The sequence below is a fragment of the Schistocerca americana genome, chromosome 2, assembly GCF_021461395.2.
Source record: "Schistocerca americana isolate TAMUIC-IGC-003095 chromosome 2, iqSchAmer2.1, whole genome shotgun sequence".
NCBI lineage: Eukaryota > Metazoa > Arthropoda > Insecta > Orthoptera > Acrididae > Schistocerca > Schistocerca americana.
This window is the reverse complement of record NC_060120.1, coordinates 548,202,257-548,346,435: the sequence shown is the minus strand read 5'-3', so window position 1 is coordinate 548,346,435 and position 144,179 is coordinate 548,202,257. Positions and strand designations below refer to the sequence as shown.

Here is a 144,179-nt window from a genome sequence, read left to right as displayed (position 1 = left end):
CTTTCGGTACAATACGGTAACAGTATTTTGCCTCAACGGAGTGTCTACGAATGGATTGAAAAATTCCGAAATAGTCCCACATGTGTTACACACGATGAAGGAGCCGAACGACCGTTTACCGCCACAAATGAAGAAACCATTGAGCGTTCACGTGAAATGATTCTCTTAGACGATTAACTATTGACAAAATGGCACATTGTCTGCAAATTAGTCACGGCTTGCCTATGAAATCATCCACAACAGACTCGGGTTTCATAAAGTTTGTGCAAAATGGGTCCCAAAACAATTCACACAGCTGCATAAACAAACGCACTTGGACATGTGCAAAAAACATTTCGGTCACTATGGTACCAAGGGGGACAACAAACGCGCTTGGACATGTGCAAAAACCATTTGGCTCACTATGGTAGCAAAGGGGACAACTTCTCTGACAGGACCATTACTGGTGACGAAACACGGATCCATCATTAAGAGTCAGAGAGTAAACGGCAGAGTATGGAATGGAAACATCCAAATTCGCCGTGCAGAAAAATTTCAAGACCCAACCGTCCGCAGAAAAACTGATGCTTACGGCTTTTTGAGACGCACTTGGTCCAGTACTGGAACATTATGGGGAAAGGGGCACAGCAATGAACAGTGTACGTTACAGTAAGAGGCTTACTGCCAGTCCTGCAATTCTATGCAAACGCCGAGGATTGCTGTCAAAAGGTGTTGTGTTTTTGCACGACAATGCCCGTCCGCATACTGCCGTCCACACTGCTGAAACGCTCCAGAAACTCAAATTTGAAGTTCTGGATCATCTTCCAATAGTCTCGATCTTGCCCCTTTTGACCATCATTTGTCTGGTCCACTCAAACAGGCATTAAGGGGCCGTCGATTTGCCTCGGACGAAGCAGTGAAAGAAGCGGTGCATTCCTGGCTCGCAGCTCAACCGAGAACCTTCTTTCATGAGGGCATCAGGAAGCTTGTACAACGATGGACCAAGTGCGTTGAAACGAAAGGAGACTATGTCGAAAAATGATGTTCTTGTAAGTTTCCTACTTGAATACAGTAAAATTTTATAACTAGTTTGCAGATAATAATTATAATAATTGTCTTACCGTCGTACGTTTCTCCCAGATGATCCATAGCTAGGAGATTCTCCAGGATGTGGAACATTTCAGAGAACAAGAGTGAACCATAAACATTTAAAAAATAAGGACTGATATGCCGATGTACCTCATACAGATCCAAATGAAAATCCACAGGATTTGGAAATGGTCAAAAGAAATCTTACTGATATTTTTATTTAAAAGGATATAAAACTTGCACCAAATATTCAATGTTCAATACATTTAGATGCATATGATAATTCTTAGGCTATTGCAGCCATGCATCATGAAATAAACTAGTAATATTCAAGTAGCACTTGCCAGGTAACTCGAAGATCGAGTGAACGTCCTGGAGAACGATGTAGCAGTGTGAATGGACAGCACATTAAAAATCTGACATGAGCACGTGGGACCTTCCAAAAAGTAAATAAAGAACAGACTAAACTGCCACAAAATAAACCAGTGCACGGCATGACATGAGGATGTATCAGAGAAGTCTGACGCGGAGCTCAGTTAGATCACTGACAGATTAGAAGATTTGGCATTGTAGTGTGGGAAATTCAGACTGCACGCATTTTATTTACACTAACAAGAGTAATGGGACCCAGTCACTTCTCTGATTTAAAGTAACGGAACTGGATATAAACTGTAGAAACTTCGAGATGCTGTATTAATTCCAGCATAATGTTGATCACAACAGGTAAGCACAAGATGACTCGGAAGACTGTGTGAGTTCACATGTGAGTAGTAGGGCAATGTCTATTGTGGTGCATTTTGTTTATGTGGTGTGCATACATTCAGGTGCAAGTATACAACCAGTGAGAAACCTATTGTTTCGTTAAATGATTTTAAAAACCCAGGGGGTTCATTTATGACCCCTTGGGGATGACGTGTCCTTCTGAGAAACTCCTCTCATACCGCCTCACTACTGTGATTACTTCCTGGTGGCATCAGGTGGTGGCAACCCTTTGATACTGAAGTCTGGGAAATTGCTGCTCTCTCTCTCTCTCTCTCTCTCTCTCTCTCTTTCTCTTTCTCTTTCTCTCTCTCTCTCTTTCTCTCTCTCTCTCACTCTCTCACTCACTCAACAAGAGGCTACTTCATAGACAGTGAGCATCTAGATGTATCGCAGGAAACTACTGTAACCTTGTTTTGTCCTAAAAAAAAATGTCGTGTGACGAGGGCCTCCCATCGGGCAGATTGCTCGCCTGGTGCAAGTCTTTCGATTTGACGACACTTCGGCGACCTACGCATCGATGGGGATGAAATGATGATGATTAGGACAACGCAACACTCAGTCCCTGAGCGGAGAAAATCTCCGATCCAGCTGGGAATCGAACTCGGACCCTAGGGATTGACAGTCTGTCGTGCTGACCACTCAGCTACCAGGGGTGGACTTGTTTTGTATATATACTGGATACCTGGTAAATCCCCAGCCCTTCCCCAAGTGCTGGGCTGTGGATGGCTTGGAAACAGTCCATTTGCACTAGCCCTCACTGTCAAACTGACTAACTAATTAATTAAATCAATACCCTCTGCGTGAAACAGTTATCCCTTGCTTCCTATTGGTGGACACTAGGCCTGGCGTATTTGTGAAATATTCTGCAGCAGTCCTGGATTAGACCCCACAACTGCCTGGTTGTCAAACCCTACTCTTCCCCCTTTTGGATTTTCCTTGTCAAATATTTGTGGACACTGATCGTTTGCTGAGAAATCTGCTGCATTTGAGAGGCTCAGTGGTATTTCAGGCCTTAAGCCAGAAATGTCCATTCGTTCCAGCCACCAGTTACCTCTGCAATGCCAATGGACACCATGGACTACTTCCACTATACACCTGGATGCCAAGCAGAGTCGTGCCACAAAACCAGTTACTTCTTTGTCAGCATAATTAAAATTAAATATTATAATCACAGCAGCAGTCTGGTGGCATTTCACAATCAGCAAGGTATCGGAATACCTTCTCCTGGTGACAGTTACTCTGGAAATAGTGATTTCCCATATAAATCTATAGCCTTCTTATGACTGGACATAATTTTCCAGTAAACTCTTCCAGATCCCTTATGGTTATTGATGCATTGAATTTTCAGTTACCTCCTTTACACATGATGGAACATTGACCACAGTTAACTTCACACTACACCACATAAATATTACAGACAAGCAGTGCAGTCATCGTTTATATGTGCATAGCGTTCAAAAAAATTCGGTACATCCACATCACCATATTGTGTAGCTGTTTACAAAGTGAATCCATCATCCCTTATGGTCTGATATACATGTCAGTGCATTGAAATCCCCCTATCCACCACTTATGGCTAGACAGAATAGTAGTATGATCACTTACACTTACATCTTGTGGTATGTTGGAACACTAAGCACAGTAACCTTATGTTCCAGTAGCATAACATTCCCGAAAAGTGTTTATTTATAGGTGAATATCATATGAGAAATTAAGGTATGTCGACACTCACACCAGCTTGGTGTCGTATTGCACGACCTACCATAGCTTCCCATTAGCAAAACCCACCTGCCACAGCTTCGTTATAGCTTAGTCGTCGAGGAATAAAGATCGTAGTTACAGTTAACAAAACCTCGCTTCTTTTATCTATGTTATGTATGTGCTTGGACGATAGTCGACGTTTGCCAGAGCTGGAAGAACTTATATCCTCACCCAACACACAGACCCATGCTAATTCTCTCAAACTCCCTTCATGTTTCATCAGCGCTGTTCCATGGCTGGAAGACTTTCCAGTCCTCCATCCGTCACTGTCTAGGTAGAGAGCTATGACAACGAGAAAAATAGCACACTAACTTATAGTAGGAAATTCAAAAACACATATAGTATAAGCGGACAGAACAAATAAATTTCGAAACAGAACACCTGTAATTCGTCGATACCGAATCACAATCTATAAATTTATCCGTGTCCATGTCATAATCTTCTTTACAATATTCCTTAATTACTACGATAGAAATATTACAATGTGATGATGTCAGAGTCTTTGTTAACACCTCTCTCTCTCTCTCTCTGTCTCTCTCTCGTTATTTTTGTAATATCCAACAGAGTAAAACCATGAACTACAAAAGCTTTGCTAATGTCTCATGGCAGAGATCTCAATAAGATTTAACTGCATCTCTCTCTTCCCATACACTTTAAATTGATACCGTCTGTATGATGCAGGCAGTCAGCGCTCTAAGTCCATTCCATGGCTCTGTGTACAATAAAGTTTTGCCACCTGTACTGGAGGAAGATCATATCTCAGAGACTTCCAGTCACAATAGAGAGTTTCTTTACTGTAACAAATCCAAGCAGTATATGTCTACAGCTGTGTAGACAGACATACATTTTGTTTTTCTACCATGACAATGAGGTCTGTGTCAGGTGCTGAACCAACATTAATACATTCTGATCAATTGATGCTTACAGAAGGCTGAACATCACATGGTGAAAATTAAGCTGATACCAAAATACGCAGAATGGCTGATACAATCACAGAGGTGGTGCTTCTGATTGACAAAAATGTGGAAGACATCTCAGTATATGGAAACTGGAAGAGTTTGCGGGACTTTGAAGCGTATCCAAACAGCTATCCAAAGGTCCACGGTGACAGCTTAGCAAATGCCTCAGTGTTCTGTTTTTTAAGAGCCCCAGAGAATTGATTTCTTTTATTGGTGAACATAATGCAACCAGATATGTGATTGCTGTTTCAGTGTCCTAAGTGATAGTCATCCTCACCTCCAAATCTTAAGACACTGCATCTTTCATTTTTATGTCTTACAGTGCATAACTGGAAGTGAAACAAGGGGCTATTCTACAGTAGTTGAACCCATAGAGTAAACTTAGTATGCACTATGAGTTGTTAGCCCCACAGTAGAGGCAAGGAATGAATTTCATACACCAGAGCGAGCATGTAAGTACTCTCACCCCTCCACAATTTTGTCATATTTCCACCATTTACTCATTTACCTCAATTTTCGTAAATTTACCAGATTTTCTTCGATTTCAACACATTTTGCCAAATTATTCATGGTCCAACCCACCAATTTCGACAACCTGTTACTTCAAAAAAATGACACATCACGTCGATTTGGTGATTCTGTCCATGGATGACATTGCTGCATGGCTCTCAGTTTCTGTATCATTACGAAACCACTCCCTCCAGTACTCTGTGAGGGTCATATGCATTTGAACATATCACAAACACCGTTACAATATCTACAACACATGGCACAAATACTTCTTAGTGTAGGAAATACCCATCAGCACAGAGGAGGTGCAAAAACCACGTTCCTTAGCTGAAACACTTTATAAAGCAGATAAGATTTTATTACGACTTGCCATCTCCCCGTATGTAGATGGGAGAAGCAAAATATTCATGTAGTTGTAGGATAAAGTCAGAGATTCAAAGATGTAGCACTCTGCCCTCTATTTCGAAAAGAGCTATATCTTCAGTCTCCAGATTTCACCATGAATGCTGCATATTTAGAAGAACAAGGAAAAACGTAGGAGTTATGAACAATGGAGCTCCAAATGGAGAATACATATTTCTATAGAACTGTTATATTGTTTGGATTCCATATAGAAAGTATTGGGAAGAGAGAATTGATCGTTAAACATAAACACACGCTCCTAAGGCTACTCAGTTCTGCACTTATGCATACTATAATGTTAAAGTAGCGTGGTTTCCAATATTTTAGTTATGAGGAATGATATGTTGTTAATACTCCAATGCTGGAAATTTATTTTCCACACATGACAAACTTTAAGAAGATAAATCTACTACCTTCCACTCCAAAGGAAAAATGTAATCTAGATTACTTGTCACCCCTGCACTATATAGCTTTCCAGAGGTATATAGCACCCACTGTTCACATGAGATTACAGTTCAGAAATTATGCTAAGCTCGCATCAATTCTACAGAATGATCGTTAGAGTCGGAAAATGCATGAAACAACATTTAATGAGGAAACAGACAAACTCTTAGCAACAGAGTTTGATATGTGCAATTACATGCCATGTTGCACCAACTGCATGAAAAGAACACAGTCTCTTCCACAGACAATATCTGTCAGGCAAATGTACACACAGAGACTGCAATACCTCTAAAGCATGTCACTAACTTAGAATCACCTTAGTTATCAAACTGAAGACTCGATATATGTCCAAGGTGTGGCAGGGAAATGGAATACTTGGTATACATCTTCATTCGTCTAGAGAAGGGTGCCAAAGTAGCTTTTCCATTTGTTTGATGGGCATGATGCATCACACATATGTTGGAAGTTCACTGCTGATTGTAGTATGGAGAGGTTTGCTGTTAACGATTGCAGGTAGACAGCACTGTAAGTCACACACAGAAGACACAGTTGTATACGAGGTGAGTGTAGGTTACACCGCACGACTGATACAGCCCGAGAGAACAATGGAAAAAATGGTTAAATGTGAGATAAATGACTTGTTACAACATTCTCCTCTCTCTGGAATGTATCACCAGTCTACCATTAAATCGTACTCGTTACAACCTCTCTCAACCGCTTCCTCCACCTATTTTCTATCATCCTTTAACGTAAACGCATGTTAATTTAGAGGCAGATGGTTCTCTTTTCCTGGAAAGCATTCAAGACAACAGTCAACTTGTATATATCCCTGTTACCTCAACAGACATACAGCATAATGTTGTTAAAAACTATGTAGAAACTCTTCTCTATGGTAATTGTTAGCTGACACCATATGATTGTGAATGCTAGAGAGTTCATGGAAACACTGTGTGAATACAATTTCTTAGAGTTTAAAACATGTAAATTGTCTTGCATATTTTCAATCATGCAATCCATTCTGTAGTTGGATATTGCTGCCCCCAAGCTAGTAATACTATGGTCTTTAGTCAAGAACACTTTATAGAAATCTAGAAAGTGTTTCCCATAACTTTGAGGTCACACCTGGCCTTGTGATCCGACATATATAAATTTATTACTCTACATTTGATGGTGATCCACACTGAACAATCTATTCCAGCCGTCTTGTCGTTGTCCACGAAAAATTACTGTTTCTCTTTTTCACATTGATACCTTGTCAAGTCTTGCTGCCACATACTAGTTCCCATGTACAAGAACTTTTTTGCACCAAGCACCTGTGTAAGTACTCCATCCTGCTCCCTGAATTTCCCTGCATCTTGGCGTATTTTGCGCCAGTTTATACGTAACTTCCATCAAGTTTAATAGTTTTACTGATTTTATGTCAAGAAATTTGCTTGTAAATATAGTACAGTTGTCAACACCTAGCGCAGTTGCGCCATTTTTCCGTATGTATGTGTGTGTGTGTGTGTGTGTGTGTGTGTGTGTGTGTGTGTGTGTGTGTGTGTGTGAGTGCGTGTGCGCGTGCGTGTGTGTGTGTGTGCAGATCACAAGCCCAGGTGAGACTCCAGAGTTATCAGCAAGTGTCTTTAGCTACTGAGCACTGTATTATCAGATTGGTGGCCACAAAATACGACTACAGAATGGGTCACATGCTTGAATCTTTGAAAGACTGTTCATGTGTTTTAAACTCTAACAATGAAGTGGTGTTAGCTAACAAATGCCTTGCAGAACAGTTGCTGCATGGTTTGTTATCAAGACTGTGCTGTATTTCTGCTGAAGAAAGAGGGATACACACAAGGTGACTGCTCTCTTGTATGCTTCCCTACAAAAAAAGAACTATCAGTCTCTAAACTGACATGGATCTATGTTAAACGATTATAGAAAGCAGATGGAATAATCGGTTGAGACAAGTTATAATGAAGCAGACTGATGATGCATTCTAGGGCAGGGTGATGTTGTAGCAGGTCATATATCACATATTTAACCATTTAATCCGTTGTTCTCTTAAGCTATATGTGTTGTGTGGTATAACCAGCATATGCCTTGTATACTATTGCGTGTTCTGTGTGACTTAGAGAACTATCTACCAACAATAGGTAACAGCAAATACCTCCCCCCCCCCCATACCACAGTCAGCATGTAGCCCCCTCTTCCTAATCGGCCTACTGGATTGCAACATAAGTGACCGTGATCACATATGCGTAATGAAATTTTACCTTGAGTAAGTCTATCGTTATGGAAGAGAAATAATGCCAGTTAGTAGGAGAAAAGTACATAACAGACCCCTCTGAAGTAACAATCTATTCTAAATTTAACCTGATACTTATAGTAATTTTGGAGTGGGTGGAATTTAGTGCGGTTGCTCATGAACCACACAGGGGGAAAAAGATACCTGAAAGTGTACAACAGAGCCCTCTGAAGGAAGAATCTGTTCTAAATGGAATTTAAATACTGATAATAATTTTGAAATGGCTGTAATTTAGCGTAGTCGCTCATGAACAACACAGGGGGAAAAAGATACCTGAAAGCGCACAACAGAGCCGTCTGAAGGAAGAAACTATTCTAAATCTAATCTAAATACTGATAATACTTTTGAAATTGGTGGAATTAAGTGCAATCGCTCACAAACCATACAGGGGGAAAGGGTACCACTTAACATTTAGTACAAAGACAAGTAATTAGTAAAAAAGCAAATAGTCGCCAGCCCACTAGGGCAATGAATGTCCAGAATCTTAAGGGTGTCAATGGCTAAGAAAATTAAGCAAATAATCAATGGTATGTCAACAGAAGGTTGTCACGCTTTTACAAAATAAACAGTTCACGAGAAAATAAATGAGTCAGAAAGCATGAGTTTACGGTTGCTTAATCTGGAATACTAAATTTTGAAAGTAAAGTTAAATGAAGTCGCTGGTTAAATAAATGACTGACTGCTACTGAACCTTTGTTACATATAAATGACTTTCAGTGACCTCAGCATAATGTAATGTCAAATTTGGAAGAAGGAAGCAATTTACTTTTAATTATTGAAAGATTAAACAAATTAGCAACTGATTTACTTTTAACATATTAAATGTAAAGTACTTACCAAGCCAGCAGAGGTCACTCCCTAAGCCAAATACAGAATAAATGAAATTGTGCACCCTTAATTTGTGCTGTATATTTAGTGATCAGTTTTTTTAATAAATTTTACGTTACCTTGAGTGAATGAAGTTAATCCTCAAAATTGCACATTCGTTAAGCCTTTGCTATGCAGCACAAGAATGAACTGTTACTGAGGCAGCAAAATTTAGACTGAAAATGGTCATTAGCAAACAAATAAAACTGGTAGTAGATAGTTAATCAGTTTCCTTATTTTATGACGTTCTGTAATTACATGGAAAGGAAAGGCACTCTTCTTCTCAGTAATGACAACACAGGTGCCCTGCAAGTTTTAACTATTGCAGGTTATGATTCAAGAAAGTTAGTCAAAGTTTGTGAAAGAAACGCCACTGGGTAATGCCTGTACAACATTAGTTATACCCTGTCAGTTAACAGCCTCTCGTCATTGTTGCTGCGGTAGACAATGAAAAATGTAACCAATGACAATGCTGAGCTGCTGTTGCTGCTGTTTGGGAATCATGAGTGGTCTCCAGAGCCTTGGATAGTTATGGAACAGGCCATAGTTAGAACTTCAGCTTCCTTTGCATTTTAATTCCTACTGCACTCTCAATACTCGCAGGTTAACGAAGTAGGTGCACCTACGCTGACATGATCATAGCCACATGCTTAAGTGCAGAACTGTGTAGCGTTAGGAGTGTGTGTTTATGTGTCTACTTTACAGCAACAAGGAGTGCTAACCTCCTCAGCATGCACACATGTTCTCTCTGACACATCAGGAAGTAAAAGGAGGCGCAATGGCTTACCACATGACAGTACAGTAAAAACAACAAATTCACTTTTATTTAAACAAATACCACTCCACATTTCCGTTACAAGATGTATGGAGAAGCACTCAATTCCATATGCAGATTCAGTCAGCATGTAAACACACAAACTTACTCCTCAGTCCAGTCCACAGTAGTTGCCATGATTACATGGAAACTTCTATAGGCCGTTGCCGCCGATTGTCTTTACACACATATCTCCTGGCACCCACATGCTGATTATACCAGGTGCTCAGAGGCTGGAGAGACTGGCACTGTAACAACCAACCTGTCAACAGGTTAGTTTACAATGGCAGACTAGAGTGGATAACCATCCAGCACAAACACTTGCCATATTGATTCTCCTCAAATTTCTACATAAAAAACCTATCATAGTCGCACACACATCACGGCGAAGGCTGTCAAATACATACTGAGTAGTAGTTCGCTATTCACCTGTCCAGAGGGCGACATGGTTAGGATAACTGTACACTCATTCCCCACAGGCCTGGTTTAGGGGCCTAGTGGTGACTCGCGCCTTGAGCCAGAAATTTCCATTTGTTCAGGGCATGGGCTACCTCTTGTATGCTCCTGGATGTCAAGCAGACTCATCCCATAAGACCAGCCTCTTATTTATGAGTGAATTAAAATTAAATATTACGATACAGTACCAACCTGGTGAGCTTTGACAACGAATGAAATATGGGAAACACCTTCTGATGACTGTGGCTCTGGAAACATTGATTTCCCATATAAATCTATATTCTGCTTATGATTGGACATAATTTTTTAGAAAACCATTTCACACCCCTTATCGCTATTGATGTTTTGAATTTGCTGTTTACCACTTTTCCACATCCAATATATTCCTCCCTTAGGAACATACATAGCCTCAACCACATCACTTTCTTTACACATAATGGAACACTGGCCACAGTAACTTTAGACTGCAACACATAGACATTAGAGACATGCAATGCAATTATCGTTTATATGTGTAGCATTCAAAAAAATTCTGGTGAGGAGGGTTTGAGAGGAGGGGACTGGAGAGAGGAGTGATGGGGAGGTTGTGTCCTCTCCTGGTAGTATTGTGAACTAACTGAGTCAGTATCTATACAGCACACCAAGCACATAGAGCAGGTGCTTCCACTGTCCTGGTGTGGGAGGTGTGTGTTTCAGAGTGGAATAGGAAGTGAGTCTAGTATCACGTTTTAAAGGGAGCTTGGTATCAAATTTTAAAGGAAGCCAACATCCAGCATCATGCATTCCTCCCAGTCCAGGACTCTATACTCATAGGGTTGCTGGTTGTCCAGCACATGTGCTGTCATGCAAAGACATGATGTCTCAGCTAGTGCATCCCTGGTGGGCATGAAACCGATGCATAATGTGATTGGAAGGTTTTTTCCGCAAGATATGGATTGTGGTGAGTCTTTCAAGTGAGCTTTTTTCCTGCAAATTGTGGTATTCCACACAGTAAACAAATCTGATGAAATATTTCCCACCAAATTCGCAAGTGACCAATCAAAAGGGCTGTAACATTTCTGGGGATCCGATGGGTTGTGGGATTAATGCAGTAAGGGTTTTGACCTAACTGCAGCAGTATCAAACATTAGGATAATAGGTGATGTCACAAGAGTGGAGGCACCGCATTTGTGCTGTTTCTCATCAACTATTTTATGTCTTATGTGGCACAGAGTTGTCTGGAGTGGAGGTGGAGCAGTGGGAGAGCAGTAGAGCTAATGATTATTGTGTCGATTGACACTCAATTCAGTTTTGTGTCATGAGATCCTTCCTCTCCATCACAGACTGAGTCTTTGCCGGCCAAATTGTGGATGGGGGTGAGGAGGGGGAAAGTGGGAGAGGGAAATGGGGGCTGAGGGTTTCCCCAGGAGGGGGTGGGGGAAAGAAGCTCACATCTGAAAAGTGAATATTTTTCCAGGGAGGTGATGAGGGGAGGGGAGGGATGGTGACTTTCAGACATATGTATTACCCTCAGGGGTTCGGAAAAAACCCCAAGCTGTCGTAAATTAATTAACAGAGCAATACGTTTGCCCCAGAACGTCTGCTTGCCGCAGAATGTATGCAACCTGAAAAAACAAAATGCACCAGAATAGACATAGCTCTACTACTCCCTTGGTCTAGGTGCTGTTCTGTTCTGGCGTTCATAGAAGTCAGTCACGCAATGTTTAGTTGTGTGTGCTGTAGCATATTCTTGCATAACCACAAGTGCCAAAACGAAGAACAAGAATGCAAGACCACAGAAGGCAGTGAAAGAAAGTCATTCAATGATGCACTGATTAGAACCGCACCACAATAGGAGCGGCATCTAGCTGAGGAGAATATAAGCGCAGATCCTGCCAGCCTCGGCGGACATTAGTGGAGTATTAGCATGGCCTAGCAGACAGTGCTACAATATCAGATTGTAGTGATCCATATCCATTGCTTGTTTGGACATTGTGTATAGCAAGGACTCGGATTTATGTTGCAGGTCGCCCATCGCTTGCAATAACTTTGAATTCTCAAGTTAAGTATTGTCAACCTGCTTTAGTGATATAAAACTAATAATGTTATTTACTTCAATTGTACAGCAATCTGAGACTGCAGCATCCTTTAGGCACCCTATATGAGATGAGTGGGCAAGACCCCACATTTGGCAACGAGGAATCAACACCAGTGACGAGGACTCAACATTTTAGTGATGAGGTATTAGAAACAAACCCTGTGACTTTTTTGTGTTTTTGCTGGGGTGTTAATTCTCTCTTGTCTTTACTTTGCAGTGGCGCTTATTGCTTTCGCAGTTTCTTGTAGTTTTTGCTAATCAGTGTTTTCAGGTGTGTTTTGCAGAAAATTTCTTGGATTTTATTATTATTTGGTTTCATTACCTTCTCTGTTTGTTACATTTGTGTCTTCGAACATTCCCCCCCCCCCCCTCCACCTGTCTCGCCCACTGCTCTGGTGCCACAGCCACAAGCATTAGATACCACACAGCTAATGCAGATGTTTCAGTTTCAGATGCAGCAAATACTACACTGCTCAACAAGGTGCAGCAGCTACTCACCAACACTGCGCCCCTGACGGAACAAGCACCGCCCACTACAGCTGCTGTACCACCTTTGTCGGCTGTTTATTGAACAAGGCGATGAATAGCTGAATGACTGTACCAGTTCGATGCCCCTATGCTACTTCACAACAGCCCAGGTACTGCGAAACTCCATGACTAGTATCCATAGTTGGAAGTGCAGGGTTCAGTTTAATTCAAAAATTCCTAAGCCACTCCGAGTGAACTTACATATGACAGTGTTATCTCTCGACTGAACTACAAAGAAACTGCATAGGCCATGGAAACTCATCCACTTTTCAACATTTTGCTCAGTGTCAGCTAGACCATCAGAGATAGTGCACCATGAGATCCTGCTACTAATAAGGCCAGTACACCGTTCGCCTGTTAAATATTTTTACGAGTTTTTTCATTTAGCTGTGTAGTTACTAGTTTATTTTTGTAATTTCTTGCGTGTTCAGGTACTTACTGGGCACAACCTTTTATTTCAATAACAGTTTAGTGTACAGTACCACCGTTGCTATTGACCCTTGTATCGTGCAGGCTTTTGTTTGTTTGGGTAGAACAACTCTGTGTTGGTTAGACCATCAGTAAAAGAGCACTTCGATTTCCTGTTGCTAATAAGGCGAGTACACCATTCGTTTGTTGCATACTTTTATGAGCTTCAAACAGGAGCGACTGCAGTAATGGATAGGAACTGTGATTGTTGTGTACAGATGTGAGCTGGGTTGGTGACCCTCTGCTCACAGCTCCAGGCTGCGTTGACTTCCATCACACAGCTTGAGGCTGCTGCCAAGGGGTATCACTGTGGAGGATCGAATGCGGGGATGCAAGGGACATTGAGCACTTCCCACGTGTTCTCCGATCAGTCCACTGCTGTGACCACCCCAGGTACTAACTGCACTGAGGTAGATCCCTCACCCGTGGTCGAGTGGGAGATCATTCCAAAGTCCGTCAGGCAGCGAAAAACTATCTGAAGGGCCGATCGTTGGGCCTCCCTGGTTCGTTTGATGAACAAGTTTCAGGCGTTATCTGTGGCTGACGATATCTCTGAGCCAGATGCAGTCGTCCACCCTGTTGCAGAGGAAGCTTCTCGGCCCGCAAGGTCCGGGCATTCACAGAGGGTGGGTTTGCTGGTAGTTGGTTCTTTTTGTCCAAAAGAACAGTCACCATATCCATATAAGAACATAGTTCTGGCAATACCGGCCACGACCTTCTTCTGTGCAGATGCACACATATTCCCTGAACTCTTACGGGATTTAGTAAGAATGTTTTCCACGAGTAATGAGTGTGTTGGGGTCGGACTCTACTAATGTAGTGTGTGGACATACAAGGTGACAATGTGGGTCTTGCAGGAGGCATCTGCAAGATAGTCCCTTCAGTCGCACTATTCTCTGTGCCCTCGGTGGCTCAGATGGATAGAGCACCTGCCACGTAAGCAGGAGAACCTGGGTTCGAGTCCTGGTCGGTACATACATTTTCATCTGTCCCCATTGATATATATCAACGCCCGTCAGCAGCTGTAGGCATTAATACACAATTCTAATTTCGTTCTAGATGGCTGCAGGTCATCAATGGTGTCTTCTTTCGGACATGTTTGAAAGAACAGACACCATATCCGTATAAGTATAGAGTATTTCCTGTGGCAGGAGACAGGAAACATATTTCAAGGAGTGAACATTACTATTTATTCTGTTCTTACAAGAAACTGAATAAAATTAGCGAAGTGTTCAAAATGCCTGCCTTCATCTTTTCTAAGCTGTTTATAGTAGTTAAATCGCGTTCCTATTTTCTTATTTATTACTAAACCTACTCCAGCATTACCCCTGTTTGATTGCAGTATGCATCACAGCTGCATACCAGTGACTGATGCAATCGTTCAACGATACTGGACGTGATGCCAACATCTTCATGTGTTGTAGCCTGTGTACCGTTGCAACTAAGTCTTCCACTGACTCTACTGGGGTTTCATACACCAAATTCTATGTGAATGCTTTGCAACATGTGTGTTACAGCGAAAATGCTTGTGAATGGGACTGCATCGAATCTCTCTAAGACATCCCCTTCAAATCGTAAAATGTGTATTCTTCACACGCGACCTAAGCCGTTCTGACATTTGAAACGAACTATTTCACGTAAACGCCAGTAAATAACCACAAACGTAGAATGGTGTGGCTTATCCCTATTTTGAGATCTTTGTCGATGGATATGTAAAGCTGCGTGCCCATTTTCTCTTGACTCAATATAACAGAAATGCATGTCGCCCGCTAGGATCAAGTGAATTTCTTCATGATGCGGCCCAACCCCACAAGAGGAACTGAAGACATGAACGAAAAAAATGGATTACGCCACAGCATTTGTAAATGGAGAAAAATAGGGTTGTGTAAATTAGGTTGGAAAATATATATTTTTTATTCTTATTTTTTAGCAGGACTCCATACAGTATGCACCAATTATTGTTTCTGATCTGTCATATCCTTTACATTGGAACGTAATATAAAAAATAACAATTACTAAAGAAGAAACATAATGTCTGAAGATTTGTTTTGTACACTATCAAACACCCACGACCACAATTACCACTGACTGTAGTAAAAAGTGCTTTAAAAGGGAAAATTGGTGATAACACATCACGTATGGCTCAAGGAGATCGAGCCAATGGCCACCATCATAGTCTGACATCGCAAAACAATGCATCACTTGATGAAAGCAATTACCATAACAGAATTAGAAGTTTTTGTATATTCTGAGTCCGTTTTCAGATTTTCATAGACAGTACTAGCCTGTTTAACACGGAAGTTCAGTTTTGCCTCTAGTTCTTTCTTTTTAGGACCTTTTTTCTCGCAAGAAATTTACGTCATAAGGTGATAACAAACTTGACAGGTGCCAATACGTGGTTTGCAATGCCTATATTGAAAACTGAGAAAATATTTTACAATAAATGCCAAGGCTAAGAGGCTCCTTGTTGCTGTCTTTGCACTTATCTCGATAAAGACTGTACATCTTGCCAATGTTAAATCTGCACACAGATACGGCATGTTGGGATTCTTTTTCATGGAATAGTAACTTCACTGCGTAGGAAAAGTATTTACTCGTACAGGAGCCCATGAAAATTCGCGGCGCTTCGCGCTGCATTTATTTGGGCGACTGTTACGTCTCCCCCGCTTATCCGCCTTAAATAAAATATTTAGCTTTCAATGACATGTTTCACATAAATCTATCATTGTGATTGTACGTCTAGTGTTTTGTTGCCTAATGAAACACAGAAACTATCTTCATGAGTTCCAGATGTTTTCCATTGCTTATACTGAAGACTACTAGATAAGCTTTCTTACAAATCTGAACGCCTACTTCACCTACAATAACCTTAAGGATTTTGGTTGTCTGCCGCCCCTTTCTCTCTCGATCATCAGCACACCTCCGCTTGACAGGATTCATATTCACACATTCAAGTATATAAGAATTTTGAAACTCGTAGTTACTTAGATTTCGGAAATCACGAAACAACTTCTCCCGTATACCTACAGGCACAATATCGAAGCTGTTTCTCAAATAGACTCGATCTGAACCTTGTGATTTTGCCTTTTTCACTGCAGCCTTATAATTACTGTACTCTTTACCACGGGTTCGCTTCTTCTTCTCAAATTCTTTGAGCCAATTCTGTGGATTACGCTTCAGACAGTGATTAATATTACATATGGATTATATTTCGTGTTTACGCTTTTATTAATTCCTATATAATTACCTTTTCAAATTACAGTTAATTACCTGCTGTCTGTTTATCATGTGGCACAGTACTGGTTATCCTGTTGCACAGCTATTCACCTTCTTTCCGCTGGAGGGAAGCCGGAGTGTAGCAGAAGGTTAGCCCTTTTTCACATTACGGAAAGCAAGGAATAATCCGCACTGTATTACACCCTAATATTATGTTTATGGGTGATGCCAATGTTAATTTCGATAGTTCCTATGCCCAGAAACAGATGGTAGCACTTATCTCTAAGTTTTTACTTTAGGGTTATCCCGTTTTTTCTCGCATGTCTTCAGTCACGAATGAGTGCTGTGTTCCTGACACGTGTATTTAATTTCCCATCTGCCGTTTCTGCAGGTAGCTGTTTCCACAGTGTTGCTCTGACAGGCGTGGACGCGTTCGGTACCATCTAACGCCCAGAATGTACTCATGGGTGTACCTCTTTTTTAGGCTAATATCAGTGTCCAATGAGAGGTTCAGGCAGGCAGGTGCTAGAGGTCCAAAACTCACAAAATTCTCACAACAGGGATGTAAATAATAATTTTACCATATTTAACCAAAATATTGGTGGATTAAAGAGAAAAGTAGATTCTCAGAAAAGTAAAGTAAAAAATAATCTTACCATTTTTCACCAGAATATTCCGGGATTGAAGAATAAGGTAGATGAGCTCCTGGTTTGCTTAGATGACATTGAATCTAATAATCTAATACATATACTGTGCCTGTCTGAGCATCATATTGTGTCTCATATGGAAAAGGTAAATATCAGTTGTTATAAACAAGCTGCACATATGAGTAGAGAGAATAAGGTGGGAGGAGGAGTTGCCACATGTGTCAAAAGTTACCACTGTGTAGGAAGCTTAGATACAATAAAGTTTTTCTAGAGCAACATGTGCCTGTGCAAGTGCCTGTCAACTTAAACTGAAGGAAGTTTCTTTTATAATTGTAACAGTATATAGGTCCCCTTCAGGAAACTTTCATTTCTTCCTGGAAAACTTGGATGCCTTGTTGTGCTATCTGCCAGACAGGGGAAAGCAAATTATTATTTGTGGGGACTTCAATGTTGATTCATTGAAAGAGTGTAATAGGAAGAATGACCTGGAAGTCTTGCTCAGTTCTTTCAATTTGACGTCTGTCATTAATTTTCCTACTCGGGTAGTAAAGGACAGCAGCACATTGATAGGTTACACTTTTATAGACCAAGATAGGATTAAAAACATAAATTCTTGTCCTGTTGAGAATGGGCTTTCTGATCATGATGCTCAGCTAGTTACAGTATATGACATAGCTCCATTCAGTAATTCAAAACTACTCTCCAAAGTTGTGCATTCAATTAGTGACTCAACAATTAGAAATTTCAGAGAAAATCTTCAGCAGTTAGACTGGGATGAGGTGTACAAGGAACCCGCTGCTAATTTAAAATATAACTTATTTCATGATGCAGTTGTAAGAGAATTTGAAAACTCTTTCCCCAAGAAAGTAGTTAAATCTAATTATAAGAAACTATGCAAAAAACCTTGGCATACTAAGGTAATAAAAATATCTTGTAACCACAAAAAGGAACTGTATCCAACAACAAGAAAGAGTAGTGACCCAGAAACAGCCAAATATTATAATAATTACTGTGCTACATTAAGAAAGGTTATTAAAAAGTCGAGAAGCATGTGCATCATGTGTGAGATTAATACCTCTGATAGCAAAATCAAAACAATTTGGAATGTTATTATAAGGGAGACAGGACAACCAAGAGTACAGGTTGACGGCATCACCATCAAAGCGAATGGAAAATTGATAAACAACAAGCTGGAAGTCGAAAACATTTTGAATAATCATTTTTTAAATGTTGTACAGAAAATAGGATCTAAATGTTCATTAGAAGAAGCAAGGCAGTTAATGGAAGAGGCCTTACCCACACCATTTGACACAATAGTAATTCCACCCACCTCTCCATCTGAAATTAGGAAGATAATAAACTCTCTCAAGAATAAAAGCTCACATGGGATTGATTACATTTACAGCAGGATAATAAAAGCTTGTTCCCAAGAAATAAGTAGGATTTTAAGCCACATAAATAATAGCTCTCTGAAGAAGGGCATTTTCCAAGATAGACTGAAGAATGCCATTGTTATACCACTGCATAAAAAATGGGATACGTCTGATGTCAACAACTACTGCCCAATCTCTCTTCTGACTGCCTTATCCAAAATTCTTGAAAAAGTAATGTATTGTAGAGTAGCTTCACACCTTCGTAAAAATAAAGTTTTAACAAAACGTCAGTTTGGTTTCCAGAAGGGTTTTTCAACGGAATATGCTATATATACTTTCACTAATGAAATATTAAATGCTCTGAGTAACCAGAAGTCACCTGTTGGGATTTTTTATAATCTATCAAAGGCTTTTGATTGTGTAAATCGTGGAACACTTCTAGATAAGCTCAAGTACTGTGGTATGAATGGGACAGTGCTCAAATGGTTTAAATCATACCTAACTCGAAGCGTGCAGAAAGTTGAAATAAACATTTCACATAATATGCAAAAAACTGGTGATTTCTCAAACTGGGGAACAATCAAGAATGGGGTGCCGCAAGGTTCGGTCTTGGGTCCTCTGCTGTTGTTAATTTATAATAATGACTTGTCATTCTATATTCACGAAGATGCAAAGCAGGTTCTTTTTGTCGATGATACAAGTATAGCTATCACACCTGACAGACAAGAATGAACTGGTGAAATTGTAAACGATGTTTTTCAGAAAATCATTGTGGTTCGCTGCAAAATGGGCTCTCATTAAACTTTCACAAAACACAGTATATACAGTTCCACACAGTAAATGGAATGACCCCATTAATAAATATAGACTTCGATCAGAAATCGATACCTAAAGTAGAACATTCAAAATTTCTAGGTGTATGCATTGATGAGGGGTTGAACTGGAAAAAACACACTGAGGATCTGCTGAAACGCTTGAGTTCAGCTACTTATGCTACTAGGTTCATTGCATATTTTGGCGATATACATCTGAGTAAATTAGCTTACCACGTCTATTTTCATTCTCTGCTTTCGTATGGCATCACATTCTGGGGTAACTCTTCATTGAGTAAAAGAGTGTTCCTTGCACAAAAGCGTGTATTCAGAATAATTGCAGGAGCTCATCCAAGATCATCCTGCAGACACTTATTTAAAGAGTTAGAAATCTTCACTGTAGCCTCACAATATATGTATTCATTTATGAATTTTGTTATTAACAGTCCAAACGAATTCAAAAGTAATAGCAGTGTACATGGCTACAACACTAGGAGAAAGGATGATCTTCACTACTCAAGGTCAAATCTAACTTTGGCTCAGAAGGGGGTAAATTATGCTGCCACAAACGTCTTTGATCACTTACCTAATACCATCAAAATTCTGACAGATAGCCGTATATAGCATTTAAAAGGAAATTAAAAGAATTTCTTAATGGCGACTCCTTCTACACATTAGATGAATTTTTGGATATAATAAGTGGGTAATTTCTCAACCTCCACAAAAAAAGAAAAAAATTAGTGTGTCATGTAATATCTTGTATAGACAACTTTTAATAACCTGACACATTCCACATCACTATGAAGTGTCATACTCATGATCTATGGGACAAGTACTAATCTAATCTAATCTAATCTAATTCTATCAGGTCTATTGCAAGGGTTCCACCTGCGCTCTGTTGGTGTACTTGCTCTCATTGACTGCGAAAGGATGACCAACGGCAAGCGCCAGAGCATGCAACTTCGACAGTCTGTAGCGTCATTGCATGTCGTTTCCGGACACAGGTTCCTACACTCGATTTGTTCCTCAAGGCACCCCTCGAAGTTGTAAGTATCGTTTTGTAACACCCTGTATATACACATATATTAATTTTGTTTCTTTTGTTAATATTCATGTGGAGAAAAGGTTTATATGTTGGCCAAGGTTTCCAGTGTCATTTTCATTTGTGCTATTGGTATACATTGGACTGTATATATCATCAATAATATGTGTTTCCTCGATCAATCTCCGTGTGGAGAAAATTTTTTTAATGTTGGCCACTATGCCCAGTCTCATTTTTATTTGTGTAATCACTATACAATGAAAGTGGATATATCATCATTTATTGATGTTACCTTTATCATTCTCAGTATGGAGGTATTGGAAATAAAGGGAGTTAGTTAAAAATTTGGACTAACTAAAGTCTGCGACTGTGGAAGCTGAGGGTTTGTTTATAAATAATTTTTCCGCGACCACTCACGATTTTCTTTGGTTCATATTTCACATGACACCTTTCGGGAAGTGATTCCCATTTTCCAGTGTGTTTTCTCTTTCTACTACGACACTTTTACATAACGTTTTCGATGTGTGAGATTCTGCTTTGTATTGTTGGCTTTACTGCGACTTATGAAAATCGATTTTCATACACAGCTACTGCCTAAATTTGGATGAACTTGTACTTAGTTTTCTTATGGTCCATCTGTGCACCACCTCACACATATTAATCATCACACACAATTTTCAGTGCACAGTATACATCGAGAATAACTTACATAAACAAACAGTTACAAAGATTTTTATAGGTGTAGTTAACAGAGATAATGTTGCAGGTCTTCTACAGATATTCTTTTGTATGGAAGATATTTATCTTAACAATGTGGATTATAATTTGCTTACATCTGTTTTACAGTGGTACTTATTTGTATGTGTGGCTACTTTTATTTGAGTATATTGTCGAAGCATCTGAAGAAATTCACCGATTCATTTTTAAGTTCTTTGTTTGACATTGTGACCTTGTATTTTCTTAGAGTGAATATACCTTCAGGTCTTCTAACAAATCCATGTCGTATTCATTATTTAGTTGGTAGAACACTTCATTTTGCTCTACTTTTCCAAATAAATGTCCTGTATGACGTAGCGTTTGGCTATTGGTGATGTTGTGTGTCCTTTTTGTCTGTGTGTTTGTCATAGGTAGAACATATAGCATTGCTAGCATGTTACTTTCTGTATGATCACACTTCAAATAATGAATTAGTTTTTGTTGCGGTTTGTTACATGTAAAAAAAAATAACTTTCACTTTGTTATTTTTTTAAATATTTTCTATCTTCTGTGATTTATTGCCGATATATGGGATGTTGTCCTTTTTTTAAAATTTCTTCTGTGGTGCACTTCGTGTTTCGATCTTTATTCACTTTGTCCAGGACTGTGTCAACCATGTCACACTATAATTATTGGCAACTGCAATCTGTTTGAAGATGTTTATTTCATGTTGTATTTTTCTAGGATCAAAGCTATTTTAGTTGCCGCCCGCCCTCCCTGTACAAGCAAAATAACAAAACCAGCCTTGTAATAATAATTGACAATCTCCACCCCCCCCCCTCCCAATGTACCATGGACCTTGCCGTTGGTGGGGAGGCTAGCGTGTCTCAGCGACAGAGATAGCTGTACGTAGTTGCAACCACAACGGAGAGGTATCTGTTGAGATGCTAGACAAACGTGTGGTCCCTAAAGAGGGGCAGCAGCCTTTTCAGTAGTTGCAGGGTCAACAATCTGGTAGATTGCCTGATCTGCCGTTGCGACGTTAGCCATAACGGCCTTCTTGCGAACAGCTGAAAGCAAGGGGAAACTACAGCCGTAATTTTTCCCGATGGCATGCAGCTTTAGTGTATGGTTAAATGATGATTGCGTCCTTTGTGTAAAATATTCTGGAGATAAAATACTCCCCCACTCGGATATCCGGGCGGGGACTCTTCAGGAGGACGTCGTTATCCGCAGAAATAAAACTGCTGGTCTACGAATCAGAGCATGGAATGTCAGAAACGAATAATCGGACAGGTAGATTAGAAAATTTAAAAAGTGAAATGAATGGGTTGAAGATAGATATCGCGGGAATTAGTGAAGTTCGGTGGCAGTAGGAACAAGACTTCTCGTCAGGTGAATACAGTGTTATAAATACAAAATAAAGTAGGAGTAATGCTGGAGTAAATAACGAATAAAAAAATAGTAGCGCGGGTAGGCTACTACAATCAGCATAGTAAACGCATTATTGTAGCCAAGATAGACACGAAGCCCATGACTACCACAGTATTACAAGTTCATATGCCATCTAGTTCCGCAGATGATGAAGAGATTGAAGAAATGTATGATGAGATAAAAGAAGTCATTCAGATAATGAGGGAAGACGAAAATTTATTAGTCATGAGGGACTGGAATTCGATAGTAGGAAAAGGAAAAGTTGTAGGTGAATATGGAATGGGGGTAAGGAATGAAAGTGAAGCCACCTGGTAGAATTTTGTGCAGAGCATAACTTACTCACAGCTAACACTTGGTTTAAGAATCATAAAAGAAGGCCGTATACGTGAAAGTGGTCTGGAGACGCTGGAAGGTTTCAGATATATTATATAATGATAAGACAGAGATTTGGAAACCGTGCTTTAAATTGTAAGACATTTACAGGTGCAGATGTGGTCTCTGACTACAATTCATTACTTGTGGACCGTAGACTAAAAGTGAAGAAACTTCAAAAAGTTAGGAATTTAAGGAGATCGGACCTAGAATAACTGAAAGAACCAGAGGTTATAGAGAGTTTCAGTGAGAGCATTAGGGAATTATTGACAAGAATGGAGAAAAGAAATAAAGTAGAAGAAGAACTGGTAGCTTTCAGAGATGAAACAGTGAGGGCAGCAGAGGATCAAGTATGTAAAAATACGAGGGCTAGTAGAAATTCTTAGGCAACAGAAGAAATATTTAATATAACTAATAAATTAAATTAAAAAAGCAGTAAACGAAGCAGGCAAAAAGGAATACAAACGTCTCAAACATGAGATCGAGAGGAAGTGCAAAATGGCTAAGCAGGGATAGCCAGAGGAGACATGTGAGGATGTAGAGGCATATATCACTAGAGGTAAGATATATACTGTCTACAGGAAAATTAAAGAGACCTTTGGAAAAAACAGAACCACTTGTATGAATCTCAATAGCTCAGCTGGAATACCAGTTCTAAGCAAAGAAGGAAAGGCAGAAAGGTGGAAGGAGTATTTAGGGGGTCTATACAATGGCGATGTACTGGAGGGCAATATTATGAAAATGAAAGAGGACCTAGATGAAGATGAAATGGGAGATATGATACTGAGTGAAGAGTTTGACAGAACTTGAAAGATCTGAGGCGAAACAAGGCCCAAAGAGTAGCCTTGGGCGACCCAGTCATGACAAATCATCTGGTGAGCCAGATGAATGAGACAAGCAAAATACTCTCAGACTTCAAATAGAATATAATAATTCCAATCTCAAAGAAAGCAGGTGTTGACAGATGCGAAAATTACCGAACTATCAGCTTAATAAGTCACAGCTTCAAAACACAAACACGAATTTTTGACAGAAGAATGGAAATACTGGGGAAGATCAGTTTGGATTCTGTAGAAATGAAACAACTGAGGCACCCTACGACTTATCTTGGAATATAGATTAAGGAAAGGCAAACCTACATTTCTAGCATTTGTAAACTTAGAGAAACCTTTGACAATGTTGACTGGAATACTCTCTTTAAAATTTTGACGGTGGCAAGGGTCAAATACAAAGACCGGAAGGCAATTTACAATTTGTACAGAAACCAGATGGCAGTTATAAGAGTCGAGGGGCACAAATGGGAAGCAGTGGTTTGGAAGGGAGTTAGACAGGGTTGTAACCTATCCCCGACGTTATTCAATCTGCATATTGAGCAAGCAGTAAAGGAAACAAAATGAAAATTTAGAGTAGGAATTAAAATCAATGGAGAAGAAATAAAAACTTTGAGATTTGCCGACACTGTAATTCTGTCAGAGACAGCAAAGGACATGGAAGGGCATCAGAATGGAATGGACAGTTTCTTGAAAGGAGGACGTCAGATGACCATCAACAAATGAAAAACGACGGTAATGGAATGTAGTCTAATTAAGTCAGGTGATGATGAGGAATTTAGATTAGGAAATAAGGCAAAGTAGTAGATGAATTTTGGTATTTGGGGAGCAAAATAACTGATGAAGGTCGAAGTAGAGAGAATATAAAATGTAGACGGCCTATGCCAAGGAAAGCGTTTCTGAAGCAGGAAATTTGTTAACATCGAGCATAGTTTTAAGTGTCAGGAAGTCTTTTCTGAAAGTATTTGTATGGAGTGTAGCCGTGTATGGAAATGAAACATGAACAATAAATAGACAAGAAGAGAATAGAAGCTTTCGAAATGTGGTGCTACAGAAGAATGGTGAAGATTAGATGGATAGGTCACGTAACTAATGATGAGGTACTAAATAGAATTGGGGGGAAGAGGAATTTGTGGCCCAACTTGACTAGAATAGGGGATCGGTTGGTAGGACATGTTCTGAGGCATCAAGGGATCACCAATTTAGTGTTGGAGGGCAGCGTGAAGGGTAAAAATAGTAGAGGGAGGCCAAGAAATGAATACACTAAGCAGATTCAGAAGGATTTAGGTTGCAGTAGATACTTGGCGGTGAAGATGCTTGCACAGGATAGAGTAGCATAGAGAGGTGCATCAAACCAGTCTCTGGACTAAAGACAACAACAACAATAACAACAACATTGTATTTGAATGATGTCTTCTGTTTGCTTATTCCTCATTTAACTTTTCATTCCCCTTCCCCTTCTTCCCCCCATCCCTCCCCTCTTCCACTCCCCAGTAATACACTCTTACACCGCTATACTTGTAGATATACTCATGTGCTAACGGCTTAATGGTTCACTTTAAAAGAGTATATTGTACTGGAAAAAATGGTCATCATGTGTTAATATAATTTTGAATATCATTAGTTTTATTATATTTACTATTGTAGTAACATCCCACCCCTTCCCTCTTTGTTCCTTTCCATCCCACTATACCACACTTCTCTACAGTTCCTTGGGCCTCCACCCCACTGGGTTTGTTTATTTTAATACTGTCGCTTCTCCTCCCTCCTTAACGCAAATAATTCAACATCTGTCTCATCTTTCCTCTGCCCCCCCCCCTATGTCTATCTGTCTATCCCCAGTCGACAGTAACACAAATGGAAAATTTGTATTTTATGATGTTTTGTGTTTTAGACAAGGCCCATCTGTGGTCTCAGTAGCTTTCAGATTAGTAATCCATTTTAAATTTGATTCCCAACTAAAAGAGTAGCCTATATGTATCTTTTCAATTATATGTGGGTTATGCACACAATGTTTCTTCTTCAAGTAACATGTATTTGAATAATATTATGGTAGTTGCATATTGTATGTATTTCAATAATGTTATGTATTTGCATATTGCACATTTCATTCCCCCTTCCTCCTCTTCCTCCCGCCCACATTCAGCTACCAGTAACATGCTCTAATGACACTGTTATACTTGTAAACATACTTCTGGGTTTTCAGCTCAATGGTCTACATTTAAAGAGAATAACGTGCTGAAAGAAACATGGTTATTACTATCACAATGTAATTTTCAATATCATTGTGTTTGTGGAAATGAACCATTCTCCCCCCCCCCCTCTTCCTTCTTTGTTCCCTCCATCCTGTCATGCTAACCTTTCTTCCAGTTCCTCAGTTCTTCACCCCAAACCCTTGCCCCCTCCTGCCATCCCTTGCCTATTTTCCCACTCTCCTTGCACTGTCTCCCCCCCCCCCAACTAATGCATCACCTGTCTCATCTGCCCCCTTTCCTGGCCTTGGTGTCTCCCCACAGAACTCCCCCCCCCCTTAATACTCCTGTCTATCCCCAGTCCACCCTGGCATGGTGGTTGGATAATTTACTGTTTTCTGATAAAGTTTTGTTTTTTGAGATGACACATCTGTGGTCTCAATAGGTCGAAGTTTGCTTGCTTTTTTTGGAAAATACCAATTAAAAATTGTAGTATCTTCCTTTATAGTGATAGCCTTTATATTCCTCTCTCTCTCTCTCTCTCTCTCTCTCTCTCTCTCTCTCTCTTTCTCTCTCTTGATGAAGTATTTGGACATTGTACCTAACATGCTGTACGATCTTTGTACATGTCCCATGACAGGTTTTGACTCATAACGTATTCTATGTTTTATTTTTTCACTGACGATGTGATAAAGTAAAAAAATAAAAAGAAATAATTTAGTAAGGAATGTTTACGTCGTTTTGTATATTACAATTTATTTTTGTCTTGGAGCATCTGGTCCTCGAGTCTGCTGCCTTCAGTCTGTAGTATTTATGTACATCAGCTTTCCTACTTTGTATTTTGTGTAAATTTTTCCACTGTTATCTGATGACGACTACTCAAAACGCATCATGAATAATTTTTTTAGCTATCAAGACGTTTCCCTGGAAACTGTAGAAACTGTAGAACGCTTGGATTCCAATATATCATACGATAACACCTTTTATTTTGGGGTAGCACTGGACGTCACCGTTATGTTTCCGAGGCCAAAAGCGTGCACGCAACTGATTTCATATATGAATACAAGAGTATTTACATGTGCTTGTTGCTAATAATTGGGTACTGTGTGCTTGACAATATATTTATGCCATAACGGAATTTATTATAAATCATATAAAAGTTTTTCTACCCATTTTCTGCTGAACTGACAGAACGAATACTGAACGTAAGAATAATTCATGTAAAACACAATGACGCAAAGAGGTACTCATTTGCTAGAAGTGTGAAAAGTTTACGCATTAGTAAAATTGAGGTTAAGACGAACCTGAAGTATTTATAGAATGTAATATTCTAAACATCAGACAAAATGAGTTGTAAGTAATATTCGTATTCTTATGGACTTAGAGTAACATTATCAACATAATTAACCATTGTAAACCCTCCTCTTCATTACACTTCACTGGTATCATCTATATTACATACACATTTGAATGTCTATGACTGACTATATTAATTAATTTTAAAATTGTTTCATATTGTTGAGGGTTACCTAACTTATAGTCTAGGCAGTTAACATTAAATTTAAGTGTACCAAATCTTGTGTGAAATATTTATCTGATATATTCCACAACGAATTAACAAAGTGTCTGTTCTAATCTGTGTTGTATCATTATCAGGGTACAGTTTTGATGTATACTTTAAGTCAAATGGAACTGATGGGTTTATACACTTAATTTAACTTTTATTTGAATTGGAAAAGGCACAGGTATGTTTAAAATACGTTCTTCCTAATTCCTTCCGAAAGCTGTCTTCCGAGAACATATTACAAATAGTTTGGAATAAATCATTAGATGATGCGTCTATATACGAAATACATTTTGTGGAGAAGCAACTATGTCCTTCCCTTCGTCTCTAGCTAACGTAGTAAGGTTTCCGTCTGCAGCGACGAATTATTCTGATTGTGAGAGCCAGCACTCGCTCGTACTGACCGTACTCAGCACAGCCACACGACGTCACAGTCATTGCTCTGTCATTCGAAAGGAATAATAATTCTTTATGTAATAACTTCACTATCACTACTTTATATTATATGAAGAATTATGGCATTTGATAAATTTTCAAAAAGGTGAAGTAAAATATTTTTCAAGCTATTGCACGTTTTACGATATTTTTTTATGAATGGCAAGAAGCAGAGACAGGAATTTTCAATTTCACATAAACCCGTAATCGTACATAACATATGTTTTCATTAGATTCATTATTCTATATTTACAATACTTATGAACAGTTTCTGTAAAAACTAATGCTACTGAAAATTATGTAGAATGTGTGTACGTTTTAAGCTTCAGGTTTTGCCATACTATTTGAAAATTTTAATATACTCAAGGGCATTGGAGATGTAGTATACTTTTGATTATTCTATCGCAAATTTTTCAGGCGCAGTTAACAGTTGAAGAATCCTTTCACGACTCTCAGACGGTGGCGTTACGTCTTTAATAATTTTCTGTTCAACTTACCTTGCAAGATATGGTGATACTTTTTACTGTGTTTTACTCACAGTAATTTCCCTTTTCATTTGAAAATTGTTGGGTCACTGCAAATTACGCGATAGGAAAGCAGTTATCGGTTTTTATGAGTATGGTTATTTCATGCAGATGCATGCACTGTACGTTCACAGCTTCCCTATGCCGTGCGCGCTCCTGAACGAAATATACTCCTGTGAACCACTAGAGAGGAAGACGTGGGTATGGCCAGAGAGAGTCTCGAAATCTCTCCACGGCCTTTGGTGGGTAAGCGTTTCTTAAATTTTCATTCTGATCAGTAGTGGATTGGAGTTTCAGAATGATTTGGTAACAGTCGTGCAAATTAACCGTTTTTCGTAATACCGTCCCTCTTGGATACTGCATGAAAATTGGAGCTATTTACGTGTGAATAACTGGGTTAGATTGTTGTAACATACGAGGGAAATCCACTTTCAGACGAGCAATGATGACTGAACTCGACCGATGGCAGTTTACAAGGCAACTTTCAGAATTATGTAAACGGTGAAACAATCTAATTCTGAAAGACGATTGTTTGGACATACCCTGTATACTATTTCGTTTTTAAGACAGGTACCGTGCTTATAAAGTACTAGGCAGTAGCGAATGAGAGAAACGTTTTCAGAGTATATCCAATTTATCTACAACAGTGTATTAACAATATCGAAAAAAGTGGTTTTTCCTTCCTGTTAAACTTTCATTAGAGAGCAGCCCCACAGAGAAGTTGCAACTTTCATGGAAGACACAGGGAAGGAGCGCTCAGCACGGTCGTATGGGGATGCTGTTTATCCCTTTTTTTTCGGATGCCATTAAAACAATATGTACTGCCACGTCAGCATTAGTAAGTGTGTAACTGGACAAATGGAGAGCAGACTGGTTACGGACAGAAACGAAGCTGTAAACACCACTAGGCCGGAGAATAGGACGCGAATTGAACTGTTTCGTCCTTTTCTTTATGGTTTAAGTCAAAACGTCCCTTTTTATCTTTTTGCAAATCCGCAGTCTCTCTTGTCAAGTTCATGTTCGTACATCGGATAGTTTTGTCAGTACCCTCTCCTATTTAAACTGCTCGTGGGCATACTCACTGAAACGAGATTGTGCATCTGCGTTGTCTCATTTGTGATGCACCTCGTGTAGGGTATTTAGCTTACTTATGACTGATTCGTAACTCAACCTTGCAATTCGTCGTTTCTAAAGTAAGTGGGCATATTGAGGAAATCATTTCGCTGGCGCTTTTCTGGCCTATGTCCGAGATAACTGTCTAGCCTGAGACTACAGTGGCGCTCCCGCCAGATGTGTAGCACTGCAATCTGAAACTGAACCACCACCACTTTGGCTGGTCGCTATCCACTACGGCGGTTTCCACTGCTTATCAGTAGCCGGCTGGCGGGCGCGAAGCGGTCACAAGGCACGGGCGACGGCGGCGAAGACAGCGAGCGACAGCACGGCGTGGGCGCCGGCAGCAGTGACTGCAGCTGGGCCGAGGCGGCCCGCCCCGTTACACGCGTCGTGCCCGCACGTGTACACGTGGCCGCTGGCCCACGATGCGGACCCGCCTCCGGAGACGCAGCGCCGCTCCACGTCGGCCCCGCGGTCAGCTGAAACCCAACACGTGGTCTATGCACTGCTGTTCCTTACGCCCAAACAAAAGATAAAGGCCTGCAACCAGTAGACAATCTTTAGCACAGAATACTGTTTTCTCATACAGTCCCAAATACCGGGTGATCAAAAAGTCAGCATAAATTTGAAAACTGAATAAATCACGGAATAATGTAGATCTCCTCGTACCCCTCTGTGTGTTCATATCGCCATTCCCCCCTCTGTATTTCCATTCCCTCCCTCTTCCGTTTGCCCATCCCTCATCCCTCCTCTCTCTAACCTTGAACATTATTTATTGGTATTGCAAAAGAAAGATTGATTTGAAATCGCTTAAAATCAATGGATAGATCGTCTAGGATCATTAGTATACAGGCTTTGAGAGAGACCTTTGCAGCTGCTGGATCTGTGACAACAGAAACTTCAGCGACAGTATTTCGCACAATTTTAATCTGCGAACGTGAAGCTGTACAAAGTTTCGGACGATTCAGATTCGGTAGTAGCGCTTTAATCGTAGGCCCATAATCCAGAATACAACATCCCTACTCTCTGTTAAAATTGACTGAGACGAAGAAAACAAGACAGTAAACTGTTGTCCGCAGCTCGTGGTCGTGCGGTAGCGTTCTCGCTTCCCGCGCCCGGGTTCCCGGGTTCGATTCCCGGCGGGGCAAGGGATTTTCTCTGCCTTGTGATGACTGGGTGTTGTGTGATGTCCTTAGGTTAGTTGGGCTTAAGTAGTTCTAAGTTCTAGGGGACTGATGACCATAAATGTTAAGTCACATAGTGCTCAGAGCCATTTGAGCCATTTTTTTGTAAGATGTTCTGTATACAGTTTAATACGGCTCTAGGTTGTGCAGAGAATGTAAGGATGATTTGCGGATGCGCAGAAACGCAGGTATAACTTTGGTGCCACGAGACACTTTCTGAATGAAATCGGGCCAGGGAGGACCTACCTTTCATCAGATGACTGTAAATTCTTCGTATCGTAATCTGCATGATTCTTGTACTTGTTTCGCAAAATGTTTTTATCATTTTGTTACACTTATGTCCAACAGGAGTAGATTTATTTTAAGTAACTCTGTATTTGCAATTTATGAAGTGTGCATTCTTTGTTGTTTGAACTCCTTGATGTATGGCAAGAAACTTAGTTTTTTAATGTACATATGAAAACAGCAAAAGAATATGTTGAAATCCTAAATTACTATAATATGAATATGTTTATGTAAGAATTATGTTTGTTAAAAGCTAGTTTACGCTTAGGGCACTTGTATTTGTAACATGTAAACGCTGTAGGGAAGTCCCTCCGCAAAGAAAGTGGCATGGTGCGATGTAAAAGGTGGCTTTGGCGGTCGAACTGAGCTGCCCCTTTGTGTGAACGGCACGCAGTATGTGGCTAGCCTTAGCACGCTACACCTCGACGGCGCTAAGAGAGGCAACTGGAAGCTGCATTAGAAGGGATTTGCCTCGGATGTGGATCTGGCTATTATTTGATATTCAAGCAATAATTGAATGGCTCTAATATGTTGAAAATCCGACGCCAAGAAGAGATTTTATAGAGAATTCACGCATCAAGAGCCGTGAATACAGTTAGCTGCTATTTCACCTGCCACTAATCTTCGCCACTGCTTTACAGACTTCATTCATTCAGTTATGTAATGTATATAGGCATGAACCAGTTAATTTGTGAGTTGTTTTGATAATAATCACAAAAAATGTCAATTCGTATTCGAAACCATAGCTTCAAACTTGATCACGAACATACGCAGAGTCCTGAATTAAGTGCTATTAAAACAGAGTATCCTGATTTAAATGAACAATTCTGGCATTCATGCATTTAAAAGTGATTTTTTGTATAAAGTAAAAGGAGGAGCAAAAGTTAAAGAAAGAGCAAAATTTGGAAGCTTTGTGTATGGACTACTCCATGTGAAATTGTTAAGGTAGGAAGTTGAAGTACAAAAATTTAAAGATCAACCAATAAGAAACTGAAAACCTTAATTATTTAGTGGCTAAAAACCATAAAAGTGAAGTTCAATAGGCTTTTGCTAAAGTATCCTTAGTTTATTATAAAATATTGCCAAGAATACCTGCTTCACAGGTGATTAAAGTACAAGTACATATAAATCTTAAATTTACTGATTTGTGGTAGTACTATTAGAAGTGAAGTTATGCACATGTTCAAATATAGTGTAGTTTTGGTACCTATAATGAATGGTTCTTTTGAAGTTTATTAAGCCCGATGTTGCATTTTATTACCTTGCAAGGTAATTTAAGTGAATGATTAGGTTTATGAAATTTTACGTTTTCAATAATCAAATAACCTTGGCTACTGAAACTATACCAGTTTATGGGTCCACATCATATTGTCCTCCAATTAAGAAAAAATGAACTATTAATGTTACTATGGAAAACTGCTATATGTAGAGGAGCTTAACCAGTGTATTTAAGGTGTTATTCATCTTTATTTGCGTTATTCATGTCAGTCAAGATAGAAGCATTTTGATTAAGTAATGCTAATGATTGTGGCCGTCATTAGTATGAGCTCGGTGCGGTTTGCTGCCCGTAATTGACTGGTGTTTGTGTTAATGGTAACTGCTGCTACACAAAGTACAGAATGCACCGTGTCAGTTTGTATATTGTTCGCTGTTCAAAGGGAAGTCTCAACAAAAGGAACTTCAGTAACGAATATCCAATTTTCTCAAATACATATTTCCAAATTAATGTGCCTAATTAGGCGGGCGACCGTTAACTTTTTCACTTACTTACAATTTCACCACTTCTGTTAACTCCCAAGGTTAAGGCCCGTTTTGTTTTACTGTCGACTTCACAAAATTTTAAATTATAGTTCGATACCCTTTTTCATTAGACACACGTACAATTGAACTTTGAAATGTTCTCAGTGTGTAACTTTAGCGTATTTCACGGTACGTTAGTATTATAAGCAGCTTTTCCCGTGGCAAAACTAAGGGTTCAGTCATTAGGGGGTTGGGTTGGGTTGGGTTGATATGGGTGGGGGGGGGGGGGGGAGGAGACCAAACTGCGAGGTAATCGGTCTCATCGGATAGGGAAGGATGGGGAAGGAAGTCGGCCGTGCCCTTGCAAAGGAAATCGTCTAAAAATTGAAAACACATTCTAGATGTATTATTGTCCCAGAATTTAGATTAACTGGTTTTCCTGGAAGCTTTGCGTGTGTAACGGCCAATCAATATTTCGACAATATCTATGGCTTCCACTATTCGTTCGTTATATTCTCGTATACCAACTCTCTCTCTGTCTTTCAATGCGTTGTATTCGATCATGTGTTTGTGTACTTGTGATCGGACCGCCACTGCGTTTGTTCCGTTCGTCTCAATATACCCTACTGGAGAAAAACAGTACACCTGGAAAGATGATGTAGATATAGATCCGATGACGGCATGTACCACCTGGGGGATAGTAAATATACTGATAATGGTTTCAACATCATCTCGCAATGTAGAGCGCAGAGGTGTAGCTACTGGATCGCCATATGAGTCTACCCTTTAACAGGGAGTGCTCATTGCTAGGAGGCTCGGTGTTGTGCAGACGTGTGTAACATGCAGGCAACTATGCCAAGGAGATGCACTCGTGCTTTCTACAGCCAACTGAGCGGGTTTGAAAGGGGTTTCAGACTGTGGCAGGGTTGTCCTTTCGGAGAACTGCCACACAAGTTGGGCGTACTGTGTCAGTTGTGCTACGATGCTGGTACCAGTCGTCTTCTCACACCCGTAGACGCGGTTCTGGACGTCCGCGAAGCACAGACGCCAGCTGGGTTCATCGCACTGTGAGGGCAGTTGTGGCAGGTCGTACAGCTACCGGAGCAGGGTTTGTGAGCCCAGCACGAACTGTTACGAACCGGTTATTTGCAACGGAACTGCGATCACACCCAACTATAGGCCGTCTTCCACTCACTTCACAGCATCGACCTGACGGCTCCACTAGTACCATCAGAGGAGCACCTGGAAGATGGAATGGCGCACCGTGGCCTTCAGCGATTAAAGCAGATTCTGTCTGCAAACAAGTGATGGTCGAGTGCGCTTGCAATGTGGATTTGGTAGCACTGTCTTGAACAGTGCATTCGTCCAGGACACACTGGCTGAAGCAGAAGCATATGAAATTTTAATTTAAAAAATGCAGTTAACGTAAATTATTTAATTATCCGTCGGAGACCAAGAAGCAAGGACGTTTCAGGGTTTCCGACCATAGTTTGTGTCTACCTTCAACTGTGTGCCTGCAGTTTTTCAGTACCATGACATTCTTCCACAGGTCAAACAAACGGAGGATCATTTCTGCAGCCATTCTCTATACACGTCCGCTATTAGTCGTATTTGATACTGCTCTCACACACGTGAGCAATTTTCTAGGACACATTGCACCATTCTTTTGTGAGCAATCTGCTTTGCAAATTGATTCCATTTTGCCAGTACCATGCCTCTGAACAGAAGTCTGCCACCATCATATTCTTACAAAGAACGCCATTTTCATTGCTTGAAGATTTTTTTAAAGTTAATGTAGTACTTCATTTAATACGTTTCGGCTACAGCCATCATAGCAACTCCCATATAAATTTGCAAAACCTGTATACTCTTTCAATCCGAAATGCCTCTCTGGGTTGCCACGCGGTCTTGGGCGTCATGTCACGGTCCGCGCGGCTCCCCCCTTGGAGACCGATGACCTCAGCAGTTTGGTCCCATAAGCCCTTACCCCAAATTTCCAAATTTTTCCAACACGAAATGCTAGGTGACACCTCGGGTCGACACTAGATTTACGTTATACTGAGTCTCAATTTTATTTTCGAAGTTGTAAGACAAGGTCCGACGATGGTAGTAGCCAAAACATGCTACATGAAGTAAAATAAAAAAGGTCATTAAGCGATATAGATGGTATAATTCGTAAAGTTTATTATGCTCACAGACTCTTACCACGAGTTGTTTCGTTTTTTAATAAATCCAGTTCATTAATTATCGTACTGCTTACCTGCTCAGTAGCCTTCCTTAGGATGACTGAATATTTTATCTTGTGGGTAACCATCCCCTCTATCATTTACTTTTTCGTATTATCGTTAAAATAATACAGTTTTGGCGCTATATCTTCACAGCAAACTGTAAATCTGCTAGAAGAGCTCTCACCACGAGTAGATGAATTTTGTTTTGGAGTAATGACATCACACAATGCTGTAACCACTGCTTTTCTTTTGCTTGAACTTTTATGTGAAGATTTGTTGATACCAATCAAAGCTGTAATTGGTGACCCCTAATTATGTTTCTTTTCCTTTTATCTTTTGTGTGCAGCGGTATTTATCTCCTCTCCCTTTTGTCTTCTTGGCTTTGAAATAGCCACATCGTCTGGTTTCCCCCGAGTTCATTCCATCGCTTTTCTTCTTCTTGTACTCCTCTCTCTCTCTCTCTCTCTCTCTCTCTCTCTCTCTCTATCTATCTATCTGTCTCTGTCTCTCTCTCTCTCTCTCTCTCTCTGTATCTCTCTCTCTGTCTCTTTCTCTCTCCCTCTGTCTCTCTGTTTCACTCTCTGTCTCTTTCTCTTCCTGCGTGTGTGTGTGTGTGTGTGTGTGTGTGTGTGTGTGTGTGTGTCTGTGTCTGTCTGTGTCGGTCTGTGTGGTGATAAACATGTATTGTATCGTCTTTTTTTCAAGTGGTTTCGATATCTGATGCTGTCTTGTCTTTGATTATAATAAGACGTGAGTACAATGAAAGTAAACTTGGTGTTATACGAATAATATTTAAATCTTCTAAAGTATAAACGCACTTTTTGACAACGTCGAGGGCTTAGTGTCACAAAACCTATATGTACATTGTTGTAATCACCCACATACGACCCCGGCTGCATATACTTAGAGACAACATTCACAAACATAATTAAAATACTGGAAGATGTTCAGAAATATTCTCCGTAATAAATGTATTTCTCATTTGTAACATTTTTAAATTAAATATATACTTTCTGTTGTACTGATAGAATTTGCAGACTGGGGAATATAATGATCAAATATAAATATCAAAACTCGCCTGAGAGAACATTTAGCAGTTAATAGATTGTTGAAATGGTTTGCAATAAATAACAACTATATTAACTTCGCCCTCAAAAACAAACTGTCCTGCAGGAAGTGTTTACCAACATGAAAACGTTTACATATTTATTTTTATTTTTTTGAGAGAATGGGGAAGAAGATAGTCAACATTTTATGTTTAGCAAGATACCAAGAAACTGATGATTCTAGACAGATTTTCAGTTAATGACCACTACGAGATTACTTTCCTCCTGAAACGTAAACAATGTTTCCATTAGCATGCAGACATTTGTGTGATTACGTTTTCCAAAATGCTAAATTATTATTGTTTCGGAGGGAAACTGATTCTAAAGAACTGAAACATACAACTTGATTCAGCTAAGCGCTTCACACCAGATATTTTCTGAACTGTTTAAGATTTCATAATTCTGTTGTTACCTGTGTGAATGCTGCAAAAGTCATCATTAAAATACCTGAAGTCTGTTTTCATAGCTAAACGAATTACAGAGATAGTGGAATCAAATTGCCTTTTATAAATGGAGCCTTAGTGGTTTCTGCTACTTCTATTTTAGTTCTAAAATAGTTAAATGCAATGGCGTTTCACTCGTCAAAATCCGATTAGTAGTTTCGGAGAAACTACAATATTTAGATCTTATGATTTGTCTGTTTTCAATATGAAACAAATCGTTGTCTTATGTGGAAGTTCGTGTAATTAAGACGAACTGTCGCATCAGGTTCTTGCTTCTCCAACTTGATGTATGTAATAAGAGTGTTTAAAAATTGAATACTGGAGGAAATACTAATTTGAAACCAATACTAGTCACACTTGACTGCATGTGGTTGGACCGACACACCAACTGGAAGGAAGAAAGGACGCGACATTAACAGCTCTTCTCCTGTCAGCGTCGGTTAGACCATCAGTGAGACAGTACCCCGTGTTCCTGCTGCTAATAAGGCGAGTACAGCGTTCGTTTGTTATATATTTCTGCGAGCTTCAAACAGGACCGACTTACTTCCTGTATCTGTGTAGTCACCAGTTTATTTTTGAAAGTTTTTGCGTTTTTGAATCGTTAATTTCGTGCGTGTTTTCATCAGGCACAGTCCCACGTTTGTTAACTGTTTAGTGTATATCTTTCGCCGTCTTTAGTATGGATAGGGACTGTGACTACTATGTAGAAATTCGAGCTGAGTTGGTAACCCTTTGCTCACAGCTCCAAGCTGTGTTGGCTTCCGCCACAGCAAAAACTGACATTGTTATCGTAAATTGACGTAGCTGTGTTGGGAAAGAATCAGTGCTCCAAGAGCTAAAAGAAAGCACTGAAGCTCAAATCGTTATAGGTACAGAAAACTGGTTAAAGCCGGAAATAAGTTCAGCCGAAATTCTTTCAAAGGACCTAATCGTGTTCCGAAACGACAGATTAATTACAGTCGATGGTAAAGTAGTTATTGCTCTTAGAAATAGTTTACCTTGTAGTGAAATAGAAGTAGATAGTTCCCGAGAGTTAATATGGGTAGAGGCTATACTTGACAACCGGAATAAATTAATAACTGATTTGTTTCACCGATATCCTGACTCAGATGCTGAAGTTGCTGAACAGTTCAAAGAAAACTTGAGTCTAATTTCAAATAGGCACCGCACTCACACAATTTTAAGTGATGATGGCTTTAATCTGTCCTCGATGTGTTGGGAAATGTATATGTTTAAATCCAGCGGTAGGAGTAAAACGTCCTCCGAAACTGTACTGAACGCTTTCTCGAAGTGTAAATGATTGCTAAAACATACTTAACCTATTAGCAACACATAATCCTGAGCAAACAGAGAGCATTATGACGGATACAAAGATTAGTGACCACAAGGCAGTTGTAGTGAGACTGAATACCGTAATATCCAAACCCACTAAAAATTTAAAAAAATAAAACAGATAGAAATTAGCTAGACGCCTCTCTGAGAGACAGTCTCCACTCCTTCCGATCTGACTATGTACACGTAGACCAGATGTGATTTCAATTCAAAGAAATTGTATCCATGGCAGTTAAGAGATATAAATGCCACATAAATTAATAAGCGATGGTCCTGGTCCCCCCTGGTACACTAAATGGATCAGAAAACTCTCGCAAATGCCAAATTTAAAAGAACGTAAAATCCACAAGACTGGCAAAGTTTTGCAGAAGTTTGAAAGGTAGCACGTACTTCAATTACGAGATGCTTTTAATAGTTTCCACAGCGAAACTGTCTCGAAATCTGGCAGACAATCCAAATAGATTCTGGTCATAAGTACACCCGCCGCAAGACACAATCAGTGCCTTCACTGGGCGATAACAATGGTTATGCCACTGATGACAGTGTCACTAAAGCAGAATTACTAAACACGGTTTTCCGGAACTCATTCACCGAAGTGAACTAAGTTAGTACTCCAGAATTCGAATCTAGAACAACTGTCAACATGAGTAACTTAGAAGTAAATATCCTCGGCGTAGTGAAGCAGCTTAAATCGCCAGGCAAGGCCTCTGGTTCAGACTGCATACCAGTCAGGTTCTTCTCAGAATATGCTGATACAGAGTTTCATATCTAACAATAGTATACATCCACTCGCTCACGGAAAGATCTGTGTACCTGAGGACTGGAAAGTTGCACAAATCACACCAATGCCCAAGTAACGAAATAGGAGCAATCGGCTGAGTTACTGACACGTAACATTAACAACGAATTGCAGTACGGTTTTGGAACATATTCTGTGTTCGAACATAACGAATTACCTCGAAAAAAACGATTTATTGACTAATAGTCAGCACGGATTCAGGAAAAGTCGTTCTTGTAAAACACAGCTTGCTCCCTATTCTCACGATGTAATGAGTGCTGTCGACAGGGATCGTCAAACTGAATCCGTGTTTTTATATTTCCAGAAGGCTTTCGATACCGATCCTCACAACCGTCTTGTAATTAAGTTGCGTGCCTATGGATTATCGTCACAGTTGTGAATGGATTCGTGAGTTCCTGTCAGGTAGGTCACAATTCGTAGTAACTGGCAGAAAGTCATCGAGTAAAACACAAGTAATTTCTGGCGTTTCCCAAGGAAATGTTATAGACCGTTTTCTGTTCCTGATCAACATAAACGACATAGGAGACAATCTGAGCAGCGCTCTTGGACTGTTTGCAGATGATGCTGTAATTTACCGATTTGTAAGGTCATCAGATTATCACAACCAAATGCAAAATGATTTAGACGAGGTATCTGTATGGTGCAAAAAGTGGAAATCGACTCTATATAATGAAAAGTGTGATGTTATCCACATAAGCATGAAAGGAAATCCGAAAAATTTCGGTTACACGATAAATCACACAAGTCTGAAGGTTGTAAATTTAGCTACATACTTAACGGATTACATTTACAAATAACTTCAATTGCAACAATCACATAGACAGTGCCGTTGCTAAAGCAAACCTAAGACTGCGATTTACTGATAGAACACTTAGAAAATACAACAGATCGACTAAAGTGACTGCGTACACCACGCTTGTCCACCCTCTTCTGGAGTACGGCTGTATCCTGTGGGATCCGCATCAGATGAGACCAACAGAGGACATACAAAAAGATCAAAGAAGGGCAGCTTGTTTTGTACTTTAGTGAAATAGGGGAGGGAGTGTAACGGACATGATGCATCAGCATGGTTGGCAGTCATTAACACAAAGGCGGTTTTTTGTTGCTGCAGAATCTTCACATGAAATTTCAGTCACCAACTTTCTCGTCCGATTGAGGGAATATTCTGTTGGCTCTCACTTTTATAGCGAAAAATGATCATCATCATAAAATAAGACAAATCAGAGCTCGCATAAAGTGATTTATGTGCTTGTTTTCCCGGCGATGTTACAGAGTGGAACCGTAGAGAAATGGCTTGGAGGTGATTCGGGGGTTCGATGAACCCTGTGCCACGCACTTCATTGTAAACAGCAGATTAATCATGTAGGTTTAGATGACAGTGTTGTCGACGTGACGTTAAACTCTGATCTTCTTTCGTCTCACCTTACCTCTTGCTTCTGCTAGAGTCTTGAAAGAAAGGCGCATGACGAAAATTCAATGCTTTTGTAGAACAAAGAAATTAATTATAAGGGTTAGCAACATTAACTTCACGTCATGAATTAATGTCAACAAACACACTCATATTGCGAAGTCACATTGGCAACTACAATGAAAAGAAAACCACAGAAGGTTTGGTTTTGTGTCCTTTGCTTTTTCACCCCTGAAGGAGATGGTGGCTGTAGGAGAGCGCCATTAGACAGTTGGGTGCTTATTTGATTTTCTATGATTTTTCATTCCATATGGCTGGAGAGTTCAGAGGAAGATCTTGTTCATTAAGTTTCCTTCGTTCCAAATCCCGGCATTTGCCTTACGGCTGAGAGAAAAACCTCTCGATCGAAAAAGCCCCAGCTGGGATTGGTAGCCTCTTGTTCGGCTTATATATCTTATATTACTTCAGGGGTCTTGATAATTTCCTGTTGTGATCTTGGAATTTTTTTGATGAAGAAAATTTCAATCTAATTCCTTAAAAGGTGAAAAAACTTGAAAAACTTGTCGATGTAGGGGATATACTCTTCTTCTGTAGGAGATGATTTAAGTAATTTTGCTCAATAAATTGTTCTTTCTATCGCGTTGCTACATTACACCAAATCCCTGTAGGTGTTCTTGGTCTACCCAGCTTGTGTGGCCGTGCGGTTCTAAGCGCGTCAGTTTGGAACCGCGTGACCGCTACGGTCGCAGGTTCGAATCCTGCCTCGGGCATGGATGTGTGTGATGTCCTTAGGTTAGTTAGGTTTAAGTAGTTCTAAGTTCTAGGGGACTGATGACCTCAGTAGTTAAGTCCCATAGTGCTCAGAGCCATTTGAACCATTTGTTCTTGGTCTCATGACACTTTCATTGATTTCTTCGATTCCCAGAAGATTCTACTAAAGTTAATTCCATACTGCTTCGAAAATGATGTGGGGAGGAATGCATATTTAAATTGATGAAAATTAAATATTCTAAGATCATGTTGCCAGAGTGATTTTGTAAGTCTGTTGTTACGTAGTACGTTGAGCCCAAATCTAGTGATTTGCTCTTTTATTCTGTCTAGCATGTTCTTCGTTTTAAGTGTTTCCTGAAGGGAGTGTTTTGGGAAGTCATAGTGTAGGTCTCTGTTTTTTTTTTTCTTTTTTTTTTTTTTTTTTTTTTTGTTTGTTTGATGACATAGTTTAAGTCCAATTTAAGGTTGTTTAGTCATTTATACCGGGTTTTTCTGCCATTTTAGGAGTTCATCTAGATACATTCTAAGATATTTAACGTTTGGTTGTGGGGTGGATGTCTTGTCTCCAAAGTCGAATGTTGATTTTCTGATGATCTTGTTATTGTCGATTAATAATATTTCTGGGTTTGAATAGGAGAAGTTGCATTTCGGTTGGATTAGGTCGAATTCTCCATTTACTGAAACAGGTTTCAAGTTTGCTGATGTAACTGTTGACTTGTTCAATGATTGCACTGCAGATAGGTGCATGACACCATTAACTGTGTCACCCGCGTACACAGCTATGTCTTCATTCCAGCACCTGGGTCTTGGAATGCCAGCTGTATATATCGTATACAACAATTAGGAAATGGTGGAAACTTAGGGGACTCCCGCTTTGCGTGTGAGGTAGGACTGTTTTTGATCCCCAACTCGTACTTTCCTATTTCCAGTGAGGTTTTCTATTAATTGTAGTATTTCGGATTGGTAGTTATGTGTTATCATTCTGTGAAGAAGTCCTGCATGCCATACAGTATCAAAGGCGCGTTCTATGTCCAGAAAGAGGGCACCAGACGCGTCTTAAGTTGCAGGCTTCTTCTACATTCCTAGTCTTAATAGCGGATTATCAGTGCTGTGACTGTTTCTGGAACCATCTTGTTCATGTGGAATAATGCTGTTCTCTTCTGCAAACTGTTGTAATCTGTTATTAATTATTACTTCAAAGATTTTGCCAAATACTGGAAGAAATATAATTGGTCTGTATGAGTTATGGTTGTTTTTGTGTTTCCCACGTTTCGGAATCATTCAAATACGCACGTGTTTCCATTTGGGTGGTATAGTTTTTGGAGTTAAGGCTGCTTTCAATAAAGATATCAGTGTTTGAGGAACTCCCTTTGCTAGAAATACTACTAGATGAAATCGTTTGATGGTGTCACTTCCAGTAATTTTTTTGCCGATTAGTATGGCAGAGGCTATCTCACACACTATTATTTCTTTCAAGCTAGTAATAATTTCCACGCAGTTGTCATCTTTTGAATGATGTATATTTTTTTGAGTACATCGCGGAACATTTCAGCCTCCTCCCTTACGTTCGTCATGTGGTCATCGGTTTGTAAAGCCTGTCCTTCGGTGACGATTTTACCCTTGATTCCTTGAATTTATTTCAAAAGAAATACGTGGGTAACTTCCTTGTGATTCAGGTTCCCATCTGTTTGCTCTGAGTTGGCGAATCTCTGATCTAGCTTGATCGTTAAGAAGGTCCCATTTCGTTTTTGTCCTTAAGAAGATGTATAGGAAACCTGTCCTTATGATCTGTGATCGTTGTCTTTCGTAAATTGTTAGTGACAGAAGATTGTATCGTTTGGACGACTAGCTGGTTATAGTTGTCAAGGTTTTCTGTAGTGTTAACGGCTGTCGTGTTCGGCTTTTTGTGTGAAACTTCTGTTCTGATGTTTTCTATATTAAGCTTTTGGTGTCGCTGAAAGTTTTCTTGTTGCGCTTGTCGTTTTTACGTGCGTAATAGTCGTTGTTTTCATGATGATCTGGAGATAGTCACTGGAAATGCTATCACGTATTTCCAATCCACTGCAGTGACTGGCAATCTGTGGTGTGCAAATAATGTGATAAACTCTAGTGGTTCCAGTGTGAATGATGAAAGTAGATGAACATTTTCTAGGTGGATCAGAATATCGTTTAGAGATCCACTGAGGATATCGCCGTTTTTGTTGTTGGTTTATGTCACCAAAAACAGTATATCTGGCATTAAGGTCCCCTGTGATGATTGCTGACCCAAGAAAAGAGATGTCACGAAAGAGATCTATTGCAAAATAGTCAGTGAGAGGTGCATATACAGTTTCGAAGGAGACCGGTTTCATGTATTTTCCTATTATTTTTAGGACAATTGCTTGGTGGATGTTCAGTTTTTCTAGTAAATCAAGTCTTATAGCGGCCAGTTGTTTTGTATGTAAGATGGCGACTTCTCCATGTGAACATCTTGCTCTGCCAGTTTTGGATTTGTCTAACCTGTGGCATACATAATCGAGAACTCTTATGTCTTTGCCGGAGCATTTCGTTTCGGCAATTCCAATAATTGTAACGTTTTGTCCTCGAACTCATTTTTCTAGGAGCACTTTTCCAGCACACAAACTATTTGCGTTGGAAAAGCATATAGTTGAAGTGTCTTTTCTAGAGGTAAATGTGAACAGATCACCAAACCCGTAGAGCGTAGCCAGAGGTTTGAATTGGGGAGTTGAGTCTGGCCGTTTGCCGATATAGACATGTAGGCTGTAATTTTAATAGCCCGCTGGAGAAACTTTCTGGAAACAATTTTTATCGTTTCAGTAGTGAGGGGTCTACGTTCCGGAAAAATGTTGAATACCACAGTGGTGAACACATGCAAAAATTTTCAGCTTGTGAGTATTCCTGCACAAGGAAGTGGGTTCGTCAATGCAGTCGATCTTCCCAGTTCTGTCGCCAGAGATTGATTGTTTCAGCCTTTATGAGCAGCTTCGATCGGTAGCGAGGTGAGTACCATTGCAGTTGCTGCATTTAAGTGTTTCTTTTTCTGAGTCTAGAAAATCAGGTGATGTCCACTACGTTTCTCACATTTGGGTTCGCTGGGACAGTTTTCGGAGATGTGCTGAAAACTGTTGCATTTTTTGCATTGTGTGGATTGCAGAGGTAGTGGGCTGGATGGTACTATGTGCGTTTATTGTCTCGGTAATAGCTGAAGAAACTGCATAAAGGTGGGAATTAGAGGAGATGGGACCTGGATAAACTGACAAAACCAGAGCTTGTACAGAGTTTCAGGGAGAGCATAAGGGAACAATTGACAGCAATGGGGGAAAGAAATACAGCAGAAGAAGAATGGGTAGCTCTGAGGGATGAAGTAGTGAAGGCAGCAGAGGAGCAAGTAGGTAAAAAGACGAGGGCTAGTAGAAAACCATGGGTAATAGAATAAATATTGAATTTAATCGATGAAAGAAGAAAATATAAAAATGCAGTAAATGAAGCAGGCAAAAAGGAATACAAACGTCTCAAAAATGGGATCGACAGGAAGTGCAAAATGGCTAAGCAGGGATGGCTAGAGGACAAATGTAAGGATGTGGAGGCTTATCTCACTAGGGGTAAGATAGATACTGCCTACAGGAAAATTAAAGAGACCTATGGAGAAAAGAGAACCACTTGTATGAATATCAAGAGCTCAGATGGAAACCCAGTTCTAAGCAAAGAAGGGAATGCAGAAAAGAGGAAGGAGAATAGAGGGTCTATACAAGGGCGATGTACTTGCGGACAATATTATGCAAATGGAAGAGAATGTAGATGAAGATGAAGATGAAATGGGAGATACGATACTGCGTGAAGAGTTTGACAGACCACTGAAAGATCTGAGTCGAAACAATCCCCCGGGAGTAGACATCATTCCATTAGAACTACTGACGGCCTTGGGAGAGCCAGTCCTGACAAAACTCTACCATCTGGTGAGCCAGATCAATGAGACAGGCGAAATACCCTCAGACTTCAAGAAGAATATAATAATTCCAATCCCAAAGAAAGCAGGTGTTGACAGATGTGAAAAATACCGAACTATCAATTTAATAAGTTACAGCTGCAAAATACTAACACGAATTCTTTAGAGACGAATGGAAAAACTGATAGAAGCCGACCTCGGGGAAGATCAGTTTGGATTCCGTAGAAATACTGGAACACATGAGGCATTACTGACCTTACAACTTATCTTAGAAGAAAGATTAAGGAAAGGCAAACCAACGTTTCTAGCATTTGTAGACTTAGAGAAAGCTTTTGACAATGTTTACTGGAGTACTCTCTTTCAAATTCTAAAGGTGGCAGGAGTAAAATACAGGGAGCGAAAGGCTATGTTATTCAATCTGTATGTTGAGCAAGCAGTAAAGGAAACAAAAGAAAAATTCGGAGTAGGTATTAAAATCCACGGAGAAGAAATAAAAACTTTGAGCTTCGCCGATGACATTGTAATTCTGTCAGAGACAGCAAAGGACTTGGAAGAGCAGTTGAACGGAATGGACAGTGTCTTGAAAGGAGGATATAAGATGAACATCAACAAAAGAAAAAGGAGGATAATGGAATGTAGTCGAATTAAGTCAGGTGATGCTGAGGGAATTAGATTAGGAAATGAGACACTTAAAGTAGTAAAGGAATTTTGCTATTTGGGGAGCAACATAACTGAGGATGGTCGAAGTAGAGAGGATATAAAATGTAAACTGGCAATGGCAAAGGAAGCGTTTTTGAAGAAGAGAAATTTGTTAACATCGAGTTTAGATTTAAGTGTCAGGAAGTCTGTCAGGAAGTCGTTTCCGAAAGTATTTGTATGGAAGTGAAACATGGACGATAAATAGTTTGGACAAGAAGAGAATAGAAGCTTTTCAAATGTGGTGCTACAGAAGAATGCTGTAGATTGGATGGGTAGATCACATAACTAATGAGGAGGTATTGAATAGAATTGGGGAGAAGAGGAGTTTGTGGCACAACTTGACGAGAAGAAGGGACCGGTTGGTAGGACATGTTCTGAGGTATCAAGGGATCACAAATTTAGCATTGGAGGGCAGCGTGGAGGGTAAAAATTGTAGAGGGAGACCAAGAGATGAATACACTAAGCAGATTCAGAAGGATGTAGGCTACAGTAGGCACTGGGGAACTTGCACAGGATAGGGTAGCATGGAGAGCTGCATCAAACCAGTCTCAGGGCTGAAGACCACAACAAAAACAATAGCTTCCGGTCTGTAAGTGGCGGCAACAGGTTTTTTTGAGTTTGGCTTCAAAGTCAGTTTGGTAAGTGGTGAATTTGACACTGTTCCTTTTGAAGTTTATGTCAATCACAAATTGTGCAAGGCTGCATTGTTTTTGTGCTGTACGAAAAGACTTAGCGGTTTCCTTGGGGTCCAGATTTTCAATGATTATAATTCTAGGTTGAGTGTTCAAATGAAGTTTTAAAGGGTTCTTACCGGATTCTGTGGACGCAGCGGAGTTACATTTCGAGTTACGTTTTGAAAACTTTCGTCGTTGTGTATCTTAAGAAATTCCGTTTCATAAGGAGAAGCGTTGGTTTGGCTGTGGGTCGGACTGAAATTGTTGAGGTTGCTGAGATTGCTCCCTAAATCTCCGTCCTTAAGTTAGGCTGTCCAGATTACTAAGCCTAACTATTTCTCAAGCAGCGGCGACGCCGACGATGTATATTGAACAGAATGTGTCGACCCTTCTGGACGCCGTGCGCCAAATATTACAATCAATGCAGTATAATACACCTGCATGCGCTAGGTGCTCTGTGAAGGAACAGTGTAATTGTTCTTTGCTAAGCTATTCCCTTAGAGGTAAAAAAAAAGAAGGTAGATGGCGCTATAGACTTACGCTGTAGGTTGCTTTGAAGCCCGACTGGGCGGGGCATGCCGCCATCTTAAATAGCTCAAAACATTAGCAGACTACTGTTTGCGATTGCTTCTTGCTCATTATTTCTATCGTGTGCACGCGACATCTGTCTCTAATACTAAAAATTACGGTGCTTACATGAACAATATCGTCTAAGGACGGCAATTTCAAGCGTTTTTCTGTTACTGAGTGCGTATTTGCTCTAGTAATACGACATATTTGGCCTCGTTAATATAACTTGTTTTTATTGTTATACCAAGTAACTAAGAAGAGAAGGATGTGATATGAAAAGGATGCTTTCGAAATGGATTTTATTCGACTTGTACTTTATTCATAACGATAGCAAATGAAGCTGGAACTAAATAACCAAAGCTTGTTTGATTACTGGCACTGCTTCTTGTTCGTCACATTTTCAGCTTTCAACTCGTACGCACAACGTTTTTAATGCTCACGTTTGCAACAATCTTACCTACGTTTTCTTTATTAGCTCATAAACGTATACAGCGAGGGAAGAAACAAGGTGTGCTTTCGCATCTTGTGAATGCCAATAAGGTGAACAATTATTAAAATGTCAAAGAAACAGAACTGCGTAGAAAGTATATCTCCATACAAAATACAGTTCTTGTTTTATTATACTGTCAGTGCATTAGTCTCATTGTAGTTTCTTACACTTTGAAATCTTATCTTTGACTTGTCATTCAGTGTGTAGGCTCAAATGGCTATGAGCACTGCGGGACTTAACATCTGTGGTCATCAGTCCCCTAGAACTTAGGACTACTTAAACCTAACTAACCTAAGGACATCACACACATCCTTGCCCGAGGTAGAAATCGAACCTGCGACCGTAGCGGTCACGCGGTTCCAGACTGAAGCACCTAGAACTGCACAGTCACACCGGCCGGCATTCAGTGTGTAACCAATGATAGCAATTTACAGGGTAAAAGAAAGATATAATACTTTTAACATCTTCCATCATTGTCGAATGCTACAAACGTGGTTAAGGGAATGGTCTCAAAACCCAAGACCCCATGAAACTGATATTTTGCTTCAATACTATTAGTACGTAAGTGTTTTTTTTTAGTAATGATAGTCTAAATTGTATAAGATGTAGGCCTATTGTTCCTGATCTATATTAACGACATAGGAGACGATCTGAGTAGCCGTCTTAGATTGTTTGCTGATGATGCTGTCATTTACCGTCTTGTAAAGTCATCAGATGACCAAAACGACTTGCAAAATCATTTAGATAAGATATCTGTTTGGTGCGAAAAGTGGCAATTGACCCTGAATAAGGAAAAGTGTGAAGTTATTCGCATGAGTACTAAAAGAAATCAGCTAAATTTCGATTACGCGATAAGTCACACAAATCTGAAGGCTGTAAATTCAACTAAATACTTAGGGATCAAGATTAGAAACAACCTAAATTGGAACGATCACATAGATAATATTGTGGGTAGAGCAAACCAAACACTGCGATTCATTGGCTGAACACTTAGAAGGTGCAACGGGTCTATTAAAGAGACTGCTTATACCACGCTTGTCCGCCCTATTCTGGAGTAGTGCTGTGCGGTGTGGGATCAGCATCATGTGGGACTGACGGATGACATCGAAAAAGTACAAAGAAGGGCAGCTCGTTTCGCATTATGGCGAAATAGGGGAGAGAGTGTCACAGACATATGTGGAGTGGCAATCATCAAAACGCGTTTTTCGTTGCGACGGGAACTTCTCATGAAATTTCAATCACCAGTTTTCTCTTCCGATTTCGAAAACATTCTGTTGGCACCCACCAACATAGGGAGAAATGATCATCACGATAAAATAAGAGAAATTAGGGCTCGCACAGAAAAATTTAATGCTCGTTTTTCCCGCGTGCCGTTCGAGAGTGGAACGATAGAGAGACAGCTTGAATGTGGTTCATTGAAGCCTCTGCCAGGCACTTTATTGTGAATAGCAGAGTAATCACGTAGATGTAGATGCAGGCCTACCTTTCCAACAGTAATCTATTTCCTCCATTTCCCGGAGTATTTCCCGCCAGTAGTTCAGGAAGTGCAAAATGGCTAAGCAGGGATGGCTAGAGAACAAATGTAAGGATGTTGAGGCTTATCTCACTACGGGTAAGATAGATACTGACTACAGGAAAATTAAAGAGACCTTTGGAGAAAAGAGAACCACTTGTATGAATATCAAGAGCTCAGATGGAAACCCAGTTCTAAACAAAGAAGCGAAAGCAGAAAGGTGGAAGGAGTATATAGATGGTCTATACATGGGCGACGTATTAGAGTACAATATTCTGGAAATGGAAGAGAATTTAGATGACGACGAAATGGGAGATACAATACTGCGTGAAGAGTTTGACAGACCACTGAAAGATCTGAGTCGAAACAAGGCCCCGGGTGTAGACAACATTCCATTAGAACTACTGACGGCCTTGGGAGAGCCAGTCCTGACAAAACTCTACCATCTGCTGAGCAAGATCTATGAGACAGGCGGAATACCCTCAGACTTCAAGAAGAATATAATAATTCCCATCCCAAAGAAAGCAGGTGCTGACAGATGTGAAAATTACCGATCTATCAGTTTAATAAGCCACAGCTGCAAAATAGTAACGCGAATTCTTTACAGACGAATGGAAAAACTGATAGAAGCCGACCTCGGGGAAGATCAGTTTGGATTCCGTAGGAATATTGGAACACGTGAGGCAATACTGATCTCACAACTTATCTTAGAAGAAAGATTAAGGAAAGACAAACCTACGTTTCTAGCATTTGTAGACTTAGAGAAAGCTTTTGACAATATTTACGTGAATACTCTTTCAAATTCTAAAGGTGGCAGGGGTAAAATACAGGGAGCGAAAGGCTATTTGCAATTTGTACAGAAAGCAGATGGCAGTTATAAGAGTCGAGGGACATGAAAGGGAACCAGTGGTTGGGAAGGGAGTGACATAGGGTTGTAGCCTCTCCCCGATGTTATTCAATCTGTATGTTGAGCAAGCAGAAAAGGAAACAAAAGAAAAATTCGGAGTAGGTATTAAAATCCATGGAGAAGAAATAAAAACTTTGAGCTTCGCCGATGACATTGTAATTCTGTCAGAGACAGCAAAGGACTTGGAAGAGCAGTTGATCGGAATGGACTGTGTCTTGAAAGGAGGATATAAGATGAACATCAACAAAAGAAAAAGGAGGATAATGGAATGTAGTCGAATTAAGTCAGGTGATGGTGAGGGAATTAGATTAGGAAATGAGACACTTAAAGTAGTAAAGGAGTTTTGCTATTTGGGGAGCAACATAACTGAGGATGGTCGAAGTAGAGAGGATATAAAATGTAGACTGGCAATGGCAAGAAAAGCGTTTCTGAAGAAGAAAAATTTGTTAACATCGAGTATATATTTAAGTGTCAGGAAGTCGTTTCTGAAAGTATTTGTATGGAAGTGAAACATGGACGATAAATAGTTTAGACAAGAAGAGAATAGAAGCTTTCGAAATGTGGTGCTACAGAAGAATGTTGAAGATTAGATGGGTAGATCAAATAACTAATGAGGAGGTATTGAATAGAATTGGGGAGAAGAGGAGATTGTAGCACAACTTGAAGAGAAGAAGAGACCGGTTGGTAGGACATGTTCTGAGGCATCAAGGGATCACAAATTTAGCATTGGAGGGCAGTGCGGAGGGTAAAAATCGTAGAGACCTAGAGATGAATACACTAAGCAGATTCAGAAGGACGTAGGTTGCAGTAAGTGCTGGGAGATGAAGAAGCTTGCACAGGATAGAGTAGCATGGAGAGCTGCATCAAACCAGTCTCAGGACTGAAGACCACAACAACAACCGATTTTTTCAGACTAACCAGCACTCAGTACATACAAACAGCACGGATAGAATGAGAGCTGATTTCCCTGTGCCCCATTTATACCAGTGTTGTGGCGCTGAAATACCGATTCTTCCTTATTCGATGTGACATGTTTTCTTGTTTGGGTATTTAGTTGTGAATCTGTACTACTACACGGGTAGAATCAGCTGCTCTGTCTGAGTTTTGTGCAACCAGCAAAGCATTTAAAAATACAATGAGTAAGAATTTCATATTCTCTCTCTTACTACAAGCAAACTATTAGACCTACAGAAAAAATTGTAGGAATTTTACTGTAGTTACATTCCTTACAGGGCTACGTTTCCGCTAGAGGCCATAGTTTTCGAATTATTGAAGAAAAACGCGCAAAAGTGATCTTCAAACGCATTTTTCTTCAACAACTCGGGAAACTGGGGTCTCCGTCAAAAACATATTCTAGTACAGAATGTAAGTACATTATATTTCCTACATTATATTTCCAATTCATTTTGTTTTCATTTGGACTGATAGTTGCCACATAGCTAGCGAGAGAGATTGAAAACTCGCATGTGGATTTTGGAGGGGTTGTGGATTACATAAAATCCATATACAGGGAAACCTGACCCGTTTAAAGTAAAGTCGTAGTTTAACGTTATTACCAAATATCTTAGAAATTTCTTGACTAACTTGCTTTACTGCAGTAAACGTTTAGGCAGTCATAGGTTACACATTTTAATATATATTTTTGGCAAAAACCTCGGAAAGTTCTGGACTGATTTAGTTCAAATTTTTAGGCAATACTCTAATAAACTTTTGGGGGATAGGCATAGGCCACATATTCATCAGTACGTCCTTATTTCTTGAAATCTAAGATCTTGAAAAATTTGCCTGCACGTTTAATAGCCTGCACGATGTCATTAACGTGATCTTACGCAGATTTACTATTTTTTTTTCTTTTAATCTTTTGGCACTTACGACCTCTAGTGGTAGTAACATTCTAGAACACACTGGAAACTTTATTGCAGAATGTAGAGATTTTATGTGATGTAAAAGCCACCAATTTCTACACAAAGTCTCAACACTCACATAAAAATGTTCAGACATAGTACCACAACTCACACTCGGTTTCCAAAATCATTTACGCTGGGAGGCTGCACTTTTTGAGAACTGCTTTGGAAAAGGTACGCCAAAGTTAAATAACAGCAAAACTTTCCCAAATAGGAAATTTGGAAAGTATTTCATAATCACTTAGCCAAATGAGCCACACTATTTCGGTTTAAAGTAATAGTAAACAAACGAGCAGATTACTGGAATTAACACGACGAATTTATTAAAGTCAAACGGAATCAAGTATCTTGAATGCTGCATCGTTTCCTGCTGGTTTATTTCACTCCAGAATGATACTTCTGAGGACAACTTACTTTAACACTGTTTGCAGTTAACTGTACGCCAGAGATAATCTAGAGTCACTCGTCTCTGTTGTCTGTCCTGGAAAGAATACACTGTACGTCCAAAAAGTTTAGAGTCTGTTTAAGTCCCATTTTAGAGTCTTAATTTATTTCTGGCGTTTGAGAAATGTCAATGTCATGGTGACAGCTTGGCGTAGCAGCTGTAGGCAGCAGACGTGGATCATATTAGTCAGTTGTGAGCACGCAGTGTTAAATAGTGGACGTGTGGTCGTAGTGTGTCAACGTTATTGTGCCACAAATACCAATGGAGCAACATCTATAAATCAAGGGTTCAAGACATCTCCAGAATGTTTTGAAGAAGAGAAAAGTGTCTGCAAAATTCGACTCTGGTGCAAAAACAACGACGAGCGGATGCCTCCCGCACCTCGCCTGAAATGTAAAACGCGAGAAAAGCATCACGGGCGTCGAGACTTGGTGTTATCAATACAAACCTACCACAAAACGACAAAGTGGAGATTTTCACAGGAAGTTTCACCGACTTGACGATGTAACCGACATTTAAGCCCCTGTGATGCGCGAGCTTAATAACATCCCAAAGGACTATACTGACAGCTCCCCTTGATTGTTTGAACATTGTGTATGTTGTACTCAGTTGGGTGGGAGCTATGTAGCGCGCCTGAACCATTAAAACCACCGTTATAACTTTTTTCCGCTTTTTATTAATTCACCCTCGAAACTTTTTGAACTGGTGGAATAGACTAACAGCAACACCGTGTGCTCTTTTTCCCGTCAAATATGCCGACTCTCTCTCTGCACACTCACGGCGTGTGTGTTGGAAGTTGAACTGACAGTACTTTTTGTCAGCCCGTTTCATGCCAGTACACCTATTTTTTGTTGTCTTCTTATGTTCTTATTCGTTTTTTGAAACACATAGATACTTTCAATTTTTTCGTTCAGCATGACTTCCATTTGTGTCAGGATTACCTGATGATAGACTATCACCTGTAGTTCGTTTCATTTACATGGCCATACATGTCCCTCGTCATAACGGCTGAGATTCGTGCACACCATGTGTTTGTGAATCTTGTAAAACTTGAGTACTTGTAGTTCAAATTTTTGTGTGCTCTGTTGTATCAGCTGATGTAAATATAGCAAGTCGTCTAAAATTATAAACTGAGTGGTATACAAAACCAGCGGTCGTAAACCTGGAGCACGAATTTGCTCCGGGTCTTTCTCACACCCTTGCCTCATAAGGCCGTTGGCCGCACGTTGTCGATATAGGAAAAGGCTACGTATATATTTTTACTAAACATTTAATGTTGCATTTATACTGTTCCAAAAATGTCTTACCAACGTAATTGCTGTGCCAAGCCATTTCTTATAATTTTTCTTCAAGACAGCACGAAGACGTTCCTTATTTGTATAACGTGGTTTCATTTTAGTAATTTGTTCATCGTCCTCTTTTCAGCGTCAATATTATACTGGTGACCTTCCTTCTGCCACCATTAATTTAGGGATATCTTTCCCATTAAACTCCCTTATGCAGTATAACTATTCGTTTAATGGCATTTTGGGCTACACTATGTGATCAAAAGTTCCGGACACCTGGCTGAAAATAACTTACAAGTTTGTGGCAACCCACCGCGGTAATGCTGGAATTCAGTATGCCATACTTTCAACCAGGTGCTGGAAAGTTTCTTGAGGAATGGAGCCCATTCTTCACGTAGTGCTGCACTGAGGAGAGGTATCGATGTCGGTCGGTGAGGCCTGGCACGAAGTCGGCGTTCCAAAACATCCCAAAGGGATTCTCTAGCGTTCAGATCAGGACTCTGTGCAGGCCAGTTCATTACGGAGATGTTATTGTCGTGTAACAACTCCGCCACTGGCCGTGCATTATGAACAGGTGCTCGATCGTGTTGAAAGATTCAACCGCCATTCCCGATTTGCCCTTCAACAGTGGAAAGCAAGAAGGTGCATAAAATATCAATGTAGGCCTGTGCTGTGATAGTGCCACGTAAAACAAGGGCTCCAAGGCCCCTCCATGGAAACCACGACCACACCATAGCACCACCGCCTCCGAATTTTATTGTTGGAGCTACCCCACACTGGCAGGTGACGTTCACCATACATTCACCATACCCACACCCTGCCATCGGAACGCCACATTGCGTATCGTCATTCGTCACCCCACACAACAGTTTTCCACTCTTCAGTCGTTCAATGTTTACGCTCCTTACACCAAGCGAGGCGTCGTTTGGCATTTACTGACGTGATGTGTGGTTTATGAGCAGCCATGAAATCTACGTTTTCTCACCCTCCGCATAGCTGTCTCAGTACTTGCAGTGGATCCTGTTGCAGTTTGGAATTCCTGTTTGATGGTCTGGATAGATGTCTGCCTATTACACATTACAATCCTATTCAACTGTCGGCGGTCTCTGTCAGTCAACATACGAGGTCGGCCTGTACGCTTTTGTGCTGTACCTGTCCCTTCGCTTTTGCACTTCACTATTACATCGGAAACAGTGGGCATAGGGATGTTTAGGAGTGTGGAAATCTCGCGTACAGACGTATGATGCAAGTGACACCCAATCACCTGACAACGTTCGAAGTCCATGAGTTCCGCGGAGCACCCCATTCTGCTCTCTCACGATGTCTAATGACTACTGAGGTCGCTGATGTAGAGTACCTCGCAGTAGGTGGCAGCATAATGCACCTAATTGGAGAAACGTATGTAACGTATGTTTTTGGGGGTGTCCGGATACTTTTGATCGCATAGTGTAGATCCGATGTGCTAACCATCACCAGTGGATTATTTCCATTGAGACGGCTTTTCTGTCTCTATAAACCACGAACGTCTGCCACACATCTCACACTCATACACAGGCAATGGGCAACCTATATGTTGTTTTCATTTCGCTAATAAATTAAACTTAAATGACACAACACTGTATTTGAACTTCAAGAAATGTTATGAGCAGTGAAATGAACTGTCATTACGGTTTCTTCACAAATGAATCACTTTTCTGTATCGCTATACAGGGTGTCTTCGAAAAGTAATGAGACTGATTTTTTTATTTCCGTACCGAAGAATTTCATTCTTTCTAGAGATCAAAGTTATCTTCTTAATAATTGACAGATACATACCAAAAAAGGTGATTCGTAGAAGTTCTGGAATTCTGTAATATCTGTCACGTGCTCGGTTACGCTCTTAGAGATATTATACGCATAAGAGGCAGTGAAATGAAAACGAGACAGATGGGGGAAAAATAAGTAAACTAATTATCTCTTCGAAAGTAATCGGTGTAACTGGTAATACATATCCCACTGCGCGACAGGACGGTCAGTGTCTTCATGAAAAATATTTGCCGTTGTCTAAGCAAACATGATGTACCCAGGCGTGCACTGCTCCATTCCTAGCAACTCGACAGCCACGAATGTCTTTCTTCAGGGTGCCTAATATATGGAAATCGTAAGGTGACAGATCGGGACAGTGGTCCCACCCACATGTTGTCAAGATACACTACTGGCCATTAAAATTGCCACACCAAGAAGAAATGCAGATGATAAACGGGTATCCTTTGGACAAATATATTATACTAGAACTGACATGTGATTACATTTTCATGCAATTTGGGTGCATAGATCCTGAGAAATCAGTACCCATAACAACCACCTCTGGCCGTAATAACGGCCATGATACGCCTGGGCATTGAGTCAAACAGAGCTTGGATGGCGTATATAGGTACAGCTGCTCATGCAGCTTCAAAACGAAACCACAGTTCATCAAGAGTAGTGACTGGCGTATTGTGATGAGCCAGTTGCTCACCCACCATTGGCCAGACGTTTACAGTTGGTGAGAGATCTGGAGAACGTGCTGACCAGGGCAGCATTCGAATATTTTCTGTATCCAGAAAGACCCGTACAGGACCTGCAACATGCGGTCGTGCATTATCCTGCAGAAATGTAGGGTTTCGCAGGGATCCAATGAAGGGTAGTAACACATCTGAAATGTAACGTCCACTGTTCAAAGTGCCGTCATTGCGAACAAGAGATGTGTAACCAATGGCGCCCCATACCATCACGCCGGGTGATATGCCAGTATGGCGTTGACGAATACACGCTTCCAATGTGCGTTCACCGCGATATCGCCAAACACGGAGGCGACCATCATGATGCTGTAAACAGAACCTGGATTCATCCGAAAAAATGACGTTTTGCCATTCGTGCACCCAGGTTCGTCGTTGAGTAAACCATCGCAGGCGCTCCTGTCTGTGACGCAGCGTCAAGGGTAACCGCAGCCATGGCCTCCGAGCTGATAGTCCATGCTGCTGCAAACGTCGTCGAACTATTCGTGCAGGTGGTTATTGTCTTGCAAACGTCTCCATCTGTTGACTCAGGGATCGAGACGTGGCTGCACGATCCGTTACAGCCATGTGCATAAGATGCCTATCATCTCGACTGCTAGTGATACGAGGCCGTTGGGATCCAGCACGGCGTTCCGTATTACCCTCCTGAACCCACTGATTCCATATTCTGCTAACAGTCATCGGATCTCGACCAACGTGAGTAGCAATGTCGCGATACGATAAACCGCAATCTCGATAGGCTACAATCCGACCTTTATCAAAGTCGGAAACGTGATGGTACGCATTTCTCCTCCTTACACGAGGCATCACAATAACCTTTCACCAGGCAACACCGGTCAACTGCTGTTTGTGTGTGAGAAATCGGTTGGAAACTTTCCTCATGCCAGCACGTTGTAAGTGTCACCACCGGCGCCAACCTTGTGTGAATGCTCTGAAAAGCTAATAATTTGCATATCACAGCATCTTCTTCCTGTCGGTTAAATTTCGTGCCTGTAGCATGTTATTTTCGTGGTGTAGCAGTTTTAATAGCCAGTAGTATAGTTTCGCTACAGAAATTACACTGGGAAGCTCTTACACACCCCCTTCCTCATGCGATTTCCACATTTGTGGAGTCCTGAACTCATTCGTGGCCGTCGGTTTGCTTAGGACGAAGAGATGCGCGCGTGGATGCATTCATGGTTCCTTAGCAACAGCAAACATTTTTCCATGAAGGGATTGACCGTCACAATGAGATGAATGTATTAACATCTATGACGACTATTTTGAAATAATAATCAGGTTACTTATTTTTTTAGAACTCTATCGGTTTCATTTGATTTCCCCTTACACAAAGCACCGAAGTTACGGCCTTTCAAATGGTTTTAGAGCCGGGTGAACATACAGAGGTTACAAGGACTACGATCCGCTGAAATGGGAGCTGAAAAGCCCCAGGAATGCCATTTCTTTCCAAAATTTTGCTGATGCGGATTGCCGTGTGGCAGTACGCTTTCTCATGGTGCAGCATTTAAGTGCGTGCGGCCACCCTTTCTTGTAAGTCAAGGGACGTGTTTTACTGTCAGTTTGCTCTGGAAGCGCATATACTATATGGATGATACTCCTGATTATCGAAAAGAATGAATATTGCGTTTGATCATTCTCGCTTTCTTGGAGCGAAGAGAGTTTGCATTATTCCACTCACGACAATTTTTTTTTCCGCGGTCATTTTCAAATGTCCATGACTCTTCACCTCTGATTCTGGCTCCCTCTGAAGGTGGTCTAGAGATCGGACAAATGTTCTTCCGATTAATATGAAAGACTTTTGGGTATGGTACTGGGTCATATTGTAAATAACTGTTACTGATAAAACCAAAGTTTCGGCAGCTGTTTAGATTACGACGTAACGTCATGCTCAGCAGAGCAATTATGACAAAATACACTGAACGTCAGAATATATCAACAGATCCATATGAAGTTCAGTGTAACCGTGGCCGAAACGTTTGTTTCACGAGCAATAGTATTTTTTACAGTCTGACGAAGTACCACAGCTACACTCATGCTCATAAATTAAGTATAATGCTGATATATGGTGAAAAAACGCTCTGGTGGGCGGTCTGCGGGTTTAAATCACCTCGGGGTGTGACCATGCGGTGCATCTGACCTGCCGTCGTCGCACGGTGGCGCTGGCAGCAGTCCACATACGCAGAGGTGTGTTGGTGCATGTCAGAGTACGGTGCAGCGAGTAAGTGTGCAGACATTTTCAGACGTGCTAATGGTAACTGTGTGTTGAAATGGCTCAAAGAACACATATTGATAACGTTATAAGGGGCAGAATACTAGGGCGACTGGAGGCTAGTCAATCACAGCAGGTAGTAGCACGGGCCACAAAGTGTGATGTCAAGATTATGGCAACGATTCCAGCAGACAGTAAACGTGTGCAGGCGCTACAGTATGCGACGTCCACAATGTACAGCACCACAAGAAGACCGATATCTCACCATCAGTGCCCGCAGACAGCCACTGCAGGTAGCCTTGCTCGGGGCCTTACCGCAGCCACTAGAACAGTTGTCTCCAGACACACAGTCTACAGACGACTGAGTGCATTCCACTGACCCCAGGTCACAGAAGAGCCCGTAAAGCCTGGTCTCAAGAACACAGTACATGGTCATTGGAACAGTGGTCCCAGGTTATGTTCACGGACGAGTCCAGGTATAGTCTGAACAGTAATTCCCTCCGGCTTTTCATCTGACGTGAACCAGGAACCAGATACCAACCCCTCAATGTCCTTGAAAGTGACCTGTATGGAGGTCGTGGTTTGATGGTATGGGGTGGGATTATGATTGGTGCACGTATACCCTATCATGTCTTTGACAGAGAAACTGTAGCTGGTCAGTTGTATCGGGACGTCATTTTGCACCACTATGTCCGCCTTTCCAGAGGTGCAGTGGGTCCCACCTTCCTCCTGATGTATGATAACGCACGGCTCCACCGAGCTGCCATCGTGGAGGAGTACCTTGAAACAGAAGATATCAGGCGAATGGAGCGGCCTGCCTGTTGTCCAGACCTAAACCCCATCGAGCACATCTGGGATGCCCTCGGTCGACGTATCCCTGCACTTCTTCAAACCCCTACGACACTTCAGGAGCTTCGACAGGCACTGGTGCAAGAATGGAGGGCTACACCCCAGCAGCTGCTCGACCACCTGATCTAGAGTATGCCAACCCGTTTTGCGGCCTGTGTACGTGTGCGTGGTGATCATATCCCATACTGATTTAGGGGTACATGCGCAGAAAACATTGGCGTTTTGTAGCACATGTGCTTCGTAACGGTTTTCTCAACTTATCACCAATACCGTGGACTTACAGATCTGTGTCGTGTGTGTTCCCTATGTGCTTTTGCGACGAGCGCCAGTTTTGTGTAGTGCTACATTGTGTGGCACCGCATTCTGCTATTATCCTTAATTTATCAGCATGAGTGTAGAAAACGTTTATACCAACTGATTCAGGCGACGGAAGATTATGCAGCTACATACTTCCTATTGCTGTGCTGCTCAGTCTTGGGGTTCTTTCGAACCGCGTATGCGCACTCTTGTCGTTTGTCCAAGTGCCTTGTTAAAATATGAGGCACTCCAAATATGTTGGAATTTAGCACGCAACTAATAATCTTCACCGTTAATCGTCGATTTGACTCCATGACACATTTAACATTTTCCACATTGTCACCCCCTTGTGGTAGAAATCTTTTCTCAGAAGCTTCGCTTTTCGTTTCGTCCCGAACTGTTAACAAGTATGTTGTACTTTCCGACACACGTGTCTTGTTTAGGGAGTGTTCTCCATAAATCATGTGTAACTTTTTCTAAGACACAGTAGTAAACTCGCCAAGCATCACACAAAATTTTGTGGCGTGGCGTTGTCCGTTCAGTGTTCGTATCTCATTTGCCTTACACAACTCATTTCAAACGCTTTCATCACTCGTGTAGCCCACCCGATTAGCTTCCTAACACACTTCATGTTAACCACAGAATGCAGGCTTTCACGGCCGGTATTTGCAAAACAGCCGATAATTCTTTCATACTATAATTTTATGTGTATAAGGCTGTGGTTCAAGGCAAAAATTCTCTGCCTAACGCTACGTCCTCCAACGCTGGAGACATAATCAGAGGTTTCAGCGAAGGCAATAACAGACTCGAACAAGTTTAGCAAGTCGAACTGTATGTAAGTAAGCGAGCAAGTCAGTTCGTGACGTCGTCAGACCGCTGCTTAAGGTCCATAGCATACGCGGGCGCAACACCGCGATCGTAGGCAGCTGTCTGATGACGTCACAAACCGACCGCTGCGTGAATACGTAGAAAACCTTCGACTTGCTGAACTTGATCGAGTCTGAACTGCTTTCCGAATCGTTTAACCATCTGATGGTGACTTCAACATCGGAAGAAGAAACGTTACGCAGAGAATTGTGCATTGGATCACGGCCTTATGATCATAAAATAAATGTCAACGTCAGCAATTACACCTCGTATTAACTCCGCTGTTCGTTAACGCTTGCTCTGAACACTGTGCTCGGAGCCATTTGAACCATTTGAACATGTGCCCCAAAACTTTAAACGTCATATGTATCTTTCATTCATCATCAGTTGGCAACATGTCTTGGAGATAATGTTATGACAGACAGTAAACAGTAGTACTGTGTGTGTGAAATCTTATGGGACTTAACTGCTAACGTCATCAGTCCCTAAGCTTACACACTACTTAACCTAAATTATCCTAAGGACAAACAAACACACACACACACACACACACACACACACATGCCCGAGGGTGGACTCGAACCTCCGCCGGGATCAGCCGCACAGTCCATGACTGCAGCGCCCGAGACCGCTCGGCTAATACCGCTCAGCAAACAGTAGTACTGCGGCGCGTGTTGCTCGTGTTTTATTATAGTTTTCACAACAGTGATGTAGAAATGTCGTGTTCAATCCCGTCTTTATGAAGTTTTAAATTCACGAATAAAAAATGAAAACGCGTACCCGTAGCAGGCGGACTAGTTGCGCAATTAACCTTCCCAGTACCCCGAAGCCAGGAGTATCAGGCGGCTCACCCCACAGTTAATTAATCTAGCCAAACACCGCTTGGGCGGTTCGCCCTGCAGCCTAGTTGTCGAACTGTGGAGAACAACGCTGGCGGGTTCACAGGGTGATTGAGATAAACTGTTCAGTTATTGCGAGACAAACATATCGTAAATTCCGGCAAACAACTCTCCACTGATGGACATAGTGTGTCTTTTCAGAGCTACATTAATTACAGTGACTTGGGTAAGAACTTCGCTTTTTAAAATATAAGTATAGTGATTTCTGTTGATATCAATAAACAGTCGAAATCGGGTATAGTGATGTCAGAGGGACCGACGGCTTACGGTCGTTATTGCCGATAGCCGCACAAACCGAATTTTTCCTTCGATATTTGATAAAAATTTTGTGAATTTTTCCTTTCACTTTTGAAAAAAGTTTGTATCTGTAAATTTTAGGCTGCCATGAAGTTAACTCATCAAAAGTAGGAGAGATACAGTACTCCTACAGTGTTTACAATATAGTATTTGTGGAGAAGGAATGAAGAGAAATTTTTGTTTGTTTACGTAGTACGTACAGCAATAAAATACCAGCAGAATGTGAAAACCTTTAATAAGTGAAGAAAGAAGTATCAACAATGTAAATTTTCACTCTGCAGCGGTGTGTCCGCTGTTATGAAACTTCCTGACAGATTAAAACTGTGTCCCGGACCAAGACTCGAACTCGGGACCTTTGCCTTAGGTCCCGAGTTCGAGTCTCGGTCCGGCACACAGTTTTAATCTGCCAGGAAGTTTCATAACAGCGCGCACACCGCTGCAGAGTGAAAATTTCATTCTGGAAACATCCCCCAGGCCGTGGCAAAGCCATGTCTCCGCAACATCCTATCTTTCAGGAGTGCTAGTTCTGCAAGGTTCGCAGGAGAGCTTCTGTAAAGTTTGGAAGGTAGGAGACGAGGTACTGCCAGAAGTAAAGCTGTGAGGACGAGGCGTGAGTCGTGCTTGGGTAGCTCAGATGGTAGAGCACTTGCCCGCGAAAGGCAAAGGTCCCGAGTTCGAGTTTCGGTCCAGCACACAGTTTTAATCTGCCAGGAAGTTTTTGCCGGCACGATAGCTCAGCGTGTTAGGTCAGAGGCCTGCTCGCCCTCTGTGATAAAAAAAAAAACTGAGTAAAGGAATCAACGATCAACTTCAACGGATGTCTTGTGACGTCCGCCCAGACCAGACGCAACGAACAATGCCGAACAAGATGAAAATTAAAAAAAAAAAAAAAGATGGTAGAGCACTTTCCCGCGAAAGGCCAAGGTCCCGAGTTCGAGTCTCGGTCCGGCACACAGTTTTAATCTGCCAGGAAGTTTCACAACAATGTAAATTGTTCAGTAATGTCAAATACTCTTTTTGATAATGAACCAGATTAAATGTTGAGCCTGTTTGAAACTTACTGTAAGTGTGTACAGCATAAGAGTCATCGATGATACAACTTCGTTCCAGTTATGTATTACAAAAATTAATCATCAGCAGCAAATGAGAACACAGTTTTTTATGCGTAAATCATAGGAAAGTTTACACTTTCTCCTATACCTCTCTTTAAAGTGTTGTACAAATGTGATGCACTGTACCTAACACATTGATGACATTCAACACACACAACCACAAAACATCAGTAACGAATGCTTTGTCAATCCACTTCCGCACTTTCAAAAAACAACATATTGGCATTTAATTTTCTAGTTTACTAGAGTCTCAGCAAAGGCAGTGTTGTTTAGTTTCTAAAAACCTGTTTAATTTTAAAATGTAATGCAGTAACACACAGTAGTTCCGTTCCATTTAAGATGATCAGTTATATTTGTTTGTTTTTAGCATCTAAGACGTGTGTACGCATCTTGCATTTAACGACATATTCATTTTAACGGCCGATTTGAAACCAACAATCCTCAGAAAACAAGAGCTTGAAAATAAGCGTTATATTGTTGTTACTAATACCAAATGCGCAATAAATCAACATTGGGCGTATAGCCCACATATTTCTCCGAGAACATAATAAGAAATAAGTCGTTTCATATGGTAAGTCGCTATAAGCGATGTCGTACTACGCGACTTTTTTTTTTAAAAAAAAAAATACAGCGTTATGTGGGATTTAGACGGGACCGTAAGATTTCGCTGTTACAGGCAACACCTCTTTAGAAGCGATGTCACCGCAAACGGTATCGACAGTGTATCTGAAAGCCAGGAACTGAAGTAGATTTCACACACCAAAACCCGAAAGAAGGTTCGGATAAAATTATATTATTTAAAACTTGGGGTTTATCCGTTTTGAACACCAAACCAGTAGCTATCTTCTCATAAAATTTATGATTTCATATTAAAATAAGAAATACTCCACGACAGATAAGGACCAAAGCATATGATGCACCACCATGGTGTTTGTCTAGAAAAACGGAAATGTAGAAGTGCAGATTTAATTCTGTGTATGTCACTCACGTATATCGATTATAGGTTACTAAGAAAGAAAACATCCAAGAGAAATTAGGTTATTTCATTAACTTACGGAGAGTGCAGAAGTAACTATAACAGAACAACTGAGTTTCGCGCACAAAAGTATCCTGGTCTTGTCCCATAGATGACCTATCAGGACTACAGAAGACGCAAGCAGTTCTGTTGTTCGGTTCCGATAAAAGGCCAGGACAAGGAAAGCTACTGAAAAATATTTTACAAAACGAGGAGCGTCTTCCGTGGCCCATAAAAAAACAACTTATGAGCAAATCAATGAGGTGTTTTGACTGGAGTGCTGTCCTATATGTCGGTGTAACACGGGAACCGTGATAGAAAGAGGATGTATATTTAGAGAGAGAGTGCAACACGTGAAATGGACATATGAGATAAGTAATTACGTTGCGTTGCACAAGGTGAATTGGAAAGGATAAATACTAGAGACAAGATGGGGAAAGGGAATTCGCTAGACCGAGCGAGGTGGCGCAGTGGTTAGCACACAGGACTCGCATTCGGGAGGACGACGGTTCAATCCCGCGTCCGGCCATCCTGATTTAGGTTTTCCGTGATTTTCCTAAATCGATCCAAGCAAATGCTGGGATGGTACCTTTGAAAGGGCACGGCCGACTTCCTTCCCCATCCTTCCCTCATCCGATGAGACCGATGACCTCGCTGTTTGGTCTCTTCCCTCCAAACAAACAACAACAAATTCGCTAGAATACTCTCTGACAAGAGGATCCACTAGGACTGGCGACTGGGAACAGGCCCAGAGGAAAAGAAGGTACCAACTAATTGGCGAAATCAACACGAAAGCATCATCTGCAGCTAGGAAAGGGATCGCCGAAAACTAAGTGTATTGGAGGATGGGGAACTTGCAATACCTACCTAATAGGCAGAATATGTCACCACCACCACCACCACCACCAATAGCAACACCAACACCATCAATACTATAGTCGTAGCCATTGCCATCATCGTTATTATTCAGAACATGTGTCATAAAGTTGGGCCCAGTACCGTAGATGCATTCCAATGATACAAAAATCAATATACAGAGAAAGAATTATATGAACACCGAAAAATATTGCTGTAAGTCTGTAGTACGTTACAAAAGAAATAAAAGCAGGTGACAGGTAAATCAAGCGATGACGGAAGACACGTTACGACTTAACGTCATCAAAATAATTAGAGACGGTGAGAAAGAAATTTGAATCATACTGTCCCATAATTTATCTTTTACTAGTTAGGAAAAGCGTAGTAAAACTGGATCACGAAATGGAGTATTTTCCGCTCTGTTGAAAAGCGAGTGCCGTTTCTCTATCATTATGCCACAAGTTATTCTCAAAAGAGGGTATTAAAACGAATTTTAAGAACTCTGACGGTAGTCACGTCCTTGCATCATCTAATAGCTAATAGTAGACGATGCATTCTGTGGCTACGATACGCGAATTTCGTCGCCTGACATGATGTTATCATGCCATATGCACCCATATAGCAACGAGAATACTGTGAACAAATAGTGGTCTTGGTGTTGAACTTTACTATTGAACTACAAGTAACGCAGAATTCCGTGGGTGCAAAAATACGAGCTGCCAACGAAGTTCTCGTGCCGTGCAAAACAGATCCCCAGCTGGACGTCTTCTGTGTTTACGACGCTGGCATGGGGCGTCGGCTGTGAGGCGCTAAGTGGTGCGAGAAGGCCATGCTGACGTCACAGCGACAGCGTGTTCCTATTCGCCATGTTGTTCTCTCGGGCACCGGCAGATGTCTCCAAAGACAGCTGCCTACGCAGTATCCATTCCGCTCGGCAAACAGACGTCAATCACACGGAAACCAGAGCAAACCTACAGCACTGCAAAGACAGAGGCCCATCTCCGTAGTCAGAATTCAGACTGCGCGATGTTACAATGCGTCGTTGCAACAAAGACAGACTATCTAGAATGTGTATCTTGGGCCCTTGTGTTCTCGCATGATCTTTTTTTAATGAATCCATCTTTGTTATGCAGGTATTAATGAGCCGATCACTTGCTTTGATCTTATTTTCTTCTGTGTTAATGCTTCTCAACAACGTGTACTACACTCAGTGGCCTCGAAACCTGTTTTATACATTCTGTTCGTCATCTCCCACTTTCGGTAAGCACATTAACTGAACACTGATGCTGTGCTCTTCACGCAGATAATCAAAGCCTTTGTCTAGAAAATTATTTCCGCTCTCTTAAACCAGTGTTCTCAGTATCTCCATACTTCCATCTTCTATACGATATATTATGTCTCCACATAAATGTTATTAACTACATCATTGTCTCTCGCCGCATTTCAAATGTTTCAAGTTCATTTTTCGCTAGTTTTTCACTAAGTCATCTTTCATCTCGACAGAATGCTATCCTCTAAAGGGGAAATTTCAGGAACTTCCTCCTACGTTCCATGCCAATACTGATACAAGTAGGATGATTCACCAAAGCTATTTCCAGCCTCAACAGTACGCTTCCATATGTTTCTTTCCTAAACTATCCCACGCAATCCTCCTTCCTGTGTTGATTATCTGTTTTGGTTATGCAAGTCTGCAGGCTTTCGTGGTCGTTGGCACTGAAGGTAAAATCTTCTGGGTTATTAGGCCATGTCATGTTTCTTCTAAAATGTTCGATGTTTCGACCCCTCTGCTGGCATCCTCCTCAGGATCTTTTGGTGTCCACTACTGCTAGAACACTGTCAGAGACGATTTTTTTGTTTTTTTTTCTTTATTGAATTTCGATTCCTCCAGAAGGAGGCGGGCTGGCAGCAGCTTATTACGCTGCTCTACAGCCTACAGACTTTTTAAAAACGTAAGAAGAAAAGAAACAAGAAAAACAGGTGATTAAACGGTGACTTAAATTGTAAAAACAGTGGAAAATTGTGGAAAGTTAAATCATAAAGCAAAGGGGTGGAAATGTAAATACACTCCTGGAAATTGAAATAAGAACACCGTGAATTCATTGTCCGAGGAAGGGGAAACTTTATTGACACATTCCTGTGGTCAGATACATCACATGATCACACTGACAGAACCACAGGCACATAGACACAGGCAACAGAGCGTGCACAATGTCGGCACTAGTACAGTGTATATCCACCTTTCGCAGCAATGCAGGCTGCTATTCTCCCATGGAGACGATCGTAGAGATGCTGGATGTAGTCCTGTGGAACGGCTTGCCATGCCATTTCCACCTGGCGCCTCAGTTGGACCAGCGTTCGTGCTGGACGTGCAGAACGCGTGAGACGATGCTTCATCCTGTCCCAAACATGCTCAATGGGGGACAGATCCGTAGATCTTGCTGGCCAGGGTAGTTGACTTACACCTTCTAGAGCACGTTGGGTGGCACGGGATACACGCGGACGTGCATTGTCCTGTTGGAACAGCAAGTTCCCCTGCCGGTCTAGGAATGGTAGAACGATGGGTTCGATGACGGTTTGGATGTACCGTGCATTATTCAGTGTCCCCTCGACGATCACCAGTGCTAAACGGCCAGTGTAGGAGATCGCTCCCCACACCATGATGCCGGATGTTGGCCCTGTGTGCCTCGGTCGTATGCAGTCCAGGTTGTGGCGCTCACCTGCACGGCGCCAAACACGCATACGACCATCATTGGCACCAAGGCAGAAGCGACTCTCATCGCTGAAGACGACACGTCTCCATTCGTCCCTCCATTCACGCCTGTCGCGACACCACTGGAGGCGGGCTGCACGATGTTGGGGCGTGAGCGGAAGACGGCCTAACGGTGTGCGGGACCGTAGCCCAGCTTCATGGAGACGGTTGCGAATGGTCCTCGCCGATACCCCAGGAGCAACAGTGTCCCTAATTTGCTGGGAAGTGGCGGTGCGGTCCCCTACGGCACTGCGTAGGATCCTACGGTCTTGGCGTGCATCTGTGCGTCGCTGCGGTCCGGTCCCAGGTCGACGGGCACGTGCACCTTCCGCCGACCACTGGCGACAACATCGATGTACTGTGGATACCTCACGCCCCACGTGTTGAGCAATTCGGTGGTACGTCCACCCGGCCTCCCGCATGCCCACTATACGCCCTCGCTCAAAGTCCGTCAACTGCACATACGGTTCACGTCCACGCTGTCGCGGCATGCTACCAGTGTTAAAGACTGCGATGGAGCTCCGTATGCCACGGCAAACTGGCTGACACTGACGGCGGCGGTGCACAAATGCTGCGCAGCTAGCGCCATTCGACGGCCATCACCGCGGTTCCTGGTATGTCCTGGTGTGATCATTGCTTGTACAGCCCTCTCGCAGTGTCCGGAGCAAGTATGGTGGGTCTGACACACCGGTGTCAATGTGTTCTTTTTCCATTTCCAGGAGTGTAAAATACACAGGAATCAGACAAGTAACATAGTAGACACACAACTAAAAAAACATGGCGACAGTCTGGTTTCTGTTCGCCAGAGATAAAAAGTCACACCCAGCGACAGTATGATGGCTGTTCGCAACAATTCCCAAAAGACACTGAACACCCACTGTAAAACACTCACTGTAAAACACTGCACAAAAATGTCGGCACAAAGATGGCACTTCCTAGCCAAGGGCAGATGGGGGGGGGGACCTGGAGGTGGGGGAAAACAAGGAGGGAGGAGAGGAAAAAACGAAAGGGGGGAACCAAAGGAGGGAGAGGACTCATAAGGGGGGAGAGGGGCAGGGCAGATGCGAAAGGGTATGGGAAAAGGCAGAGGAGGGAAATGCAAAAGGGGAGAGAAGGGGGGCAAAGAGAGGGTAGGTGGGGAAAAAAAGAGGATGGAAGGGGGGAAGAGGGAGCCTGGGAAAAGGACAGAGGAAAGGAGGGGGAGTGAGGATCAGAGTTGATAGGAGGGATAAATGGAGGGAGAGAGGGCACCATTTGGGAGGGGGAGTTGATGGAAGCCACCTTGGGAAAGGAGATGAAGGGTGTAGAGATGGAGGGTAGGGGGGACACAACAGTGAAGACGTTGCAGGGGGCGGGGATGGGAGAGGAGAGGAGCAACCAAGGGGTGAGGGGGATCAAGGTGGCGGGAGGTGTAGAGTATGCAGATATGTTCGAGGAATAGGAGCAGATGGGGGAAAGGAATGAGGTCATAGAGGATCCGCGTGGGGGGGCGGGAGGCATATATGGAAGGCGAGGTGGAGTGCATGACGCTCAAGGATCTGGAGGGACTTATAGAATTTGGTAGGGAGGCAGATATCCAGGCAGGACTGGCATAACAGAGGATGGGACAGATTAAGGGTTTGTAGGTGTGGAGGATGATAGAGGGGTGCAAACCCATGTCCAGCCAGAGAGGAGTTTGAGGAGTCGGAGGCGGTTGTTGGGTTTGGATTGGATGGAGCAGAGATGAGGGATCCAGGTGAGGTGACGGTCAATGGTGAGGCCAAGGTAGGTGAGGGTGGGGGTGAGGCGGACAGGACGGATGCAGACGGTAAGGGAGAAATCCAGGAGCCAGAAGGAGCGAGTGGTATGACCTATGATGATTGCCTGGTTCTTGGAAGGATTGAATTTCAGGAGCCACTGGTTACACCATGCGGCAGAAAGGTCAAGGTGATTCTGGAGAAGGCGTTGGGACCGTTGGAGGGTACATTTACATCTACATGATTACTCTGCAATTCACATTTAAGTGCTTGGCAGAGGGTTCATCGAACCACAATCATACTATCTCTCTACCATTCCACTCCCGAACAGCGTGCGGGAAAAACGAACACCTAAACCTTTCTGTTCGAGCTCTGATTTCTCTTATTTTATTTTGATGATCATTCCTACTTATGTAGGTTGGGCTCAACAAAATATTTTCGCATTCGGAAGAGAAAGTTGGCCACTGAAATTTCGTAAATAGATCTCGTCGCGACGAAAAACGTCTTTGCTTTAATGACTTCCATCCCAACTCGCATATCATATCTGCCACACTCTCTCCCCTATTACGTGATAATACAAAACGAGCTGCCCTTTTTTGCACCCTTTCGATGTCCTCCGTCAATCCCACCTGGTAAGGATCCCACACCGTGCAGCAATATTCTAACAGAGGACGAACGAGTGTAGTGTAAGCTGTCTCTTTAGTGGACTTGCATCTTCTAAGTATCCTGACAATGAAACGCAACCTTTGGCTCGCCTACCCCACAATATTGTCTATGTGGTCTTTCCAACTGAAGCTGTTCGTAATTTTAACACCCAGGTGCTTAGTTGAATTGACAGACTTGAGAATTGTACTATTTATAGAGTAATGGAATTCCAATGGATTTCTTTTGGAACTCATGTAGATCACCTCTCACTTTCCGTTATTTAGCGTCAACTGCCACCTGCCACACCATACAGCAATCTTTTCTAAATCGCTTTGCAACTGATATTGGTCTTCGGATGACCTTACTAGACTGTAAATTACAGCATCATCTGCGAACAACCTAAGAGAACTGCTTAGATTGTCACCCAGGTCATTTATATAGATCAGGAACAGCAGAGGTCCTAGGACGCTTCCCTGGGGAACACCTGATATCACTTCAATTTTACTCGATGATGGGTAGGAGCGAGGGCGAGGAATGCGGTGTCATCAGCATATTGCAAGAGGTGTACTGGAGGGGTGGGGGTGGGGTTGGGGCATATCTGCCATGTACAGGAGGTAGAGGAGAGGGGAGAGGACAGAGCCCTGGGGCACGCCTACAGAGGGGTAGAAGGTGTGGGAATTGGCATTACGGATGGTCAGAGGCGATTTTTTTTCTTTATTGTTATTTTTAAACCTGTTGACAGGCACGCCAGCAGCAGCATACTACGCTGCTCTTTGGCCTCAGAGATACACAAAAGATACAAATGAAGACAATGTGAAATAAAAATATGGTGGACATATAAACGGAGACAAACACTTTGTAAAATACATGGAGCCGTTCACAGGCGTAGAGTCCAAGATAAAATGAGTTCAGACACTTGGACACATACATAGACGAAAATAGTCACACGTGAACGTAGGTACGCAGAACGAATAACACTGAACCACTTAAGCACAAAACGACGGCACACACAGAACACGAGGCGTTGATCTCCGGCGCGCGAATGTTCACTGACCGTGTACGAGTCCGGGGACTTGCCAAGAGAGGAGGAGGGAGAGGGGAGAGCAGATGCCATGGGCATGGGAGATAGGGGGAAGGGAGGAAGGGGGAGGGGAAGCCCGGAGGAAGAGGGGTGGAGGGAGGGGATGGGGGAAAAGGAAAGAGAAGGGAGGGAGAGTGCCTAAAGGAAAGGACACAGGAAGTGGGGGGAGAATCAAAGTTGATAGGAGGGGTAGATGGAGGGCAGGAGTACATCATCAGGGAGGGGGAGCTGGCGGGAAGCAACCTTGGGAGAGGGTAAGGAGGGTGCAGAGATGGAGACTGGGTGGGACGTGGGAATACAGGCGCGGTAGCGGGTGGGGGTGGGAGAGGATGGGCGCGACAAGTGGGTGAGGAGGATCGAGTTTGCAGGAGGTGTACAGCATCTGTATCCTTTCAAGGAAAAGGAGGAGGTGGGGGAACAGAATGAGATCATACAGGATCCGCGTGAGTGAGGGGAGACGGATGCGATAGGCGAGGCACAGAGCATGGCGTTCAAGGATTTGAAGGGATTTATAAAAGGTAGGCGGGGGGGGGGGGGGGGAGATCCAGGTCGGATGGGCGTAACAAAGGATAGGGCGGATGAGGGATTTATAGATATGGTGGATGGTGGAGGGGTCTAGACCTCACATACGGCTGGAAAGGAGCTTGAGGAGACGGAGCGTGCCTTGGCTTGGATTGTCCGGAGATGGGGGGTCCAGGAGAGGCGACAGTCAAGGGTGACGCCAAGGTACTTGAGGGTGGCAGTGAGGGCGATAGGACGGCCATAGATGGTGAGATAGAAATCAAGGAGGCGGAATCAAGGGGTGGTTTTGCCTACAATGATCGCCTGGGTTTTGGAGGGATTGACCTTGAGCAACCACTGGTTGCACCAAGTGGTGAACCGGTCAAGATGGAATTGTAGAAGGTGTTGGGAGCGCTGTAGGGTGGGGGCAAAGGCAAGGAAGGTGGTGTCACCGGCAAACTGGAGAAGGTGGATGGGGGATGACAGTGGCGGCATGTCTGCCGTATACAACAGGTACAGAAGGGGGGAGAGGACGGAGCCTTGGGGCACACCGGCGGAGGGAAAAAAGGTGTAGGAATCTGTGTTATGGATGGTTACGTAGGAAGGACGGTGGGAGAGAAAGGAGCCGATCAGACGGATATAGTTAGTGAGAAGGGCAAAGGTTTGAAGCTTGAAGAGGAGACCGGAATGCCATACGCTGTCATAAGCTCTTTCGAGGTCCAGGGAGAGGAAGATTGTGGAGCGATGGGAATTAAGCTGGTCGGAAAGGAGATGAGTGAGATGAAGGAGAAGATCATCGGAAGAGAAGGACGGCCGAAAGCCACACTGGGTAACGGGAAGTAGGCATTGCTGGCGGAGATGCTGGTGGATGCGGCGGGTGAGGATAGATTCCAGGACCTTGCTGAAGACCGAGGTAAGGCTGATGGGACGGTAGGAGGAGAGTGGGGATGGCGGTTTGCCAGGTTTAAGGAACATCACGATACGGGAGGTTTTCCAAAGCCCAGGGTAGTAACCGGTGGACAGGACTACATTGTAGAGCCTGGCCAGGGTGGAGAGGAAAGAAACAGGAGCTTCACAAAGGTGACAGTAGGTGACACGATCGTGACCAGGAGCGGTGTTGCGTTTTGTGCGGAGTGTAGCAATGAGATCCTGTGTAGTGATAGGGGCATTGAGTTCCATGTGTGCAATGTTGTCCAAGTACTGGAAACCAGGTGCGAGGGGAGGGATAGAGGTGTCAGTTCGATTGTGGACATCCAGGAAGAGGGAGTAATGGAACTGGGGATCATCAGGGATGGAAAACACATTGGAGAGGTAGGAGGCAAAGAGATTGGCCTTACTAAGGGAGTCAGGGAAGGGCAGATCATCATGGAGAAGAAGACAGTAGGGGGAGGGTTTAGTTCCGGTAAGGCGACGGAAGGCTGACCAGAAGTTGGACGAGTTGATAGGTAGGGTAGCATTTAAACGGGTGCATGTCTGTCGCCAGTCCCGGCGTTTCTTAGCCGCAAGCAAATTACGAATGTGTCGCTGTAGTTGCCGGTGGCGTCGTAGTATGTCCGGGTCACGCATGCGGAGGAAGGCACGGTAGAGACGGCGGGATTCACAGAGGAGGAGGACGGCCTGTGGGGGTAAGGTTGGATGGTGGGGGTGGATGACGACTGTGGGGACGTGGGCCTCGACAGCCTCAGACGAGGTCTGCTGGAGAAAGGAGGCGGCATGGGTTACATTGTTAGGGTGGTGGTAGGTGAAGGGGTGGCTATCGACCTGGGTGGAGAGGGTATCCCGGTAGGCATTCCAGTTGGCACGGAAATAGTCATGGACGTACTTGGGGGGAGGGTCATTACGAGGGTTGGGGCGGGGGCGACGACCGTCTGAAACGGTGAGGAGGACAGGGAGGTGGTCGCTACCAATAGGCTCCAGGACATCCACCATTATGCGGCCAAGGAGGTTAGGGGAGGAAAGGATGACATCGGGAGTGGAGTTGGATTCGGGACGGGTGTGCTGGGGGATGGGGATGAGGTCGCCTTGAAGGGAGGAGAGGAACCGATGCCACCGCCGTAACTGGTCGGCGGAACGACTATGGATGTTGAGGTCGGCGGCGATCACGTAGGAGGAGAAGGTACGGTCAATGTGGGAGAGGAAGTCGAAGGGAAGTGGGGCGTTGGGCGGACATAGATGGTGGCGCACGTGACGGTAAGGCCGGGGAAGAAGAAACTAAGGATCAGGTGTTCAGTGGGGTTGGGAATGAGAGGTTGGAGCCGAACGGGGATCTGGTGGTGGTGACCAATGGCATCTCCGCCACGCGCAATCGGTAGGGGATTATCGGAGCGGTGAAGGAGGTAGGGTGAAGTGTGGACGGTGTGGTGGGGTTGGAGGAAGGTTTCATTGAGGAGGAAGGCATCCACGCGGTGGGTAGCAAGGGTGTGCAGGAAGTGGTTCTTCTTGGCGGGAAGGCAGCGGATGTTGTTGAAGTCAGAGGCGAGTGCGGCGTCCACTTATAAAGGGGGAGTTTTCTGGCGTTCGTGCTGGAGTGGAGATAGTATTGGTTAAAATTCATATGGCTACCATTGATGGGCCGTAGTCATAGGCTAATGCAGAAGAAGGGGCGTTGGTAGCTCATCTTTTGTGGATACCATCGGCGGTCATCGTCATTGGACAGAAAGGCACTATTCCACATTTATGCTGCAGAAGGGTTATTGGTTGGAATGACTGCTAGCGCTATTGGTTGGTCGTTATCAGTGGCTAGATTCGAAACGGACAGAGCAAGAGAGGGGGAATTTTACCCAAAATATTATTGTCCGCCGAGGTGACTTGCAGCGCGTTGTTTACACCGCGGTCGCGTATTTACTTCCTTGATGGCGGGGAGCCACGATGCCGGAAGCCTATAGCCGTCCTCTCTATTGAAATTAGATACTTTCTTAGAAATTTCAACCGCTTCTTGGACCTTTCTTCTATACATGTTTGTTTCTTTAGTCAGTGCACGTACGTTACTAAAATAGATGTCAAAGCCACAGTTTGCGTGATGTTCCGCTACTGCCGATTTTGCAATTTGTTTTAGCCGCATGTGCAGTCCTGTTCTTTAATTCGTTCTTTAACAGTTGGTCCCGTTTCGTCTATGTACACTCTGCCGCAGCCACATGACACTTGATAGACGCCTGCATTGTGTGGGTAATCAGGTGCATCCGTTTCCCGTCGGAAAGAGTCTTTTGCTTTGACTAAAGAAGGATGTCCAAATACCATTTTTCTTTAAAATTTTGCTTATGCGGTCAGTGACCCCAGAAACGAACGGTAACCTGACAGAGTGAGAAGGCGGTTCCACGTCATTCTTATTGTTGTTGTTGTTGTTGTTGTTGTTGTCTTCAGTCATGAGACTGGTTTGATGCAACTCTCCATGCTACTCTATCCTGTGCAAGCTTCTTCATCTCCCACTACCTACGGCAGCCTACATCCTTCTGAATGTGCTTAAATATTCCGCCGAAAAGCCCTGTCGATTGAATAACTATCATACCCACTTGCCTTTAATGTCCTCTTTAAAAAATTCAACTCCGATTCCAAGTTGTCGTCATCGCTGATACGGAAGGCACGTGAAGACAGTGTTGAGTACTGGTTGCTTCTGGACTCGGTGGTGGTGCGAAGTGGTATCTAAATACCTGTTTTGTTAGTCGGGTTTCGGTACACTCTGCAACCTAGAGTGCTATCAGATCTTCTGTGTACCAACACATCTAGGAACGGGAGACCGACCTCACTCTCAACCTCCAAGGTGAATTTTATTTTGGGATTAAGAAATTGTGGAACGCATGAAGTCCTTCTTCGCCGTGTGGCCAAATAACAAATTTATCGTCCACATAGCGGAGCCAGCAAGAAGGCTTCAAAGGATCACTACTTAACGTTTGTTGCTCAAACTGTTCCATAAAAACATCATCTACAGCTGGCGAAATAGCAAGTCCGTCACCCCGTTCATAGAATTCAACATTGTATTTAAAATAGCTCGAACGAAGACATAGTTTAATTAAGTCACAAACATCTGGAGCAACATTCTCTCTTATGATCTCCATTGTATCTGATACTGGGACGATAGTAAATAACGATGCCACATCGAAGCCAACAAGAATGTCACCTTCATACATCCTCGGTGTGAGTATAATTTCTAAGACATGTTTCGAATCTTTTATAAAAGTATTTGTTTTATCAACTAGATGTCTGTTTTCCAGATAAATGACGTGCTAAAAGATAAGTCGGCGAGTTAATCCCACTGACTATAGGCCTCAAAGGAACCGATTCCTTCTGTATTTTTGGTAGTCCGTGCATTCTGGGTGAGACAGGTATTCGAGGTGTTAGATTCTTTGTACTAGAGCTGTCCAGTCTGGAGTCTGATATCAGGTTTTTCACTTTCCGAACGATTCTGTTCGTCGGATCGCTTTATAAGTGGTCGCGACACTCGTCTCTCACAGCGTTCTAGCAGTAGTGGACACCAAAAGATCCTGAGGAAAATCGCAGCAGAGGGGTCGAAACGTCGAGCAGTTTAAAAGAAACATGACGCGGCCTAATAACCCAGAAGATTTTAGCTTCATCTATGTTGTTTATTAGAAAGTAGACTTTTTCTCTTTGTTGCTTCTCGTCACTTTCGTATATTCGTTGGTTATCCTCTTTTCCCAAAATACTTCCCAGTTATTCAACAAATTCTCTATGTCTTCCTAATTTTTACTGATAAAGATTACTTCGTCTGAAAAATTTAGTATTGGGTTCTCCTACACTCACATTTTTATTCCCGTTCCGATGTTGTTTTGACCTTCCATGGTGCTTCTTCAGAGTGAAAAACAAATAACGTCGTCCATAACCTTCATCGCTACTTTACACATCTCTTAACCTGTTTCTCTCTCTATCTCTCTTTTAAATCATTATTATTATTATTATTATTATTATTACTATCGAGCGAAGTGGCGTAATGGTTAGTGCAATGGACTCGCATTCGAGAGTACAACAATTCAAATCCGCGTCTGGGTTTCCTCTGAGTCCCTTAGATTGCTCCATTGAAATGCCGACATGATTTCTATGAAAGCATACGGCCGACCTTCCCCACTCTTTAAAGAATCTAAGCTTGTGCTCCATCTTTAATGCCCTCGGCGTCGACGGCACATTAAATCCTAAGCCTCCTTCGTTCTTTCTTATTACTCTTTCGTCTTTTTCTCTTTCTCTCTCTCTCTCTCTCTCTCTCACTCACTCACTCTACCTACCTCTTCAAAAATACACATCGGACTCGTATTCGGAATAAGGGGATTCACATACACATCCAGGTACCGTGGTTTAGGTTTTCCTTGACTTTTCCTTATCAGTTGAGGAACATTGAAATCTGTTATGTTCCACATAGTTGTTCTATCTGAGTTTCTGTTCCATGTCTAAAGATGTTGTCGTCGACAGGACGTTAAAACCTAAACTTTCTCCCATATCTCCCTTGGACACCACTTCATTAGCTAATATAGTAGTTCATCCTCGTTCTTGATCCCTACCAGACGTTTCGCGCTACGCTGTCGAAAGATTCATCTAGGTCAACAAATACTACATTGATATTCAAATTTTCCTAAGTTGTTCCCTCCAGCACTAAGGGCAGCGTTGTTCCTGCTGTATGTTTATCCAATCTAAATCAATGTAATTGTTATTCTGTTTCTCCTAGTCTTATTTCTTTTACTTTAAAAAAATTGTTCTATCCAGTTAATTAATTTACAGATATCCGCTTCAGTTTGTACTAATATTTATTCAAACCATGGCCAGTTTCGGGATATTAAAATCGCATCTTCAGGTGTATGAAATGATTGTATTTGGTAGTGGTTGGCGTTCCTACCGTGCGGCTGCCCGGCGGCGGACTGGAGCTCTTGCAGTGACTGAACCGACTGCCTGTTAAGTGTTACCAAATACAATAATTTCATACACATTCTAACACCGGATTTTAATATCTCGAAACGTGCCGAGGTTTGAATAAATATTAGTACAGTTGAAGCGGCTCTCCTTAAATTAAATCTCATGCATCTCAGTTGCGGATGCCCTATGTACCAAATCTTGTTTAGCCACTAATACATAAGTGAGAAACGTCACACAGATTAGTGGGTAGTTCTGAACAGAAGAGCCATAAAAACTGGTACAGCTGCCTAATATCGTGTAGGCCCCCCGCGAGTACACAGACTGCTGCAACACGACGTGGCATGGACTCGACGAGTGTCTGAAGTAGTGCTGGATGGGAACTGACGCCATGAATCCTGCAGGGCTGTCGATAAATCCGTAAGAGTACGACGGGGTGGAGATCTCTTCTGAACAGCACGTTGCAAGGCATCGCAGATGTTCTCAATAATGTTCGTGTCTGGGGAGTTTGATGGCCAGCGGAAGTGTTTAAACCTAGAAGAGTGTTCCTGGACAACTTGTGTGGTATCGCATTGTCCTGCTGGAATTGCCCAAGTCCGTCAGAAAGCCCAATAGATATGACTGGATGCAGGTGATCAGACAGGAAGCTTACGTAGGTGCCACCTGTCAAAGTCGTATCTATATGTATCATGGATCCCATATAATTAAATTGGACCGCTCCACACCATTATAGAGCCTCCACAAACTTGAACAGTCCCCCGTTAGCCTGCAGGGTCCATGGATTCATGAGGTTGTTTTCATACCCTTACTCGCCCATCCGCTCGATACAATTTGAAACGAGACTCGTCCGACCAGGCAACATGTTTCCAGTCATCAACAGTCCAATTTCGGTGTTCACGGGCCCAAACAAGGCGTAAAACTTTGTGTCGTGAGTGACCAAAGGTACACGTTTGGGACCTCGGCTCCGAAAGCCAACATCGATGATGTTTCGTTGATTGGTTCCGACGCTGACTCTTAGTGATGCCCGAGCATTGAAAGCTGCAGCAATTTGCGGATGGGTTGGACTTCTGTCACGTTGAACGATTCTCTTCAGTCGTCGTTGGTCCCGTTCTTGCATGATCTTTGTCCGGCCGCAGCGATGTGTAAGATTTGCGTTCAAACTCACTGAAATCTTGACAACCTGCCATTGTAGCAGTAGTAACCGATCTAACAACTGTGCCAGACACGTATTGTCTAATGTAGGCGTTGCCGACCGCAACTTCGATTACATAACTCTGTATTTGAATACACATGCCTACACCAGTTCTTTGGTGATTCAGTATATACCTGTATTAAAACTGCGGAAGCCTCAGTATGGTGTATGTCGGAGGGCACTTCTATTAGCTTTATTATTTTCACCATTCTCTCAGCCACTTGTCAGTGATGTGCAGGAAGAACGAATGGCGCTAAACTTCCTTATGAGCTCTGATTTCTCTAATTGTTTTTCACTGTGTTAGTTTTGGGAGACAATCGTGGGATGAATTAATATACATTCCATCTCTTTTTAGAACACATACTCACGAAATTTCAACAGCAAACATTGCACGATACGCATCTCCTCCTTTGTAGCGACTACAATTGGAGTATCTTGAACGTCTCATAACGCTGAAATGTTTGCTGTACGGGCCCCTGTCGAATAACTGCCGCTGTTTGGGGCTTCTTGTCTATCTCTTCTGCTAATCCTACTTGGTAATGATCCCACACTGATATTTATCGTTAGGCAATCTACGCTGGTTGTTGTAAAGCAGGTTTCGTTCTACAGGAACGTCATAATGCGTGAGCATGAAACATGTTCCGTAACTCTGCAATACCGATATTGACGTTCAAGGTGGTCTTAATGGCTTGGTCAGTAGTCTCATAAAATAAAGGAAACGAGAGTTACAATACCATTACTAGCCTTCAAAGTATTCGCAATAGCTAGAACACACTTCTGACACTGGTAAAACTGTTTATTGCTGAATCGCTCGAAGGACTGTGGTCACGCACGCATTGTTAGATACCCACAAGGTGTGTGTGCTCAGCTTCCTCGTTCAGCACAAGTTGACTGACGCGTAGCACGCTCGCTGTTCTCACGATTTATCGCCTGCAGACTACTTCCTGTCTTCCCCTCTGAAAGGCTTACGCTTCGCAGACACTACTTGTGACAACGGTGATTCCAGCAGTTCCACAATGAGCGTTTTCTGACAGTTTCTAGCATCTGAACGACCGAAAAAAATGGTTCAGGTGGCTCTAAGCACTTTGGGACTTAACAGCTGAGGTCATCAGATCTAATTAAACCTAACTGACCTAAGGACATCACACAGACCCATGCCCGAGGCAGGGTTGGAACCTGCGCCCGTAGTAGTCGCGCAGTTCCGGACTGAAGCGCCTAGAATCGCTCGGCCACAGCAGCCGGCTTGAACGACCGATGTCAGAAGTTTGTTGTATCTAATGGTGATCCAGCAAGGATATTTTGTTTGTAACTGTTGTTTCCTTTATTTTCTTAGACCAATCACCGAACATTTCAAGCGAACCTTGCATAATTAAGGGTATCATTTCGACGACCTTTCTAAAGCGCGAATGACCAGTGTTCTTTTCTTTCCAATCGCTTGGTACATCTTCATCTGCATATAGACTCCTCAAGCCAACATACGGTACGTGGCAGAGGGTACCCTGTACCATGACTAATAATTTCCTTTCCTGTTCCACTAGCAAACAGAGCGAGGGAAATACGACTATCTATATACCTTCGTATTAGCCCTAATTTCTGGTATCTTATTTCCGTGGTCCTTACGTGAAATGTTTGTTGGCAGCCGTAGAATCGTACGCCAATCAGTTTCAAACGCCGGTCGTCTAAGTTTTCTCTGGAGTGTTCCTCTAAAAGAGCTTCGCTCCTTCTCCAGGAATTGCCACTTGAGTTACCGAAGGCTCTCCATAATACTTGCGTATTGTTCAGATCTACCAGTAACGAAACTAGCAGCCCGCCTCTGAATTGCTTCGATGTCTTTCTTTAATCCTACCTGATACGGATACCAAACACTCGGAAAGCACCCTAGAGTAGGTTGCACTAGCACGTTGCAGCCCACCCTGGCCTCGAGATAATTTATGTATGTAGTAAATAAAAGTGGTCCTGTCACACATCTAAGAGGCACTCCTGATGATGACCGTGTCTGATGAACACTCGCCTTCGATGATAACACAAAGGTTTCTATTACTTCAGTCTTCGAGCCTAGGAACCTCTTCCATATGATCGTACTTTCATTAATAGTCTGCACTGCGGCACGGTGTCAAATGCCACCCGGATATCTAGAAATATGGAATCTGCCTGTTGCCCTTCATCCATAGTTCGCAGTATGTCACGTTAGAAAAGGGCAAGCCGAGTTCCGCAAGAGTGATACCTTCTAAAAGTATGCTGATTCGTGGCCCTGAGCTTCACGATCCCAAGGAAATATATTGTATTCGAACTGAGAATACGTTCAAGGATACTGCAGCAGACCGATGTTAGAAATGTTGGTCAGTAGTTTATCGGGTCCCTTCTTTTGCCCTTTTGATGTACAGTAGTCACCTGCGCTTTTCTCCTTTTGTTTGGGAGTTCGCCCTGGGCGAGAGATCCGCGATAAATTGAAGCTAGGTAAGTGGCCAGTGCCTCTCTGTAAAATCAACTTGGAAACCCATCCCGAGCTGATCACTAATTTCTTTTCAGCTCATTCAGTTGTTTTTCTATGCTAGGGATGCCTATCACTATGAAGTCCATACGGGAGTCTATTCGATGGTCAAAGAATGGTAAGTTTTTACCATTCTTCTGCGTGAAAGATCAGTTAACCGTGAAATTAACAACTTCGGCTTTCATTTTGCTATCTTTGACTGCCACATCAGACTGGTCAATGGGTGATTGGACGGAAGCCTAAGACCCGCTTAGTGATTTTACTAGAACCACAATTTTCTCGGGTTGTCTGCCTTACCTTTTGTTAAGGTATGCGGGTGCTAGTTGTTGTGTGCTTTGCGCGCAGATCTTTTCAGAGTCGCACGAATCTCTATTAATCTCTGCCTGTCTTTATTTGCGCGTTCTCTTTTGAACCCAAAGTGGAACAGTCTCTGCTTTCTGAGTATTTTCCTATTTTCTTTGTTAAACGATGGCCAGTCTTTTCTGTCCTTATTCTATTTACTGGGTTACTTGAACTAAGTGGTGTCAATTCATTGTCTGACTGAAACACGCATCTTTGTTTCAGCTACCTACATAATGCTGCTGACAGAAGGGCGAAAAGTTCTTTTGCAAAATGTCTATAGAATGTTCAAGGTGCCTCACCCGGTGCAGATTTCAGTATTGACCGATTTCAGTCGATTTGCTATTCCATGATAATCAAGCTCAATATTAACCATTTTGCTGTTCGAGCTATATTTGAAAGAAAGAACCATGTCACGATTTTGCGTGGTGGAACGATTTCAAAATGCTGTATTCAGTATTTCGGCTCTTTCTATCTCTCTCTCTCTCTCTCTCTCTCTCTCTCTCTCTCTCTCGTCTTCCATTTCGGTGGCGTTACGATCACTGAGTGAATGAATATATTTCGATCCGCTGACTTCAAGTAAGACCAAAGTGTCTTATTATTTATGAGCACGTCCGTTGACAAAATTTTACTTCCGGAGTCATTGAACACATCACATATTGCTTTTCTTAGGCTCATTTTCTCTTCTTTCGTCTTTTCTTTGTGACCTAGCCTGAGCTTATTCCCTTCAATCTTTGATGAAGCTCTATTTGTTTTCCTAGTAGCTTTATAACAAGGCTATTTTACCACAGCAGTTGTTTAACAACGCCTCACAACCTTGCTCGGCTAACGTGTATTGCACAATGCTTCTGAATGTCATCCGTTTACCGAGCGAGGTGGCGCAGTGGTTAGCAGACTGGACTCGCATTCGGAAGGACGAAGGTTCAATCCCACGTCCGGCCATCCTGATTTAGGTTTTCCGTGATTTCCCTATATCACTTCAGGCAAATGCCAGTATGGTTCCTTTGAAAGGGCACGGCCGATTTCCTTCCCCATCCTTCCCTAACCCGAGCTTGTGCTCCGTCTCTAATGACCTCATTGTCGATGGGACGTTAAACACTAATCTCCTCCTCCTGTCATCCGTTTTTGCTCCTCATCTTCGTCCTTTTGGTGTTAACTTCTAAACTACTTTGCCGATCATTTCCTTGTTACGTAAAACCGTCTCCCTACCTTTCTTCATACACTACTGGCCATTAAAATTGCTACGCCAAGAAGAAATGCAGATGATAAACGCGTATTCATTGGACAAATATATTATACTAGAACTGACACGTGATATCACTTTCACACAATTTGGGTGCATAGATCCTGAGAAAACAGTACCCAGAACAACCACCTCTGGGCGTAATAACGGCCTTATACGCCTGGGCATTGAGTCAAACAGAGCTTGGATGGCGTGTACAGGTACAGCTGCCCATTCAGCTTCAACACGATACCACAGTTCATCAAGAGAAGTGACTGGCGTATTGTGACGAGCCAGTTGCTCGGACACCATTGACCACACGTTTTCAATTGGTGAGAGATCTGGAGAATGTGCTGGCCAGGGCAGCAGTCGAACATTTTCTGTATCCAGAAAGGCGCGTACAGGACCTGCAACATGCGGCCGTGCATTATCCTGCTGAAATGTAAGGTATCGCAGGGATCATATGAAGGGTAGAGCAAATGGTCGTGACACATCTGAAATGTAACGTCCACTGTTCAGAGTGCGAACAAGAGGTGACCGAGACGTGTAACCTATGGCACCCCATACCATCACGCCAGGAGATACGCCAGTATGGCGATGACGAATACACGCTTCCAATGTGCGTTCACCGCGATGTAGCCAAACACGGATGCAACTTTCATGATGCTGTAAACAGAATATGGATTCATCCGAAAAAATGACGTTTTGCCATTCGTGCACCCAGGTTCGTCGTTGAGTACATCATCGCAGGCGCTCCTGTCTGTGATGCACCGTCAAGGGTAACCACAGCTATGGTCTCCGAGCTGATAGTCCATGTGGCAGCAAACGTCGTCTAACTGTTCGTGCAGATGATTCTTGTATTGCAAACGTCCCCATCTGTTGACTCAGGGATCGAGACGTGGCTGCACAATCCGTGACAGCCATGCGGATAAGATTCATGTCATCTCGACTGCTAGTGACCCTCCTGAACCCACCGATTCCATATTCCGCCAACAGTCATTGGATCTCGACCAACGCGAGCAGCAATGTCGCGATACGATAAATCGCAATCTCGATAGGCTACAATCCGACCTTTATCAAAGTCGGAAACGTGATTGTACGCATTTCTGCTCCTTACACGAGGCATCGCAACAACGTTTCACCAGGCAACGCCGGTCAACTGCTGTTTGTGTATGAGAAATCGATTGGAAACTTTCCTCATGTCAGCACGTTGTAGATGTCGCCACCGGCGCCAACCTTATGTAAATGCTCTTGTATATCAGAGCATCTTCTTCCTGTAGGTTAGATTTCGCGTCTGTAGCACCTCATCTTTGTGGTGCAGCAATTTTAATGGCCGGTAGTGTATTCCTTGTAACTCCTGGAGAGAATGATGCTGTAGCAGCCTCAAAATCACTAATGCCCGTCTCCACATAAACTGATTCGTAAAGCTGCAGTCTGTTACTAGGAGGTCTTAAGAATCAGTTTCACGAAACGGTTATCTATCTGCTCGAAGTAATTTTCCTACAAAACGTACGAAACAAACTCACACGAATCCCTCTCCCAAGTACAATTTCTAATCACACAACACTGCCCTTTTACCGCTGGCAAATTTGCGGTATTTCCCTATTACAATGACATGGTTGGGAAAATAACTCGGCTGTTTTCCTTCTCTGAAGCGCTCTATCGCAATGGCTCTTCTTACAGATAGTTTTTAAAAGCGTCTGAGTACCATGTTTGGCCAACTTGTGATGCTTATGTTTACCCAGATTCTGATTGTGAGATAAACTAACTAGATACTATAGAGTTTTTTAGATTTCTGGGCAAAAGAGATCTCAACACAAGTTTCCTGGGTTGACAAAAAAAAATACAACATTCACAACCTCTGCTTATTGTAATTTAGCGTAAAACACGTGGTTCATGGGATGTCTAATAATGTAAATTCTAAGGTTAACCCAGTCCGTTGGCAGCTGGTGTGCTGAAAACTCATTGTTCGAGCAGTTCGCCGTTTAAAGCAGATAAAGGTTACATTAAGCAGAGTCAGAATCGCAGTGGTACCAAAAATGAGACACTCATGGTTATGATTTTACTGCGCTAAATATCGCAGTACTTCCTCACATGTTGTATCATCTGCGCAGCGCTAATATGGCCATTCTGCATGGCTATAGGTTCATACAGTAAATCGGGAAGATTTGAATGTGTTCTTTGGATAGGTTAGGTTCTAGGTTGGCAATATGTCCAATGGTTTTTCTGGTCAGCACAATGAGGACTGTGTCAGATATATTATTGTGATCCCAGTGCTAGTAGATGCAAGATAGAAAGTAGTTACTGCTATATCACAGACTGTTCAACTATCAATTAAACCGCTACCTCGGAGTTGAAACCTAGTCATTTCCTTCCTTCTGCCCTCGATATGCTACTCTATGAACATCTGCTCGAGCCTTAGCACTTCATTCCTTACTTCCCATCCATTGTACATCAACCTCAGCGTTTACTGCTGACTGTTTAGTACGACGCACTCCTGCCTGGAGAACAGTACTCATATCGTCTCTACTCCTTGGTATGGCACCTGATAATGCTAAGAAATTTCTCGTACATCTCTTAAATTTTTCACAAAGTTTTATATAGGCTCTCTCTTCCTCCCATTTTAGGCCTTATAATTGTGGAAAGTGATAGTATGTTCCTTCCATACACAACCTTGAAAGGTGACAGCCCACTGCTATCATACATTTCTGAGTTATATGCAGTCACGAAACGAGGCAGATAAATGTCCCAGTCGTTATGGATACTAATTATATAATGGCTTAACAGTTTACCAATGGTAATGTGAATGCACTTAGTTCTCCCATTCGTTTGTGGTTGCTGATGATTACTTCTGTGCTTCCAGATTTTCAGCAGGGGACATAATTCCTTCATTGATCTGCACATGAAGTTGGTACCTTGATCCTTAATTACTGTACAGAGAACACCAAACTTCAATAACCAGTTATTCACCATCGCTTGCAGTACTGTACTCCCTTGCTTTGAATGGCAACCATTATCATGTAACAAAAAGGATAGTTAGGCGATATTTAACATGTAATGGTTATCCACCTGTGCTAGGTCCAATAGTCCCAAGATGTCCATCCCCGCCATTTCAGATGGATTGGCTGCCTCTCGTAATGCTTGAACTGGTACATGTTGATGGCTCAAATGGGTACGTGGTGCACATAGCATGCAGATCTTCACATACGAGTCATCATTCCATTTTTACACCCTGCACTAGCATCAGTCAGTTATCCTATGATCTCTTATCCTTCATCACCTGCGTCCTAATAAGACAAGATTGTGCGCTTCTCCTAATGATTCTGCTTTTAGTACTGCAGGTACTACAATCCATGGCCCAGACTTCAATACTCTCACGTAGTAGCCCATTGTGCATAATTAACTGCGGCTCTGGTTTGAATAGCTGTCAGTCCCTGTCAGCAGCTTGTGCCTACTACCAATCTGTAAAGCTTCATCTCAGTGCTTGTACAACACCAGTCTTGCTGCTTAAACCATCTGCATTGTCATACTTCTTGCATGGTTTGTAAAGCACCCCAAAATCGAATTTGCTTAATTTCAGTGCCTGTCAAGTCAACCAACTCAAAGGATCCTTCAACACTAATAGGCATTTTAATGCCACATGATCATTTACAACTCTGAATTTTCTGCAATACATGTAAGAATGAAAGTAAGAGATACCATATATTACACCCAACATTTTCTTCCCTGTGGGCCAGTAACTTCAGTCAGCTTACTTAACTGTCAGGATGCATAAGCTATTGGGAATTCTTTCTCATCTACTATCTGGTCTAAATGCATCTTATAGTCTGGTTTCTCACGCCACAGGACAGAAAAAATTATTCTTTGTAATTTGGAAATATTAAAGAACTAGTTGTTAGGGTCACCTTCTACTTCTCGATTGTGGGTTGACAGTCCGTTGCCTACTGGAATTTTACACATCTCCTTAATGCGTCAATGGTCTGGGAATGTTAACAAATCCCTCACAAAGTTTCAATAATAATTCAATAATCCTAAATCTGACTGTAATCGTTTTATAGTCTATAGTGGGAGAAGGTCAAACAGTGCACGTATCCATTTTAGGAAAAAGACACTACCTGATAATCAACGTAACGTCTATCACCTGCTGAATGTTAAACACTTCATATATCCATTGCACAATCTCTTCCAGTCTTTGGAAAAAAAATCATGTTATCTAAGCTGACCATACACTTGTATAATTTCAACACTTTCGATACTCTGTGTACCAATTTTTTGAATGTTGCCAGCACATCGTTAAGCACAAGTGACATCTGTTGATATTTTTAGTGTCCCCAGAGAATGGTAAACGCAGTCTTCCACCAGCCATCCGGTACCACTTCCAACATCTGGTAACCACGTTTTAAATACATTGTGAAAATGCACTTGCATTGACCCAAGCTATTGTTTCTGTCATATTAAGTGTAGTATAGCATCCAAAACTGTTCTAGTAATTAAATAACGGTAACTGCAACACGGCCCGCGTTTTTTCGTGCCATCTGACGATATTTTGAGTAAAATGACAACTACTACTCCCCAACGATTATTACTCTCTTCAATAATATCATTCCACTACTTATTGATAAATTCGTCCATTACTGACTCTGAATGATGAAGTATTCTGTACAGCTGACTTGTCCCACATAATGATTCTGTGTCATGTTTTTGATGTCACTGGCAATGGTCCACTAGGATTGAACAAATATTGGAACCTTGTGAGAAGCTTCTCCAAAACTACTCTATCTTTTCGCTTCAAATGCAGTGCTTTCTCACAAAATGCAGATGTACTGCCATTTTGTATGTAGTAGGGTTCCACACTTCATCCCTTTCAAATTTGTTTGTGTTGAGAAAGTCCAACTTGGCTACTAATAACCCTTTTATCAAAACCACCTCACTGGTGCTGAAATTATCCTCATAAACCAGCACCATATTTTCTCCATTCACTTCCAACAAACATGCCACAATTCTTTGTATAAAACAATGCAATACATCCAGTTTGTCACTGTCTACCAAAGGCTCTACCATACTCAAAATATTAGTTGGTAGGTCTGGACATCCTCTAACTGTAGTACTAGCATATTACAGGAACAACTAATGAATCAATCGTTTCCCAGAAATTTCTGGCTGCTTCCTGATCCTCCACTTAAAATTACAGCGTTCTCAGTCTCAAAACACAGTCCTTGATATCTTCCAAGCATCTCCTGACTGTGTGAAATACAAAAATCTATGAAACAAGTGTTTATTTCGTGAGGACTCCTTAATTAAGGACAAGGAAGCCTACAATATATTTAGCTGCAGTGAAATATCTTTTAAATAGTAGAACAGTATCGATCACTGTGGAACAGTACGGAAGAACCGCCAAGCTGGAAGAAAATATATATGTGGAAACATCAAGTAGCTCGGAATTCGTGATGAGACGTAATTGGCGAACTCACGGAAAGGTCTGAATTAACGTGACCTATGTAAATTCAGAGATGGTAGAGTTGAAAATTTTACACAGCAACGTAGAATAACTGGGGTGTTTCAAAAGCGGTAAAGAAGTGTCCATGTATTTAATGTCGCTTGAGCGCCATTGGTGAGAAGACGAAAACACAGTCTACCACAACATTACTGAGGCGTTCGTGACCACTTGTCGTCATATCACCTCCGGATCTTCGGCGGACGTTTTTAAATTATTTTTCTGACATTTCTTCTGCACTGGTTGCTGGCATTTTCACATAATTTCCGTCACCAGCAATGGAGGATGAATCTTTACCAATACTAGTAACTACTGCTGATGAAACATCATGAAAATCGTTGAACAAACGTCAGTCAAAAGTCCCAAGATGGAAATCAACAAGTGATGTACCGTCTGCTTTCCGGTATCCTTTATTGAAAGCCACGCTAATTTACAGCTCCGAAGACACTTGAGAAAATGTTCTATCACAGTATTTTCTAATAAAACTACAAATACATATTAAGTGGATGAGTATCAAAAATAAATTAACAAAAGATAAATATATCCTCGTTTACAAACGAAATGAGAAGCATCAGGGACTTGTACTAAAGAAATATAGCAGTAATAGCATAAAAACGCAATTCCAAACTAAAATAATGAGGATGGAATAACATCTCTTAAAACAAAATATTATAAAAGTGTCTCATTTTCTGAAATTCTGATTGTCAGTCTATTCTTTGCGAAACAGGTTGCCAGTACCTGTCCTGCTGAATGTAAATCTTATATGAGTTTTCTGTCTAAACGATATTGTCATAGGTTTATACGGACAAATATCAGACCAAACACAAAAGTAAGGGAAATTAATAAAGAATGAAATTAGACGAATTTACTGGACTGCAACAACGAGTTTGTGATAAAGAGACGCTGTGTGATTAGGGAACTAAAATCCTGCCCCACCATCTCTTGCATCTATGAAAACTATTTGCCTCAGCCGCAAATAAAGAGTAGGACACAACAGTTTACGTATTTGAGGCATACTTGTCATGCACACATTCTACATCGTCGGCGCTCATTTGGATTTTGTTAAATAGAGTCGGAATTTTTCAGTATCCTCAACTAAAGTAGTCTTTTATGTGTTTTGCGTATCCAAAACACCTTTTACTTGAAGGACAAGATCACGGAGTTTCGTATCTCAGATGACAGTTCTCAATGTGAAGACTATGGCGTCGTAGTGGAGATCCGTAGTGGTCACACCAAGGCTCCGTCCGAAGAGTTCAGTCCATAGTAGTAGCAAAGTTGCGCTGTTTAAGCACTGCACACAGTTCTGGAAATGTATGCAGCCGAATCCATATGCGTACCCGTGACATGATAGGTAACCAGTATCGTAAACCAAAGTACAGTCCGAATCAGAGTCCTAAGTAACACACAAGAGTGCTAGTAGCGGCTTCATCGTGAAAACAGCACAGTGACGTACAGTAGATATCTTTCACACCACTACCAAGCTGTGACACTGAAGCGAGCCCCTACAGTAACTCTGGATATCGTACGATTTCTTGTCGTCTGCTGGCCAGATCATTTCCCTTACTTCTATTCACTGCACACTTCGAAGTGAGAGAATTTAGAAGAACACCTACTGACTTATCATGAATAGCAAATATATCTATGTAAACAAACCAATCTCCTAAAACTTGTAAACGTAAGACTTCTGTTATTAAATGAGTTGTGACCGAAAAAGTGAAACTGGACAATCAGGCTGTGTATTAGCCCATGTATTTCCTACAGGATGCGTTTCAGTTGTCTTCGTCAATTTCAATTGCAGGAAAAATCGTGGGTTCATTCGTAAGTAAATTGGAATTCTTGTAGCAACTAGTGTGTTCCTGAGCAGGAGGGGGAGTACTCTGCCATGAAAAATTACTAGTGATCGTTGCATTTCCATTCATCAATTAATGATCGTATAAGATTTGTTTCACCTGAAAATATGAGTCTTCCGTAGATGAACGCTCACTGGAACCTTTAAGAATACACTGGTCGGTTTGAAGCGCTGCAGGACGTGTAGAATTTCCACCAAACTGTCCTGTGGCCCAACGCTGCTGACGTATTTCATGGAAGGGTCGTGTTGTTTATGTGTGAGTCGGTTATATGGAAGCAGCGCCGACAAGGAGGCGTGAAAGGATGGCACTATTGTGTATGGATGGGCGTATGACAGAAGCTTTAAAGAGGTTTCCCCGATATACTGACCAGCTCGCTCTGTCCATCGTGTCTACAAGGAATGGTGCACCACCCGCAGCCATGTAAGAGCAGTGATCGTACAAAAATTCTAACCGATAGGGAATAGAGACAAGTATCGCTCCTCGTCAATAACAATCGGTTTCAAAAGTGACAGAAATTATTGCCTTTGAATACATGCCCATATCAAACAGTTTCCGAGAAAAGGGAACCGCATGCAAGGAACATTTGGGGGTCGGGTACAATGCAAAAGGCCACTGCTCACAGCAACATATTAAGCTGCACATCTTCACTGCGGCAACTAACAAACTGCACAGTAGTAGACTGGCGGCACGCAGTGAGTCCGAAGAACCGCGATCTTACATCTTTTCAGTTGCTGCAAAGGCCTTGACTACACCTACACCTACACCCTAATTAGACGTTTGAACTGCAGTGCGAAGAGGGTGTAGTCCAGGCCCGAGGTGGTTGCCTGATGTTTTTGAATGTGTTTTTCTTAATATTACTTGCGTCCGGTCATTCAGATTACTACGAACATCGGGCAGGATGTTTATTTCAACATTCTCGGTGACCAAGAGGCGCTGTTTCCATCGTATTCCTGGATGGCTGATGTGCTCATATGAGTCTATCATTAACGGAATTGCTTAAAATTAGTTTTCAACAATCGTGACATCAACGAAGGAGCACATGGAGAAGGTAGAGCAACACCCCTAAACTAACTCTAACATTGCATTTTGGCTTAAAGATACGTGTAATCTGAAGAGCTGGCACGTCCACTCACCGACGTGTGTGATCTTGCCGCAGAGCTGCTCAGGGCGAGAGCAGTTGACGAGATTGGCCACCTCAGGAGAGAACGGGTCCCCGCAGCTGGCGTTACCCTTGGAGTTGCAGTAGTAGCAGCGCAGCGCCCATCCTGTAACACCCCAACGACAGATCGTGCCTAATAACCAGCTGACACTCAGTTTGACACATTTTAAAACAGCTCCCAACCAACAATTTCAATTAAAATGGCTACAGCAATAGGCACGTAACTTCAGTGAATCCAAGAAAACTGGCCGGCCGGAGTGGCCGTGCGGTTCTAGGCGCGACAGTCTGGAGCCGAGCGACCGCTACGGTCGCAGGTTCGAATCCTGCCTCGAGCATGGATGTGTGTGATGTCCTTCGGTTAGTTAGGTTTAATTAGTTCCAAGTTCTAGGGGACTGATGACCTCAGAAGTTAAGTCACGTAGTGCTCAGAGCCATTTGGGATTTATTCTTAGGCAACAACCGTTGTTGGGTTAAGAACCACCTAACTAACATACGTCAGGAGATATTACGTCATAAACGCACCAAGGTGTGAAAAACTTTCGCATTGTCCATGACGTTCAAATTTATTGCTTCTTTACTACTAATTCTATTTTCATCACGATTCACGGACACTGTCCACATATGCCGCTGAACATACCTGCAAAATTATATCATTGTATGACACATAGATCAGGAGATATGACGTATAAACTGCCGCATATTGTTTGATGTTTAAATTTATTACTTCTTTTCTACTAATTCTGTTTCCAACACATTTTGCAGGCAATATCCACACATGCCGCTGAATATACCTACTCCAATACATCACTGTACGACACATAATTAAAGAGATGCGACGTCATAAACACCGAGATGCGTCAATAATTGCATGCAGTATTAATGTATTTATTCTTTACTCCTAAGGTCCTCGTACAGTCGAGACAAATTAAGAAAATCACTGACACTTTGTAGTGCTTTTGACAGCTTAGAACTGCAAAGCGCCAACAGCTTTAGGCGAAAACACCAGCCATCTATAGAATTATGGAGAGGCCTTACCTAAGTGACGTTTACAATATCGCTTCACTCAGCGTACACACACTGCCTGGGGTCATGTATCTTAATTTGGACACTTTGCTAACACATTTGTACATTATGCATTTTTCGTTCCGCAACTGTTTCATAATTTCAAAGGTGTTTCCACAAACACGTTAGAATGAAATTTTTTCAAGTCTTCAGTACAAACAAAATTAATTTTTTGTTTTCGTTTCTGATTAACAACCGGCAAAATGAATACTCTGGCAATGCAGGGTTTGTATTGTAGTGCTGTAATGCGTCTTATAACGCCACAACCTTAGCAATGCTAGTCACGCATCGGAACGCACAAATGTTTCTTCGCGAGAGGTCACAAACAGACGAAAAAACCCTAGATAATTAAAAATCAATACATATCATTAAAGTTTACGGACACATTTGTAATCATTGTAGAACTTGTTACTGCGTTACTAAGTTTACTTCAAGTCCTCCAAACATCAAATGCAAATTTGCCAATGATTAAAACTCAGACGGCGGAGACCGTAACATATTCCTGAAATAGTGAGGAACAGTGAGGGGAAGTCTAAATTTGGATGCGATCATTCTTAATTGATTTGACTATTTGCTTAAGAAGGCAACGACTGTTATATTCAGTAAGAAATCCAAACGACTCTTCCTCTTCGTGGAAGAGTCACAGAGCTAGAAACACTGTTGCAGTTAAGAAAGAATGAGAAGCGTCTGTGGACGAAAGATGTTGTATAGTTGTATGTGCTGCAAATCCCGGCCAGTAAACCTTGACTATTGCCACATCTCCCCTGCCCCACTAAAGATGGCACTATACAAAGAAACTAAGTTGACACTCGGCGTGCTGGCTGATGGGAGCGACCATAAAGAAATTTACCATTCAAAGTCGCTCCCATCAGCCGCCGTGCCGAGTGCCAACTTAGTTTGCGCGTGGATTACTACTCATAAGAATTCAAAGTGCAGCCGCTCCATCGTCAGTTTGTCAGCTGCTTCTGGGACCAACAATTGCAGCAAGACGACTTCCACGAGCCCGCGATATTCTCTCCGCATTTACCACTTCGACTCAGGTGAAAGTTCGTCTGTTTATGGTTTTGAGTAAGAGACAGAAATTTGAGATAGAAATATCGGTCGATCATAGGCATCACCGTTTGGAAACGGATAATGTAGCTACACTCTGCTGTTTGCAGTGAGACGACAGCGTCCCCCCTGTGGTAAGCCGTCATCTAAACCACCCCGTTTTGTTGCCTTAGCCGCTGCCTCATGGGTTCAGCTCTCTCTGTAATGTGTTAAGCATCTCCTCACAAAAATTCAGCACTATACAGCACTTTAAAATCATTGGTTTGTTTAAGGTCTTTGGATAATTTTATATGCCGACTTCTGCGTTCACTGATTACTGGGTCTGTATGTCTGTAGCTTACCTTTCCAGTGAAGCCTGGTCTCGCCTGTATGATTGCAAATTCTGGGAGAGAGCTCGTATGATATATCACATTAAACATTAATCTGTTTTAATTATAGTTGTTTACCCTGTCCAGTTTTCCCAGTTTCCTTATTAACTGGGGTACCCTGAAACCTGTAATGATGTAGGTTGCGTTCCATGATAGGGACCGAGTTATACCTCCATTACATTCCTGGCCATTTGCAAATTTCCGCCCCAAGAGGCTGATTAATTTGCTACGGCCTGAGAACTCTGTGTCGAACCGTTTACGACCGGCAGACGAAGGTGATCACGTCAGACAATCTTTTAACAGTTCCTCTTCCACGCTGTTAAGGCTAAGGGATGTCTACCGGCCGCTGTGTCGTTCTCTACTTCACTTCTACTTCCGCCTTGCGGATGTGGTCAGCACACCGCACTTCCGGCCGTTTTGCCGACTTTCCATATCCTGGAGCTGCTACTGCTCTATGAAGCAGCCCCTCATTTGACCTCACGAGGTCGATTGCACTTCGTACCATCCCCCGATACAAGAAAAATCCTTGACAGATTCTGGAATCGAGGTCAGGTCCTTTGAGAAGTAGACATCTATGCTGTCCATGCAGCTACGGAGGCAGACTACGGCAGACAATAGAACAATCATTTATTCTGCAGGTAATAACCTGCTATTGTGAAGTTTCGTTTGTTCTTATTAAGCAGGTAGCAATTTATTTTGTGCTTTTACGAACCAAAAAAACTGGTTTCATTTTTGCGATAGTCTAGGGGCAAGAACTTTCAAATAAAGAAAACTAAAACATAGTTCTCTAATCTGATTAAAGCTATAAACGTTTTACATTTTCATCAGATTAGTTCCTATTTTACCTTCAGCTTGCCAGTATTTCCTTTCTATCCCTTCCATATCCCATGTAGGCTCTTCCACCTACAGTGGGATTAGTATCCTTGAGGCAGCCACGGTCATAAGATAACATAAGGGAGGGAAGTTCAGTGCGCTATCTGTCTATAAATCGCGAATTCTGTTCTGTGTGTTAGCGTATTTGTGTAATTAAATTATCATCTTATTAAAGCTCTATTTGCGGACATAGTGCGTTGCGACCGAAGTACTAAGGCTATTCGTTTATTAAGGTCCGATCGGTCGCTAATTGGAAACCACGGTGAAAATTCGATGTCGCTTTGCACAGTTGTGTTCGACAGTGTCTCTAGTACGCTTTATCTCGCTCTTTTCAGTTCTGATCCCACAGCGAGGACGTAAGGATGCCTAGAAAGAATTGCCCCCACCAACTACAAGTGCCTGCTGAGTCGTTTCACCTATTTCAAATGGTTCAAATGGCTCTGAGCACTATGGGACTTAACATCAGTGGTCATCAGTCCCCTAGAACCTAACTAACCTAAGGACATCACACACATCCATGCCCGAGGCAGGATTCGAACCTGCGACCGTAGCAGTCGCGCAGCTCCGGACTGAGCGCCTAGAACCGCGAGACCACCGCGGCCGGCACCTATTTCATGCAGCCCACATAACATACGAGTGAATGGCATGCATTTACTGCCTCGTGACAATTCTTGGCCGCACTCTGCAGCGGCAATAAAAATGCTCCTGCAGCCTTTCCAATGGGAACCGTTTTATCACCCACCATACATTCCGGACGTGGCTCCCTCTGATTTTCCTCTTTCATCACATGGACCGCTGGCTATGAAGAATGCCCAATCAGCGAGATGCAGGTCAGCGTAGAGAATCGGAAGAAAGCACAAGCCGCAGCCTTTTATACCGAGGATTGGTTGGTTGATTCGGGGGAGTTGACGAAACAGCGAGATCATTGGTCTCGTTACATTAGGGAAGGATGGGAAAGGAAGTAGGCTGTACCATTTCAAAGGCACCATCCCGGAATTCGTCTGAAGCGATTTACGGAAATCATTGAAAACCTACATCAGGATGGCCGGAAGCGGCTTTGAACCGTCCTCCTCCCGAATGCGAGTCCAGTGTGCTTACCATTGCGCCATCTCGCTTGGTATGCCGAGGGTATTGGAACTCTGGTAGAACGGTATGACGAATGTGTAAACTGGAGTGGCGACTATGCCTAGAAGTTTCTGGAAAGTGTACCTAACTATTATGTACCAAGATGGCATTTACTCTTTCGGACATGTCCGAAAGAACAGATACCACCGGTGACCATGCAGCTCGTTAGAATGAAATTACAATAGAATGAGCACCGTTAGCTGATTACAGGCGTTGACATACGTCAACGGGGACAGATGAAAATGTGTGCCCCGACCGGGACGCGAACCAGTGATCTCCCGCTTACGTGGCAGACGCTCTATCCATCTGGGCCACCGAGGACACAGAGGATAGCGCGACTGCAGGGATTTATCTCTGGCACGCCTCCCGTGAAACCCACATTCTTAACGTATTGTCCCGCATTACATTCGTAGTGCCCACGCTCATTATACTCATTACTCGCGGCGCGTTGCCGATTCCCGTAAGAGTTCGGGCATGGTCACCGATGGTATCTGTTCTTTCGGACATGTCCGAAAGAGCAGATACCATCTTAGTATGTAATAGTTAAAGCTCACCGGCCGCTTGACCATCTTCTTCTTCAGTGCAAATGCACAAACAGCGCCCGAACTCTTACGGGAATCGGCAACCTGCCGCGAGTAATGAGTATAATGGCTAAAAAAATGGTTCAAATGGCTCTGAGCACTAGAACTACTTAAACCTAACCAACCTAAGGACATCACACACATCCATGCCCGAGGCAGGATTCGAACCTGCGACTGTAGCAGTCACGCGGCTCCGGACTGAGCGCCTAGAACCGCTAGACCACCGCGACCGGCGAGTATAATGGGTGGGGGCACTACGAATGTAGTGCGGGACAATACGTTGAGAATGTGGGTTTCACGGGAGGCGTGCCAGACACCACCGCGACCGGCGAGTATAATGGGCGGGGGCACTACGAATGTAGTGCGGGACAATACGTTGAGAATGTGGGTTTCACGGGAGGCGTGCCAGAGATAAATCCCTGCAGTCGCGCTATCCTCTGTGTCCTCGGTGGCTCAGATGGATAGAGCGTCTGCCATGTAAGCAGGAGATCACGGGTTCGAGTCCCGGTCGGGGCACACATTTTCATCAGTCCCCGTTGACGAATGTCAACGCCTGTAAGCAGCTAACGGTGTTCAGTGTGCCTAACTGTTGCAAACAAAGCATTTCTGGTTTCCATTTCGCGACCAATCGGATTTTACTCATAGGAACACCCTCGTATACCATAGTAAATTTAAACGATACAAAGTGTTCGAAGAAACGTACGTAAAGATTGATCTGGTGATGTCAACAGCCGAAACTAACCACTAGATTCCTGTCTTGACATTATAATGAAAAACAGATGACGTTTTTCTTGCGAAACATTATTGACTAAATCCTGAGAGCCAGTGTTCGAGGGAGATTTCCAACAGTTCAGCTGCCCATGTGTCTTACTCAGTGATTTCTGAATGTAAAATTTTAGTGCAGGGCCGGCGTTAGTGGTGGCTAAGCCGGGTGCAAGTGCCCTGGGCTGGGGCGTGCCTACTACGCTGAAGCGCCAAACAAACTGGTATAGGTACGCTTATTCAAACACAGAGATACGTAAACAGGCACAATATGGATCTGCGGTCGACAACGCCTATATACGCCAACAAGTGTCTGGCACAGTTGTTACATCGGTTACTGCTGCTATGATGGCAGGTTTTCAAGATTTAAGTGAGTTTGAATGTGGTGCTATAATCGGCGATGGGACACAGAATCTCCGAAGGAGCGAGGAAGTGGGGATTTTCCCGTACAATCATTTCACGACTGTACCATGAATATCACGAATCCGGTAAAACATCAAATCTCCTGCATCGCAGCAGCCGGAAAAAGGATCCTGAAAGAACGGGATCAACGACGACACAACAATCTTACAGCATGACAGAAGTGCAACCCTTCCGCAAATTGCTACAGATTTCAGTGCTGCGCCATCAACAAGTGTCAGGGTGCGAACCATTCGACGAAACATCATCGATATGGGCTTTCGGAGCCGAAGGCCGACTCGTATACCCTTGACGGCTGGCTGCACAACACAAAGCTTTACGCCTCTACTGGACCCGTTAACACTGAAATTAGTCCAAAATTCCCCAGACATGAATATTAATGAGCATATCTGGAATGGCTTGCAACGTGCTGTTTAGAAGAGATATCCACCCCCTCGTACTCTTATGGATTTATGGACAGCCCTGAAGGATTCATGGTGTCATTTCCCTTCAGCACTACTTCAGACGTTAGGCGAGTCCATACAACGTCGTGTTGTGGCACTTCTGCGTGCTGACGGGAGGTTCAAATGGTTCAAATGGCTCTGAGCACTATGCGACTTAACTTCTGAGGTCATCAGTCGCCTAGAACTTAGAACTAATTAAACCTAACTAACCTAAGGACATCACACACATCCATGCCCGAGGCAGGATTCGAACCTGCGACCGTAGCGGTCGTTCGGTTCCAGTCTGTAGCGCCTAGAACCGCGCGGCCACTCCGGCCGGCCTCACGGGAGGCCTACACGATATTAGACAGGTGTACGAGTTTCTGTGGCTCTTCTGTGTAAATAGAAATCGAACGCAAGTTTCAAAATCTGCACGTATGGCTCTGAATAAAAGGCGTGAGCGCTGCAGTGCCAGTCTGAATCCGCGGGATATTTAACTAGCTATTAAATTAATGCAAAATACTACAGCTATACATAAATGTCACGACCAATCCATCAGACACCGCAGAGCAGTAAATATTATTTTTACATATACGCAAGTATTGTAATATTTTTGGTCGAATTTTAATTTCCGTAACTGATATCAGATTTTAGTCGAAGTATAAGAGTTTTTTTTTAATATCAAAGTAAGTAAAAGGGTATAATTATGAAAGAAGTTTATTTCTAGCCATATCGAACATGTATGTTATGTAATACGTTCAAGTATTCGTTTACGGATCTTAAAAACCTCGCCCCTCGCCAAGTTCTGGGTTCGCATAGTGACTTAGCTAAAGCGCTTGTTTTGAAACTTCTAAAATATTTTGATTACTTTCATATTAAAATAATTTAAGTATTAATGCAGATTCATTAGTGAAAGAGACAAGTGTCTTAACACGAATTTTGAGTCGGGTAGCTTTCCGCAATGGTAACACCGGTTCCGCCAAATCACCGACGTTAAGGGCTATCGGGCTTGGCTAGCACTTGGATGAGTGACCGTCCGGGCAGCCGAGCGCTATTGGCAAGCGGGGTGCACTCAACCATTGTGAGGCCAATTGAGGAGCTACTAGATAAGGAAGTAGTGTCTCCTGTCACGAAAACTAACAACGGCCGGGAGAGAGGTCTGCTGACCATATGCCCCTCGGCATACGCATCCTGTGACGCCTGTGGACTGAGGATAACACAGCGGTCGGTCGGTGGCGTTGGCCCTTCAAGGCCTGTTCGGGCGGAATTTAGGTTAGTTTCAGCTTTCAATTTACGTCCGGATAAAAATTTAATTAATTGACATCTACAGTTTTTCTATTTCATATCTTCTTCTTTTCATTTCAAAATGATGTTCGCCTTTTACAGAATTAGGACGATATCGTAGACAAAAATACATATGTTTCGTTCATTTTAAAACGGTTTATGCTTTCACTTTCATTTGGCCAGTTGAGCTTCTTTCGGTTAGCGTCTGATATGAGCCACAAGTTTTGTGAAGCCGATATTACAGCAATGAATTTGCTGTCTTCGTGCGAATGTTTACTTCCGAAACTTAATATGTTTTCTTTTGTATTGCGGTTTATCATTACTCATTAGTCATAAGTAGTACTCATTAGTCATAAGTAGTACTCAGATGTCAGTCGAGCTGAATAGCCTGCTGCACGCTCTCCGTTATTCTGTGGTTGTGTAGCACGTTACGTATTTGTATCGTTGCATCACACAGTTTTAAGACTTAACAAATTACCCGAATGGAAAAAAGCGTTACAGTGCTACATCAGGTTATCAAAAAGGAGAAGGTAAGACCGAAAAACTCAGTGCTGCGAAAAAGGGACATATATTGTTCCCTCTGCGTCACTCGCTAAACCAATAGTGTCGGGGGAGTCAGAAGGACGTGGAGATGACTGAGGATCCCTAATTGTTAGTTAATAGGATCAGGATTCACAGAGACGAGATTCGTCGTTAGATAGGTCCACTTATACCTGATTAAGGTTGTTGTGTTGTAGGTACTTAAGAACGAACCGCTTGTTCAAAAATTATTGCCATTTTTCATTTTTTTTTCTTCTAGACCCCAAAGAGAGATGTTCGAAAACAAAATAGTGGATCGTCCTTTTAAGGGCTATCGGAAAAAGGGATAGTCTGCGTGGACAGATGCGTCCATTTGCTAAGCATTTGCCCGGATTACAAAAGGCTTTTGGCTTTGACTGCGGAGGCTTCTATTCAACTAATGGACATTCAGAAGTATTTGAAATCATTTCATTATGTCTTTATGTCTTCAATTTACCGTAGGTATTAGCTGCAATAAACTCACATTACATTGGGCTTTAGGAGAGGAAAGCCACAGTAGACGTTGTAAGTGCCAATATTAAGATTTCACTGGAAGAACTAAATAAATTGAGAAATGGTTCGGATACTATTTAGGCAGACAGTTGCGACCCAAGAGAAAATATTGGAATATCACCACATTTGACTGTAACGATTGGCGGCACAGGTGAACCGAAAGACAAAAGAAAACGTTTTGCAACAGAAGATTTGATCCTGCACGCAAACGACATTTTGAAACGAAATGTTTTCAATGTGAGTCTAGATACAGTTGTATAAAACTCAACTACACTGACGGAAAAAACTGCAACACCAAAAAACAATTGTTGTAGAGCAATGAAATTTCGTGAATACTTTTGTCTAGGGAATCTATTTAAGTGATTAAATTGTCAGATCACAGATTTATGGAGGTGTGAGATAAGACATTGCAAACGTGAATGCTGGTACATTAATACCTGGTGTAACTGACAGAATTTTGCGTCTCCCCAAGCATGAAAACGTGCGTGCATTTTGTCGAACAGGTGCCGGATGTCAGTTTGTAGGATTGACTTCCATGCCAGTTGCACTTGGTAGGTCAATACAGGGGCAGTTAATGCTGTTCGTAGCTAACTCTGGAACTGTCGTCCGATAATTTCCCATACGAGCTCAACTGGAGACAGATTCGTGAGCAAGCAGAGGAAGGCAACTTGTCGACACTCTCTAGAGCTTGTTGGATTCCAACAGTGTTATGTGGTCGAGCGTTATCCTGTCGGAAAACACCCCCTTGAATGCTGTTCATGAATGGTAGTGCAACAGGTCAAAACACCGGATTGAGGTACAAATTTGCACTCGGGTTGCGTGGAATAATCGCGAGAGTGCCCCTGCCGTCGTGCAAAATGGAACCCCAGACCAGAACTCCAGGTGTAGATCAGTGTATCTACCACACAGACACGTTAGAAGCAAGATTACTGGGCTTTCCGTCGTATGAAAGCTGCGAATACCCTTGGAAAGGCATTAACCTAGCTGTGTGTTAAATGATCAACTTATGAGATGGGACCTATTCTTTGAAAGAGATTTGTTTTTACATAATTTACGTTACCGTAAAGACTCGAATCTAGCTCGAACGCTGATACATCGATTGCGCAGTCAAAGAAACATTTTAACAAAAGCTGAACTGAGCGTACCGATTCGATCTATGTAAAATAAAACACCTTTGTAGATCTTCAAAATTTACCGTACTTCTGCTTGTAATGTGAAAGCGTAAAGAAGGTCGTCTTTAAGCCATAAAAGTGAGCGGTCTTGCCAGCGTGCAGACAACAGTTATTAATTAATAAAATTCAAGTAATTTATGTTCGATACTGTAAATCGGCAAGTTATTGTGATGAAGGTGTTGAACGGTGCAAAAATTGCATCAAAGACAGGAGAAAGGTAATGACTGTAATTTGTGACAAAAACGTGAACCAAGAAGCTAGCAGCCGGCCGCGGTGGTCTAGCGGTTCTGGCGCTGCAGTCCGGAACCGCGGGACTGCTACGGTCGCAGGTTCGAATCCTGCCTCGGGCATGGGTGTGTGTGATGTCCTTAGGTTAGTTAGGTTTAAGTAGTTCTAAGTTCTAGGGGACTTATGACCTAAGATGTTGAGTCCCATAGTGCTCAGAGCCATATGAACCAAGAAGCTAGCACAGGACAGGCTGAAATCTAATCGCACCATACAGTCAGAAAATTACTTATGTACTGTTTATAAATAACCCCTAATTGCTTGTGGGAATTATTTGAATATATGTAGTGTTTAACAGATTTCTTATTACATTTCTTTTCCTTTTTACCTCCATGTCATATTATTTTTATAAATGTCAAACAGCCTTTACTGCAACAGAGAATACTGCGGCATCCTGGTCGTAGGCAGAAGGTCGCTCCTTGTCTTCTGTACAACTCATAGCTGCCCCATTTATTAATGATTTCATCTGCAAATGCAATGTTTTTTATTGTTTATTGTCAAAGGTCCCTTAGGTAATTATAAAATTCATACTGATTACGTAAAGGAATCCGAGTTATTCTTTTCCCAATAAGAGAAGCCTTTGCGTAATCAAAAACTAGCCTCCTTCAGACAACGATCGGGAGCCGACCAGAAGACGGACGTCTTCGATCGCTTTCGTGTTTCCTGTGGCAAAGCTGCGCCAAACTGAGAACACGAATTCTGTTATGAAACACAATATACGAGGGCTGTCCAGAAAGTAAGTTACGATTGATCGCGAAATGAGAATCACAGTGAAAATCAGAAATGTTTCATTTGTAACAGTTACCTACACCTTTCAGCTACTTCTCTACGTAGTCGCCGTTCTGACTCAGACATTCGTCGTAGCGTTGTGCCAACTTTCCAATAGCCTCATCATAGAAGGCAGCCGCCAGTGCTTTCCGCCAATTCTCTACTCTGGCCTAAAGCTCGTTGTCTGTGCCAAAATGTGGTCTTCATAGCCAGCGGTTCGTTTGAGCAGAGATGAAACTCAGTGGGAGACATTTACGGGCTGTATTGTGGGTAACCAAACATTTCCAATTGAAACGATGCAGGAACATCTTCATTGCCCCTGCAGAATGAGGATGAGAATTGTCTTGAAGAAGAAACCACACGACAGTTATGTAATGTTGGTTGCATAGCTTCAGGGAAAAATTCTCACCAGGCCCTCGTACTTGACGGGAGACACTATTTTCTATAACATCTTTACGCGCTCACTAAGAGCTCAGGATTGAAAAGAGCGACATAATTGTACCTAGAGTCATACTAGAGACACTGCCCAACACATCTTTGCAAAGCTTTATCGGATTTTCATAGTCGTTTCCATTTCGCGACCGATCGTAACTTACTTTCTGGACAGCCCTCGTATATCAGATTAAAATTGAAAAAAATTTAAATACATTGAATTTATAGTCACGAGAGTGTCCCCGCCGTCGTCAAAAATAGAGCCCCAGACCATAACTCCAGGTGTAGGTCAGTGTATCTACCACGCAGACACGTTAGTTGCAAGACCTCAACTGTCCTCCTTCTAACCAACACACGATCATCATTGGCACCGAAGCAGAGCCGCTTTCATCATAAAACACAATAAGCATCCATCCTCCCTTCCAGCGAGCTCTCGCTTGACGCCACTGAAGTCACAAATGATGGTGTCTGTGGTCAGTGGAATGCTCGCTACAGGACATCTGTCTCGGGACTGTCCTCGAAGTAACCAATTCGCAACAGTTTGTTGTGTCACTATGATCCAAACTGCTGCTCAGCTTGCTGCTGCAGATGCAGTGAGTTGCGCCAGGACCATAATTCAGTGATCTTCTCTCTCGGTAGTGTCACGTGATCATTCAGAGTACGGTCATTTCGCAACTGCGTATTCTCGTGAGCATAGCCTCCAGCGATCATTTACAGTGGCTCCGGTATCGCAGAAGGAACATCCAGCTTCTTGTAGCCATATTAAACGACCTCGTTCAAACCCAGTGAGGTGTGGATAATGCCGTCATTGTTGCCTTAAAGGCATTGTTGACGAACTCAATTCACAATGTCCAATCTCAAAGGTAACTAAGGATCACGACTGTTACAGAGTGTATCTAAAGCAAACCTGATTTGCATCCTCATAGCGACGCTACTAGCGCCTATCTCTCCTATGCGACTGGCCCGAAATCTGAATACACATTAGCTTTTTAGATACAGAAAGACGTCTACCATCTCCAGCTTATCACGCACATCACATACTTGGTGACGCTGCGGTTTTTTTCATTAGTATATAAGTTGTGGTGCCATAGATAACGCGGACACATTTGATTTCTTAGGAAACTACATGAGCGTATACGATTCTACACTATCAGAACGCGTACAAAACATGGAAGAAATTTTGAAGTTAAAAGATCCTTGCACCCAATTAATGGTCTGAACCACTGCCTTCCTCCGTATATTGTCAATGCTCTTCATAAGTGCAATTTTAATAACATATTTCCAAATATGATGGCAGTTTTGTAGCTTTTTCTGCACTTTGGTCACAAAAGCAGAGCCGTCAGCCAGCCTTCTTCCAAAAGTTAAATAATGTTTGAGAACTACAATGTGACAAGAGCGGCATGTTAGATTACTTATGACTGCAGTAAGTCACAGTTAGCCCGCTCATTACTTTATACGAGGTTTATAAGAGTTTGTCTCATCTAAAAGTGCTAGAATGAAAGTGAAATAAAAAGATGATATTCATGTAAACTGAGAAAATTAAAGAAAATCTTGAAAAAAGGGCGCTGTTTCATTTTCTTTACTATAATTTTCTGACATTACCCAAGAAATAAAAGTTTCAAACAAAAAGCTTGGTTGAAGGGACAAATGCCGGTTTTCTAGGGCCGGCCCAGATTCAGAGTGATGTTGCAATCCGTTTGGATGTTGTCGAGTTGTAAGTGGGTGATTTTACAGACAATACGTTTTGATTAACTTGATAGGATGTTTCAGTTCCAAAATGTAGAGCCTAATTGGAAGAGGGCTGTATATGTTTCATTTATGAGGTAAGCTAATATCTCAGTAGGAGAAAATGTGGTACCGCCTTCTTGCTGTATTCAGTGTGTAGTGTTCAGTGTTCTTGTCTGTGGATTAGTTGACATGTCTTGTGTAGCCTGGCAGTTACTGTATATTGTCTTCGGGGTAATTGCCCTTGTGTCATGGTTTTCTTTGTTGATGGGACATTTGTCATAAGTTTTATGTAATTTTTCTTCTACGCGTATTGCATATTTCACATGGAAGATTTATACATCTTTTATGTGTAATGACATTTCTTTTACCTTGGTGAAAAAATATTCATGGTTCTGTATGATTCTTCTCTAGACAGATGTTGAATATATGAGGTTGGAGTATCTGCAACATTTTAACATATTATGATTGACGAGGAAGTGTTTAGTGTTCTTAGATGTGATATTTGATGAGAAATGTGAATAGTCGTTTCCCATTTGGCACGTGTTACCATATTGTCATGATATGCTTCCTGTACGTTCGTTACTGTATTTATCTTCTATGTATATACTTCATGGCTGAGCTAAGTATGTTCTTTCTTAACGTTGTTTTGATATCACGAATAGGTAGTGACTTTTCATGCAGAGATTCATATTTTGAGGATTTGTCAGTGGTTTGTTTTCTCACATGATCTTTTGACTAATATTTTTACTGCAGTACTACTGAGTTATTTGAACACTGTGTAGTGTAGTGAGATGATACAGGATGATGACTTTCGCTTTCGTGGTTCTCAAACTTTTAGATCATAAGTGAGCGATTCAACCGATTGATGAGTAGTGCAAGTGAGACTGAATAATGTGTAAGAAATTTTATGCTAAATATGTTTAGTCTTTTTCTTAATGTTTTGTTTTCTATGTTGCTGAAATTTTGCTGCAAATAAGTGACAATACTGTTCTCTTAAATAGCGTGTAGTTCTAATTGAAATTTATAGTTAGACAGAGTCTTCTAAGTATATATTTGCAGTTTTGTTGAATGCTGTGTTCTGACTGGAACTTATTCACCTGTTGGAGGAGATTATTGTTCTGCTCTTGCATCCTGTCAAGTTAGGTTTGGATTCTGATATTGGTTGCCCATTGGTCTGTGGATTACAGTGGGCAGGGAAGAGAGCTTCGATCATTTATGCTATTGCACAATATTGATGAGTTGTTGCAAACTTCGGATGTGGATCTGTTCTCCTCCAAACTCGCTGCCAACCAACAGATGACGTTCGACGACGTCAGCATCACGAGCCTCTAAGAGTGACACTTACAGTCATCAGTAACTTAAACTGTAAATCTCAATGACCCTTCTAAAAACTGTTATAGTATTTGGTGTCAGTATAGATTATGTGTGGCATTATTGGCCTACGTCATTATTACTTGGGATATGTTCCTCATTCCAAGATTCCTATTTGCATGCCCGATTATCATAAGCATATAACAGAGTTTAATAGTCATATCAAATTCTGTAGCTTCGAAAAATTGTCGACCTAATTTAAACTAAGTAACTGCCAGTTTTCATAATAACAGGCCTTCAGCCTAGTATTCATTTATTTTAAAGTAATTATTTAATTTAATTTAACTTGAATGATGTCACTAAGGAAATATTGAAAGAAATTTGCTTCTATTTCCATATCATTACGGTGTTGATTGCTTGTATCCATTATTCCAGAGTTGTATCGACTGTCGCTATTTCTTAATGAGTTACAGGATTTTGAAAGATTTAATTTTATGATATGATGAATTCATCTAAAAATAAATTTGTGAAAGTTAAGTACTAGTGTAGTGCGACGTTTCTGTGTAGTCGTCTTCGCGGTCATTTCAATGTTACGGTGGTCTCAGTACGTTTTACCGTATGAAGAAAGTTCTCTCAAGATTACAAACAGCAACCGCAGGGAATATTTGCATCAGCAGTCATGATACTAAATTAAGTAAAAGCGTTGTACATGTAATCGTATATTACATGATTACATATCCTACTGCTTAACCAATTGATTTAGCTGTGAGCTTTGTCAGTTGGACTGGCAATCGTTTTATTTCAAAATTATCGATGTTCAGGCAACTGAATTATTCACCCAGTGTAAACATTTATTTCCGTAAAACATCAGCACCAGCTTCAATCCTTTTATTGGTTAGTATTTCCGTATCGAAAACATTGAACTTAAGCCACTCTCGGTAGTGAGTTGTACGTGTTTTTCATTTCGATTCTGCGGTATTCGGAGCAGTTAGCCATGCTTCCGAAATCCACTGGTACACGTCACACGTTCAAGTGATTTGACCGGAATGTAAGGACATTACAAGATGCTTTCAAAAAGCATTCCCAAAGTTAAGGAGAACAAAAATCCTAGTACCTAAAAACCTTTAATATTTTGTCCCATTATATCTCAAACAACAATGTAAGGAGGGATCTAAATTAAGTCAGTGCTTAACTATGTCTGACGATGCGAGCTTTGTTGGCTTTAATGTGCTCAAAAATTTAGAGAAATTGAGACTGCCTAAAGTGGTCCAAGCAATACGATAAGAAACGTAGGCAGACCAAGAAAAAGATAGAGTAACATGTAAAAGTTAATCACATAAGCAAGGTCGTGATTCTGATGACAGTGGTGACCGTTAGGATTTTTAGGAGCTTGAAAGCGAATAGTGATCCTGCCTTGTCTTCTCTACCCGTTTCACATGAGAGACCTAATCGTATTCGAGAAAAAAAAAGAAACACCGTTGAGAGACGCTGTTTTCCTGCGGGAAGAGATTTAGGTCGCGGGCTGAAAGTTAGCAACAGCTGCTCGCCGGCTGCCGCGCAGACACCTAAGGAGTCACGCGTGGGGGGCAGAATAGGTTGCATACTACAGAGGCATACCAACAGCTGCTACAAGTGTTGCGTGCCATTTGTGAAGTTCCTTTGTCGGCAGTGGCAGTGTACCGTAACAATTTTTGTAGTAGCTTGGTCTATAAATGTCTGAACTGAGTTACAAGTCGATAAGTGGGAAGGAGGATTTTTCGTTCGGTAACTCTAAAAACCAATGTGAATGTTACAGTTTTCAGTACCCAGACAAAATACTAATGTTTCCTAAGAACATGGAACAGGCGCCCAAAACATAAAATAAAGTGATGGGTAAGGTCTTCATTAAAACTGCTTTTCACTATGTTTGCTTCTGGTGGGGAAAAAACAACATTTTCAGTAAAATGTAGGAATTATTGTTCAACTACAAGAATGTTTTAATATTTGATGTCACTGAAATTGCGCAAGATTGTGGGCTGATATACAACCTTTAATAAAGAAACTATTTTCCCGTTCACTGCTTGACGTCAAATGTTTCTGTTTCATCAGGTAAGACAGCGAAAACTCCACACAAATTCAGAAGTTTAGGTTGAACATATCGTAGAAGATGCTTTTTAATTTTATCCATTGTTTTTCAGTGTTTCGTCCACGACTGTTTTACTTTCGTCATAAGTTGCGTTTATTTACTGCACTATGCATTTCGAGCCCTGGAGGCTCATCTTCAGGTGCTTTTTAGTGATTTACATCAGGTTTTTTAGATGTTTGCCTGTTGATATTACATTTTTTTGTTGCAACATATTTTAGTATTGGATACCACTTACCTCACACAGTGAACACAAACAATCCAATAACACAACACAGTGGAATACATAACAGTTGCCCTTCATTTTACGTAGGAAAAACTGGAAGAACCTTCCACACACGGTATAAAGAACACACCGACGCCTTTCGACTAAACCATTTTGAAGAATCTATAATAGCTAACCACTTGTATATTAATAAACACAGACTTGACGACATCCACAACAGCCTAGCTGTGCTTCACACAGAACCCAACAGTAAAAAACTTAATCTACTAGAACAGTTAGAAATAATGCTACACAAAGAAAAATATTCCGAAAACTTGTTGAGTGAACAAACAGAGTTTAGCAGCCACAATTTTTTCTACACCTTTAAAAGTTTATTTTTTTTCTGAGGAATCAAATCTATAATAATACAAACAGCTGACAACCTACAACATGGTGCCAAATAATTATTTTAATAATACCTGTGTACTAGTAATACTATATCATATTATCTTCTGTGAAACAAGAAAATCGATTATATTTACAAGTAGAACATCTGTATGAACGAGAATTTTTGGCATGTTTACGTTCTGCTACTGTTGTTGTTGTGGTCTTCAGTCCTGAGACTGGTTTGATGCAGCTCTCCATGCTACTCTATCCTGTGCAAGCTTTTTCATCTCCCAGTACCTACTGCAACCTACATCCTTCTGAATCTGCTTATTGTATTCATCTCTTGGTCTCCCTCTACGATTTTTACCCTCCACGATGCCCTCCAATACTAAATTGGTGATCCCTTGATGCCTCAGAACATGTCCTACCAACCTATCCCTTCTTCTGGTCAAGTTGTGGCACAAACTTCTCTTCTCCCCAATCCTATTCAATACTTCCTCATTAGTTATGTGATCTACCCATCTAATCTTCAGCATTCTTCTGTAGCACCACATTTCGAAAGCTTCTATTCTCCTCTTGTCCAAACTATTTATCGTCCATGCTTCACTTCCATACATGGCTACACTCCATACAAATACTTCCAGAAATGACTTCCTGACACTTAAATCTATTCTTGATGTTAACAAATTTCTCTTCTTCAGAAACGCTTTCCTTGCCATTGCCAGTCTACATTTTATATCCTCTCTACTTCGACCATCATCAGTTATTTTTCTCCCCAAATTTCTGCTACTACAATGTGCAAAAAAGTGTGTGACTATGTATATATCCCAGTATATACAGCAAAATTAAAGATGTGTGTTGCGTATATCAACTGCACAACAGAAGCAGACACCATACAATGTTAAACTGTAAGTTGGTTTCTTATTTTTAACGCTGTTAAACTTATATCTACAATATACCATCTTGTAACACAAAAATGTAATATCAACAGGCAAACAAATAAAAAACCTGATGTAAATCACTAAAAAGTACCTGAAGATGAGCCTCCAGGGCTCGAAATGCATAGTGCAGTAAATAAACGCAACTTGAGACTGAAGGCGGTTTGTTCTTCATTTTACGAAGAGGCTTTTGTTGTAACACTGCTGGAAGGAAGGAAGGAAAGTCAAGATCTAAGTTCCAGTCGACGACAAGGGGGCTAGACACGGCAACGGCTGGACAAGGATTTAAAAGGAAATATGATGCTTTCTCTTCAAAAGATTCTCCTGCCCATTTATCTTTAACGATTTTAGTGATAAACGGAAATTCTAAAATTTCTGTGTCCCGACGGGGATATGATCGCTCTTGCTGAATGCGAGTCCAAGGTCTCAACTACTGCGCCACCTCGTGTACTTCAGTGCAGGAGAAGTGAAGGAGGGAGAATTGTTACGCCTATCATCAGAGTTGTAGCTAGGATTACAACTACAGTGTGTACCATAATTGTGGAACCACAGTTGTGATTGGTTCAAATGGCTCTGAGCACTACGCGACTTAACTTCTGAGGTCATCAGTCGCCTAGAACTTAGAACTAATTAAACCTAACTAACCTAAGGACATCACACACATCCATGCCCGAGGCAGGATTCGAACCTGCGACCGTAGCGGTCACGCGGTTCCAGACTGAAGAGCCTTTAACCGCACGGCCACACCGACCGGCACAGTTCTGAAACCAAACAATTGCTTATACAGAAATTTAAATTGAAGTAGTATTAGATGGGGGAATGAGAAAACTTCTAAGGATATGCTACGAATGTGGTGATTGTTTTTGAAAGGAGGAAGGTAGATTAAGGGTTTACGATCCATCGACATAGAGGTCATTGGTGTCGGACAGTTTTTGAAGCCACCATCCCGGAAACAATTCTTAATGCTCAACTGGAAATGGGATCGTGTAACATTTCAGACAGATAGAGAACTACACGAGACAAGCTATCGTGCTTTTCACTTAAGCGTAGCCTTGTTCCTTCTCCAGTTAAGCCACATATAGTACACAATATGCTCGCAATTGGATTGCTTTGTACTCAAATTGTTGCTGTCGATAATGAACTTTAGGTAACTTGTCATTCTTTAGATACACGAACCATTAAGTATTCTAATAATTTAAACAATTCGTATAAAACCATTCATACCAGTTGCTAGAATCCGTTTTTTTCACATACTTCTCGATAATGTTAAAATGTAGCGTTATCTGCCTTTGTAAGAGATATAGGTTTCACTCTGGAAAACGTTACTGATGCGTATGGTGGTGCTACAGTGATATTGTCTATATGATTTCAAGGAAATGGACACGCAAACGATGTCTTGGTTGGCAACTACAGTTTTGTATTTTCATACAGAATGTGACATTGACATACTGTTGTAATTTGTATTCACATTTACATCTTTCTCCACTAAAATATAATTTAGTGCTATGGGTCTCTACCCAAATCAGCAATTAATAACACAAAAAGGCGAGATTCTTTATTCCTGCATTCCATGAAGTTCATTCAAAAGGAAATTTGTTCTTGTACCTTCGCCGACAATACAAGAAAAATCATTTTTAATCACGCAAATTACAGGTCAGTAATCATCTTTCACAGGTTTATGGATCTAATAATACACTTAATTATGTTTCTTTAACTGGAAATTCTATATCATGTAAAATTTTCGTTCTGTCATGAGTATATATAATTCAAGATCTTCATTTTAATTTGAAATGTTCTCTATGTTATTGATCATATGCATACTAAAATCAAATCAATTCTTGAAATATTATGCGTTTCGATACTCCAAAGTCCACTGAACCACCCCTGAGTTTACGTCCAACGATCATTACTGTAATAAAGTCCACATACATAGAGAAACTCCTCTGAGTGAACCCGCGTAGAGCATAAATAATTCTTCGATATTACAACAACATTAGTTTACAGGCAAAAAATTTTACATAATATAATGGAGTAACAGAATTCCGTTAAGTACTCAGCGCTATGGGACAAAGGACACGAGAATCGTGAGGCACCATTTCGGTAATGGATGACAGCACTGAAGCTGCCATATAACGTGCGACCATAGCGCCATAGCCATCGGCAGAAAACCCGGGATCATCTCTACACGTACGGACAGTGTCATGACATGGTATTGGCCCTTATCCCGGGGAGGGGGGGGGGGGGGGAAGGGGAGGGAGGAAAGGAGGGAGAAGGGAAGGATTCATGCAGCACATTCATATCAGCGCAAAAACGTCGATGGACTTAGAGAAAACCGTGCTGCTATTCACTGAGCGCCATTTTACTGCCACAATTACGTTAAGTGACGTCATAATGGTCTACAGTACAAAGGTAGAAAAACGAAAGAACAGGTGTGACGTGAAAGATTAGTACAAGCACTCTGATCTAACCAACACTCTGCTGAAACTTAAACGACTGACCCTACGTCACAGATTAGTGAGTGTCTGACAATAGTTACGGTTATGTAACTGTACAGCTGCACATACTCTAAGGACTCAGTAAAGTATGAGGCCTCACGTGCCTCATTCAGAGAACCTAAATGCATAGCATGGATCGAAGAAAACATAGGTTTGTTTCTTGGGATCTCCCATCCCTACAGTCTATGTATAAAACCACAGAAGATCAACAATGGAGGGTAGAAGACCGTGACGAACATGTTGCCGATCAGCCATATCCCAAATGTGACTGTCTGGAACCGCGCGACCGCTACAGTCGCAGGTTCGACCCCTGCCTCGGGCATGTATGTGTGTGATGTCCTTAGGTTAGTCAGGTTTAAGTAGTTCTAGGGGACTGGTGACCTCACATGTTAAGTCCCATAGTGCTCAGAGCCATTTTGAACCAAATGTGACTGACGGGCGACATATGTGCAAAATGTACAGGTCATAGAAGCAGAGCAGTAGCGTAACTACAATGGTGCCACCCCACTGACATCACCCAAGATGGCGGCGGTGACGTCACTTGATTACGCAAGTACCATTATTCAATATGGCGGCCGTGACGTTACCTGATGGCGCGAGTAGCGTCATCTAAGAGGGCGGCATTTGGAGGGAAAGTGCCACGCCCTTGCCATGCCCCCCAGCTGGGAAGCTTGAATTTCTGCTGGAAATTGAATTACGTGCTTCTACGGGTCACCCACCCCCTGGCATGTCCCACAAGGCTGCTGATGCAGTAGCTCCCTCGGTTTTCCATTCCGTAGGTGAATTTTCGGCAGTTTGTGATTGTACATTAAGGAGAACGCAAGTTCAATTGCAGTCTTTTAGGACGACGATTTTCCTCAACACATGAGTTGTATTATGACCCATTCAATACAAGTGCCGTTTTTTTCACAACAATTTCGAGGTATAATTAGAACTGTGACGTATTCTTTCGATCAACTGTGACAGCATGTCTTGGCTTCTGTTAGCTGGGCTGTGGGGTGATTTTTTAGTGTGCGTGTGTAGTGAACTCTGACGTAAAACAACGACAGATGCTGTATGCTTGCAGGTCATATACTTTTTAAACTCCTCTGTCCAACACCAGCATCTAGTCAGTTGAACGTATTTCCCACCAAAAAGAATAGAGATTGCATCTTACCCCCAGCCTTTTTCCCCATAACTTATAGGTGTAGGGTAGAGTTTGAGTGTTTCTGTCTCTGGTTTTGAGTGGTATTGAGAAATTTTTTCGCAGCAGGTTAAGACCAATTGTATGGTATGGTCTGTTTTTGCGCTATATTGCGATTTTCAGCCGTCCTTGGGTAGCTGTGTAATTAGGACTGATCTTAGTGATTAATTAAGTAATTAGGATCGATATTTGCGTCAGTTTCGAGTGGTATTGCCAAATAGTTTTCAAACAGGGTAAGACCAGTTGTATGGTATTGTTAGTTTTTGCGAATTTAAGCCGTCCTTGTGCAGCGCTATGTATAGTTATATAATTAGGACTGATCTTTGTGATTAATTACATAATTAGGATCGATATTTGAGTCAGTTTCCCGACAAAAATAAATAGTGTGCACTAAGTTAAAATTTCTATCCTGCATCTGGACAGTTTCCATCCAGTAGAATCAGGATTCGAGTCGCTGATAGGTTGCGTTCTTTTTTTGGGTGTACTTGCTTGAGTGTTTGTGCACTGCGTTATTTTCGGGTGTTTAAGCACGGTGAGCGTGTTTGTATGCATTATTTCGGTGATCTAAGAGTAGTTTACACGTCTGTATGCTGTGTACTGGATTATTATGGTAATTTATGAGTTCTCTCCGTCTCTGTACATAAGTGTACTGCATTATTTAAGAGTAGTTTCCAGGTCTGTAAACTGTATGCTGTAATCTCAAGCACGTCAGGGTGAGTGTTTTGTATCAGCGTAATAAATAAACTACGTGAAATCCGTCCCTAAATAAATTGTTCCAAAAATATATAACGTACACCCCTTCCTCTCTCCAGAAGCCCAGAACAGGCTGATTCTTTTTTCCAGCAATTCCCCTCTCCAGACTGCATCATGATGCTGTGCTCCTATGGACTGAACTGCACAATCATGTGACCTATCGTGGCGCCCTCTAGTGAACTCGCGAACTAGGTCAGTTCTTTGGTCAGGTGTATCGGAGGCAGTTGTCTCTCATGTGGTGGTAGCTTATACATAGGTTTAAGAAATGGTAGACAATTCCAGCAGGGGCAGATGTTTCTATGCGTTGTGAATTGCATCTTTAATTCAAAGAATTTATTTGCAGGACTGTATTCTTCCTCTTCATATGTTCAAGCATTAATATTCGATTCCATTCTTCATGCAGTGAGCTGTGGATGCACTCCTCAGGTGAATGAGTGCATGTAATACAGCTATTAAAACTCGCTCTGTCTGCCATCAGCATTTCCTCAAGCTCCTTCCACACCGACAGCTCAACAAGCACTGATATCTCAGCCTCTTGTGGTGGTAACAGCAAACTTACCCAATAATGCTGTAGCTAGATAATAAATTTGAGGAAATTTATACAAATTTAAACAAATTATATTCGAATTGAATGACGTCATGAACAGTCTCTAGTGGCGGCAACACCGTATTAACTCCCCTCAGATGCAGGAGTAAGGTCTCCAAAGTTCGAAATTCCTACCATACTAACTCCTCTCAGCTGCAGGAGTTAGCTCCTGCAGCAAAATTCCCTCCAAAATTCGAAATTCCAGCCATGCTGACTCACCACAGCTGCAGGAGTAAGCTCTTAGAGCAGACTTCCCTCGAAAATTCGAAATTCCCACCCATTTTCCAACAAGATGACGCACCATATCGCAAAAAAGTCGAAAAGTTGGGGTGGGTGACCCATAGAAGCACATAATTCAGTTTACCGCCAAAATTCAAACTTCCCGACAGCAGAGAGTAGCAGGGGGGGGGGGGGGGGGGGAGGGTGGGAGTGGTACTTTCCCACCAAAAGCTGCCATCTCGGATAACAGTACTCGCATCATCAGCTGACGTCACGGCCACCATCTTGGGTAATGGTACTCGCGTCATCAGCTGACATCACGGCCGCCATCTTGGATAACGATACTCGTGTCATCAACTGACGCCATGGCCGCCATCTTGGATAATGGTACTCGCATCATCAGCTGATGTCACAGCCTCCATCTTGGATGATGTCAGTGGGGTGGCACCATTGTAGTTACACTAGTCAGAGCTACCCATCATTCTGTGAAGAGGTACTGTACATTAATCACTATTTGCTGCCTGTCGTTGTCCTCCTGAAATATAGTGTGTGGAGATACCTGGAAAACGCCCAGTTCCTTGGCCTTGGAATCTGCTCACATGTGGTGGTTGTTACACGCATTAGGATCAACACATCACATTTGAGATCGCATGTTGTATCTGATGCCACCTCAAGCACTGACCCACTTTGCACTGGAAAACGTTACATCTTTCCCACTCAAGAATGCCAGCTGCAGTATCCATACGTCGATTACAGTGTGAAACTTTATGGTTTCGCCACAATGATAGCCAACTCAGCACGTGTGCTGCCAGGCCAACATGTACTAACGGACAGTATTCTGTCACTGCAGACGGTATCACATCCTTTGCAGTATTCCATTGTTGAACCAACGGTGAGTACGACGCGGTACAGTTCGATACAACTGAGGAGACATTGTGGATGGCCAAACTGCTATGATGACATTGCGCCATCCGTCACTCGTTTGCCGCTGCGTTTTTGTTGAATGTAATTTGTAACAGAAATTTATGGTAACAGTATAGATGGAATCGAATCTGTTGCAAAAAGTTTACGTCCAGAGAGGAGCAAGAGATAATACAGGAAGGTTAACAGGCAACAAGAAGGAAAGTAAACAGAAATGGACCGGTATGAGGAAAGCATTGTAAACGTTTACAACAAAAATTCACGGCAAGTGCAAACCTGTCATAGCTCCGGTGCATATAATAGATTTTACCTGTACAAAAAGATTAATATCCACGGATGGGGATAAAAGATACTTGGACGTGGATGCGCATAAGAAGCTTGCAGATGCCAACAGCATTTCCCTTATCCGCACAGACTTGTGCCCATAGTGATATGGGTCGAACATCTTCAGTCACTGTGTTTGATATTACAATAAAAATGTTCTCATGGATGTCGCTTGATGCAGCTAGATGCAGTGGCATGACATCAGGGTGTAAGTATTAGATACAAAACTATATCACAGATGAAATCTCATTGGAACACAGAAGACAAGCAATGGATGGAGAACAATGATTTTATCCTGTTTGATCTCATGTGTTAATATTGTACCTCTTGACGACGGTACTGTATACTTACATTAAGATTGACAGTTATTTTTCAGAAATATCTTTACGTAACACTGATCTTTCTCAGAAGAAAGGAGAGCTAGACCTCCGTCTACGTTTTGTCTGTGCAATTTTAAACATTTATACTATTTTTCGTCACCTGGTATTGGTGCATTTATTTTTGAGTGACTTATTTTTCCATAAACATTACCCTACAACTGGAGGGTTTGGCGCAACAGGGGGTAACTCCAAAATTCACGAAAAATTTTTCATCTCCCTGCCGAGCTATTGATGAAACATTTTGGCGCAAGAGAGAGATATATTCTGGTGATGCCTCTCTCGTTCTCCAGATGCAGGAGGGAGTTAAGTCTTAACCATATATATTACCGTCAGTTTCCAGCGGATCTACCTCATTCTTCCATCATGTAAAATTAGTTTCATCTTTGATGCAAAAATGAGGTAGATCCGCTGGAAACTGACGGTAATACATATGGTTCCTCCTGCATCTGGGGAAAGAGAGAGGCACGACCAGGATATATCTCTCTCTTGCGTTGACTGTGCGGCTGGTCCAGGTGGAGGTTCGAGTCCTCCCTCGGGTATGGGTGTGTGTGTTTGTCCTTAGGATAATTTAGGTTAAGTAGTGTGTACGCTTAGGGACTGATGCCTTAGCAGTTAAGTCCCATAAGATTTTACACACATTTGAACATTTTTTTTTTTTTTTTTTTTTTTTTTTTTTTTTTTTTTTTTTTTTTTTTTTTTGCTTTCTCCAGCTGTTAGTCGGAGAAATGGCGAACGATGCAGATTCAGGCAGTGTATGTTAACATCAGTAATGATACAGGAAGTGAACTTTGACGGGAATGTGGGTATAAATGTAAGTCGTCAAAGCGGTCGAAAGCGATTTAGAAATCCAGTGAAGTGGAAAATGAATCTGAGGAAGCTGAAACGTGTTAGAGGCAAAGATATACAGTTGTTACTGGAAAAGTTGTACCAAGCAGAAAGCCTGCTAAAGACTGCAAATGCAAGGGAAACTGCTTGTTGATACTTGCAGATGATGAGAAATGTGATATCTTGACGTATTTCTTTGAAATAGAAAATCGAGAACAACAAGGTTCATACTTAAGTGGTTTAATAACAGTTCGTAGCGTCGTGAGACGCAGAGCAGCAGCGTGGACAAGGACTTGTCAAAATTGAAGTTTCTAGAATAAGGTGCATGCGAAATGCAAAACTTTCAGAAATATATGTCTGTTTATGCAAGTATGTTGCTACGTACAGTAGTGGAGGTCCATACTACATTGTTTCTTTTCACGTTACGATGGACCAAATGAATTTAAGCTATTCAATAGAGGATTAAATCTAATGTATGGGATCAGCGATAAGCGTGTAGATGGTTCAGATGGCTCTGAGCACTATGGGTCTTAACATCTGAGGTCATCAGTCCACCTGACTTCTTCAACCTAACTAATCTAGGGACATCACACACATCCATGCCCGAGGCAGGATTAAAAAAACCTGCTCGGCGACAGCGACAGGCTAAGCGTGTAGAGCACACTGTAAATTACACAGCAGCAAACATTACACCTCCATAGGACAAGAGAGGAAAACCTGAAACCAGGCCCAGCGCTATAGTTTTATGCACCGCGATAGGTGTTTCGGTCTAATCGAGAAGAACACGCGTAGCGAAGGGGGGATTTTATTGCCACAGAAATGTGAGAAAACATTGAAAAAGACGTCACCATCGAAGTTCAACGTAATCCGTGCGAACACTGCTATGATAAGAGACTTTGTGAGTCATCCGAAACTTACTTCCTAAAAACCTTTACAATTGATACCAAAGATAGTTTTCTAATGTCTATTTATCGAGTATTTCATTACATTCACAATAGCGATGTGGTAGAATGTAGTGTATCTGCAAGTGTGCTTGTCTTCTTCAACTTCAGGCTGCTGAAGCAATCGCAGAATATTATCCTCACTGCTCCATGTGCATACCAAGGAAAGCTGCCATCAAAGCTCCCGAAAGTAAAAGACACAACGGCATTCGCAGAGCGGTACGCACCACATAATGACATGTGGCACTACGAAGCACTGAAGTGTACCTTACATGAGGGAAGTGAAAGCTGTGCTGACTCTCATACAGAAGACGAAGACAACGCTTAAACATCAACCATTCCACTTGCTGTAGTGAATATTTTTCTTTTATTTTCTTTGTATATTTCGATTCAAAGAGCACAACTCTTTATTCTGTATTGGCTTTGTCATCTTCCACGTTAATGATTTAAATAAAGAAAAATTCTCAAATATTAAGCATTTTTTTTAAATTTAGTGAAAGACAGACGTAACCCCGTTTTAAATGTATATTAATGTTAATAATACAAATCGGTCTGAACTTTCATATTGTACCCACCCATTACCGTCTTAAAGTAGGCGCTCCGAGAATATATCTCTCCGAACTATTCAAGCCATATCAAATACGTTAGTAAGTTTTATGTCTCTCCTGAAAAAAAAAAATGCTAGAATAGAGTTATCCCCCCCCCCCCCCCCCCCTTCAACAGACCGTTCATTTGTAGACTGACCCCTTTATAAGAACAGCATACAACTTACTTTCTTCGTAGCCACCCTTACTTCTGTACCCTTGACACCATCGCCCATTTATTCCTGTTTCGAACTAATCATTTCAGCATTGCATCCGACATTATCGATATATGTTTTACATAACCCAGTCTGTATCTTTTTAGTTTCGCCACTCTACTGCGCCTTCTAGAGTCAAACTAATTAATCCTGAGAGATTTAGCTGATACCTCTTTATCTATATCACTTTCTTTCCCAGCACCTGTCTATCTCGTATTACATTTAAACACATAATTTTTAATTCACTTCTTACAGAACTACTCAACAGTTACGATGTGTACCAGATCGATATTCTACAGTTTTCCAGTTCCTTTTATCAGTTTTTTTTTTTTTTTAATTTTGTCCTCCGTTACACTTTTAGAAGATTTTCCAAATTTTCTTTCAATTTATTAATTGTTTTCAGACTACCAGTTCAAACAACATTGGCGATGAAGTAAAATTCTAACTAACATCATTCTAACACTTCTGTCACTCTCATCAGGCTTTGCAAACAGTGCACATAATCATCGGATTCCGTAGGGTACCTTCACACTGTTTTGAAGAAAGCTTAAACATCTCAGTTCACTTTTAATTGTAGTAAATCATAGTTAAACACAGAAAGATCTGATAATTTCATACGGGAAATATTTTCTTCTGGCTCAATCACTATCGCCGGCCGGAGTGGCCAAGCGGTCCTAGGCGCTACAGTCTGGAACCGCGCGACCGCTACGGTCACAGGTTCGAATCCTGCCTCGGACATGAATGTGCGTGTTGTCCTTAGGTTAGTTAGGTTTAAGTAGTTCTAAGTTCTAGGGGACTGATGACCTCAGAAGTTAAGTTCCATAGTGCTCAGAGCCATTTGAACCATTTTTCAATCACTATCTGGTTACTGAGATCTATCAGCGATATCTTGTTTACTTGTACAAGGGCGTGCTGAAATGTAATGTTTCAGAACTTTTTTATTTTAAAACTCGTAAGGATTTTTAAGAGGCAGCATCTTTGATTAGTAATCAAAACGCCCTCGCTCCCGGGTCGAATCTCGCCCCTGCTTAAATTTTGATTCATAGTAAGCATTGACGGCCGAAGACTTCCGGCATAAGAAGTCACCCAATTCTGCCAACGGCCTTGTCAGGAGGGCGGAGGAGCGGACAGAGGTTCAGGGCACTCTCTTGTCCTAGGGGTGGGGAAACGCTCCTAAAGGTGGAAGAATCAGCAATGATCAACGGCATGAGGATGCAGAAGGCAATGGAAACCACTGCATTAAAGACACGTAACGGGTATCCACAGGACATTTGACCTGTAATTGAAAAAGTGTCATGTTGATCTCTCCATTGGCAAAAGATACCGGAATATTCCGCAATTCGGACCTCCGAGATGGGACTGCCAAGAGGGAGGTGAGCATGAAGAAAAGTCTGAATAATCAGCTAAAGTATAATGTTCGACGGTAGGGAAACTAGAAAATCTGAAAAGGGGAAAGCAAAGGCTCTATCTAGATACAGTAAACCTCAGTGAAAGAAGACAAGGATTTCTGGTCAGATGAGTATAGGGTAATATGAACAGCAGCAGAAAATGCTATAACGTGAGTAGGATCCGCTATGAATAGGAAGGTGCGGCAAAGAATGTGTTATCGGAAACAGTTCAGTGATAGGGTTACTCTTATCAGATTCAGCAGCAAATCAACACCGACAACAATAGTTCAGGTACACATGTCGAAATCGCAAGCTGAAGATGAAGAAACAGAGCAAGTATATGAGGATATTGAAAGGGTAATACAATACGCAAAGGGAGATGTCATAGGGGACTGGAATTCAGTTGTAGGGGATGGAGTAGAAGAAAAAGTTACAGGAGAATATGGGCCTCGAACAAGGAATGGGACTGGAGAAAGACTAATAGAGTTCTGTAAAAAATTCAGCTAGTAATGGCGAACACTCTGTTAACGAATCACAAAAGGAAGAGGTATACTTGGAAAAGGCAGGGTGATAAGGGAAGATTTCAGCTAGATTACATCACAGTCAAACAGAGATCCCGAAATCAGATATTGAATTGTGCGGCATACACAGGAACAGATACAGACTCAGATCACAATACCGTAGTGATGGAGAGTAGGCTGAAGTTTAAGAGATTAGTCAGGAAAAACCAATACGCAAAGAAATAAGATACGGAAGTACTATGGAATGATGAGATACGCTTGAAATTTTTTAAGGCTATAGACACAGAAATAAGGAAAAGCTCAGTAGGCAGTACAATTGAAGACGAAAGAACACCTCTAAAAAGGGCCATCACCGAATTTGGAAAGAAAAAACATAGGTACAAAGAAGATAATTGCGAAGAAACCATGGGATGTAGAAGAAATACTTTTGTTGATCGATGAAAGGAGGAAGTACAAATGTGTTCCGAGAAACGCAGAAATTCAGAAATGCAAGTCGCTGAGGAAAGAAATAAATAGGAAGTGCAGGGAAGCTAAGACGAAATGGCTGCATGAAAAATATAAAGAAATCGAAAAATAAATGATTATTGGAAGGACAGACTCAACATACAGGAAAGTCAAAACAACCTTCGGTGAAATTAAAAGTAGGGGTGTCAACATTAAGGGTGCAACGGGAATTCCACTGTTAAATGCAGAGGAGAGAGCAGAAAGGTGGAAAGAATACGTTGAGAGCCTCTATAAGGCGGAAGATTTGTCTTATGTGATAGAAGAAGAAACTGGAGTCGATTTAGAAGAGATAGGGATCCAGTATTAGACTCAGAATTTAAGAGAGCTTTGGAGGGCTTAAGGTCAAATAAGGCAGGTGGGATAGATAATATTCCATCAGAATTTTTGAAATCATTAGGAGAAATGGCAGCAAAACGACAACTCACATTGGTGTGCATAATTTATGAGTCCGGCGAAAAAGCATCTGACTTTCGGAAGAACCTCATCCATACAATTCCGAAGACTGCGAAAATTATCACACAGTCAGCTTAACAGCTCATTAATCCAAGTTGCTGGGAAGACTAATACAGAGAAGAATGGAAAAGAAAATTGAGGATGTGCTAGATGACGATCAGTTTGGCTTTAGAAAAGGTGAAGGCATCAGAGAGGCAATTCTGACGTTGCGGTTGATAATGGAAGCAAGGCTAAAGAATAATCAAGACGTGTTCATAGGATCTGTCAACCTGGAAAAAGCGTTCGACAATACAAAATCGTGCAAGATGTTCGACATTCTGAGAAAGTAGGGTTACGCTATAGGGAGAGACGGGTATGATACAGTATGTACAAGAGCCAAGTCGGAATAATCAGAGTGGACGACGAAGAACGAAGTGCTCGTATTAAAAAGTGTGTAAAACAGGGATGTATTCTTTCACCCTACTGTTCAATCTGTACATTGAAGAAGCAATGTTGGAAATAAAAGAAGGTTTAGGAGTGGAGCTAAAACTCAAGGTGAAAGTATACCAGTGATACGATTCGCTGATGAGATTGCAATCCTGAGTGAAAGTGAAGAAGAATTACATGGTTTGTTGAATGTAATGAACAATCTAACGAGTACAGAATATGGATTGAGAGTAAGTGGAGGAAAGACGAAAGTAATGAGAAGTAGCAGAAATGAGAACAGTGAGAAACTTATCGTCAGGATTTATGGTCACGAAGTAGTAGAAGTTAAGGAATCCTGCTACCTATGCAGTAAAATAACCAATGACGGACGGAGAAAGGATAACATCAAAAGCAGACTAGCAATGGTAAAAAGGGCATTCCTGACCAAGAGAAGTCTACTAGTATTAAAGATAAGCCTTAATTTGAGGAAGAAATTTCTGAGAATGTACGTCTGGAGCACAGCTTTGTGTGGTACTGAAATACGGATTGTGGGAAAACCAGAACAGAAGAGAATTGAAGCATTTGAGATGTGGTGCTATAGAAGAATGTTGAATAATAGGTGGACTGATAAGGTAAGGAGTAAGGAGGTTCCGCGCATAACCGGATAGGAAAGGAACATGTGGAAAACACTGGTAAGGAGAAGTGACAGGATGATAGAACATCTGTTAAGAAATGAGGGAATGACTTCCATGGTATTACAGTGAGCTATAAAGGGCAAAAACTGTAGAGGAAGACGGAGATTGGAATACGTCAAGCAAATAATTGAGACGTAGGCTGCAAGTGTTACTCTGAAATGAAGAGTTTGGCACAGGGGGGGAATTCGTGGCGGGCCGCATCAAACCAGTCAGAAGATTGATGACCTCAAAAAAAGGCTTTTTAACTAAAACATACGTCATTACTATTGAACATCATCATTCTTCATGTCTAGATATTTATTTCTCACCATAGTCACCCCGGCGACGAACACATTTCTGCCAATGAGAGTCCAGTGTGTTGCCACCGTCACTGTAGAATATTTGATTTTGTTAATGGAGCCACAATCAGATCTCTGCTTGCACCGCTTCATCACTATAAAGGTGAAGTTCTCGAAGCTGTTCTTTTAAGATTTGGAAACGTGTGGAAATCGGGTGGGACCAAGTCGAGACTGTACGGAGGATGATCAAAGACGTCGGACTGTTGCAGATGTCGCAGCGCTTGTGTGTGGCCTGAATGAGAGGGGGTGCTCCATGTCACGAACTCTTCGAATTCGAAATTCGATTACAGCACGCTGTTTCTCACGCACCGACATAGTTACGTTATATATCGACACTTCATACGCTACATCGTAGCCCTCTAGCTGCAGAGGGCTACAAATGTGTAGACACGAAGAATGAAGATTTAGAATGTTGATAACTTTTCTTTTATTTAGAACGTGTTAAGTATTTTCACATAAAAAATCGGAGGTATAACTTTTCAGCACGACTTTATAATTATGAGGTGAATGAAAGAGAAAAAACGGCATAATCCCACTGATTTGTATCCCACCAAGGACGGCGGGAGAGAAATATTTCCCATAAGTAAGAATTTTAAAAATAGAGATATTCTGCGGAAATGTCTGACAGCCATTTGCAACAGAATCTATGATTCGTGTATTTCTCCGACTAGCAACAGCACGTAAAACATGTGATAAGGTGATAGATATATTCTGTGCTCAAAAGGGTCTTGCAGGTATTAAATATTGGTATGGGATTGTAGAAGACGTTACTAACATCGTACGTTTGTGGCTTAGCGTTTTAGACCACAACAGAGGGTAAGATAAGTCTACGGATCTCCTCACTAGAAGATGGGAAAGGTTAAGCTGGGAATCTGCTAAGCCAAACGTGATAGTTGAAGGAGGAACAGAACAGATAATATCGGAACATATAAAATAAGTTTGGAGTACATTTGCTGCGACAGATAAACAGAGATGAAAAAAAAGCAACTAACGGAAGAAATAGCTAAAAGTTGGTCACACACATAAACAGATTCTGAGGGAGCACTCGTGAATTTGTTTGTTCTACTCGATTACAGTAATTTGTTCCATGACTGTAAGGTATTTCCTGAGTTAGAGAACATATTAAATATCTGTTAGGCAACGTATCTGCTCGCGTTGGGAGCCCACCAGACCTACCATATACAAGAGGTGAAATGAGCGTTGCGTTTCCACACTGAATACGTTACCAATAGCCTTGAATAGGACGGACATTCCGCATGACCCACGCATAGTGTGCACTTGGTCCACTAAACATCCTAACAGATGTTAACACGTAAGCTAACGGCTTGAGTAAATTCGGCTATAGTGCACACAGATGAGATATTAATTAACGATATCTCCGCAGTCTGCAAATGTACTTCGACAGTTAGCAAGTCAGAAACGCAGTGTATCGCTTATTTAAATGCAACAACACAACTAGATTTAGCATAGCGACATTACGTTAAGTAAATCAGCGTACATTTCACCGAACCTTTTTCTTTCCACAGCCTTTTCTGCTTCTTCGACGGCACTTTACATGGAGTATATTCACAGTTTACGTAAGTCCTATGAGCCGATACACAGAAATTTTAGCATGTACGTGTTCACATCGGAATGCGTAGTCCACGGTCTATGTGCAAGTTATAAAGTTAGTAATATTTTCGGTGCTCTATACTGAAGTGAGTAAATCCTCTAGATTTGGGCACGGGTTACACAGCGTTTTTATCATTACCTGACTGATATGACCATAGAAATGAGAAGCCGTGACATTTAATAATAAGTGTGCCAACTTATGTTAATCAAGATGTTACTAAGTTATACACATCGTGATAGTGCGGACAATAACTGCAGCAAAGGACAACTTCCCTCTACTCATTAACTCCCTGAGTAACTAAACAAGAATCTTTAGGTTTGTAGGAGGTACTGAAATTCTGAGCTGTGTCCTCTAACAGAAAAAACATTCTTCGTATGTCAATCGAAAATGATTTTGTTATTTTTGTGTTCTCCTGTCCGAAGGCTGGTTTTATGCACCTTTCCCTGCTAGTCCAACCTGTGTAAGCCCGTTCATCTCTGCAAGACACAGAGCTATGACGTCAGTTTCTTTCTATTTCTTTTTTTTCTCTCTAAGTTCGATTCAGTATCTCCTCATTTGTTAGTCGGGCTATCCATCTAATTTTCTGTAGTCTTCTATAGCACTGCATTTCCAAAGCTTCAGCTACCTTTCTGTCTGAACTGCTTTCGTCCACGTTTCATTTCTGTACAAGGCTATAGTCCAAGAAAATGCTTTTAGAATACAATTCCTAAAACTTAAATTTAAATTTGATGTTAACAAATTTCTCTATTTTAGAAATGATATTCTCGCTGTGCCCATTAAGCATTTTACGTTCTCTCTACTTCGGCCATCATCATGTATCTTGCTGTCCAGGTAGCAAAACTCATCTTCTAATTCTAGTGTCTCATTTCCTAATGTAACTCCCTCAGCTATTCCTGATTTAATTTGACAAATTACGATACCCTTGTCTTACTTTTTTTTATGTTCATCCCACAACGTGTCTTCAAGACACTACCTGTTCCGTCCAGCTGCTCTTCCAACCTCTTTGCTGTCACTTACAGAGTTAGTGTCATCGGGTAACCTAAAACATATTGTCTATTCTCTCGGACATTATCTCCCCTTCTTTCTCAGCTTGCTCATTCTACGGACTCAATAACATCAGAGATAGGCTACGACCTCTCTCACTCCTGAACTCTTTTCATGAGATTCGGCTCTCACAACTGCAGTGTGGTTTCTGTACAAATTGTAAATAGCTTTGCGTTCGCTCACTCTACTGCCTTCAGAATTTCAAAGATTGCATTACAGTGAACACTGTCAAACGCTTTTTCTAAATTTACACGTACTATAAATATATGTTTGTCTCATGTGTGCCTACATCGTCCCAGAACCCAAACTGATATTCCCCGAGATCGGCGTCTTGCAGTTTTCCCACTCGTCTGTAAAAAAGTTCGTGTCAATATTTTGCTACCACGAGTTATTAAACATATGGTCCGGTAATCTTCACACCGGTCAGCAATTGCCTTCTTTGGAATTAGAATTATCGCAGTCTTCTTGGAAACAGGGTACTTCGGCTGTTTCATGTATCATACACAACAAGTGGAACAGTTTTGTCCTGGGTAGTTGCACCAAGGATCTCAATTTTTTGGGTCAGTCGTCCAGTGCAGCACTTCGTTTCCAGTTAGATCTTTTAGCACTTTGTCAAATATTTAGCGCAATATTATATCTCACATCTCATCGTCATCAGTTTCCTCCAATATCACTGTCTTCAAGCATAACTCCTGCCTATAGACTCTCTATGTATCCCTTCCACCTTAAGCCTTGTCTCGTCCGTTTACCATCAGAGCTCTCGATATTCATCTCATCATACATTCTTTACATGCTGAAGATAAGGTGGGTAGATCACGTAACTAATGAGGAGGTATTGAATAGGATTGGGGAGAAAAGAAGTTTGTGGCACAACTTGACTAGAAGAAGGGATCGGTTGGTAGGACATGTTTTGAGGCATCAAGGGATCACAAATTTAGCATTGGAGGGCAGCGTGGAGGGTAAAAATCGTAGAGGGAGACCAAGAGATCAATACACTAAGCAGATTCAGAAGGATGTAGGTTGCAGTAGGTACTGGGAGATGAAGAAGCTTGCACAGGATAGAGTAGCATGGAGAGCTGCATCAAACCAGTCTCAGGACTGAAGACCACAACAACAACATACATTCTTTCAATCTCTTAATCACCTGTGTAGCTAGTTTGCGTATAAACTAGTACTACCGCCGTGGATGTTAGCACTGAGTCTATGGAAAATACGGATAACGTATTTACAGCAGATCGTAGGCTTCCACGGTAAGTGTAAATTTGAATAAAATTACTCTGCAGATTACTCGGTCTCATTTTGAAACTATTAAAAACAACAAAAGTACGGAGGTTTCGACCATCTTTGCAGCGGATCTCGTCAAGGCGACTAACTTCTGGACTGTGGTGATGTTCGTCCCCTAGATACAATATCAAAAATTATTTTACTTAAATGTATTTACGTGTCTCATGTGCAAATTCGTTTATAAAAACTTGACTATTTAACAAGAATCGATGGCATCAACTCTAAAAACTTGCTTACTACATATATGCATGTCAGTGTGTTGTGTTGGATTCGTGCACATCACTGAGATTATCTTCTGTCATGTAATTACAGCCCAGAAACTAAACACAAAATTACTGTTCCATGGCAGTATTATAGAACAGACTTTGTGTGAACGTTTTATATATAACTTCTGACAAGTTCAGACATCTCGCCCAAAATATGTCTCCTATGGGAAAGACACCATAGTAGTCTCATGATGGAATGAAAAAAAAACCAATCATTAAAGTTCCCTGTAGGTGGTAATGAAACTGGATATTACCTGAATTTATTTTGTCTTACAGGATCTGTCTAGAGAGAGATTTTTGATAGAAGTAATAGCAGATCATTTCTAGTGCAGCCTTATTTATAGGTATGTGCCCTTTCTGAGTGCTTTACATGTTTTGCTTGAATCCGATAAGATAACTGGCTCACGAAAACTTATCAATAGCTTCATTTTCAACGCATACATAATATGTTACTCACAAGTGTTTTATATGTCCATTAATGGAAAGCTAACATTCCCTGCAAAGTTAGATAGCACGCTTACCCCAATTAGCTAACAATTATTACTTTTAGTGAGCAGATTTTATCAATAAGTTGTATTTAAAGTTTCGTATTATTTGAAAATGAGCTCGGCATTGTGTGTATGTGTTATATGAACTTTAAAATAAGATTTCCTTCTAAAATTGTGACGTATAAGATTGCTATTGTCTTTTTATTGATAATAAAAGAAATTAAAACTGGTAATTACAGTTAATACTAAGTAATTAAAATTCAAATATTTTCGTTAAGTACTGAGCAGAGTGATCGCTGTAGCGCCAACTTACATCAAATTATACGTTATTGGTTTAATGTCATTTATTTTAAAACTGATTGTAACAAGAGAAACAATAATTTGTGTAGATCGAATTAATCCAACAATTACGAATGAAAGAAGTTATATCAAAAATTTTATTATAAAACACTAATAACTGAGAGCACCTCTCGTGATCTCTCGCAATTCGTAACTTTTTCGCAGCGCTTCCTTTCTGGGCTCCGCAGTATACGTCACGTATGAGAAATAAATGTGTGTAAATAAAAATGTATGAAACAGACAATGCTGAACGCTGTGAAAACTGTTTCAAGAAGAACGAGGTAAGGAAAACCTATAACACATCGTTTGCACAAGACGTAATAGCCCAATAAACAGTTTACAACCGGATGCCATCCCCTACAACACGGAAACAGCGAGAACAGCGAGTGCAGAAGGAAGAACCACATTTCAGAGACATAGAGAATTCTCATTTATCTCGATTAAAGATTTATCTTTTTTTTTCAAACAAAATTTTAAATGCTCGTGGTCTCAGAAGGATACCGTGAGAACGCAAATTTATTTATAAAAAGTTTTAACAAGTACAGACGTAGATGTAATTATGGAATTTGGCAGACATACCGAAATGTGGTCTCTAGAAACGGGCTACTTGCGGGGAAGGAAAGTTAGACGTCAACCTTTCGTAGAGAGCATAGTCGTTTGAGGCGGCGCACGGTTTTTAGAAACACTGGCTAAGGAAATAGTCGTCGTCTAGTTCAGGAGATAAGTAAAGATACGGGAAACATAATGCAGTTCAACCTTTTCAGTGTAATGTTACGAACTTATGTCCTTTAATATGTGAAAATAGTTTACTTTATTTGCATTTACGATCACCTGCAGCACTGAGATCCACTGCAAGGAGACCAGGTGTGAATAATTAATGAGTGAGGTCGCCTACGAAACAGACGTCTGATCGGTCTCACATTTTTTTATCACGATACGTCGTCCACCAAGATGGACTAACGGGAAAAATAAACAGAATTCAATTATGTGGTTCGTGAGTGTTTGTTCGGTCATGACAAGCGTTACAGAAGTTTTTAACAATCTATAATAGAGGATATAATGTGATAGAAGAAACGCAAAGTACCCGGGAACGTACATTAGAGAACGAATAAAGAGATATGTTATTTTCTCTGAGATAAAACACGTAATGATCATGTGTTGTGGTTTTGCCTTCAGTTTGAAGATTGGCTTGATGCAGCCTTCCATGCAAGTCTGTCTTGTGCAAGCTTCCTCATATTTGCATAGCTACTACAATTTGTATGCATCTGAACCGGCTTACTGTAGTCAAACACTGATCTCATACCGGAACATTTACCTCTGTCATTTCCTTCCAACAGAAAATTAACGATTCCTTGAGACATCAGGGCAGTGCTATCAACCGGCGACTCATTTTTGATCAAATTGATGATGGACTTGAATATTCGGGCTTAATTTAGGGTTTCCCGAAAGTAAATCTTGTATTGCACTACTTATTGAAGGAAGTAAGAAAGGGATGAAATGATGCTAGTGCACTGTGCACCCTCCGCTACACACCGTACTGTGGCACGCAGCATCCAGTATACACTGATGGGCCAAGGGCGTGTGACCAACGCTCACAGCAGGATTGAATAACGCCTCATGACGTTGCGGAAAAGTGACGCAGTGATATATAAATATATAAGCGGGGCAGAGACGAATGTGGAATTATTCTAGCGACGATACAGACAGCAAATGGGGAAATCAAGTAACAAGAGCGACTCTCGCGAAAAGGAGATTTATGTGGCCCAGCGCCTAGGATCGAACCCCTCGGACACGGCGAAGCTGGTCGGCTGTTCAACGGCTACTGTCGTGACCATCTACGGAAAGCTGAGATAATAAAACGTAGCTGACAAGGTGTTGGACGTCAATGAATCATCACAGAATGTTGAGGTAGGCCGATCTGCAAAGCAGCGGCGATCTGAAGCAGAGCTGACGGCAGAGTAGAGTGCCGGTTCAGGCACAAGTGTTTCGAAGCATACCCTTCAGGGCACATTGGTGAACAAGGGTTTCCGGGGCTGACGACTTGTGCGTATTCCGACATTGGCCCAACGGCATCGTCAATATGTGGCCATGGAATTATCGAGACTGAACTGCGTACCAGCGGTAAGAGATGCCTAGTAGGATGAATCGTATTTCACGTTACATTAGTTCGACGTTCGTGTTCGGATACGCTGTCATCCAAGAGTACAGCTGTTCGACACACGCACCGCACCACGGAAGCAGGTCGATGGAGGCAGTATTACATTATAGATGACTTTCACCTCTGCGTCCGTGGTACCTGTGTGATAGTTATTGCCAATCACCTGTATCCCTTCTTGCGTGACCTCTTCCGTGACAGCAATGTCACCTTCCAGTAAGAGTCCTATCCATATCACAAGACCAGATAAGTGCTAAAGTAGTTTGCTAAATAAAATGTTGTCCTATCGAATAGTGTTAAGCAATGATTCTCCATTTACCAGCAATAAAACCTCTGTTACAAAAATTATTTTGCTAACATAGACCACCTTTTGAACAGTTTCTAGAGTCGACCACTGTAATTCACGAGAGGAGTACCTGCCAGGCGGGCAGGGCAGCATTTTTTTAGAGAAAGAATGACAGAAGTAGCCGAGCAGCCTGAGGTGCCTTGTCACGGTCCGCGCTGCTTCCCCCGTCGGAGGTTCGAGTCCTCCTTCGGCCATGTCCTTAGCGTAAGTTAGTTTAAGTTGGATTAAATAGCGTGTAAGCTTAGGGACTGATGACCTCAACAGTTTGGTCCCACAAGACCTTACCACAAATTTCCAAACAATAACACCGAAAGGGGTTGGTCAGGTAACTTCAAACTGGCTCAAATGGCTCTGAGCACTATGGGACTTAACTTCTGAGATCATCAGTTCTCTAGAACTTAGAACTACTTAAACCTAACTAACCTAAGGACATCACACACATCCATGCCCGATGTAGGATTCGAACCTGCGACCGTAGCGGTCGCGCGGTTCCAGACTGTAGCGCCTAGAACCGCTCGGCCACTCCGGCCGGCCAGTAACTTCGAAGTGGAGTAGTCATTGGATGACACCTGAGTGTCAGGTCCATCGTGGGTGATTGTGAAGTAGAAACGCGAAGGAATAGCTACGTATAAACAAAAAAAAAAAACACGGACCTCATGAACTGACGGACAGTGACCGTCGAACTTTGCGGAGGCTGGTTGTAGAAAATAAGACGAAATCGGCGGAAGGAATCACTTGTGAGTTTCAAATTACTACCAGCGATTGTGCGTAGGGAGTTAAAAAAGATAGCAACGGCTTATTACTGCAGCGTGCTCGGAGATTTCCGCTGAAATGCTAGCACGTGTCCAGCAGTCTTTCCATACCAGACTGGGAGCAGCTGCGATGGTCATCTTGAACACAACCTGCGATGGTCAATTGTCTCGTTGCTGGCCAGAATTCACCTAACTTGTGTATGCACTACTATTTTTCCTCAATATGTGCTACAACAGTTATCGTACAAGTGTCGGTGCGGGTACTTTTTAAAATACGGTATCTCGTAAACGACTCCCACTAGAAGCCTGCTAGAAACACCACTGACACTCTAATTTAACCTACTTTTCGCTTGTTAATGTTAAACAGGCATCGTTCCATTTAAAGAAGTGTATGTTTGCGCAAAAAATGTGCTATTACAATTCGTTGATTGGCTAACAATTTTTTTTTTTTTTTTTTCATCAGTCTATTGACTGGTTTGATGCGGCCCGCCACGAATTCCTTTCCTGTGCTAACCTCTTCATCTCGGAGTAGCACTTGCAACCTACGTCCTCAATTATTTGCTTGACGTATTCCAATCTCTGTCTTCCTCTACAGTTTTTGCCCTCTACAGCTCCCTCTAGAACCATGGAAGTCATTCCCTCATGTCTTAGCAGATGTCCTATCATCCTGTCCCTTCTCGTTATAAGTGTTTTCCACATATTCCTTTCCTCTCCGATTCTGCGTAGAACCTCCTCATTCCTTACCTTATCAGTCCACCTAATTGTCAACATTCGTCTATAGCACCACATCTCAAATTCTTCGATTCTCTTCTGTTCCGGTTTTCCCACAGCTAACAATACGAGCCGCTAACTACCAATCGATTCTGTGAGAACCGCACATTAACAGCACTTTCCATTTCACGGTGCAAGTTTTAGGTGATTCAGTCTGTGTAAGGAGACAAGTCGACAACAAAGTAAGAGCCTACGGAATATCAGACCAGCTGTGTGACTGGATTGAAGAGTTTTTAGCAAACAGAACACAGCATGTTGTTCTCAATGGAGAGACATATACAAATGTTAATGTAACTTATGGCGTGCCACAGGGGAGTGTTATGGGACCATTGCTTTTCACAATATGCATAAATGACGTAGTAGATAGTGTCGGAAGTTCCATGCGGCTTTTCGCGGATGATGCTGTAGTATACAGAGAAGTTGCAGCATTAGCAAACTGCACCGAAATGCAAGAATATCTGCAGCAGATAGGCACTTGGTGCAGGGAGTGGCAACTGACCGTTAACATAGACAGATGTAATGTATTGCGAATACACAGAAAGAAGGATCCTTTATTGTATGATTATATGATAGCGGAACAAACACTGGTAGCAGTTACTTCTGTAAAATATCTGGGAGTGTGCTTGCGGAACGATTTGAAGTGGAATGATCATATAAAATTAATTGTTGGTAAGGCGGGTACCAGGTTGAGATTCATTGGGAGAGTCCTTAGAAAATGTAGTCCGTCAACAAAGGAGGTGGCTTACAAAACGCTCGTTCGACCTATACTTGAGTATTGATCATCAGTGTGGGATCCGTACCAGGTCGGGTTGACGGAGGAGATAGAGAAGATCCGAAGAAGAGCGGCGCGTTTCGTCACAGGGTTACTTGGTAAGAGTGATAGCGTTACGGAGATGTTTAGCAAACTCAAGTGGCAGACTCCGCAAGAGAGGCGCTCTGCATCGCGGTGTAGCTTGCTCGCCAGGTTTCGAGAGGGTGCGTTTCTGGATGAGGTATCGAATATATTGCTTCCCCCTACTTATACCTCCCGAGGAGATCACGAATGTAAAATTAGAGAGATTCGAGCGCGCACGGAGGCTTTCCGACAGTCGTTCTTCCCGCGAACCATACGCGACTGGAACAGAAAAGGGAGGTAATGACAGTGGCACTTAAAGTGCCCTCCGCCACACACCGTTGGGTTGCTTGCGGAGTATAAATGTAGATGTAGATGGTTCGAGTCGATAGACTCTTGCTGTTGCTGGCGACAGAACACAGTTTCAGTGTTGTGTCCACCTTGTCAGTTACATGCGTACGGGTTGGCCTATCTCGGGGGTGACTGACCTTGTGAGCAGAGCGCGGCGCAGACGCAGAGGGCAGCCGCCAGCAGCAGCGACGCTCGCGGGCGACCCATCACGTGCCCAGCCAGGTGGAGACTGCAGGGGCCCGCCGCGCCGCGCCGCGGGCGCAGCCTCTGCCCTGCCGCAACGCCTCGCCGCCGCGGCCTCTCCTTACGCCCTCTGCCAAGGTCACCGCGGCTCGCCGACCGTAACACCCTCCCACTTCCAGATACTCTCACCTTTCAGCACACTAACAGAGTGCGCCCTGTGACTCTTGTGACTCGACAACAATATGGTAATACAAAACACACATTACCATACCCAATACGCCGTAGGGAAACCGTTAGCATTCCAGTCGTCTCGGAATGGATGAATAGAAGTCCTGTATGGCTTGCATACCGTAGTAAAGCTGTCGGAGTTTTACAGGATACTGAACAACATAAGGTCAAAAAAAATGGCTCTGAGCACTATGGGACTTAACATCTATGGTCATCAGAACATAAGGTCAAACAAAGCTGCTGTAGTTGATTATATACCGTAGGAGTCGGTTAAATTAGGAGGAGGTGAGGAAAGAGAAGGCTATTCGTGACAACGTCAAAAATCGATGAAACGCGTAAGATACCTTTATATTTTGAGAAAAGAATTGTCACTAGTTTAACGAAGAAGGACATCCGGATGAACGTGAAAATTGTTGGGCTGTTAGTCTGACAATTCATGCTCGTATCCAGCTGACCACAATAATACAGAACAGATGAGAAACACACCGTGTAGACGACGATCAGTTTTTGTTTCACCAACCAAGATACCAGTGTACTAAATCTAACGTTGTTCTTCGTAGTAGAAAACAGCCTGAAGAAAATGTACACAATCCTTAGAAGGTTGGAGTTTAAGTGCAGAGAGTGAGAGAGACACGAATAAGCGGCCAAGAAAGACAAATCCGTGCCACTGTTGTTCAACTTGTACGGTGGGGAATCCTAAAATGGAGCAAAAGGAAATTTCGGAAAAGGGAAAAAGTTCAGTGGGGACAGATAGCGATGTTATGGATCGTAAATTATACAGCCCTTCTGATTGGATGGGCAGGAGACTTAGAAAACCAGTTGAGTGAAGTGGACAATGTATCTATCACTGTAAATGGGTTAAGATAAGGACGAGGGTGATGTAGCGTTGCAGAATGGAGAATAACTACTTGTTTAACATCAGAATTGGGAACGACACGTTATCGGAAGAAATGCAACAATTCTCCTATCTAGGAAGCAAAATTAAAAGGAATGACCAAAGTAAGAAAGATAACAGAAGCAAATTCCACTGGTGAAGAAAGCCTTCAATATTAAAAAAATAAATAATAAATAAAATAAGAAACACTGTTGGTACCGTATACTGTTATGAAACTCCAGAAGAAATTTGTGAATGCCTCGACCTCAAAATTTTACAGAAGTGAAAAGTGGATCTTCGGAAAATCCTGAGAATAGGAAACTGTAAGCATTTCAAGTGTGGTGCTGTGTAAGAACGTTTAAAAATTAACTCTGCAGGTAAAATATGAAATGAATAAGTTCTACATATTGAAGGGAGGAAGAAGTTTATGGAAAATCCTCAACAGAAGAAGGGACAGACTAACTGGGTATCCGCTGAGACATTTGCTATTAGTAAAGGTTAAGCTGAGTCAGGCAGGAGCAATAGGGAAAGAATAGTGGTAGCTATATCAGAATATCCAAAGAGGTTACAGAAGTTTTTGGATGTAGTAGTTGTATAGAGACAAAATGATTATTGGAACAAGTGACAAGAAATGGTGACCCAGTCGGAAGGCTGATGATTTTAGAGAAAACCCGTAATGCGGTATACAGCGGTTTCATAAGCAACCCGTCTTGTACACAACGTAGTTTGCAAGAATCCCACCAATAAACCGAACCCTGTCATTTTATTTATCTTCCACTCAGTCCGCGTAATCATTCCATTTCATACCCCCACATTAGGTAAACCGAGGTGAACAGCTGTACTGGGAAGCTGTTTCCTGTCACCTGCCATTCATTCGCGACTTCGCATTTTAAAGTAAACGTCAAAGAACAGGGAATATCATAGGCACATAGTGTACTAACAAGGGGAGGCCGCCAATTGTGAAATTCAGATTCGATTCATACTGCGCATAATGAAAGCTTATGGCCAGAGGTGTAATGTGGCAAAGCACCAAGATGCACTTCTCAGCCGTTGTCGAGAAAATCGACAGTTAAAAGAAACCGTTGCGGTGAAATACTCTCTACCATTAATAGTTTCCTACAGCGTCGTGGCGCAGCGGTAAGCGCTCGGGTTCGTAATCCGAAAGTCGCCGGATCGGATCTCGCGCCATGCGACCTTTTATTTTTTTTATATTTGTTTTTTGTAATTCAAATGTATATATATATATATATATATATATATATATATATATATATATAATGTATATATTGCAATCAGTTGCAACAATTATGCATATAATAAGTTGTTGAAAGTCGTTTGTCGTGGAAAAACTGGCGACTTTGAACATCATTATGTTTTCCGCAAACAAAGTTGTATATCACAAATGTTATTAATTGTCTTCATAATGTTAACCACGTATAGTTAACGGAAGACGTAGAAACGATATTCTGAAACGAATACGTATAGCGTAAGTTCGAATTAGAATAGAGACCCCACGAACACAAATTTGCTGTGGCAGGTATGAAATATAAACTCCGTTACTCGCTCGTTACACTTGAAGGACAGATGTTGAATGAGCCGAAACGAGCTACCGCATAACAGCGTAGTTGCCTGCTAACTTCGAAAGAAGGCAGATGCGGTTCCTAGCGCAACTTGTAACATCGTCGAAAATCAGTGCGGACGGGAGAGCTTTGGTACACCCTGTTAAAAAAACGGAAAAATGGAGGCGGTACAATTGGAGAGCGATCCGCCTTCACCAACATGCATAAGCAATTCATTAATTATTTTTATATATATGTATATATATATATATATATATATATATATAGCTTTTTGTAATTCAAATATATGTATATATATATATTTGAATTACGAAAAGCTAATAATAAAGAAAGTTGCATGGCGCGAGATTCGATCCGGCGACCTTCGGATTACGAACCCGAGCTCTTACCGCTACGCCACGACGCTGTAGAAAATTATTGGTCGTAGAGAGTATTTCACCGCAACGGTTTCTTTTAACTGTCGATTTTCTTGACAACGGCTGAGAAGTGCATCTTGGTGCTTTGCCACATTACACCTCTGGCCATGAGCTTTTATTATGCGCAGTATGAATCGAATCTGAATTTCACAATTGGCGGCCTCCCCTTGTAAGTGAGGAAGGACAGCAGTTGTGAAGCAAGTTCAATTGTCTATGTTTCTCCCTAGAATTCGAAATTCAAATAAATCTACAAGACGTATACGTGGAGAAAATCCCAATATCTCGCGCTGAAGGAACAAACGAATCTTACGCAAACAGCATAGACATGTCTCTTCAATTGCGTTTTTCGTTAAAAGGTGAAACGGGCAGGATAAAACAATTTGGTGAACTAACGCTTAATCAGAACCGAGCCAGTATCATGTTATTAATACTGTAACCGAGACGACAAGCCTTCAAGCTATGGAGAAATGCGAACAGGTACAGTTTTTCTTAATTTTTCTCAGGAAATCAGCATGTTTTATAGCAAGTGTTGAATAAACGAACTGTAAATTTCAGTACCAATAACACAATGTTGTGTAACTCGAATGTTCTGTACTGTTGATAGCTCCTCTTCAGTATGCGTAACGAAGTGGCTCTAGCAATTATGGTACATTCTGGCGAAGCCCGTACTCCTAGCATAAGACAAATATCATACTTTCAAGTTCGTATTCTGGGGTGTGGTTAAAGTTAAAATGTGTGGCAAAAATTCTCGAAAATATTAAACAGCCGTCCATAATTGTTGTCTCCATGTTCGAGACAGCCTGTTAACAGAGAAATGTAACGAATATAAAAAAGTGAAAAACCCCATAAGAATTCTAAAACAGACATCCGCGAACTTCTTACTTTGCTAAACGTTAACTGGCTTTCGCGCTACTCTGCACGGGTATTCATGTTACTGCATGCATGCCTAATATGTTCCAAAACTCCTCGTCTAAAAACGGTGCTTTCCAGTGCTTATGCCTCGTATTCTGCTTGTCATAAAAAGGTAGGGTGAAGTATTTTGGATAGCCTTTAGGCTAGAGACCATTTGCATACACAACAGAAGGATTGTCTTAGTGTCATTGTCCTATAGTATAGGGTCCAACGGAGATAATCGGTTGGTTCTTTTTGCATTTAATGCGGTCTATGGCGAGCTAGTTGGGGCTTAACGAGGCACCATTGGCTCTTGGGTGGTCCGCGGAAAAGCCCATAAAAAGAGATTCTTTAATACATTTTTGCCGTCACTGGCGGACCAAAATCCAGCCGAGGATTACAAGACGGCTATACACAGCAAATACCTGTAATTGTTACAATGTATTCCTAAGATCTGATATCGAAGAACCTTGAAGATTTTTTTCGTATCTTTATCCGTTGCCGAGATACAGGTAAAATACACACTTAAAATTAAGCGTGAGACGAAAGCGTACTGTAGTTTATAAAGTGACATACCACAGAGAAATATGCTATGAAGTGTCTCCGTTATCATCTGGGAAGTCCATGTTCTAGTACTGAACAACATGCAAATATTTTTTGTGCGTAAAATCCATATATAAGTAAACTATATAAATTTTTCTGACCAATACATTTGTTTTCGTGAGAGTTACATGGCCGGCCGATGCATGCTATTGGAGCAGAAAAATGCGAAAAAGTTCTTGTTTATTTAAAAGACACTGACTGAAAAGTGGGCCACCAGCAGCCTCCATATGTCTTCCTCAGCATCATTAAAAATGTTCCCAAAAATTTTTGAATGAGACCATATTTGTGCTTTTTTTTTATTCTGAGAGAGTACAGCGACAGTGGTCAAGAGACGAAAAAGTAATAAATACGGAAGGTAGTACATAGTAGTTGTGTTATACAAAGAGCGAAGGAGACAATGGCAGTGTGAGACAAAGAGAGGGACATAGCGGCAGTGGAACGTAGTTGATAGTGACAGAACAGTGGCAGGAAAAGTGTTATGGAGACAGGGGAAGGAAGGAAGAGGAAGAGAAGCAATGAGAGACAGAGTATATGACAATGACAAGAGGAAGAGAGAAATACTGACAATGAGAAAAGACAGCAGCAGTAGGAAGGAATGACATATCAGCAGTAAGAGAGAGCAAGAGGGAGACAGTGACAGGTGACAGGGGATTTTAGTAGTTCGACAGAATGGACTGTGGCTGTGACATAGGAGACAATGGCAGGGAAACACAAAGACATAATGACGATGAGTTGGGCTGAACGAGTGAGTGAGAAAGGGCAGCTGAGCGACTTGCAGCAATGGACTAGTAGGTGTGAGAGAGTTACAGTTAAGGGAGCTTGTGGAAGTTTGAGGTGAGTTGCATGTTGATAAAAGCGCGAATAAGTTCTCATGCCAAAATTTTTCAGAAAATTTTTAAAGGTGCTGAGGAATGTAGAATGAGGCAGGTGATACACCACTATTCAGTCAGTGTCTTTTAAATAAACAGGAACATATTCGCATTCTTTGTTCTCCGATACGAGATTTTCTCTGCTGGTAATCTTTAGCCAGTATCGTTTGTGAAATACAGTATTTTTACTTTGCAAACAACATATAGTACCATTTTAATCAAGGTTTCAATTGAATTTCATGAATTAAGTAAATTTGATTTGTGTACAATTATCAACCAAAACTCTGTTTCTACACTACTGGAGATATATATTTTACACGCTCATGCTATGAGAATTAATATCTGAAATTCTGTTATCTTCTTTCCTCTATAAAATAATAAAGGCGGAGTACATCCATGGATGTATGAAGTTCTCAGCCTTCCATCTCGCCTTAGTCATGACCGTAATTCACCGTAGTTAATGAGCTCCTCGCCTCTGCGAGTGAAACAGTATTAAGAGTACATTGAGAAATTCGTGTACCTTGAATTATAGTCTTTCGGTACATTTGAACATTGGTGTATATAACATTTAGTGGTAACGCCTCCCAAGCACAGAGCATCCTACCACTGAGATATGAAATGATCTGTTGTGTTTATTGAGATCATTTATTTTACCCAGGCACTTTGCATGAGGCCTTCGTACGTCTGTCGAAGAGTTCATCTTCAGTCCACTTAGAAAATCAGAATACTTGTGCTGGTTGCTAGTAAACAACACAGATAACATTACGTCCTCTAGCATTAGAAGATAATGAATGCAATAGAGATACCGTGAATGTCATGAATGATGACGTTTCCGTTCGTTGAATATAGGGAACCATGACGATATGTTGTGTGGTTTTGTTTAGAATGACCTTTGATCTGGCCCTTCGCTTCGATCTCAGTGAGACACGGCGGTGAAATATTATTCCTGCCTTGATGTTTCAGCTAGCATAGCCTTCTCCTATTCAAACAAGCCATAAACTGCTGCGTCGAATCTTCTCCAAACGTAGTGTTTATAAATGCGAAGGTAGAGGTGGTGCAGTACATGCCTCTTAGGCTATGTGTTCTCAATATCCAATCTCCAACAGTCCCGCAGTCTTATCATCGATATGTCTTCGTTCCATGAGCTGTGTTATTTGTTGTTTAAGCTAAGGACTTACGGATGTCACAACTAATTTCATTCATAGAACAGACCTGTGCATGTGGCTTTCCGAACAAATAAACAGACACATTGAGTGAACCTCTATACTGTCGGAACCAATTTTGTTGCTGTCGTTGTGTCGTTGTTGTTTGAGAAGCTTTTAACAACAAAGGCTTTTGCACTGTGTTAAACTTTATGAAAACATAGTCTTCATCTACTATACCGTTTTCACGAATCTTTTATTTAGACCAGTTTCCGTCTTTCTGACTTGGTCCTGAGCTCATGTGTTCCGGGTGAAATACCTACCCACTGTCAAGGTTTTGACGTTAATGACGCCGTAAATTTATCTGTCGTGTTATTGTGTAATATAATTTATCCTGCCTCGCGCAAATTTAATTATATCAATACTGATACAAAACTACATTAAGTTCCCATGATAGTGTGTAGATTAAAAACATTGTGTATCTACTACATGCGTAAGGCCGAACGACAGTGGACGTATTGAATCTATCGACATCATCATCTGCGCTGACTCATGACGTCATTACAATGCCAGGCATAAAGCACTGGGTAGCTATAATTAAAGTGCAGCTACTCACAAAAGTCCAGTGTATGCCAGCGAAAGTTGGTAGATATACTAACCCATTAATTCGAAATCGATTTACGCTGGGAAAAACAGTTGTTCCACCAGGTGCAAATGTGGCACTGCGAAAGCAAAAAGGCGTATAGAAATGTTTCCATATGTAATGGATTAAGAAAGGAACGTAGCAGAAAAGATCAACCAAATGAGAAAGGCATAATATCGATTTTACTATTATCTGTTGCTTATACTATTTATTCAATATGAGCACCAGAGACTTTTACAAGATGCTGTACAGCGCAAGATTCGTACCTGGTGGTGAAAAATGGAAAAAACCTTTTTTTCAGTATCAGTCCGTTCCACATTAACGCATTAACATACGAGGGCAGTTCAATAAGCAATGCAACACATTTTTTTTCTCGGCCAATTTTGGTTGAAAAAACCGAAAATTTTCTTGTGGAATATTTTCAAACATTCCCGCTTCGTCTCGTATAGTTTCATTGACTTCCGACAGGTGGCAGCGCTGTACGGAGCTGTTAAAATGGCGTCTGTAACGGATGTGCGTTGCAAACAACGGGCAGTGATCGAGTTTCTTTTGGCGGAAAACCAGGGCATCTCAGATATTCATAGGCGCTTGCAGAATGTCTACGGTGATCTGGCAGTCGACAAAAGCACGGTGAGTCGTTGGGCAAAGCGTGTGTCATCATCGCCGCAAGGTCAAGCAAGACTGTCTGATCTCCCGCATGCGGGCCGGCCGTGCACAGCTGTGACTCCTGCAATGGCGGAGCGTGCGAACACACTTGTTCGAGATGATCGACGGATCACCATCAAACAACTCAGTGCTCAACTTGACATCTCTGTTGGTAGTGCTGTCACAATTGTTCACCAGTTGGGATATTCAAAAATTTGTTCCCGCTGGGTCCCTCGTTGTCTAACCGAACACCATAAAGAGCAAAGGAGAACCATCTGTGCGGAATTGCTTGCTCGTCATGTGGCTGAGGGTGACAATTTCCTGTCAAAGATTGTTACAGGCGATGAAAGATGGGTTCATCACTTCGAACCTGAAACAAAACGGCAATCAATGGAGTGGCGCCACACCCATTCCCCTACCAAGAAAAAGTTTAAAGCCATACCCTCAGCCGGTAAAGTCATGGTTACAGTCTTCTGGGACGCTGAAGGGGTTATTCTGTTCGATGTCCTTCCCCATGGTCAAACGATCAACTCTGAAGTGTATTGTGCTACTCTTCAGAAATTGAAGAAACGACTTCAGCGTGTTCGTAGGCACAAAAATCTGAACGAACTTCTCCTTCTTCATGACAATGCAAGACCTCACACTAGTCTTCGCACCCGACAGGAGCTCACAAAACTTCAGTGGACTGTTCTTCCTCATGCACCCTACAGCCCCGATCTCGCACCGTCGGATTTCCATATGTTTGGCCCAATGAAGGACGCAATCCGTGGGAGGCACTACGCGGATGATGAAGAAGTTATTGATGCAGTACGACGTTGGCTCCGACATCGACCAGTGGAATGGTACCGTGCAGGCATACAGGCCCTCATTTCAAGGTGGCGTAAGGCCGTAGCATTGAATGGAGATTACGTTGAAAAATAGTGTTGTGTAGCTAAAAGATTGGGGAATAACCTGGTGTATTTCAGTGCTGAATAAAACAACCCCTGTTTCAGAAAAAAAGTGTGTTGCATTACTTATTGAACTGCCCTCGTATCTATCATACGATAATTACTACCGACAATGGACGTCCGTGAGTAGCTGCACTTTAATTATAGCCATCCGTTACTTATCGAAATTGAAAATGCTTAAAATAGTCTAATAACAAGAAGTAAAATTACGCTTGTGATATGACATTAGTTGTCTTTGCCACTGCACCAGCAAACGGTTACCTTCCAGCTTAACCTTGAGTTCGGGCTATTGCCAGTGTTCTTTACCATCTCTCTTTGTGCACATATGATATCACACGGCACAACATCATTACCTCACTGGTCAGGGTTAAGTTCTGGTGTTGGGATGTTCTATACACTGCATTGCGAGACTCTCTTTAGTACTTGTGCTGTTACTTGTACTCGTTTCACATAAAGGCAAACCATGAATTTATTAGTCTGGACAACGCCCTCACATTTACTGTCATTATTGCTTGTTGGCTTCACACAGTGTCATCAATAAATCATTTAAGTTTCCCTAAAATATCCTGACTATGTATTATTTCTATCGATTATTTTTTGTTAGTCTCTAATTTCCGTATTGCGAGACATGGCCATTTATACTGAGCCTAAAAATCGTTTTCACTGTTATAGCTTGAAAGGGACTGTGACTACAAAAATCGAATACAGACAAAAACATTAAAAAAATTTTCTTTCGAGTCGTCAGTCTTCTGGTTGTTTTGATGCTGCACGCCTCGAATTCCTCTCCTGTGCCAATCATTTCATTTAAGTGTAGCAGCTTCATTATATGTCTCCAATCTGAATCTACTAGAGTCTCTGTCTTCCTCCACAGGTTTTACCCTGTACAGCTCCCTCTAGTATGATGGAAGTTATCCCCTCATGTCTTGACACATGTTCTATCATTCCATTCCTTCTTTTGTCAGTGTTTTCCAGATATTCCTTTCCTCGCTGATTCTGGGGAGAATCTTCTCATTCCTTATCTTATCAGTCCACCTAATTTTCAACATTTTTCTGTAACGCCACGTCGCAAATGTTTCTATTCTCTTCTGTTCCGGTTTCGTCACAGTCCATGTTTCAAAACCACACCTTGCTGTTCTCTAAATGTACATTCTCAGAAATTTCTTCCTAAAATTAAGGCCTATTTATTATATTAAGAGACATCTCTTGGCCAGGAATGCCATTTTTGAAGTGCTCGTCTGCTTTCTATGTCTTCCTTGCTTCGTCCATCATGGATTATTTTGCTGCCTAGGTAGCAGAATTCCTTAACTTTGTCTACTTCGTAATCCTCATCTCCTATGATAAGTTTCTTTTTATTCTCATTTCTGCTACTTTTCATTACTTTCGTCTTTCCTTTATTTACTTTCAATCAATATTCTATACTCGTTGCACTGTTCATTCGACTCAACAGATCCTGTAATTATTTTTTCACTCAGGATAGCATAAGCGAGTCGCAGCGTTAATACCGTTTCAACCTGAAATTTAATCCCACTCTTTAAACTTTCGTTTATCTCCTTCATTGCTTTTTGATGTATAAATTGAACAGTCGGGGCGAAAGACTTAGTCCCTAACTCAGACCGTTTTTAATGCGTGCACTTCTTTCTTGGGTTTTCGCTGTTATTGTTCCCTCTTGCTTCTCGTGCATGTTTTCTATTACCCATATTTCTCTATAACTCATCTCTATTTTTCTCAGAATTTCGAACAATGTGTCTTGATTTGTCATCAGTCTTTCTTCCATTACAAAGGGCAGGGTTGTAATTGCCTCTCTGGTGCCTTACGGTTCCAAAATGCAAACTGATCGTCATCTAATAGATCTTCAATTTTCTTTCCCTTCTTCTGTATATATATAAGACATATGGAAAGTGAAAACTGCTTGCCTCATCACGTGTATTACAAACGATTCTGCTTGTAATGTATGTGCACTCTGAAATAGATTCACTGATGCACTTCCTCGTCGACAGTGAGACTAATATCAAAATGAACACTTTTAGACATTACGTATAGTCTAGGCAGGAATGAAAGAAGTAATTTCATATCTTAACTGAAACTGATATATAAAATTAAATTTTAGAAAATTGGTCATCAGGAAACGACGATTTAGCTCCGCGGTTAATTATTATTTAGAGACAATATCAGATTGCCTCAAAGTTGTAA

The 144,179-nt window shown here is 41.8% G+C and overlaps 1 protein-coding gene across 1 annotated transcript; it reads right to left on the bottom strand.

Annotated features, from left to right (window-relative positions):
* Window positions 1-27,364: 27,364 nt before the first annotated feature.
* LOC124595199 lies at window positions 27,365-133,227 on the bottom strand. The gene is made up of 3 exons (XM_047133835.1): window positions 133,106-133,227; window positions 90,607-90,738; window positions 27,365-30,135 (listed from the first exon to the last, which is right to left on the bottom strand). The coding sequence occupies exons 1-3, from the start codon at window positions 133,173-133,175 to the stop codon at window positions 29,939-29,941; spliced, it is 399 nt and encodes a 132-aa protein (XP_046989791.1). The 5' UTR covers window positions 133,176-133,227; the 3' UTR covers window positions 27,365-29,938.
* Between the last annotated feature and the right edge of the window lie 10,952 nt (window positions 133,228-144,179).

Excerpts from the sequence above, each read along its gene's own strand:
- LOC124595199 (XM_047133835.1), bottom strand. The coding sequence starts at position 133,175 with ATGGGTCGCCCGCGAGCGTCGCTGCTGCTGGCGGCTGCCCTCTGCGTC. Across the intron at positions 90,739-133,105 it reads CGCCGCGCTCTGCTCACAAG|GATGGGCGCTGCGCTGCTAC; the intron begins GTCAGTCACCCC and ends GGGGTGTTACAG. Across the intron at positions 30,136-90,606 it reads CGGCAAGATCACACACGTCG|CTGACCGCGGGGCCGACGTG; the intron begins GTGAGTGGACGT and ends GTTGGGTTTCAG.